Raw genomic sequence first — 144,179 nt, 5'->3', positions numbered from 1 at the left:
GTGACATCAATGATCAGATATCTCCTTTAGCATTATTGCTCAATCCTTTTATATGTGATATAGTGACATGGTCTTGATATGTTTTTTTTTAGCTATGATTAGATGATCCAATATGTATTTCTCAGTTTCCTTTGTACTTGTATACATATTGGATCCACTCTACACTTGATATGTGGACATGCTTTACTATCCCTGAGCATGGGTATGCCCACCTCAGACATGAGCTTTCTTTCTTAGCTCTTCCATTTGTTTGGTAGGCTAGAATCTGGTGATCTCCTCCAAAGCCCTTACATGGTTCTTTCTATACACTTCATACATTTCCGCCACGATCTACCCCTTTTGAACTAATATATTTAGGGGCATCTGTTATAGCATCATTTATCAACCTTGTATACTTGATGCTCTGAGTCATAGCCTTAGGGAGCCCTTTCCCTTTAGATTTGGTCCATTTACTAAAAAACATTATTTTAAATTCCATATGCAACTCTAACCTTCAAAAAGTGTGTGCACATGTGGGTCCATCTATACCCAACCCGTGTATATAATCTGAAAGATAAAAAAATATAAAATCATTATTTTATGGGTGGGGTTTACGGGTTACACCCGAAGCCCACCTAGAGGAGCCCGTGGTCTAACTATATCCCTACTAAAACAACTATTTTGAGGTGTTATAAATACACCTCATTGGAAGGCTTAAGGGGGGAGATATATAGGATATTTAAATTTGTTGATAGTGATGGACCTGTCAACATTCACGGGATAAGCCCAGTATGAAGTCCCAACTAGACCTCACACCGTTTGGTGTGGGAGTCCCATCTCGTATGATGGTCCATTTCCATTATCTTAAGGATTTGCCTCAACTCTTGCTTGTCAGCATAGGAGAGTTGTTTGCTTTTCCTTTAAGAAGTGAGGTTCGTGTGCCTAGTGAGTGTAAGTGTACTTGTGTCAATGGTTCTTTCACTGTGATGGGAAGAAGGTGAATGTGAGTTCCAGGTTGAAAGGGATTAGTCCCAACTCGGCTAGGAACACAAAACACAAAGGACATACACAACATCTAGCCGAGCCATCCACTAAGATGCGGTAGTCACAACATACAAGGTAAGATAACACATACAACTCTCACAGATTAGTCTAAACGAGTGCAACGGTTGTTATAGAAAGGTTCATGTGAAGGGTTTGATTGATATCTGGCAAATAAGTCAACATGAATGGGACAACATTAGTAGAATATACAACACATTTCCATTAATAGATTATGCATTACAACAAATGAATCAGTTCAGATGTAGAACATAGGTTAAAGAAACATGCATTACAAGCATTAAAGATCAGTGTTACAACAAATACAATACATGTGTTAAAATGTGCTGGCCTGTGGACAGGCTTCTGAATTAAGAGAAAGTCCCAAGAACATCGTTACACCATACATCGCTAACCCTTTCAGTGGGGCGTTAGAGCCACTACTTACTCCTCAAAAAAAATATTGCAGACTCTCTTGGCTATGTGGGAGGAGCTGAGGTGAAAAGTCCTTTCACGTACAAATGACGGCAATATTTATAGCCAAGGGTTAAACTGACTCTCGTGGCTGCTCAACTAACCTCATGACCTTTCGAATTCCATGCATTTTCAACTTATGTGACTCTATGTTTAACAAGTGGGTCTCTTGGACTTCCACGTTACATCACATTGATAGACAACAAGCCCATCGTGGAGATGTGGGCGACATGACTCATGACTTGACTCGACATGACTTGACAAAACAATGCTGGCTCATTCGTGCTGCTACTGGGTGCATGTCAAGCTACAGTGTTGTTGAGTGATGGATGTCTTCATATTGTATCACAACTTCACCTCCGCATGAAAAAGTCCACAGAGTCTTCGATGGTGCATGGTTTACTTGATGAAGATTTAGCATGTTGTTCCCTGCTTTCATGTTGGAAGGTTTAACAGGCTCACTTGTTCATGAAGGGGTGCATGTTCGTCGTGTTCATCCACTTTGCATGCTTCGTTTGTTCGTCGGTTGGCAAACTTTTCCATCTGTATGTGCTCCCTTCATTCATATTGTTCATCATCTTGTCATGTTCATTGGTGTACCTATACCTACAGTCTCTCATGATGAGATGAAATCAAATCCAAAACATCCTAGTATACCATGACACATGATCATTCGGGTGCGGGTGACTAGGAGAGGTAGCAAGACTATGATGTGCAATGATTTCTCTGGGCAACTGCTGATGAAAACTGCATAAGAGTCAATGAGAGATGGAGAAAGGTGATCTAAGTTGACAATGACTATATGCATGGTTAGGCTCAGCCGAGAGGCAAAATTGCACAAATTTTGGGAGGGACAGTCTGGGTTGCAGGAGGGAAAGCCAGGAATTCTCTGCACACTTTCCGGAATGAACAGTCAGCAGGTGTTGGACAGCCATATTTGTGTAATTTTCAAGAGGAACGGGCTGAGCTGCATGAAGGGTCAGTAGACAAGGATTGCACAATTTTTCTAGGAAACTACCCAGGAGATTGGCAACCAGAACTGCATAATTCCCAGAGGGAATTTCTAGTTGGATTCTTGGGGTCACTGGCAGCCAGAAATTCATAATTCACAGAGGGAACTGCCAATTGGCAACAGGGGTCACTGACAGCCAGAAGTGCGCAATTCCTAGAGGGAACTACCAGTTGGCTGCTAGGGTCACTTGTAGTAGGAGCTATGTAATTCCTAGAGGGAAAAGGAAGTCTGCTTCTGGGAGCTATTGGTTGGGAAAACTGTACTAAGGTGGGAGACCTCCCTGTTGATCATATCTGCACAATTTCTGAGCTGAGCTGACTGATTGGTAGAGGGAGGCCTTCTCATGAGCATTGTGAAATTTCCAAGATGAACAGTTGATCGACTATTCTGGTAGCTAGAATGAGTGCTTCTTGAGTTGCTTGTGGGAAGCGTAGCTTGAATGGACTAGATTGGTGCTTCTGCATTCTCCTGGTTGATAGTTGATCAAGTCAAAATTAGGGTGATGGTCTAGCTATCAGTGAGGAGTCTGGTCGTTATAACTTCAGCAAAAATGACTAAGTGTGTGAACAATCTAAAGATGCATAGGTGATCATACAAACACACACTCACATGACTTGACAATGAAATGACCAAACCATCCAAATACACATGTTCAACATGACTGACCGACGGTGCAAGCGACAAGCGCGACACTCATGGTTGATCATTCAAGATTGAGACAATGTTTGTGCGATAGTGAATGTGAATATGTGTGTGAGTGCGACCGATGCTTCCATGGCGAACACAAAAAACACATATGAAGCAAAGACTATGATCATAACCAGAGCACCGTCACAAGCATGACTTAGACATCAACATGCAAGGACTTGAATGTAATAAACAAGCAAGGTGAATGTAAAGACTCACACAAGCTCATAGATTGAACCCGAGTGTGTGAAGTCATTAAGTAAAACTCTTGAAGGGAGGCTCCGAAATTGGTGCAGGTCAAAATTTTGGAGGGTGGTTGTAACCGCTTTAACACTTGGTGACACACTGGTAGAACTCCAGCTTATCTATTTCAGTTCATTGCTAGCACAGGGCCTTGGTATCCTGAGGAGTATTGACTCGCTAAGAAGGGTACTTCAGTTTCCCCACTTACCCCATGGACATACATTGTTCACCCTTTGCCAACATAGTCAAACAAAACCAAAATTTTAGCTTAGATCTCAGTGTTTCAAATCTAGGAAGGGTAGCTTAGTTCATGAGTTGAAGATTTTTAGAGTATAAGTTTGGATCTCTAGTGTTTCTTTTCTTCCAGCAGGCCTGGACAGTACCCCAGTGGAGTCGGGAAGGAACACACAGATTGATCGAAAACTAGCGAGCCTGGTTAGTACCCTGGTGGAGTTGCGTGCTTCATCTCTCTGCAGAGGAAGCCTTTCTCTTCTTTCGCCTTTGTATATTTTTAAGATAACTGTGCACATGAACTTATTTATTTTTGGGGTAGAAGAGGGATCTCGAATTACTGAGAGAAACAAAGGTCGTTCCTTTAGAGAAATGTGTAAGACCTCCAAAATAGGTTTGCTCGTTTAGATTTTCCCCTTCTCCGTTTCTACTTGTTGGATTAGCTTAAACACACAAAGGAAAAGGCTAAGTATAGGCATGGAACTTCCCAATGTGGACATAGGTTCACACTTGGACCAAAGCTTCCCTTACAAACGGTTAATATTTTCCATGAGGACTTAATCGGCCGAAGGTTGCAACCAAACACAGAGAAAATGGACACAAGACTGGCCAGGTGTTGCAGCATCACAAGTCTATTCAAATTTCATCCATATACTCTATTGAAAAGCCAAAACGTAGTAGTTGGCAACACTTATTTTTGGAAACAAAAATAGTAATATATCAAACAAACAAAATGAACATGAACAAAAATAGTAAGCAAAATCAAACTAAGTGAAAGAAAAGATAGTATGAAAAAGAAACCAAATTAAAACAACAAGTAGCAAGAAAACTATGTACATGGTAGTGGTGTGGCCCAACCTACTGAAACTAGTGTTTGAGGACCTGGCCTTTGATATGAAGATTATCAATCCTCCCATCAAGTGATTGCAAATGATACGTGGGTGATCCAAGTTTCTCTTGCACTAGTTCTGGTCCCCCGGGCTTTGCTATTGGAACTTGTGGCATCCATAATACCTTCAAGTGATGACAACACCACTGTTTCAGGTACTATGTGCAACATGGGCTCAGATGATGGCACGAGGTAGTTGTTTTTATTCCAGGAAGGATTCAAGTTTCTGAAGTCGATGTGTAAGATGATCTTTCCAGATTTCTTACGTCTAGGATTTGAATTAGAAAACCAAGTATGATGACGAACTTTACAAGTATTCCAAACACTTAAAATATTAGTAAATATTTTCGGCAAAAGGAGGACAAACAACATGTATGTGTTACCTGTTCTTAGCTGCAATGTCTTGTCTCCTCCTTTATCTCGAATCTCATGTTGGATTTCTCGGGTGCAAGGGGTACTCGGGTCATCATCTACGTGTGTAGACCCATCTCGGTATTATTCAATTAAGTGGTCAACAATTGGTTGTTACTTCAGTGTGCAACTTGTACTAAGATTGGCAATCTTGAGATCATGGTCACTTCCCAGGTTGCTCCATTCATTCATGGTGTTGGTCCTTGTGTTCAACATGAATGCTTCAGCATCATGGTTTGCGACTTTGGACTTAAAAAAACTTGAAATCATGCATGGTTCATTATTTTGGATGGCTGAGTTACACTCGATCCTTGAGTCGTTATGTGTTCCTAATTTTCCAAGACTCGTGGCCCACAACTTGTCTGTATATGGAACGTTCAACTTGTTGGTACTGCTACTACTACTACTGTTGCTACTACCTCTACTATAAGAAAAACAAACTGTACAAGTTTCATTATCATCAGTTGGGTGATGAAGGAGTTCCAACTACTTTTCTGATGTGGTTGGGGTTGGCCATGTGAGATAACACTCCAATGTCTTTTCCAGGAAGCAGTTGCCAAACATGAGTTTTGCGAATGCCAATGGTTTGTTCTTGCCATTAAGGGGAGTGAAATTGTGTTCCATATACCTCTCTGATAACACCCAAATTTGGTTTCATCTGCCTTTGTAAGGAAGCCACATGTGATACAAGTCTGTGGCAAAGTATCCATCTATCTTGTTGGACTAGTCTCTGCTGAGCAACACACCATATGCTTCCAGTATGTCCACAACAACTATGATGATGCATTGGTGGACTCGACTGTCATGGGATAATAGGATGATCACATCTCATAGTTCACCAATGGCTGGTATTAACGTTCTATCAGGTTGGATGATTCTTGTAGATGTTTCACTCCATCATGCATTGATCTTCTTATCAATGGAGAGTGGCATAACATTGGTTGCCATGCCAGAATCAACCAAGCAGTTATGGACATTGTAGTTGAAAACTTTGAATGAAAGAAGGAATGGGGGGGCAACCCAAGTTTTCTTCTTCAATCCAGAGTGTATTAAGCATAGTGGATAGTGATCTGGGAGGTGTGCTTTCTCCCTTGTTGGTGGAGGCTGCAATGTCTGTCATTGTTTGTCCCAATGCGTGCAGTAGGGTATCTCATTGATGCTAGACTTTGGCTAGCTTGAACAAACTAATGTTCACTCTAGTTTTCTTCATGTCATCGACTATGGTGTAATCCAGAGGTCGTAGACTCACCGAGGTGTCCAGGGTGGAACAGATGCTTGTGTTGTCCGACGGATTGTTCTGCAATTTGATGTCTATGGATGTGCTCTTATCTGTTAGTGTCTTCCTAGACTTGCTTTGTGTTGGTTGCTTTGAGGGAGCTAGTGGGTCAGCCTTCTTTATCAGCTGTCTCATCCTCTCTTACATCTCCTCAAGTGTAGGGGAGCCCCTTTACTCCTAATATGGAAACAACCATTTTGCTTTTGGGGCTGCTTCTCGGTGTTAGTCTTCAAAACTACTTGCGAGCATTGGTATGCATTCACCACATGCCCCAAACTTGGTGTTTCATCAGGTGCAACCTCTTCATTATCATCAATGTCTTTCAACTGCTCCTCTATATCGCCATCTGCATCGAGTGTATGAGTACATACCGAGGTGACAACTCGCTTCCAATCTGAACAAGATTTCTCGGGGTGAAATTCTTCATGGAAGGAATAGTAATTAGGATCAGTGCATTGATCCAGTTTGAACATAGGCTTCTGCGTAAAGTTTGAACTGAACCAGTTGTTGCTTGATGAGCCAGTTGATGAACTGCTTGGCTATCTCTGTCTGGGTGGATGACTGCTCGTGAATGTTTCCATCTTCTGTTGCTTGAGTTCAGACACTTTGATGGTGAAGTTCTTGACAAGGTGAGTCAGGGTCTCAATATCAGTTGCTTCCTTATCTCTGCCCTTGCTCGTCGTTGCTTGGGGTTTTCTGCTCGCATCCTTGGAGTCTTTTATTGATTCGTCATCCTTGATGACTCCAATGGCACACAATTATTTCTCAATAGAAATATCCTCTTCACGAATTTATAAAAGTATTGGCTTCGCAGCTCACTTGATGAACTATGCAATGGTGGTTGGTAGTTTAGAAATGCAATAGTTGACAGTGATGGAGTCATGAAGTTTGGTGTCTACTGCAAACTTGTTCAAAATACACATAAATATTTTGTTGAAATCTTTCACTTTCTCTTTTCCCTCCATCGTAAGGCTTCCCAATTCTTTGAGTAGCATGGATGGAGTATTATCATGAGAAAAAATTTCAAGGAACATATGTTTGAAAGAACCCAAGTTCTGTATGGAGTTGGGTGGAAGGATGTGATACCAAGTAGCTGTGCAACTGTCCAAGGTACATGGAAACAATCTACATGCTACGTCATCATAACGTACCCTAAGGGTCTACAGTTGTTCGTAGAAGTTGTCTAATTGGTCTTCTACCTTCATTGCATTGTCAAGGTTGAACTTGATGTTCATTCTCTCTCCTCGCTTCGACATCTTTTGCAGAATAGCCGGGAGAGCCAATGGTCCCTGGGTCATCCATTCAAAATTTTTGTCAGTCATCTCTTTGTCCTCTTTGTCCTCTTCCTCTTCTTCCTCTTCTTTGGAATCTAATGGTTCTTGATCTGAGTATGTCGGTTCCTTTCCACCTCCACTTTCTTTACTGCCTTCCCCTCCGCCTCCTATACCATAGTTTGATCCCAAGACCACCAGAGTGCCTTGTTCATCTTCAAAGAAGACTAGAGGTTCCTCTATGTCTTCAATAGATTCTTCCAAACCTTCAAGAGTAGCAAGGGCCGCTTCTTCCATTCATGATACAACAACCCCTATGTGAGTGGCTTTTGGCTTCTTAGATGCATGTGGAAGATACTGTACACCTGGGATCAATATGACTGCTTTTGTGAACTGGCAAGTGATGGGACGGATAGAGCGAAGGTGTTGATATGAAATCTCATGTTCAATTCTGGTAGGTGAGGAGTAACTGACTAAAGAGTCATGAGAGAGGGAGTGCGAGTTACTTCCTTGACCAGATGGTTGATGAGTGAGTGTGAGGGGAATTTTAGGCATGTACAACTCGCTGCCCTCATTTTAGCACTAGAAATGTTGATGGTGTTGGACTCACCAACATTCAGGGGATCACCCTATTATGAAGTCCCAACTAGACCTCACACCATTTTATGTGGGAGTCCCATCTGGTATGATGGCTCGGTTGCCATTATCTTAAGGATTTTCCTCAACTCTTGCTTGTCAGCAGAACAAAGTGGTTTGCTTTGTCTTCAAGAAGTGATGTTTGCATGCCTAGTGAGTGTAAGTGTACTTGTGTCAATCGTTCTTTCACTATGAGGGGAAGAAGGTGAACATGAGTACCAGGTTGAAAGGGATGAGTCCCAACTCAGCCAAGAACACACAACACAAAGGAAATACACATCTTCCAGCAGTGCAATCCACTCGGATGTGGCAGTCACAATATACAAGGTAAGATAACATGTACAATACACACAGATCAGTCCAAACAAGTGCAATGGTTGCTACAACAAGGTTCATGTGAAATGTCTGTATGATGTCTGACATAGTAGTCAAAATGGACGAGATAGAATTAGTAGCATATACAACACATTTCCATTAATAAATTATGCATTACAAAAGATGAATTAGTTCAGATGTAGAACACAGTTTAAAGCAACATGCATTACAACTGTTAAAGATCAGTCTTACAACAAATACAATACATGTGTGAAAATGTGTTGGCCTGTGGACTGGCTTCTGAATTAATCAAAAGTTCCAAGACACATTGTTACACCATACATAATTAACCCAGTTAGTGGGGTGGAGCCACTACTTACTCCTCAAAGAAAATTTTACAAACTCTCTTGGCTATGTGGGAAGGGCTGGGGTGAAATGTCCTTTCATATACAAATGACAGGGGAATTTATAGCCAAGGGTGAAACTGACCCTTGTGGCTACTCAACTACCCTTGTGACTATTTGACTACTATGACTTTTGGACTTACATGACTCTATGTTTAACAAGTGGATCTCTTGGACTTCCATGTTACATCACATTCATAGACAAGAAGCCCATAGTCGAGATGTGGGCAACATGACTCATGACCTGACTCGAAATGACTTGAAAAGACAATGCCAGTACATTCATGTTGCTGCTAGAGTGCATGTCGAGCTACAATGCTGCTGAGTGATGGATGTCTTCATGGTGTATCATAGCTTCACCTCTGCATGGCGAAGTGCACAGATACTTCGATGGTCCTTGGTTCACTTGTTGAATCTTTAGCATGTTGTTCCTCACTTTCATGTTGGGAGGCTTGATAGGCTCACTTGTTCGTGAAGGTGCATGTTCGTCGCGTTCATCAACTTCGTATGCTTCATTCATTCATCCGTTGGAAAACTTGTCCATCTACATGTTCTCCCTTCGTTCATCCCGTTCGTCGTCTTTTTATTTTCACTGATGTAACTATACCTGCAGCCACTAATGACAAGACGATGTCAAGTCCAAAACTTTCTTGTCTACCATGACACATGATCATTTGGGTGTGGGTGAGCGGGAGAGGCAACAAGGCTATGATATGGGATGATGGCTCCAAGAAACTAATGATGAAAACTGCGCAAGAGTGACTGATAGATGGAGACAAGCGATCTCAATCGACAATGATTGTGTACAAGGTTTCGCTCGATTGGGAGGAAAAATTGCGCAAATTTTTGGAGGGATAGTCCGGGCTATAGGAGGGCAAGGAAGGCATGCTCTATGCATTTTATGGAATGAACAGTAAGCAGGGGATGGACAACCAGATTTGCACAATTTTCTATAGGAACGGGCCAAGCTACATGAAGGGTCAACAGGCAAGGATTGCGCAATTTTTCTAGGGAACTGCCCATGAGATTGGCATCTAGAACAGTGCAATTCATAGAGGGAACTTCCAATTGGTTGCTTGGGGTCATTGATAGCCAGAAATATGCAATTCCTAGAGGGAATTTCCAATTGGCTGCTGGGGTCACTAGCAGCTAGAACTACGCAATTTCCTGAGGGAATTGGGAGTTGGTTGTTGGGGTCACTGGCAGTAGAAACTGCGCAATTCCTGGAGGGAACAAGTAGTCGGCTACTAGGAGTTGTAGTCTGGGAAAAATACACTAAGGCTGGGAGGTCAGCCTGCTGATCATCTCTGCACAATTTTCAAGCTAAGCTAACTGATGGGTAGAGGGAGGCCTGCCATGAGCATTGCGTAATTTCTGAGATGAACGTCGGTCGACTGTTTGGGTAGACAGCATGAGTGCTTCTTGAGTTGTTTGCGGGCAGCACAACTTGAAAGGACTAGCTTGGTGATTTTGCACTGTTCTGGTTGACAGTCAATCGAGTTGAAAGTTGGGTGATGTTCTGGTTGTCATTGAGGAGTCTGGTCATCAGAACATCAGCAAAAATTACTAAGTGTGTGAACAGTCAAAAGATGCATATGACTTGATGACGAAATGACCAAACCATCCAAATACACATGTTCAACATGACTAACTAACAGTGCAAGAAACAAGCACGACACTCATGGTTGATCATTCATGATCGAGATGATGTTTGTGCGACAATGAATTCGACTCCATGTGTGAGTGCGATAGATGCTTTCATGGCGAACACAACAAACACATACGAAGAAAACACTTTGATCATAACTAGAGCACGGTCGTAGGCATGACATAGACATCAACATGTAGGTACTTGAATGTAATAAAAAAGTAAGGTGAATGTCAAGACTCACACGAGCTCATGGAGTGAACCAGAGTGTGTGTATTCATCAAGTGAAACTCTTGAATCAAGGGAGGCCCTAAAATTGGTGAAGGCCAAAATTTTGGAGGGTGGTTGTAGCCACTACAACAATATTATGTCTGATTGGTCCCTAATCAAGTCTGATTTATCCATGTGCCTCCTACACTCCCAGCTATAGGAAAACCTTGTTTCCTCATAGATATGTCCATCTCCTTTATATGGCATCTATGTGTATTCATTTGAAAGACGATTGTTGAGGCTTGGGATGGACAGATCCAGATCGCTTGGAGCCGTGGTCAAATCAAGTTGTATTATTCCACATTCTTTGCAGACATGAATAAAGAAGCTTTGTCTTGTTCTTTATGTGATGATCTGTATGCTTTAACTCATGTTATGATCTAATTATGTATGATCTCATGTTTTATATCTATATTCTTATATGATCTAACATTCATATCTTAAACATGCTTTGAACTATTGCTAGTATATATACTTGTTTGGAATGAGTTGCATGTTTTGAGGCATTGGAGGAAGCAGAGGGTTTGGATCGTACAGGAACATCCTCAAACATATGACCTACGTGTACTATCTCTTCATCCCACTTTAGTAGTTTAGGAATTTGTATTTCTTGTTTTCTTGCTTCTTGTTGGTGTATGCGCTCCAATCTGTTGGGGTTTTCATCCCAAACCTTTGGGTGTTTTATCGCCTCGCAAGTGATTGAGAAAATCTAGGAATTTGTTCCCTGTAATTTAATGCAAATTCTTAGTGTCGGGAATGAGATCCACTATTTCAGGGATTTTGGAGGGGAAAGATTCATCCTCTTAAGGATAATTCTTCCCCATCAGTCTTTATAAGTACCAATTCTAATTTTCCTCTAGATGCATGCATTTCTTAGTATTAATGTGGATAAAATTTGTTATTTAGCAACTCAACTTTCATTTCTAGCACTGATGTACTTCAATTGATTCAAATAATGATGTTTGGTGTCATTTTTAGCTTCTAAAGATTGGCTTCCTTAATATGACTCTATGTTTCCTTGGGCTTGGTCATCCCAAGAGCCTTAGAACCATCTTGTATTATTTCTTTATTTCCTTTGAATATCTTTTTCACTTCCATGTCTTATTTTTACATTTACTATTCATGCTTGTTTTTTTGTAGGTTACATTGGTTAAGATATTGAAATAAGATTTTTTTGAAGGTTATTTATAGGTTCAGAATCATGATTCATCCTTAGAAAAAAATTTAAAGGTCATATTCATCATTAAGGTCATATTCATCATTGAGTTACTTGGAGTGGTATACTAATTCACAAATCTAAAATTTATAAAAATGACTTGTAGAAAAATAGAAGTAATTTTCTGTTATTTTTTGGAACGTGTTAATGAGCTTCATTTAAGTTAATTCCATTTTTATTGGATCTTAAAAGCATTCAAGTTAATAACTAAATTTACACCATAGAATTTTCACTTGATTAGATTAGGCATTTGGTAGGTTAACTAGCTCACTGGTTCTTGAATTTTCAGTTTTTAGAGTAGTAATTTTATGTTATTTTTTAGCACGTGTTAACATGTATATTTTGGAGCAATTCCACTTGGAATGGGCTCCTATAGCATCCTATTGAGTAATAAAAAAAATCCCATCCAATTTTCATTTGATTTACTTAGTCATTCAACAATTTATCTCTTGTAACAAAACATTACCTCCTGTAACACCTCCTATAGCACTCTTGTAGCATCTGTAAACCTGATCATATCTTCTCCAAAAGATTTCCTTTTGTCTCTTAGGCTTTAATAATGACCCACAAGCTTTGAATCCATGCTTGAGGGATACCAAAGACCACTCTATACCCACCTTTCCTTCACTAAAAGTACAAATATGCATTTAGAATTAGAAGACATATTTCCACATTTGCATAAAAATGAATGTTATCTTATGAGATGTACATGGATGATGCTGCTAAAGATAATTTTCCTTGAACATAGTGATAAAAAGGGTGATTCATCAATGCAAAGTATATTAGACCTGATTTCTTGAATTCATGCTTCCTTACGGTTTCAATTACAAGCATTATTGTTGCAAAGGTCAAATTTCCTTTTTCAAAGCAACATTCTACATTTTGAAATTAGAGTATTAATTTAAATTATACAAGTAGACTAATGTTTCCATTTTTGCAATTATTTTAGAACTTTATTCTATGAAATTCACTTCATTGCATCAAATCAATGAAATAAGGATACATTGCATGTTGCAAATACAGTTCCGGCACCTCTTAAGTCTGTACAATAAGATTAGGAGGTAGGACGTTAGAGGGACATATACTTGGGAAGTAGTGAAAAATTCCACCAAGGACATTGATGCTCATGGTGAGTCGTTTGAAATCCCTTCCGACCACCATACTAGACATGTCGGTCCGATTCCACTAATTTTTTTAAATAAAGTTGATGTTGCCCCATTTTTTTATGATAGATTCATTGGAGTTTGGGGCAAGTTCCCGCCACCATTACCATGTCCCCATTTACTTCACAAATCATATATATATATATATATATATATATATATATATATATATATATATATATATATATATATATATATATATATATATATATATATATATATATATATATATAGATTACATGCTACATATGAGGCCTTATTAAAATGAAACTGGATTAGAGTTTTATGAACCTAGAAAATGATGTAGTTACAATCATGATGGGGCTTCTAGGGACCCTGCACATGTACCACTACCTCCTAGATTGTTTCCAGAACAACCTCAGAGTGTGGTCTTGTGGACTGAGCTAGAGGATCCATTGCAGCTTGACAATACAACAAGAAACACCATTTTTGATAGCACGAGGAAGACCCTGGAGAGTGCATAGGTTTCATTGAGTGTAGAGGTCAACAGACCATCATTGTTTCCTTGTGACCCACTAGTGCCATTATATGATGATTCACATCTCAATAGTTTATTCTTTGATCAACTTTTGTCATATGCACGTAGGTGTGATGATGTCATATGTGACACTTGGAGGGTGCACAACCTGTGTGAAACATCCTAGGGGCATATATAAGATTGAACTTTGGACTTAGATTATCATCATATTATACAGTGTCTATATTAATAAGTTTGTATAATATTGAATTTATATTAATAAGTGCACATTCATGATAACATGTACATACATGGCCTAACTACATAGATGAGCCTCTGAGGTCATCTGAGGGTGCAGTTGATCAGTTGGAGGAGCCTTGATGACCACATGTTTCCATGGATTCTCCCCCACCTCCACCTACATCTCATAATGTGGAGGACAAATAGTATGTTCAACCACATGGACCTTCAGTTGAGGTAAAATTTATGATTCCTTCTTAATATTTCAAGAATATTTTTTTTTTAAGTTACATGCACAGGCTAATTAATTCATAGACTAATTGTAATTTTTCTTTTCCATCATGTACATAGGATCAAATGCAGAGTAGTGTCAACATTGCGGTTATGTGGAAACATCAGTGGGATCATGGGTATGGATGCATTGATGATTCAGGTTCATGGACGTAGGTAGACTAGCTTCAAACCTTGATTGATCAAACCCCCATCCTACTTGAACTACATTTAGAGTCCAATGAGGTTAGTAGATTCATATATCGTAATTAGATGTGCTTCAAAATCATTTACTTACAAATAATTATTTCTTTTGTGCTTGTAAATAATTATCTAATTAATTTTAATTGAATGTGTTATATTACAGTACCAAATTAGGGACACTTACTTTGTAGTTTGGAACTCACATAAGAGTTCTAGTCATACTTTCTAGAGTGGATCTAGATAGTTTGTATATTTTTAGGCCCATTTTTTGGGGCACATTTACATATGTATGATACAAAATTTGTATAACTTTTTGACACACATGGACAATTTATGGATGTACATGAGTTTGAACATTATTTCAATTTATGGATGTTTATTAATATTAGTTTATGGATGTTCATTAAATTTTAGTTTATGGATTTGTTTAATTATTCAATGACTAGTTTAAAAACAATTACACAACTTGTTTAACTTTTATTAAAAATCATAATATTTTTTATTTAAAATCTCACAGACTAAGACAATAGGTATGCAGAATCTTACTATGACCACTGCAAGTCACTTCAATGATACTTAAAAAAATGAAACAAAATATATCATGGTCCAATTAAAAATCACAAATTATTATATGAATCTTAAAATAAGTTTTAAATTCATTTTTAAAAGATGTCTGGTTTTAAATTCAATTTTGAAATAATTTTTTAATTTCATGTTTTAAATTCAATCTTAAATATAGATCTATCAAACCAAAACCAATTACAATGAAACTATAAATACTTACAACATCAAAAAATATTATAAAGAAACACAAATTCATCTTAAATGTAATTCTTTTATCATTTAAAATGTGAAGGAATTAATGCATGACATTGAGTTAAATGAAAGTTTGACTTTTAATTTAAAACTACATCACAATTTTGAAGTTGTAAATTTCAATTTTAAAGACTCAATTTTTACTTCAAATGTGTCAAATCAATTTCAAAAGTGTGAATTTCAATTAAAAATTTATTAATTTCCATGGAGTTTCCAAATTTCATTCCAAAACCAGTTTTTGTATGTAGATGAATAAAAATCAAATCAAATATATATATATATAACTGACATTATTAAAATAATTTTTTTTAGCTTTATAAAGGTCTTGAGTGAATAGAAAAAAGATAAATAAGTTTATTATAATGAAAAAATAAAATTAATATTCTTCTAATCGATAAGAAAACAAAAAAGAAAATAAAAAATAAAAAATTGCCACCTCCTTTTTCGCTCTCGACACCAACATTGATAGGAATTTATATGACAATGATGGTCCCTTTGTAAATCAAAATATCAGTACCGATAAGATCAACGTCTCCAGATAAATGGATGGGAAGAATTTTTATTGAATTCTAAATAGAATCACTAATGGAAACGACGTTGAGGTCTAGGTTTTGAACCCAAAAATAATGAGGGATGATGTAATCCAACTAGTGTAGAATATAAACAATAGCTTTTATTATTAAAAAGTATCGTATCATGTTATGTATAACTTATAAATGTATGGTTATTATGATAGGAGTTGATCAATGTGAGAATATATAAATGACTATGTAATGAAAATGTTGTAAATATGTTTTGTAAGGATCCTTATGTTAATGGACTAATTAGAGAGAATGAGATGACTTAAAAATTTCCAGAGACTTTCTATAAGATATATATTTTATAAATTACCATATTACACTCTATGTTCTAAAAAAAATCATGAAATATAATATATTATTGTATGGTTGTATGAACACAAGGGACTTATTAGTTTGGCTTAGTTTGAAGCCAGTGGAAAATGACTTTTCCATATGTAATCTCCATAAATAAAATATACCTTAACCATGGACAAGGAAATTGAAATCAATAATTAATGAAAATGTTAGTGAACAAAATTCCACCCAAATTAATAAGGGAAAAGGGGAAGGATCCTTGTAGCAGAAGTAAAACTATATTTCAAAACTGATGAAGCTACTCATTAATCCCTGAATTCCAAGCAATTTAATAAGGGAGAAGGGAAAATTTGGAACTATTAAACTATTAAACTCATAAATTTTCATGCAATATGTTAGACTATTTATTAAAGATAAAATGATGCACTTAATGAAACAGTTATTCTAAATTAATCTAGACCCATTTCAATGTTGAATATAAAATATATATGAAATTTATAGGGTTGGATTTAACTCCCACTCAAAATAGTCAATGTGAAGGACCATTTATGTATCATTAATGCCTCTCCAACTATGTGTAGAGGTTGAAACAACCTTTTGAGCTTTAATACCACATTGAACATAGTGTGGTTTCGTAAGTTCATAAGTTAAAAAATCATAGTATAATTTTGAAAATAAACATAAATTGAACATTTAAATCGCAGATCTACTAACAATAAGTCCATCTGATCCATAAAAATAATTTAATAATCCTAAGTGCTTTGGAAAATTTTAGAAACTTAAGAACCTCAAGAACCTAAAGCTTATATTATAACATATATATACCATTGTGAATCCATCTTAGACAAGAGGGAAACATTTCTATATGAATTTTATTCACATTCAAAATTAGAAATTTACAATTTAAGTATTCAACAGTCACATTTCTAAATTGTACATAATTCACATTTTGATATATTATACTAGATTAGATTACACTTCAGTGCTATAGACTTGGTTTCAGGGCATGCCATTTGTATCATCTACTCATCTAGCCAATAGGTGATAGGAATTCAAGTCTCCATAATATGTTCATGGTCAAATTTCATCATCTTCCATCTCCTTGGTTCACTTGTCTTTTCTTTTATTTCTATTAGACTAATTTGAACTTATACGACTTGATGACTATATTGGAAAGATATATTTAGGCATGGAATCTCTATAAATGATTTCAAAAAAATGAGCCATCACAACCATGTAACCTATTTAATATGTGAATTTTCCATCTCCATATGGCCGCACCAACCTTCCTTTCAATTGTGAGCATCACATCAAATAGTTGGCAATGTTCTCTTTGTTTCTTGTGGGGATAGTGACAACAAAAAATCATCTACAACCAGAATACAAAATATGTATTAGTTAAATGCATTCAAGATTTCAATTTATAGATGAAACATTTAATGATAGATGAGCCACATACCTTCCCTTACAAGATTAGGGACTTGACGATGATCAAGTGAAACGATTATCTCTTCATAGTGCATCTCTTTCCAGATCAGAATTGGGTAAGGTCCCTTTAGATTAAGAGGGGCGTATTTACATCCTTTTATGTACCCATGTTTTTGACATTGATCAAGTCTACTTCCATTAGTAGCATTGAAAAAATCACAAAAGCATGCAAGTTTTCTTATCTCGATGGAAAATATTTCCCACATATATTTACCTCACACTAAGTCTAATTCTCGTATTCCTTCTATAGTGTTATAGTACCAAGGAATGGATCTATTCACATTTCCAAGTTCAACATTCCATAAGAACCTATGCACAGGTCTAATAGATCCATGACCTTCATGTCCTAAATGGTATCTACACTAGTTGACCACCTCTAGTGATGTATTGAGTTGAGTTACAACATGAATCATTTAGACCTCATAAGTGATTACTTCACACAAGAACCTGCACCATCATGCTCACCCTTCCATGTCATGTTTAAAAATAGCTCCAAGTATGTTGAATTTTTGTCCTTTTCTGTAGCCAACTCAACCAATAAAAACTGTGTGCTGACTTGAACTTCCCTATACAACCATCGAACCATATCAAATGAGTTTTGAGTGATATGTCATTATTTTTAATTATTCATAAATTAGGTCAAATAAATGTTGAACGAACAATGTGTCATGCTCATAATCATTGTTGATATAGAATTGATACTCTTTAATCACATCACCTGACTCGTTAGTGTTATCCCTACACTTAACATTCAATTGTGCATCTCCGTACAAAACATGTACCAATAGGGACACTTCATCTGAGTGATACAACTCATTGTGGATTTCTGCCTGAGGAGAAAATGTATTATTCTCGGCAAAGTCCACCACTGATAATATTGTTCCTAGCGAGAATACTTTTAAAGAATGGTTAAATTATGAAGCTTGCCACCTGGACCTTGGTGAGTCCTTGACATGTTTACATACCTGGTTATGAAACGACTCCATGAATTATGAAATAGGAATATCATCCTCGACATAGTTGATCCTCCTAGGTGCCAAAGTTGAAAAAGATGGTTTATTTCCCACGAAATTCTCATAACACTTCCATGTTATTGTGACATCTGGCATACCAGACTAGTTGGAATCAATAGGAAAGTTCCTATGGAGCAATTCCAAATCACCAAGTTTAGTGCATCTTCTCCTACCTATACATATTTTCTTATAAAGTGACTCGTATGGCCCCCTTCTTCAAAATAGTCATGAAATAAAATGTCGGACTATAAGAGGAGCAGGATCACTATGACAATTCTTCTTCTAAAATTCCTTGAAATTGTCATAATGAAGCTAGAATTAGACATGATATTGGCAACAACATGTGTCATGTATTGTATGAGGTGTAATAAACAATGGTTTCAATTTATGAATCATCCTTATGGATATCTTCACACGGTGATTTGTCTCCTGAAATTCCTCAAAAGAAATTTGTGTTATTTCTACATCATTATTAGTGTCATCTACATAATCATCTTTTGATATGCGATGTCGTATAACATGCTTTATATTTGGAATATCATGGGAATTACTATCTCAAAAGTCTACGACAAGTACTATGATTCCGGTTATAAGCCTATCTTAGTAGGGTCGCCTGGTGATAAGAGCCCAACAAGTAGATTCATCATTTTCATTCACTTGAACCCTAAATTTGGTATGTTTTTGCAATGTTTTTCTCAATTCATGGAGCAATTTTGACATTGTTGCCAAACTTTGTTGTCTTGAAATACTTGGTGCAAGAATAAAAATTGTAATTTCCCTACGAGCATCTCAAATATCATGTTTTCTTGATTTTCCAAACATAGATAATGTCTTTGATATATTTTCAGTGACATTCATATGTGTCTTCTTTCTTTTAGCATCTTAGACACTCAAAATATTTATGGCACGTTTTAGTTTCTTATGTTTGATAAACCCATGTAGTATCTGAGATTGTACAACAACTGAATGCTACTAAAAGTATTGTCGAATGATATTATTGACATGGTATCTAACAGTGCAAGTAGGGATAGGCTCCCTAAGATCCTTTATTGTGTTTGTATACAAATTTTCTACAAGTCATCCGCCCCTTTCCAAACCACTGCAACTCCCTATTATCCTACCAACTTGAGAGGAAACATTCGTTCTTCTAGGGGTTGATGAACTTGATAGGGAAAATATTGTCTCTCTAGTGGTTGATTAGCTTGATCTCACACACATTATTCTCCTAGTGATAGTTGATCAGCTTGATAGGGCACATGTTCCACTAGTGGTTAATCAATTCCATAGGGAGCATATTTATCATCATCTAGTTGATTAGCCTAATGGGGCACATCTTCTCCCTCATACGACTCCTCAATTTCCATCCCTACATAGAGGAATACAAAATATGCTTGTCATTCAAGTGAATCATCATCATAAAACAAGTGAATAGTAGATATAAACATGTTTATTTAAGAAATCGCAATAGGTGGAAGGTCATGATATGACTTGATAGTAGGTAGATAGGTAGAATAAGTTGACATGGATGAGGGGTTTCAAGTTGAAAAATGAAAAGAAAATGGTTTCAAGCTCAGTGAAAGATGGGTCGAAGAAGAGTCAACCAATAAAAGTATTGGTCCATTTGTCAATAAAAAGGGTGAGTCATAATATGATGATAGGTAAAAGAATTCCTCATTCAATAAAAATCAATTTGGAAACCCTAGGGTTCTAGTCACAAACCCTGGGGAAAAGTTAAATGAAAACAAGTTGAGACTTGGCAGCTAGGTAGTAGAAGTTAACATGGATGAAGGGTTCTAAGTTGAAACATGAAAAGAAAAGGGTTTCAAGCCCATGGAAAGATGGATAAAAGAATAATGCACCAGTAAGAGTATTAGTCCTTATGCCAACAAAAAGGTTGATTCAAAATATGATGAAAGGTTAAAGCATTCAACATGTATGAAATGTAAGATAATTTTCATGATTATGTGAATTGTATGTAGGAGGCACCTGAAGATGATATAATCCCTATGAAACATGAAACTAATGAAAAGTTGTCTATTCTAAGAAACAAATTAGTTGGCAATAAAGGAAATAAATCAACAACACCTAAGACCGTTGCATTTTTAAGCACACCTGAACACATTCATTTTCTTTAGGAAAACCAAATGAATCATATACATAATATAAAGCAAAAGATAAATTTTTATTTTTCCCTTTAATTCTAATGTGTGAAAAAATCAATAAAAATAGGTTTTGTGATGTTTAGCATATGAGAAAAATTCCTAAAAACATCTAATGTCCATCCGCTCAATATGTAACTAAGCCTTGTGAATATTTTATAATAATGTACTAGGGCCACGAGCCATGTCATAAATGTCACTACTGATGATTTCGGCATCCAAGAAACCAACCAAGCTATGGAGAGTATTATAGTGGCCAAACGTAGTAGGTTTACATCCTGAAAGAGTTAGCGACAGTTCCAATAGCCTGACCAAGATCACCTAAGGTCTAAGTACTCCCACAACTCAACCTATAGGGAAAGATGCCCTAATATTTGGCTATTATGTTACCTATGACAAGTGGGAATGAATGAATTTCAGCTTCTAGTTGTTAGTTTTTGACCCAAAACCCCTACCATGTGGTGGGAAACAACATGAAGATTCATGATAGTCTACCAGCTAGGCCTTACCTCCTCCGGGTTTATTTTCGTGTACCATATTTGTCACTGGATGATGCAAGACTTTAAGCTCCATAAAATACAACTTTCTATGTTTGGATATGAAAAACAACCAAGATGGCTTATGTGTTTCCTATCGCCATGTCCCTAACCTAAAATATAAATTATTATGTGCCCCATGAGGGAAATTTAGTGTGTTCAGGTTATGGTTGTTTTTAGAAATACTTGGCTTCGCTTAGGCTGTGCAAAAAAATATAAGTTGAAATAAATTACATACAAATTTTCCATAAAGACAATACCTTTTATACAAAGCTTAAGTGAGCTTAGTGTGTGGGGTGAACGTGTGTGCATAAAAAATGTGAATTGATGTGGACACGTGTTGATCCTTTACAATTCCCTAAATACACTATGTGATGTTTGTTCCTTGCAAGAAAATAAATGATGTCTGGATGATGGGTCACTTACTTCTTTCCTAATTATACTATGTGAGCATATGTTTGTGTGCAATATTTAAAATTAAAATATAAGAAATTACACTACTTGTAATGGTTAGTAAAGAAAAATGGATTGTAGTGATGGTGTGTATAAGGTGAATCTGGTGCACATACAAAGTGCTTGAGTTGTAATTGTGTGGATATGTGGTTCATGATCCTTTAATACAATTTCCCTAATTACACTATGTGATGTTTGTTCCTTGCAAGAAAATAAATGATGTGTGGATGATGGACCACTTAATTCTTTCCTAATTATACTATGTTAGTATATGTTTGTGTGCAATACTTTAAAGTAAAATATAAGAAATTACTCTACTTGTAATGGTTAGTAAAGAAAATTGGTTAGTAGTGATGGTGTGTGTAAGGTGGATTCAGTGCACATAAAAAGTGTTTGAATTGAAAGTATGTGGATATGTGGTTCATGATCACTTAATACAATTCCCCTAATTACACTATGTGATGTTGGTTCCTTGCAAGAAAATAAAATATGTGTGGATAATGTGCTAATTGCTTTCCCAAATTATCCTATATGTGAGCATAATATAGGGAGATGAAAAATTAGTGATTTGGGAAACATTATATTTCCATTACAAACTAAATTCAATTATGTAACTTGACTTGGTTAAATAACTAAAATTTGTTTCTTATTCATAAATCATGATTTAACTTCAAGGGATGTTGCAATTGAGAACACCCAATAAAGGAACCCCATGTAACATATAAGAAATTTGCAAACTAGTTGAAGGTATGCAATTCGCAAAATATTTGCACACTTAAAAATTTATATTTTTGGTTTTAAATATGATCCTATGTTAAAAATGAAAACTATATATATATATATATATATATATATAGATATATATATTAATGAAAAAATAAATTTATCTTTTACATTAAATTGTGAAATTGTGTGGGAAAAAAAATAATTATATATAAAATTTAATGATATATATTAATTTAAGTGCTTAAAAATCATCATTTGAAATATGTATTATATAGTTATAATGTGTGGTTAGATATATTTCTATAAACAGTTAACAAAGTACAACATTGTCAATTTTTTTAAATAATTCATCTTAAATTTATTTTTATAATTATTCTAATACCATAATTCAAAATTGTTAATTTATATTTGAATCTTATTTAGATAAAATTATTTTATTTAATCAATTATTTCAAGAAAATGTACCATATTAGTAAAAATATTAGAGTTGCTATTCAATTAATAAGGAAAAAAATTAAAAAATTAAATATATCTATCTATCTATCTATCTATCTATCTATATATATATATATATATATATATATATATATATATATATATATATATATATATATATATACCTCCATTTTTGCATTTACCAAGTGAAGCATTTCACCTTTTTCAAAATTAGTTCTTGTTAACAACAATTTTTCATTTCTTGAAGATACTATATAAATTGTAAAGTAAAATTGATCTCTACAACAAATATGGGGTTGTATTTTTGCCATACATCTCATTCCCCAAACATTTGAACAACTAAAAGGGATTGTGAGAACAGAAGGAAAGAGAAAAGATATTTAGAAAGTACAATTGTTAAGAGCAAAATTAGATAAATTGGAGAGTAAGTTGTCAATATATACCTATTTCCCAAGTAATCTAGTCCCACAAGCAATAATATTTCTTCACTCTCAACCCAACACATGTTAAGAAATGAACGGAATTAAAACCATTTGGGCATGGGATTGAAGGGTTTGTTAAAAGTGTGATCTATTTTAGATATAACCCCAAAATTTTACTATTGAATCTAGGTTTGAAGCTTTGTTTGGTTTCACAACACATCACATTTACCAAGTGAAGCATTTCAACACCTTTTGAAAATTAGTTCTTCTTAGCAACAATTTTCCATTTCTTCAGAAGACTATATAAATCCCAAACTAAAAGTGATAACAATCGTAACAAGGATGCTATTATATTTTTGTTTCTATATCTCATTTTCCAAACATTTCAATTATTTAAATCGAATTTCAAGGAAAAATGATTGTGAGAAGAGAATGAACTAGATTTCAGTGATTAAAAGAAAATAGACGTTAGGAATAAAATTAGAAGATTTGGAGAGTTTACTAAAGAAGCCAAAGGGAATGGATAAAAAAGGAGACAATATGAAGGTCTAGAAAAGTTGATCAAGAAGATATTGTATAATAATTTGAAAGGTTGTTGAACTAAAGACTAATAGAAACTAAGTTTAAGTATTTATATAGCAAGTCTAAATACATATTTCAGAGAGAATTATTTCTTAAAACTTAATGATATGAGAAATCTTTTGAATCTGGGAGAATGGATATTCTTGAAAAATCAAGCTATTGAATACCAAATTGAAGGGCCAACTTTATTTCATGAGAGAAATATATATAGTTATACAAATTTCATCTACTATAAAATAATTTGTGACTAAAAAACCATACAATACATAAATACAAACTTCATAATACAATTAGAAACATATTCAACTACTTTTTTAAATATGTGTATATTTCCAATCTTATTATACAAGATCAAATTATATTAAATTAAATTTATTTACATTTAAATTTGAAATTATACATTTAAAAATTCAAATTAAACATTAAAACATTCGACCATTCAAAATTTAAAATAATTTGTGTAGATCATCTTCTAGATTCATCGCATTAGTTTTCTTTAGATCAACGTTTCGAACCAGCAACGGTGGTTCATCTTCAGGATGTGAAAGAATGATGAAAACTGATCTTTATTTCTTTTAATAAATAGTTATGAGATGCTTTTCCGACATATATTTCAATCATAAACTAATATGTTATTGTTCTAATTGTCTTTTGTTATTTCATTTGTTTTAATTATGTTTTATTGTCTTAATTATATTAATTTAGATTTGTTTATTAAAATATAATTTTAATAGGCTATGTTGTTTTAGATTTATACCCTAATTTAATTTTATTATGTTTTTACTGCAGTTATCTTTTAATTGTGCATAGTTTTGTTTTTCTAATAATTAAGTTGGTATATCCTAGTTATGTTAATAATGTATAAGTTTGTTGATATTATATTTTAAATCATAAATTAATATATTATTATTCTAATTTTCTTTTGTTTTTCAAATTGTTTTAATTATGTTTCATTGTATTAATTATATTATATTAAATTTGCTATAATAGATGTCTAAGTTTTTAAAATAAGATTTATATCACTTTCAGATTCAAAATTTAATTTAAAGTAATGTTTATATCACTTTCAATAATATATAAGTAGAAAATAAAAATATTCCATACTTTAAATAATTGATGTCATTTCTAAGCAAATTTATTTCTTACTCTATATTTTATCTACTTCATAAATTTTCCCAATCCCATACATTTTTTATAAGAAAGTATAATCCACCCGTCATTGTATCATATATCATGGATTAGACTCTTATAGATCTTGAAAAACACATTAAAGTGAGAAATTGAAACAATATAAATTGCATGGTTTCATTAGAACCCTATAAATTACTTGGAAACCTTGTAACCAGTGTAAAAGAAAGTCGTGAAAAATTCAATTGATTGGAACTAGATAAGTATATGATTTCAATATAATAAAATTAAAGTTAAAAGTGATAAGTTGGAACTATGTAAATTATAACAAAATATTATTTTTTTCATAACAGAATAACTATTATTTTGTTTTAGTTATTATAATTATTTCGTTGGAAGTAATATGATTACAACTTATTATTTCATGCTTTTTTAATAGGGAGAAATTATATAGGTATGGATGCGAATTTAAATTATTTTTATTAAAGCAATAATTAATAATTAATAATTTATTATAATAATTAAAAATAAAATAATAATAATAATAATTAAAAAATAATAATAAGGAGGAAAAAAATATTTTTCATAATGTTTAAAAAGTTGTAAGAACTATGAATATTTATAATGTTTAGAAAGTTATAAGAAGTATGAATATTTATAAATGGGTTGTTTCATAATTTCATATATTAAAAATATAAGGAAAGATCAACAATCTTTCAATAAGTTTTTTAGGCACTATTTTCTCACTATCACCAAGAAAAAAAGTAAAAGTTGTGATTATGTATCAAACTAATTTATTGATAACAATGTTATTAAAGTAGAGGTTGAAGAAGTAAATATTGTAAGTAGGGTTAGGTAATGGTCAAACTAAGCTTCTTTGGTGTTGTTGGAAGTGGAAATGGAAGCAATATCCACGATATTTGATTTATTAGTTGAACCTTCATACTAGAAAACATGTAACTTAACACAACTTGATTTCTTGAAAATGATGTACATGTTGCAACAAAAGTATGTGTTTGTTTCAAAATTTAGATTTCTTGAAAGCATGATTACAAGTTTTGTAATGATATTTTGTAAATTGTTTGTAAGAAAATTCAATTCACGTCAAACATAATCCACGATTTATTTCTTGTTTTTAATCATAACTCCTAATGCCTGCTACAATATGGAGTGCGAATAATATAAGTGACACAAATATGAGAAGTGAGACAACACCAATTACCTGTATTTGCATAATCTTGTTGTTCTTTCAATGCTTGCCTTGTTTTTTCATCATTTCTCTAGAGTTTTCTTACACTTCATCTGTTGTTGGTACCTTCCTTCCTTTTCAAGTTTGTAATCACCAATTTCCCATATTTATTGTGAATTATTGTGTAATTTCCACCTGTAATTTAGGAATGAATGCATGTTTGCTTCTATTTTGTTATGCATGCATATCTAGATGGCCAAATTTAGTTATATTTCTATTCAGATTGCTAAACATATTTATAATTTTTTTATTGATAACATGAGCTCGATCAAGCTATAAGCTCGATGGATCCCGTAATATGTAAATTTTTAATAAATTCATTCAATACAATTAGCGGCGGGTTGGTGGGTAGATGAATTTTTAATGGCTTTATCGATCCCTTTGTTCAACCATATTTAAACCCACAATTGAGAAATTTAAATTTTAAATTTAATCACTCGATCAACATTTCAAGCGCTCTATTGAGCCGTTGAGGTGCTTAAAAAGGCATATTTAGCACCTCTTTTGCATATTTTTCTGCAACACCGTTTTGAATCTTGGCGGGCTTAAGGCAGACTTTATTCTTAAGTGGTGGAGTTGACAATGTTGCATTCAGAAAGGAATCCTCTATCCAATGGAAAATGATTTTGACATTTTCAAATTCATATAATGTTTTTCATCTAATTTCTTTTAAACATATTCCTTGAATTGTTTTTGGATAGTTTAAAAGGGGTTGAATAAAATGTCAATAACATAAAAGGTACAAAACAAAAAAATTCAAAAAATACCAATATCTTTGTTTATGAGTCCTCTTCAAAATGGTACTCTAGGTTTTTGAATTTATTTAAATAATAGAAAGAAACTTATGTGAAGACATGTGTCTAAAGAGTGAAATTGAAATATTCATTAACGAACTTCATAAAATAATAAAAAATATAATTTTTGTAAAAATGAAAAGCTTTAATATGAATAAGTTAGTTCCCTCTGTGTAGATCATGCTCATATATATATATATATATATATATATATATATATATATATATATATATAGATAGATAGATAGATATATATATATATTAAATTAAACATTTTTAAAAAGTTATGATATGTGAGCACACACATACCTCTTAAGATGTGCAAAAATTTACAAGGAAAAACATTTCGTTTAATAGAAAATTGACAGATTGTATTAAACTCAAAGTTTTTGGAAAAAATAGAATTAGGACAACAACATAATTCTCCACAATTTTTTTTCCCTCCAAATCAAAATTCACAATGCTTATATGAATTTTGACTTCAATTAGATAAAAGAGTAAAAATTTGAAATTTCATTGCCATATTTGGCCCAAAAATGTAACCCATGTTAATGCATTCACCCTATTACCTTTGCACTCCTTAAGGAAACCCTTCATGTCAAGGATTTCTGGGAAACTCACCATGAGGAAAGGGCCATGAAGGAATCCACACCGCTTTCAGTTGCATCCACTTCGACTCGTTTACGGATGTTGTTAAGGAACAATATTACCTTGTTGGAAGCATTATATTCTAGGGAAGGATTTGATCATCCACATTGATCACATGCCTCTAAATTTTATGTATACAAAAATGAAGTTACATAATGAATGCCATAAGATGTTGATGAAAGAAAAGTAAGTTCTAAACTTCCACCTCTAGGGTCCAATGTTATTCTATCTGGGCCACCATATTGTTCCTTCAAGTTAGTGTGCTAAACTAATATGGGAGACGCATTATAGTTTGGTGGAAGGGAAATTCTGTGTGGAGAAGAAAGTGGCAGTACTATAAAAATATTTTTATTGGAAAAAAAATTGACACAATGTTGGAAATTATGTAAGGTCTTGCATCGGCTATGCCATTGCGAAAACAACCAGTAAGAAGCAAGGCCTATACAATAGTTTTCCTATTATTGACTAGCCTTTGGAATCCATCTTGATGAACCATATATTTGGGCTTCCTTCTAACAATCATGGAAATGTCAGCGTGTTTGTGGTCATTGATAAATTCTCTAAGATGGCCATTTTGATTACCCGTAAGAAGAGTATCATAATGGAAGCCACTCCCAAGCTCTTCTTTGAATGGATGTGGATACATTTTTTGATATTCCATTCCATTATATTAGATTGGGAAAGAAGGTTCATAAGTGCATTCTAATGGATCCTTTAGTCATTGTTAGACACCAAGCTCACAAAATCAATAGCCTTCCAACCCAAAACCAATGGTCAGATAGAGGTTGTTAACAAGATGATCATGCACATTTTCAGAATGTACAACTCCAAGCATCCATGTACATGAGATGAGAGTCTCCCTTATGTTTAACATAACTACAAAAATCTCTCCATAACTCAACTAGACACAACACCTTTTTGGTTGGTTTGTGTTTTCAACCACCGGTTCCCATTGATGTTGCATTACCCCTTGCAACTATAGAAGCAGAATATGCACATGTTCAATCTAGAGATGACAAAGCTACCAAGTTTATTGAAAAATTTTAAAACATTTTCCAGTAATTCCATGATATCTTGTAGAAATCCAATACCATGTACAACTAATGCCATGATCAACACTGGGATCCTTAGAAGTTTCAAGTAGGAAACAAAGGTTTGGTCACAATTACATAAGGAATGCCTTGTAGGGGCCCATCATAAGATTAACCACTTCGCTATTGAACGTACACCATCACCAAGGTTGTGGATGAAAATTCCTTTCAGATAAGTATCCCCCCTTCCTTGTCTTACACCTAATATTCAATGTGGACATTCTTCATCCATACATTCCACCATTGTTGGACACATAAAGAATTACAAATAAGTTGAAACAGATAGAGACCAAACAAATTTGGGTCGCATATGAAACAATTAATTATATCATTGGCACACAAATTAACAACACTCACCAATACAGGATCCAGTTGTATTGGGTTGTTAAAGAAGGACAAATCTTGCATCAAGGCAAGAAGCTGACCAGGAGCCAAGTACAAGAGGTGTTTCCCCATATAATGGAGACACTCAATGCAATGGATACCATTCTTCCTAAGGGGGGAGGATTTATCTTGGTGGATGTTTGTGACCACCCACCTATTCCATTGTCTCACAACAAAGTTTTCTATTTTGCAAATTTTATGGAGTATTTTTTAGTTCTTCAACTTCTAGACCCATTTCGAGGCTTTAAATGGTGTTTTTGAGTGAAATAGGCACTTCATAGACATAGACTGCCAATTGTAGTAAAATAATATCCTTCTCGGTTAGACATTTCCAATGGGATACCAAGCACCCAAAATGGAGATGGTATGTTAAAGTTATGACCTCATGAATTTGGCATTCCAACTTACCCTATCAGGGTCCAAATTCCTTTTGGTGCTTCATCTTTTAGGGTTACGTTTTTGGATGTTTAGGGTTTTCACATCTCTTCTTGATGATAAAAAGGCATTTGAGCCTCATTCTAAGATAATATATCGAGGTGAGTATATGTCATATCTCTTCTCAGAAATAAGTTACCACCATTCGAGCTAGTTCATTTTCATTGTGCATTGATATAGTTTCAACATTTTCTATCCATTAATAAAAATCAAGTTTCACTGTATTTCTATATTATAGTAACAAATCTATATATCAATGTTTTTCCTTCTAAATTCACTTCAAACATGTTTTTCCTTCATAAATTCACTTCAAACATATATATCACATATCATATATAGGACAAGAATTATATTATTATAAGATATCATTTCCAACCTCGTATAAGTAAAGCATAATAGATAATCCAACGTAGTATAAGAAAGCATAACGATAATTAGGTAGACCAAATGAAATAAAACACACTAAAAAAGAACTTTGACATGATAATTCAATTAACTCATGAAGTTGATATGAAACATAAACTTGCAATTGTGTTCTTTAAAATTGAAGTCACAAATCACACTACCTATGTACTCATAGGAATTTTCCATGGAGCCTTAAATATTAACATGATGTAAATGTTTATTCATAAAATAGACGTGTTCATTCAAATGCGCTAAAATAGAGTTCCCACGGAATGAATAAATATGGGGTTGAATAAGACCAAGAAGAAATGAGTAAATGCAATTAAGAAAAAAAAAAAAAAAAAAAGACTAACATCTAACATTCAAAAGACTCTAAAACGAAAATTTGGATGATAAATGTTTGGGAAATATATAAAAATTCAATGAGTATTTGTACTCAATATGCTTGAAAATTGACCGATCATTTATTTGTTGAAGTCTCTTTTAGATAGGGCACCTTTATTAGCCACGTTTTCATAATTGGGATCATCACTTAGATTATGTACCACATCCTTAAGCCGTTATTCAAAAAATTCATTTGATGGTGATACCATTATGCCATGCTTGATTCTAGAGGTTGATAATTCCTCTTTGAATTCCTTTAACCTGAAAATAATTCATTGTATATTGGCTAGATAATATTGATTTTTATTAACATAGGTGACTAACCAACTTTCTATTCCATCTTCAAAAAAATAATCTAAATAATTAAATTCATTTCTCGCATTGCTTCCTTAGTCAACCATATAAATTCCATTATAATAAGTGGGACATTTAATTCATTTACTATATGGAGTATTTTGAGGAACAATTCACTTATTTTATCCTTAACTGTATTACACGTAGAAATTAATTGTTGAAGCGCATTCATCCTCTCTAGTCGGCACGCCTTGAAACAATATAAATTCCATTATAATAAGTGGGACATTTAATTGATTTACTATATGAAGTATTTTGAGGAACAATTCACTTATTAGTCCCTGCGCTCCAGGCATGGACTATAGTAATCATTCGCGATGGATATAGCATTAATTGACCTGCTTTTAGTCCTCGGTCATCAACTATATACCAAGTTTTGTAAAGACATATTGATAAATCATGTTATTTGGCCTCTTCCCGAGGACCTAAGGTAATCCGAAGCTAATCCGAAGCTAAAGCATATGTTATATATTTTGTGTTCGCTTCATATTTTCAAACTGGTAAAAATACTAATCTAATGCTGGCATTAGTCCACAGCACTAAATGCTAGCTCCGATATTTTGGATTTCCATGGTTGGATTTCCATGGTATATCACCGCCTATACCCCTATACGCCTGCCTGCCACAACTTCCAGGTGCCCAGGTGCCATCTCTTATGTTCCAGGTGCCATCTCCTATGTTCTGCATGTGCCATCTCCTATGTTCTGCATGTAACCAGGTGTAATGTTATTCCAAATCTTATTAGAGGACTAGCAGCACTGGAAACTCGCTGCCTTGATCACATACCACATGCTGTAAAGTCATACTAAAATTGAAAACAATCCAACTAACCTGTAGTAGTTTTATGACATGATCATTTCCGAATAATCTGCGTACCAATAGGAAATTGTTTGGATCGTTCTGTGAGAAATGACCGAGCACACATTTCTCTCTGAGCTTTCTTTCTTTGTTATAATGCCTTGCGTCCATGCATCCTCTTGCAAAGCCAGATCCAAGGCACGTTGCTTGCATCCTGCAGATGTTTCAGGTAAAAAGTAGCATGACCAGTGGGAGCGAACAAAACCTGTCAAAGAAGGAGGAAGGAGGTCCAAGCTGAGCGGGCATTGAACAATATCCGAGCACGAAAGGTAGTTATAATATGACACAACTTTTTAACATAGTAACATAATAGAGTCTGCAATTCCACCATAATCAGTTGCATATTCTAAAACAAACCATGAATTCAGAGCTAAGAATGAAATTCTGATTGTCTTCTACATTACCCATATGGAACAATGTTGACTTGTTTTCGCCCCAACTTTGATGTCAGGTTTCTTCTGAGAATCCATGGCTGACTTTGCATGCTCAATAAAGCTGAGATAGTGTCGCTATGAAATTAGGGATCTACAATATTATGAAAGCTGATTAACTAACCTAAGCTAATAGTGCTTTCTGTTTCAAGAATTAATGTTGTGCATCATACTAAATAATTTTTTTTTCAAACTGGAATCAAATACGTTTGCATTTCAACTGATTATTGCTGCCTTGATCACATACCACATGCTGTAAAGTCATACTAAAATTGAAAACAATCCAACTAACCTGTAGTAGTTTTATGACATGATCATTTCCGAATAATCTGCGTACCAATAGGAAATTGTTTGGATCGTTCTGTGAGAAATGACCGAGCACACATTTCTCTCTGAGCTTTCTTTTTTCTGGAAATTGCAAGTAGCGCAAGCAGTTTCTGCCTTAGAAACTTGGCTCATAATCTGCAATTTTTTGTTTGTTACCAGTTCTTACCATCTGAATGCATTACTATTACTAAATATTGTAACATACCTTTCCTCTTCCAGTCACAATTTTCAGTTTTTGCCTTCGCTGTAAGTTGTCGGCCGCATTGCCATTATCGCCGTCGCTGTAAGCAACCTATTCTGGTCTGGTACGTTAGGCAGCCATTAACAGATCATTAAATGTTTGTGTTTTTCAAATTGAAAGTTATGGCTGATAACGCATGACCTGGATGTTTCAGGGCGTGGAGACTACAGAGTGGCAATACATAAAAGGCATGCACTTCAATGTATTAGCAAACTAAAAGCCGAATCAGAATGTATCCAGCTACAACAACCAAAAGTAGCGAAAAATATAGGTGCTAAAGATTCAAACCTGATAGCAAGTTACACCGCAGAATTAAAGGACACGGCCTGTCAATTGCAAGCCCTTGATACACCCAGGACCTCTACTTTGTCTGTCTCGGTGAATTTTGCAAAGCAAGTGACTTTGAATACACGCAAAATCTAAATGGCAAGGATTTGCAAGTACTTCGGTATCTTGTTAACTTCGAATTCCACGGCTTCGCCATTGAGCAGATAGAGCTCGTTCTGCAACAGCTCCAGTATTCGACAGTGAAGGCGATAATGGCAATGCTTACAGATTGGCATAGTGATGACGGAGCCAATGGTTTATGTGCAGGGTGTTATGCTCTGGAAAAACATGCGGCCAATGAATTATCTGCACAGGTGTTATGCTTTGGAAGAACATGAAAGGTGTACCCGGCATATGAAAACCATAAATAATTAAATCAAAACTATCTGTATTCATAATACAAATAACATTCATAATTACAAATAACTGGAGCATTTCGTAGAAAGAAACCATATGAGTTTAAGAACGTAGTATTCATGAAAAAATTTCCAACTAATGTAGGAACCGAAAGCTTTGCTTTCTAGATCTGTCCGAAGGTCATTTTCTAGATAAACGTGCAGAGACTTCATTTTCAATTGACCAATTACAAATTCTTTTTCAGTAGTTATTATCTTAATTAAAACATATGTTATGAATATATTATAAGGACCAGTAAATCTAGTTACAGATCAATATATTATAATGATATACTGGTTACTGTAAAGATAGAAAAACAAACATAATTTTGTTATTAATTGTCGATGTTTGTAAATAGCGACATACCTAGTTTCATAAATTGTAGTAATCGTTTTGGAATTGTCCAATAGAAGATATAAATTCACTTATTTTTTCTAATTTATTTTATTTTATATTAGACCCCCTCTCTCTCCGAACCTTTTCTAATTAAAACGAAACCTTAAAAACAAATAAAACGCATTAAAATTATTGAGAATGGCGATCCCTATTTTGCACGTTTCAGTGTAAAATTCGTTACGTCAGTGCCGGTGCGGGCATGTTAGCGGCCTCCAGCAGAAACTATGGTTCGGCTAAGACAAATGGAAGAGAGTCCAAAGCGACGGCACCGATTTATTCTTCATCACGATCCACTCATATTCCTTTCGTTTGGAAGGCTGTATGTTATTTTCTCTTTTGCAATGCGTGAACAAGCAGCGACACCAGTAATCGGCGGAAAGTAGAACCCCAATTTTTTAAGTTTACTGACACTAAGTCCTTGCAGTGATTATCCACCTAAAGTCCTAAATCTGTGCTGAAAAACCATATGCCAAAATGTTATATTCAAAATACATTGGAAAACTATGTATTAATACATTACAACCCTAACTCTAACCCTCGGCGTTTGAAAATATGTTAGAAAACATTACAAAAATGTTAAAACACAGCCTTAACCACTAGTTTAATCGTCGGGATAGCTAACCGCGTTGGGGCATGTGATCAGTGCAGTACTAACCGCCGGGTTATCAAAACCATAGCAGAGACTGTAACTGCAACGAAGGATTGTGCCATGTGATCGGGGTATGCTATCCATCGGGGTTGCAGTTAACATTTGTCTTGACCGCAAAGCTAACCGCTGGCCTCTAACTGCATCAAACAACACGTGAGTGGTCTGGAAAACAAGCAGAGGTTACGGTTAGTAGTCCTTAACTGCACGTCGGCGCACTGACCGCGGACTTTGTCCAACGTTCACATGCACTGTCCAACCCAGCCGGTTAGTGCTGACAGCTAATAGTTTCGGGCTCCATATGACCCTACCCCTAGGTAGGGACTAGTTGCCTTGCAACTCATCTTGTTTTATCTTTAATTGTATTACACGTAGAAATTAATTGTTGAAGCACATTCATCCTCTCTAGTCAGCATGCCTTGAAATGTTCAAGTTTTAGCTTAGATGGGAGATTTTGTTCCCTCCTCTTTGTCTCATTCAACTTTGAAACTCTAAAGGTAAAAATATTTGTAAAATATTACCTTTATTTGCAAAATATTTATAATTTTTTTCATTAGCTTCCAAATAATTTTGCAGATATTTAATAAAATATTTAATTTTAGATCCCACAATGATTGAGTTTTCATCTATTTCCCATGCTTCTAAATTTATGGTGAGCCACTTGATGATATTATAAACAATGTACTTATTTTTACCTTTCAACTAGATTTAATTAGTTCTTCCATAATTAATTGATTTTAGAGTGGTTAATCGCTCCACAAAGAGTAGTTTCATAAATAAAATAGTTTTTAATTTAGCTATTCTCTGGTTTAACTTAATATTTTGTTGTTCCTCTTTTCTTACTAAGTAAGCTAGTGCATCCCTAATAACTTGATGAAAATATAAGTACCTTTGATGTTTGGGATGTATTCAATGTCTATGTCTAAATTCAATTAATAAATAACAATTTAATCCCATAAATTGTTCAGGTATTTTGGACAAACTTCACACAATCATAGAGTCAATTTACCATGTTTTTGGGCTTAATGTTGTGATAACCAATGGTTTTTCCCATGGGATTTGTTGTAATATATGCTATTTAAAGGTGTGAAGACTCCATTGTAGTTTTCCTTTAGCCCACAAATGATCGTTCAATTGGTTCTTCCCATAAAGGTTTCCAAGTTAAAAATATTATGTTTATGCTTTATTATTTATATGTTTATGACATATTAATTTTTCTATGATGTATTTATTTATTTCTCTTGCAATATTGTTTTATTATTAAAAGCTAGTATTAAAGCAATGTTGGCTTCAGGGGGGTGTATTTGTGGCTACGATGTTTTCTTCTCGGGCATGTGGTAGACCCTATTATAGTGGGATATATATGGATTTTTTTTGTGGTGAAAGGAAATGGAAAGAAATATCAACAAATTCAATGGGTATAATTTTGAGTTATGGAATATTGAAACTAGATATCTATTGATGGAGAAATATTAGTGGATCGCTATGGATTTAAGTACCACACTAACAAGTATGTCGACAAAAAATTGGACCAAGTTGGATCAAAAGGAAACAGCACAATATTATTTTGTCTCTCAAGACTAAATATTACTAATTATTTTAGCAAAGGCTACAATGAAGTAATTAAGGGACAACCTAGAGACTATATTATTTGATGTTCCTAGTGAAGAAATTGTTCCTATGAAACAATGATGCCAGCCTAAGCTCCAAACACCATAATGATGTAGCCAAAGCTGCATATCGCCACATTATGCAAATTAGATATGCATGATCTACTATGTCCCAATATTAATCACCTGATCCATGGTGAAAACCCTCTATAACCAAGGTTTAATGTTCTTAATTAAACTCTTATGCAGAAACATTTCATGTGACTAACCCAAGTCTAAACTTTAATAAACCTTTGATTAATTCTTAATCCTTATAACTTAACCCTTCAGTAATCACCCACACTTATAACCTATACCATGGTCTTTAGACTTTAACAACCCTTTGAGTGGAACCTTATAACCCTTCATAAATCTTTGGTTAATTCTTAACTTAACCCGAAATACACTAATCCCACTTATTTCTATTATAACTCTTATATAATAGACATATTTCATATAGCACTTAAACCTTACCTTTCCATTGATTCACATGACTTTACACATTTCCCGACGCTTAACCTTTAGCGCATTCAGCCTCCACCGTCGATCTCATTCCTACAGATTCGACGGTTATTGCGTCGTCTGATCATCAACTTACCCGGATGATCTCCATTGTTTATCGCTCCTATCTCAATCCAACAGTGATTGTGTAATCTCGCATAGATTACATGCACGACTGATATTAACTTGATAGCACGCAAGAAAAGTGGTTTTCGCTTTCCTCCGTGTGCTACATTTCAACCCCTAAGGCTACTCACGTGAACTCATAGAAATATCGTTTTCCACTTTGAGGGCACACGAGAAACTACTTACCGCCTATGAAGAATGCCCTACTATTTTTCATGTGGACTTAATTTCTTCCATCCATCTTCTTAACTTTATTCTACGCGATTTAATCCTGGCCTTCTATCTCCATCACTCTCATTCGTTGATCTGATTGATCCAACGATCGTGCTTCGCTACTACAGTCTTTTGTTTCTTACTCTGTAATAGTCCATTTGTTCAGCTTTCTATCTATGAAAGTGGTTTCGCCTTACGTTTTTCACTTTTTCTGATCTTGATCTCTGCTCCATTACTTCATTCCTTCACACCTTTATGCTTCAGCTGTGTAACTCCTTAGGTTTTAACAACCTTACAATATACCTTCACTGTAACATTGAAGGTTGTCTCCCATATTGTTTGTGTATAAACTCGTAACACACTTCTCTACACTTCGTCTCTGGTTCTACACATCTGCAAACCTATGTTATGGAGAATTACTAAAATCCACACACAATTGATTCAATTACTCCATTCACACCACACAAACTCAAAAATTGAGTTATCTGTATTAATAAACAAATAATTATAAAGGATTCCTTTCTGGCCTGATCTTCACTATCAATGGCCTTTTCCTTTCTTGCTCGTAGCCTTACAATCAATCTTAACTAACTAACTCACTCTCTAACTCCTAGCTTATCTAACCCTTTTCTATTCCTTTTAGGCTTACATTTATATAAAAAGATTTAACCAATTCCTGGTTTAGATCCATAACCTTCTGAACAAAATCCTAAAATATCTTCTTTATCTCTAAGGATCCTCTCTAATCCACAAAATTATCAACTAATTCCTAATCTAAACTTTACAATTAATTCCCAAATCTCTCAATCTCTCAACTATCCTAATTCTCTCACACTCTCCAACATTCGAGAACATTTTCAAATATGCCTCACAATACTTAATTAATCCCTATCCTAGTTTCTCTCATTAAAATCACTTAAAACCTTAATAATTGTACATTAATTTAATACTCAGGAAACCAACTTCCTTGAAAAGACAAGACCCCCTATGTCTACTAGAATATAATTAAATTGCTAAGCTGGATGCTCCTGCATCAGACTACCAAGGTTATAATAATCATGATCTCCTGATCATGTGCTTCTGATTTTTTTCCTCTTGGATCCCATACTTTGTTGTGTAGTCTGTCTTTGGTTGCTGATATTGTTTATTGTTGTTCTCCAGGCCTCCACACTTTATGGTGCACTGCCCCACTAGCTATGCTCTCACATTCTGCTACTGTTTTTTCTTGTTGCCACTTTCCTTTCTTATTTTTGTCTTCTCCCTTTGAGACACTTTTCTCATCAATTCCATGATCAATTCAATTTCTATGTCCAACTCATTTCTTTGGTGGACTGTTTCCTCTTCCTCTCTTACATATCCTTTGCAATCTTCATCAGGCTCTTTCTTCCCTACTAGTGTTTTCAGCCATTTCTCCAGTAGCTCAAATTCTTTCTCCCATTCACTGATCCTTCAATGAGAGTTTAGTCCTTCTTCTTTATTGGCTGCCTCGACAGCTACCCTGGTTATCTCCATTGTGCCTATCATCATGATGGAATGATGATCCTTTACTATGTTTTCAACTAACATAGTCTTTTGTTCAAGTTTTCCTTTAATCTTCTGCTGGTTACCTTCACTTTGTAGTTGTTGGATCCTTACTACCATCCTTACATCCTTATCGTCTTATTGCTTATAAATTTCCATCTCATCTCCAAATAACCTCTGTTCAATTTCTTCAATCACAACATCACACTCATTCATTCTATTCACTGTTCCTGCAAACAAACTATTCGCTTATGAATTAAAACACTTTAATGTCTCCATGTCTTTTAGAGATTCTCTGCTACCGTCAAGTACTGCTGTAACCATTTCATTTCTATTATCATTTCCTCCTAGCAACTTCTCCAGCAATTCAATTTCCTCTTTACATTTAGCAAGTGTTTTATCACGGTGCTCTTCATTTCCACCTTCATCCTTTAATTGGTCATATTGTTCAATGATTCAATCAGATTGTCTTCCACCGACAATTCTTTCTCATTCATATTCACAGAAATAAGTTCTTGTTCTCTCCTTATGTTTTCAAAAATCATTACTTCATCAACTCCATGCTGTATAAAAATATTTGAGAACCATCCTACTTCAACATTTATAATCCTTGTATTCATACAACAATTGTTAGTTTGAAAAATGTAAGGCTCAACAGCCTCAACTAATGTTTCACATATCAGCTCTTCAGGCTGAACTTCATCTCCTTCCTCCACAAGGAATTGTCCTTGTTTTGTAACAACTCCAAATATCGATTTATCAATAATTTCTTTCTGCTACAACAATTCAATATTTTCTGCATTCAAGAGGAATTCTCCATCATACTCCGCTCTAGAATACTTATCTCCTAAGAAGTACTCTTCATCCTCTGTTAGCACATCAGTATGTTGATCAAAGTTCTCCTCTAAACTCTAGCGACTCTAGTGACTTTTATCAATTTCTATGATAGCTTCATAAGACTTCCAATCTTCTGCAAAACCTACAAACACACCAAAACTGTTAGATTAAAAAATACAAGGTTTTATAGCCTCTTCTATTACCTTTGTCCACATTTCTTCATGCTATCATGAACTATCCAAATAGTTCACTCATCTCCATTCTTCATCTTCACCCAGAACTTCACCCTGTTCTACTTCACAAAAGGAAACTTCCATTTCCAACTCAGCTCCTCTGAGTTTTTCCACCAGACACTTCACTTGCCTTTTTTGTCGCCTTCTCTGTAACTTAGACCACTTCAATGTCTTTTTTCTCAAGACCCAACCTTGCGTTTGGTTTTCCTCTAGTATCACCCTTAATACATCTAGTTTTTCTTTTAACTCTACAATCTCCTTGTCAAGCTCCTCTTGACTCATCCTCTTGCCATTTTCCTTGGCATCCTCCTTCTTCACCTTTATTCTGTTGTGGTCTTCGTTAGAACCTCTGTTATCTCTGTTATGACTTTCAGTAGTCATCTTCTTCTCTATCTTCATGAGTTCCTCACTCACTTACTATGCACTGCATTAAAGACTCTGCAACAGTAAGTCCTCCCTGCTGCCACTTACCTGACCAAGCTTTCCTCTGTACTTGGTGTATTAGCAAGAACTTGGTTCTCTATCTCTGGAACCTTCTTGAGCACTTCTCTTTGCTCCTTCTAGGCTTCAACTCATCTGTACCTTTTAAGAACACAACTATCCTCATAGATGTATACACGATCGCATATCCTCTTCCAATAGATATGGACGAGAAGAAATCTTATGTGGCAAATGAAAAGGATATGAATTTTATAACATGTTGTCTATCAGATTTTGAATGCACTAAAGTTATTATTATTAAAACAACAAAACAGACGTGGGACAAACTTGTCAATATTTATGAAGCATATGACAAGGTCAAAAGAGAAAGGCTTCAAACCTATAGAAGGTAGTTTGAATGTTTAAAAAAAATCATGAAGAAGATATTGTTGCTTAATTTCTCTGAGTAAAAGAGGTAGTCCACTCACTTATAGGACTCGGTGAAAAAGAAAATGAAAACATGATTGTCTAAAAGGATTTGAGATCCTTTATAGATCATTTTGATGCCAAGGTTTGTGCCAAAGAATAACTAAAATATTTTGACTCTCTATCAATGGATGAACTTCATGGAATATTCACAACATACATGATGAGCATAGGAAATTCAACTCAAAAGGAAGTTCCTTTCAAGGTATCAAAAATATCAAGAAAGTGGAAGAGATGTTACTGCAATAGTGATGCTTCTGATATTGAAATAGAATTGGCACAATTTGTCAAGAAGTTGAATAAAGGATCCAAGCACAAATGTAAGTACCCTCTCATTTGTTTTAAGTGTGGAAAAATGATACATTATGTTTCAAACCATACTTTCAAAGATGATAATGATGATGAAGATGAACCTAAAAGAAATACATTCAAAAGGAAAGGTTAAAACAAAAATGACTTCCCCTCTACATAAGACAATGATGTTTCTAATTAAGTTTAACCTAAGAAGAGAAAATTCAAGAATAAAGGCTCAAACAAAAGGAATTTATTCTCCAAGAAAGATAGTGGTGATTATGATGAAGATGATGATTCTACGGGAAGCGGAGAATTATTATTATTTTCCTTCACATATGAAATAGATAAACCTAAAGAAGAAGAAGGAGGAAGTCTGGATGAATTCCTAATTAGTTCCATTGAAGAGAATGAAAGACTAAGGAAATAGAATGGAAATTTATCACAAGAAATCATCTTTCTCAAAACCAAGAAAGGATAAGTAAAGAGGATAGAAGAGGTATTGAACAAAAAGCTAAAGGAAAAGGAAGATACTTATGAGAAATTAGAAGTTGGAAATGTCTCTCTAAAAAGTAAATTGATTAATACCAACAAAAGGTTGAAAAATTCTCAAACACTAGATGTCATCCTCCACACTCAAAGAACACAACATGAAAAATTAGGACTCTCTATATAGGTCAATCATCTAATTCAAAGGATAACACTAGTTCCCATCATGAAGAACAATCAAGAAGCTATGCTTATGCTCTTCACAACCATGTAATAAGTTAGAAGGAATTCTATCCAAATGACAAACCAAAATGGCCTCTTCGCAATAATCCAAGAAATGAGAGGTTGTTTTATCTATAAAGGAATGTCACATCAAGTGAAGATTATACCGACATGTATCATACTATTTTTTTTGTCCATTTCTTCTTTTGTAAAAAAAAATTATCATTAGGCTAAGAATTGCAGGGATTATGGAGGTAATAACGATGCAACTAATTACCAAACCAGACTAGTGATTCAAGCAGGCAATACTAGATCATTTCTTGCCATTCATTTGCTCCTATTTAAAAGTATAGCCTAGAGTGAGTATAGAATGCTCTATATGAAATAATCTAGGTCATGAAGCACAAAATGGTCCACTAAAACTAAGAGAAATGATATAGACAAGAAAACCCACCCTTGAAAAGTGTGGCCTTGCTTTGCGTGCACGAAATAAGAGAAAAAAAAGGTTTGTAGATAATGGATGTTATAGGCACATAATGAGTGACAAAAATAAGTTCATCTTGCTAAAAGCGAAGGATGGAAATGTTGCTTTTGGAAGTGGATCTCGAAAAATTTATAGAAAAGGCATAGTGAGTCTCATAAATGGTAAAGGAAAAGGAAGAAATGCACTATTTCTTGAAGGAATCAAGTACAATATTCTAAGCCTCAACCAAATATGTGACCACAGACATGATACCATCTTTCATCCCAAAAATTATGACATAATAAAGTATTCTTCAAGAAAAATTGTGGAAAAAAGAGTAAGAACAATAAATGATGTATACATTCTCAACAATATAGAAGAAAGATGTTGCTTCAGTCAAACATATGAAAGTCGGTTATGGCACAAGTGAGTGGGACATCTAAACATTGATAATTTGGTGAAGATTAGAAAAAATCAAGAACCGAGAGATATCCCCACAATTTCAAAACCTAAAAAGGCTATTTGTGAACCATGCCAACATGGAAAGCAATTAAGGACCAATTTCAAGAGAAAGGAATGCTCTTTATCAAAGGATTTAGAAATCATTCATGTAGATATGTGTGGATGAACCAAAACTCCAGCTACAAAAGGAGAAAGGTACTTTATATTATTTATAGACGATTATACTAGAATGATATGGCCATTTTTCATAAGATTTAATTTAAAAGAACTAGAATGTTTTAAACCTTTCAAAGCAATAGTTGTAAATGAAAGTGAGTGAAAGGTAAAATGTTTAAGAATAGATAGAGGTAGAAAATTTACCTCAGGGGAAGTCAATTAATTCTATGAAAAACATGGGATCAAGAGGGGATTATCTATTCCTAGGACTCCACGATAAAATGGAATGGTTGAACGAAAGAACTTGTTGGTACACGAGACTTCTATATCAATGTTATTAGTAGTTGATTTACAACATAAATATTGGAGGATGTAATGACCCCAGAAGATGTAAATGTGAATTTTACTATGGTAAAAGACAGTATAGTAGTTGTTGTTTTATGTTTAATAGAAACAAAAACTTTGATAAACTACATTATGGAATAATTTAAATATATTCTTGAAATGCTGGCAGCCTCTGGGAGGTGGATTTCAAAGAAAGAAATCAGTTGTAATAACTGATTGAAACTGCCCTCCTAAACAGGAAAAGTCCTGGTTGTAGGGAGGAAGTTCTCTACTGTGGGGACAGACAGAAGAGATCTTTCCAAGGAGAAAGAAAGAAAAGAAAAGGAAAATACAAAAGAATAACTGGTTAAGTCTGGTAAGGACCAGATAACCAGGCACAAGGTGCACAGATCTTGTTGAGGACTGAAGGCCTGCAAGATGGCTCGGGGGGAGATTTCCGCCTGATAAAGAGATCTCATGGATGGGTGGAAGAGCGGACTCGAAGCACAGGTGACTTGCTTGAGTATCTATTTATGACTCTGGTGATTCAGGTACGGTTTCAACCCACAGAGTCCTTGTTGAATTAAATAAGGAACTTACAGTGGACTTACAGTAGTTAAATAAGAACCCTACTTCATTTCTATAAAAAAAACTTTCACAGTAATCATATAACTGCATAAGTGTAGTATTAAATTAAAGGACATATTATCAGTCGATATACCTGACCTGAAACTAGTCATGTTATTAATGAGGCTACATAGGTGTAGTTTAAATAAAAGACTGTTAATAGAAAAAGAAACATGACACGAAATAATCAGAGAAACAGAGGTATGTTAAGTAAAGAAGAAGCCATTAACGAGACAGACAGTTCCGCATACCTTGAACACAATCAAACTGTACATATATTGTGCCAAAAAGAACGAGTCTAGAAACCCCAGCGCTTGGGAATAAACCATGGCGGTAGGCGGATTCTAACCTCAGCGTTAGGGAAGAGAAGAATCTATGGTGGGTTATAAGAAAACTGTGAAAATACGAGATTCAACAGACTATTCCAGACAAGGAAATTTATTCTGCAACTGTATGAGCCAGAGAGAAAGCCATACCGTAATCGTTTATAAACAACGTTTCAAACCACAACGTTTGTAGTTACAATAACAGAGAAACTAGTTTAATAAGAGCGATAAAGGGAAAAAAACGAGATTTCCGAACAAGAACCCTGTGCATGCTACCCAGGGAGGAAAACCAAACTCTAAACATGTGTATATTTCAATATTCGTAAAACAAAGGAAGCAGTATGGTATACCAATATAACCAACCGAGAACAATCATTGCAAAAGCTAGTTAAGACGAGAAACACATGGAAATACCAACAGGAGTTACTCGAAGCAGTAGCATAACCTGATTAAATTTATGAGCCCAGCCGTCACTGAGACGAGCGGCTTATCCATAGTTATAAGTGGAATCAATGATAACAAATCAATTAAACATGCACTGTACCAATATTGCTAAGCATGCAGTATATATTAACCATTTGTTCAAAGCGTAAGCCATTCCTGAGGAACGGATAGAGCAACATGTTCATATATCATTCAACAAAAATAATGCCAGATAGTGTAACCCTGGGGAGGGTAACCAGTGCATATACAATGTTAAATAGAGACAACTTTAAATAAAAGAAACCTGGTTCTGCTAACCCTAAACCGAGCATTACGGCCAGGACCAATGCTGTATGCCATACATTAGATACTGAGACCAAGTTCGGATATGCTGCAAGGGCAGTATACAACAAAATTAATCCAAGAAATATCTGAAACCGAACACAGGAGTTCCGCCGTGAACGATAACTCACCAGGTAGGTTATGGACTCAACCAGACAATAAACATAGATGTAAACCATGAGGGTTCCCTTTGGAGAATACCTCTGTAAATTGAAGCAAAGAAACCCGCATATGAATGGCGGTCTGTAACAAAACAACGAGAATAACTTAGGGTCGAGGAGCTCAGAGCTCTCGTATGCAAACGAAAAGCAATTAAGGAGTGAGAGCTTGCCTGTCGCCGCCGAGAGTGCTGAACCGTCGAGGTTGATCACCTTGACACCATCGAGAAAGGATTTGAATAATTCCATCTGCACGCTACCAGCGAAGAGGGACAAATTAGCATGGGTTGCTACGATTCACAATAAAAAAAAAACTGTACCAAAAACCATTAAGTTCAGAACAGAGGGAATTTACCTGTGTAGGCCTATTACTGGCATCTCATGGCTTCCGGCGAAGTTGCAGGTTGTGAAGACGGCGATGGTGGGTTTCGAACCAGTGTTTGAGCACCGAAGCGGAGCCGGAAGGGCCGCGTGAACAAATAAACCCTGAGCCTGCTCCGACGGGTTAAGTATTAACTTAAAACCCTTGAACTGATCCCAACCCTTCGTTCTAAGGGCGAGATCTCGACCGTCCAAGCAAAGCGGGAAAAGGAAGCGAGAAGGCCGAGAATCCTGAGCCCAAGGTGTCACATGGCCGGATGGACGGACCATGCCACCTGCCCTGATATGGCCCGAGATCATTAAGGCAGAGGATGAGTTGGCGCCGGCAGGGGCTGCGGCCGGACCACCAAACCCCACGCCCATTTAAGAAACACTGTATGCTGGGGTGGGTTAATAGTTAGGTTCAGTTGTAAAGTCAATGGTTTCATAAAACAGTACTACAACGTAACATGATACCTTGGTAGCATACGTATACCAGATTGCAAAGTGACTAAACGTTAGGCTAATCAGTTTATTATTCGATGATGCATGACATTAAGTGCTGGACTATGTGGCATGTGGGTTAAACATGCGGCAATGCACAAGGATTAAAGTATATAGTATAGTATTGTCTATATGTATGGCATATATTTAAAAAAAATTATTTTATATTTATGTATATGTGAACAAGGTTATGACAAATTGGTATCAGAGCCCAGTTTCAACACTGTGGCCTCAAGCATGACAGGTTTCACTGTGCAGAAGCTTACACCATGCATACATATGAAAGCTAATAATTTACTTAACTGTTGTTCTGTCTATTTAGGGGTGAGATACAGAATTACAGCAGCTAATAGTTAAGCCAGAAAAAGTAACAAAATGCAAGGAGCCGGCAGTAACCCTCGGGAAAACCCAGAGCTGTGGGTACAGTTGGGTGAGGAAACACGAAGTACCAACCTCGCAATCCTGGAAACTGTTCAGGAGTTGAAAAATGAGATGGCACGGTTGCGAGAGGACAACGCGCGTTTGACGGTAGAGCAGGAAAGAATTCTGAAGAGTTTGTCAGACAGGCAAAACCCACCTTTATCTAACCCCAGCGCGGAACAGCAGAGGATGACAGAAGAACAAGACTATCAGATTGAACCTGAAAATTCAGATGGCAAAGAGGATCATTCTGATAATGTACCAGAGCAGCAAACCTCAAAACGTCAGAGAATGGAGCTGCAGGGAGAATTCCGAAAAATTAAACCCCCACATTTCGATGGAGAACAGGAAGAAGCAGCTGAAGCATGGTTAATAAATATGAACAAATATTTTCAGTTGTATGAGTATGATCATAACTTGAAGGCGAGACTGGCTATTTTCCAGTTACAAGGTAAGGCAACCTTGTGGTGGGAGGAAATCAAGATTGTCAAGGGGGTAAGTGAACGGACCATTACATGGGAGAAATTTCAGAGATACTTCAAAGAAAGGTACCTGACTGAGCGCTTCTACGATGAAAAGGCGAGAGAATTCCATGATTTAAGACTGGGGCAGCAGACTATGGACGAGTTCATTAATCGCTTTACCTCTCTACTACGTTATGTACCTTATATCAAAGAGGAAAAAGCCAAGGTCCAAAGGTTTGTGAGCAGCTTACCTTCATATATAAGAGAGAGGATTGAGTTTGACAATCCTAGAACCATGGATGAGGCTATTCGTAAAGCAAGGATCTGCTACCAGCAGAATAAACAGAAGGGGGATACTTCAAATAAAAGATGGAATGAAAAAAGGAGTAGTCGGATGGTTGGAAGCAGCAAGGGAGGTCGCAGCAGTGGAAGTAACGGAGCTAGTAAAGGATTAAACAGTAGATCTGTAGCAAAGAGTGCGCCCCGAGCTAGGCCAATAAGTGAATCGAGAGTAAGTGAGCAGCCTGTTAGGCCAGAAGGTGAAGGGATGACCAGACCCCCAGTTCAATGCTGGGGCTGTGGAGGACCTCACTATGTTAAAAACTACCCACAGCGAAAGGGGACGGACTAGATATCCCAAATTCATGAAGCATCGACCGTTGGGGATGTGGCACGTAGTGTACCCAGAATTAATGCAGCCTTGGAGGACCGCCAAGCGGAATACCAGCCGTCTATGGTTGAATTTGAAGGTAAAATTTCAAACCTTTCTATAGCTGTTCTTATTGATCCAGGAGCCACTTTAAGTTATGTTAGCCCAAAGATAGTAGAACAGTGTAAGTTACAATCTGAAAAGTTCAGAAATCCGTGGCTGGTCCAATTAGCTACAGGAGCCAAGAGACGGGTCTTGGCCAAAATAAATAATTGCTCTTTAACCATAGCAGGGCAGCCAATAGTGGCAGACTTAAACATACTACCCTTGGGTTCATATGACATCCTGATCGGGATGGATTGGTTGGAGAAACACTGGTCCTTAGTGAATTGCAAGACAAAGACCATTTACTATAAGGATGACCGTGGAGAGCAACAGGAATTACAAGGAATCAAGCATCCCGTACGAATTCGACCCATTACAGCATCCCAGTTAGCTAAATGCATCAAGAAGAAATGTCAAATTTACGCTATTCAGGTGGGATACGCAAATCAGAAGGATAAAACTGCTATGCTGGGTAACATTCCGGTGGTACAAGAATTTGCAGATGTTTTTCCCGAGGAAGTACCGGGATTACCACCTAAAAGAGATGTGGACTTCACCATTGAATTGATTCCGGGAGCAGCACCTGTGTCATGGGCACCATATCGAATGAGCGTACCAGAACTAACAGAATTAAAAATGCAACTGCAGGAGCTACTAGACAAAAATTACATCCGTCCCAGTGTATCACCCTGGGGAGCCCCAGTGTTATTTGTCAAAAAGAAAGATGGAACTTTTCGGATGTGTATTGATTATCGTCAGCTGAATAAGCTCACGATCAAAAATAAATATCCTTTGCCCCGGATTGACGAACTTTTTGATCAAGTGAAGGGGGCAACAGTGTTCTCTAAGATCGATCTGCGATCTGGTTATCATCAGATTAGAATTAAAGAGGAGGATATCGCTAAGATAGCTTTCAGAACGCGGTATGGGCATTACGAGTTCGTGGTGCTACCTTTTGGTCTGACCAATGCACCTGCTACCTTCATGTGTTTGATGAACAGTGTGTTTCATAAGTTCTTAGATAAATTTGTGTTGATATTCATAGACGATATTCTGATTTACTCCCGATCAAGGAAGGAGCATGAGGAACACCTTAGAGTGGTGTTGCAAACTTTGCGAGAACATCAGTTATATGCAAAGTTTAGTAAGTGTGATTTCTTTAAGGAGGAGATACAATACTTAGGCCATGTAATCACAAAGGAAGGGATTGCAGTAGATCCTGAAAAAATCAGAACTATAATGGAGTGGCCCGTACCAAAGGACGTGGCAGACATTAGGTCCTTTATGGGACTAGCTGGTTATTATAGAAGATTTGTGGAAGGCTTTTCAAGGGTAGCATACCCTATCACCTCCTTACAAAAGAAGGGGAAGGTATTTAAGTGGACCTCGGAATGTCAGTGGAGCTTTGAGCAGCTTAAGCACTTACTCACCACCGCGCCCATCTTGAGTATAGCTGATCCTAATAAGGATTACATGGTCTGTACTGACGCGAGTAAAGAAGGTGTGGGAGGAGTGCTGATGCAAGAAGGAAGAGTAATTGCATACGAATCAAGGAAACTAAAGGAACATGAGCAGAAATACTCTGCTTACGACTTGGAGTTAGCAGCTGTTATCCATGCACTGAAAATGTGGCGACATTACCTTTTGGGAAGAAAATTTCTGTTGTTGACAGACCATCACAGCTTAACAAACTATTTCAGCCAACCCACCTTAAATACGAGACAAGCTCGTTGGGCAGACTTCTTAAGTGGGTTTGATTTTGAAATTAAGCATTTGAAGGGAAAGGAGAACCGGGTGGCTGACGCATTGAGTCGAAAGGTGCAATGTGTGTGCAGAATTTCGGTCAGTAAATGGCAGAGTACCTTACTTGAAAAGATAAAATTAGCAGCTGATCAAGATGCTGTTTATCAGCAAATTAAACAGCAGGTACAACAACTTTCTGATAAGGAAATACAACAAGGATACGAGTTAGACGATGCCGGAATGCTGTATTTCCATAAAAGGCTGTATGTGCCCAATGAAGATAGTCTTAGAAAACTGATTCTAGACGAATTCCATATCAGCCATTACACCGGGCATCCAGGATACCAGAAAATGGTCACCGCACTTCGGAAGGAATACTATTGGCCAAAAATGAAGAAGGAGGTAGCTGAATATCTAGCGCGATGTCTAGAATGTCAATAGATTAAGGCGGAGCATTTGCATCCAGCAGGGTTGCTACAACCCTTACCCATTCCGGAATGGAAATGGGAAACCATTTCCATGGACTTTATAACCGGGTTGCCTCGAACAAAGAAAAATAATGATTCCATTATGGTGGTAGTGGATAAGTTAAGTAAGGCAGCACACTTTATACCGGTACAATCCACGTATAAAGCTGTGCAAATTGCTCATATTTTCATGCAAAATGTGTTCAAGTTGCATGGACTTCCGAAGGTAATAATCTCGGATCGTGATGTTAAGTTCACATCAACTTTCTGGAGGACATTGTTTGCTGAACTGGGGACACAACTGAACTTTAGTACAGCCTATCATCCTCAGACCGATGGTCAAACGGAGCGGGTAAACCAAGTAGTGGAGGACATGCTGAGAGCATGTGTTATGATGAAACCAACCCAGTGGGAGGAATACCTCCACCTGGTTGAATTCGCGTATAATAACGGGTATCATACGTCAACACAGCTGAGTCCCTTTGAGGTTCTGTATGGGCGAAAGTGCCGCACACCCTCAAGTTGGGGTGGACCTGAGGATAGGTTAAGGTTTGGCCCGGATATGATCAAGGAAATGGAAGACATGGTGAAAAAGGTGCGTAACAACTTAAAGGCTACTCAGGACACACAAAAAAGTTTTGCAGACCGAAAGAGAAGGTTCAAAGAATTCCAGGTCGGAGACCATGTTTTTGTAAGGATCCAAACCAGAAGGAGTACCTTGCAGTGGAGTGGGTGTGCCAAGCTTGCACCTCGCTATTTTGGACCTGTTCAAATCCTGGCAAGAGTGGGGCCAGTAGCTTATCAACTCGCCCTACCAAGCCATATTAAGATCCACAATGTTTTTCACGTTTCCGTACTAAAACAATACGTCTACGATCCTAAACATGTGATCCAATGGCAGAATGTTCGGGTAAGAATTAATCTAGTCATTCTAGATAAGCTTTGTTCTTAAACAAGGAAATAACAAAATCTGTTGCTGTTTGTAGGTCGAGCCGGAAGGCGAGGTTCTGGTCGAACCACTGAGCATTCTCGACCGGAGAGAAGTGTGGCTGCGGAAACGGGTTATTTTCCAAGCTAAAGTGTAGTGGCAGCACTATGGGCCTGAAGAGGCCACTTGGGAGGATGAGGAACTCCTTAAAGCAGCTTACCCGAATTTGTTTAAGGGAAACAGACATCGGGACGATGTCCAATCACAGGAGGGGGAGATGTAATGACCCCAGAAGATGTAAATGTGAATTTTACTATGGTAAAAGACAGTATAGTAGTTGTTGTTTTATGTTTAATAGAAACAAAAACTTTGATAAACTACATTATGGAATAATTTAAATATATTCTTGAAATGCTGGTAGCCTCTGGGAGGTGGATTTCAAAGAAAGAAATCAGTTGTAATAACTGATTGAAACTGCCCTCCTAAACAGGAAAAGTCCTGGTTGTAGGGAGGAAGTTCTGTGCTGTGGGGACAAACAGAAGAGATCTTTCCAAGGAGAAAGAAAGAAAAGAAAAAGAAAATACAAAAGAATAACTGGTTAAGTCTGGTAAGGACCAGATAACCAAGCACAAGGTGCACAGATCTTGTTGAGGGCTGAAGGCCTACAAGATGGCTCGGGGGGAGATTTTCGTCTGATAAAGAGATCTCATGGATGGGTGGAAGAGCATAATCGAAGCACAGGTGACTTGCTTGAGTATCTATTTATGACTCTGGTGAACCAGGTACGGTTTCAACCCACAGAGTCCTTGTTGAATTAAATAAGGAACTTACAGTGGACTTATAGTAGTTAAATAAGAACCCTACTTCATTTCTAAAAAAAAAACTGTCACAGTAATCATATAACTGCATAAGTGTAGTATTAAATTAAAGGACAGATTATCAGTCGATATACCTGACCTAAAACTAGTCATGTTATTAATGAGGCTACATAGGTGTAGTTTAAATAAAAGACTGTTAATAGAAAAAGAGACATGACACGAAATAATCAGAGAAACAGAGGTATGCTAAGTAAAGAAGAAGCCATTAACGAGACAGACAGTTCCGCATACCTTGAACACAATCAAACTGTACATATATTGTGCCAACAAGAACGAGTCTAGAAACCCCAGCACTTGGGAAGAAACCACGTCGGTAGGCGGATTCTAACCTCAGCGTTAGGGAAGAGAAGAATCTATGGTGGGTTATAAGAAAACTATGAAAATACGAGATTCAACAGACTATTCCAGACAAGGAAATTTATTCTGCAATTGTATGAGCCAGAGAGAAAGCCATACCGTAATCGTTTATAAACAGCGTTTCAAACCACAATGTTTGTAGATACAATAACAGAGAAACCAGTTAATAAGAGCGATAAAGGGAAAAAAATGAGATTTCCGAACAAGAACCCTGTGCATGCTACCCAGGGAGGAAAACCAAACTCTAAACATGTGTATATTTCAATATTTGTAAAACAAAGGAACAGTATGGTATACCAATATAACCAACCGAGAACAATCATTGCAAAAGCTAGTTAAGATGAGAAACACATGGAAATACCAACACGAGTTACTCGAAGCAGTAGCATAACCTGAGTAAATTTATGAGCCCAGCCGTCACTGAGACGAGCGGCTTATCCATAGTTATAAGTGGAATCAACGATAACAAATCATTTAAACATGCACTGTACCAATATTGCTAAGCACGCAGTATATATTAACCATTTGTTCAAAGCGTAAGCCATTCCTGAGGAACGGACAGAGCAACATGTTCATATATCATTCAACAAAAATAATGCCAGATAGTGTAACCCTGGGGAGGGTAACCAGTGCATATACAATGTTAAATAGAGACAAATTTAAATAAAAGAAACCTGGTTCCGCTAACCCTGAACCGAGCATTACGGCGAGGACCGATGCCATATGCCATACATTAGATACTAAGACCAAGTTTGGATATGACGCAAGGGCAGTATACAACAAAATTAATCCAAGAAATATCTGAAACCGAACACAGGAGTTCCGCCGTGAACGATAACTCACCAGGCGGGTTATGGACTCAACCAGACAATAAACATAGATGTAAACCGTGAGGGTTCCCTTCGGAGAATACCTCTGTAAATTGAAGCAAAGAAACCCGCATATGAATGGCGGTCTGTAACAAAACAACGAGAATAACTTAGGGTCGAGGAGCTCAGAGCTCTCGTATGCAAACGAAAAGCAATTAAGGAGTGAGAGCTTGCCTGTCACCGCCGAGAGGGCTGAACCGTCGAGGTTGATCACCTTGACACCATCGAGAAAGGATTTGAATAATTCCGCCTGCACGCTACCAGCGAAGAGGGACAAATTAGCATGGGTTGCTATGATTCACAATAAAAAAAAAACTGTACCAAAAACCATTAAGTTCAGAACAGAGGGAATTTACCTGTGTAGGCCTATTGCTGGCATCTCATGGCTTCCGACGAAGTTGCAGGTTGTGAAGACGGCGATGGTGGGTTTCGAACCAGCGTTTGAGCACCGAAGCGGAGCCGGAAGGGCCGCGTGAACAAATAAACCCTGAGCCTGCTCTGATGGGTTAAGTATTATCTTAAAACCCTTGAACTGATCCCAACCCTTCGTTCTAAGGATGAGATCTCGACCGTCCAAGCAAAGCGGGAAAAGGAAGCGAGAAGGCCGAGAATCCTGAGCCCGAGGTGTCACATGGCCGGATGGACGGACCATGCCACCTGCCTTGATATGGCCCGAGATCATTAAGGCAGAGGATGAGTTGGTGCCAGCAGGGGCTGCGGCCGGACCACCAAACCCCCCGCCCATTTAAGAAACACTGTATGCTGGGGTGGGTTAATAGTTAGGTTCAGTTGTAAAGTCAATGGTTTCATAAAACAATACTACAACATAACATGATACCTTGGTAGCATACGTATACCAGATTGCAAAGTGACTAAACGTTAGGCTAATCAGTTTATTATTCAATGATGCATGACATTAAGTGCTGGACTATGTGGCATGTGGGTTAAACATGCGGCAATGCACAAGGATTAAAGTATATAGTATAGTATTGTCTATATGTATGACATATATTTAAAAAAATTTATTTTATATTTATGTATATGTGAACAAGGTTATGACAGAGAGAAGGTGTTGGGGCAATAGTATACACTATGAACAGGGGAAAACTCAAGAAAACTAGTGACAAAACTCTATGTGAATTACAGAATGGAAGATAAGATTTAGTGAAACATTTCATAATATTTCGAGGTAAGTGTTCTATGAATATCAATGGAGTTTCACCAGGCAAGTTTAATTCTCATATTGATGAAGGAATCTTGTTCAATACTCTATTGGAATCAAAGCTTATGAATGCTACAATAATTAATTGTGAAAGATCATTTAAATAACTTATGTAAATACTAATGATTCTCTTCTTGAAAAAAACTGAAATAAATGGACAATATCCTATCCTTGGAGATCCAAACGAAGATGTTGCAAAAGAAGAAAAGGAGTTGGAAAATGTAACACCCTGCTCCCACATCTACCCAAGGTAAATATGTGATGAGAGGCCACTATGATAAGACTCAACTTCCTAGCTAACCTTAAGTAAACGGGGTCGATAGAACAAGGCCTTATAGACCTTCGTCATTTGCTTCAGGACCCCAAGAGCTAATACACCACTCCAAGTGCCGAAATGTTGCATTAAAGTAAAATTTCAATGAAATAAGCCCAAATTCTCTCCCATGACAAGGAATGCATGTGACTGGAACCATATAGTCACTCCCACATTATTTGCAAGGGAGAGACTGCAACCTATTTTAGCCAGTTCTGTGCCAATGACCGTGATATTTAAGCTACTTTTTGAGGGCTAGTCTCAAGACCAGTGCCTAAGACTTCATGAGACTTTCCGAGACAATAAATGACACCAAGGAAAATTCTCTAACACAAAAATTGATAAACAGATTGACCTAACCAAGCCTAACCATGATAGACATTTTGTCAAACACTTAGCAAATATGCAACCTATAGGTCTAAATCATAGATCTAAGCATAGGGATCTCATACTTATCTGAGATTTGCCATGAAGTCTTTTTTCCTTGTCACTTTAACTAACATTCCATTCATTAGGTTATAGATACATTTTTCATTCATTTACATGTAATAACATGATGAGGGCCATACATAGATGTTTTCATAAAACATATACATAACCATCATAATAGGGACAGAAATATCAATGAAATCACAACCATATATACCACATATAATACATCATAATACTCATAGAAATATAAGTAGAAATAATGTTTCATTAATGATGAAAAAACAAAACACGGGATGGGACTTCCATGTTCCACCCAACCATAAAATGGTTGAGCCAAATCTCTCTTTATCCATTAACCCCCATGTCGTAGTTAAAGAATGAATGTGGGGTCTCATAGAACACATCAATTAAAACTCATCCAGGGCTTCTAGAGGCCATCCACTTCAACCCATCAAACAATGATTCCACCTCACGTTCAGACATTAGAAAACCATCATTAGATTGATCTCTATCCCAACCATCCAGGGCTCCAGAGTGCTTGTTCCAGCCAAGACTCTAGGACTAGTAACTCAACCCACCACTGTTGCTAGGATCTAAAGACTTTGTCCAGCCAAGTCTCTAGGTATGATAAGTAAACCCACCAAGGGATCTAGATAATTTTTACAACCAAGGCTACAGGACTAGTAACTCAACCCAAGTTGTTATAGGACTCCAAAGCGTTTGTCCAACCAAGGCTTGAAGAACTAATAGTTCAACCCAAGCTAAGGAAACATGAGAACCAACCAAAACAAAACAAGGAAATAAACCCACAATCTCCATGGCTATTTAGGAAATGGCAAGGCTAGGAAAATTCACTATCAATCCAAACAATCCTCCATGCCAGTGAGAGATCATAACCGAGAAACCACATGCATGTGCCATGCATGCCGAAAGTAATGAGGAAAACATACATGCAACTGGGTACGTGTAAGTAAAATTGTTGTAGTTGTTGATCTCGATGCCCTCTTACTCTTTCCTGCTCTTCCTTTTCCTTCTTGCTCTAAGATTCCAAGTATGCCACACCTTGCAAGAGTTCTCTAAGGAAACTCTAAGTATACAAGAGTATGAGAGATATAGAATAGAATAGAGCTCCACGAAAACCTGTCAAAATCTTGCCAACTAATCCTTAGAAGCCTTTTTATGAATGAGGCCTCTATTTGATTCATTTTGCACTATTTTCCTTCATTTTCCTCCTCACATGCAATTTGTGAGCTTTCACCTCCTTTTCTCCTAATTTCCATTATTTTCATAAATATATGTGCCAAAAATTCCTTTTTACTTTTCCAAATCCTTAGCCATTTCCTTTTCCAATTTCCCTAGCCATAATAAACCTTATCAACATCCATTAGGATGCTTCCACCACCATTCATCTTGGAAGACATGTCCCATCACCATGGCCATATATATTTCTACATGATTTTTTAACCAAGGATATTAGAGAACCCTCCCCCTTGGGTGAAAAACGTCCTCGGTGATAATTGACACATATAACCAACATGACTACCGAAAATAAGACATACTACCCAGGGAGCTTTATAACATAGCTCATTTCAATATTTACAATGACCAGTGCTGAAACATGACAATCATACTATTTACTAGAGCTTTATAACATAGCTCATTACAATATTTAGACAAATCACATATACACATATGCATTTGCTTCAACCAAAAAATAACCATACTGTCTATGGAGCTTTGTATATCTAGATTGATACAATGTTTACAATAATACACACATATACACATATGCACATTTTCTCAACCATCGTATAAAAGGATATGATGCCTGCATCTGCAACAAGGGAATCCAGAGGCTCAAACCTCCACCCTAAAACTAATACCAGGATTCACCTCCTTCCTAGGTTAAACCTACATCCAATATCCAGTGCTAAAATCTAGTGCCACTTGTCCTCTTAGTGAATAGTTACTGACTCATTGTTCTATGGCGCATTGCCAATATGCACTTGATTCCATATGGGAATGCTAATGACAAAAAAAATCCATCCATGACCTTCCCTTCTCTGTTATACAGTACCACAGGAAATTCGGTCATCCCCTTCCATGCAGTCACTCACCTTTCAAGTTCTGCTGGCATCCCCATCCCTTGGCAATGCTTCCACGCATCGGAAGATACAAAAACCAAGGCATATACATGCCTTAAAACTGTCATACCAATCATAGCATGCTCATGGAAATCAATGGACATTATTGGGTACAAGTGTCCCACAATGGCCCTACTCCTGAAGTGCTCTACCAGCATACTAGTTCTTGCTATAATTTTTTTTGTTGTCACTGCTAATTCTTTTAGACAATTTCAACGACCCAATTGGCTATGTTCATGCTTTCCTGGACCAAGCACATAGCTTCCATTATATTCAAAATAAATTTAAATAAAAACACATCATACCTCATTGGTAGCTCTTCAATAAGGTACACCTACAATCCTGTTTACTTCATATCAGAACATGTCAAACTAGCATCTTTGATCAAATCATCATGTATAAACATATTACATCAGGTTAGTTCAAACACAACCATCATAGATCAAAATCATAAATCATATGTAACCATCATAAACTAGAATCATAGATCACATGTAATCATCGTAGACTAGAATCATAATTCACATGCATGGTAAAGCTAAAATAAAATATTGATACTTATCATTTAATAAATCCTTAGCTTCTACCTTTTTCCTTATTCGGTACACACTGTGGATCGTTTTCCACACTCGACAAACACCGAGTGCCTTCTCCTCAACCATGTTCACATACACATAGCATGCATCACACACATACAACCAGACATGACATACAACACCATGCACCTATACCTGACATACAACACATACACTTACAGCTAGTGTACAGCATAACGTGATACATACTGCTACGTCCGATGTACGGAACAACACAACACATATACGTACAAAATGTACATCACAAGACATACATTATGCACACAATGTGCGACATCACAAAATGCATATAGATATGCCCAATATACAACACAACTCCTACATATATACCTGATGTACAACACCACACAATACATGTACCTACACCTAGTGTACAACACAAAAAAAAATACATGTACTACATAAAGTACAACACAACAAGTACGCATGTCACAATATCACAACTACACAATACACATACATAGTACCACATGTACACAACACAACATGTATGACATGCACACAATACCACATGTACACTAGTTCAATATGTAGAACACATACATGGTACCACTTGTACAAAGTACCACCTGCACAATGTGTGCCCAACATCACTTGTACACGGCACCACCTACACAATGTGTACACAACACCACATGTACTTCGTACCACCTGTACAACATGCATAAGATACCACATGTACATAGTACCACATGCATGACATGTACATGACACCACATGTACACAACACCACATGCATGACATGTACACAGTACTACATGCACACAACGCCACTTGTACCAAATGTACACTGCACCACATGTTCACAACGACACTTGTAAAATCATGCACACAACACCATATGTACATAGGACCATATGTACAACATGCACACAATTCCATATGTACATAGCACCCTACATAGCACTGCATATCCAACATGTGCACAACAACACATGCACACAACACTACATATCCATCATGTACATAATGTTGTCTATACCCAGCACTACATATGCAACATTCACACAACACTATTTGTACCACCTTGTACATAAAATTTCATAAACAACATGTACACACACTAGATATACACAACACCGCATGCACACAACATCATAGATGAAACATGTACAACATATACAACATATGCTCAACAATAGTACCACACATCCAAACCACACTGTCTCTACCAGGTAACCGACTTTAATAATATTACCTTCTGGTATGCTTACTCACACATGGAGGTTCATCTCAGAATTACATTACCTATTGGGTACCACACAACTCTCCACGAGATCCATTAAATTTCCTCTTTCCCCAACTAATTCCCAAGACTAAAAAAATAAAATGCAAGCAAAAGAAACAAACAAGAATAAAACCATGAAAGCAAATAACAACACGACCCTGCAATCAAAGTGCTATGGCCATAAAATAGACGTAAACAAAGCCATCAACCAATTACAAAAATTCATGAAAGACCAAAAGCACAAGACTGACAACAAACACCATGACTCAATCCCCATGGTAACCAGGGAAATCTCAACCCGAGCCTTCTTCATTATTTCATGGAAGTCTCTTCCCATGCAATCCTTTCAATCATACTACCATAAACACATAACTATAAGTGCATAAATAAATATAACAATATACCATTAAACTTAACTTTTTGTGCCAAGCATGTTTCTTGCAACTGAACATATCCAAGCCATTTCTCAAGGGACTCCAATTACCTCTACCTGTAACTAGAAACTAGCTAATATACATGTTAAGTACATATTCATGAATCTAGCACATATCCGCATAATTTCATACAAATTAGGGTTAAGAAGACATCCTGTATGCAAATCACTCATTCATTTGGAATTAGGGTTTCCAAACATAACCGAAGGAATTGTTGTTGAATTCCTTTCTTTTACCTTTTTACCTTGTTTCAATCAAGGTTTACTACATGTTGTCACATCACCCAATTGGTGGTTATGTAAACACATCAACTATTACTTTGTCACACTAATACCAAGCATGTTACCAGAAACTCTTCACACATGTCAACCACACATTCCAAATATTGTGACTATCATATATATCAATTTCAAATATACATTTACCAAGACTAGTAATCATGTCATAATCCATGTTGAACTCATAATCCTTATACATAATGCTACAATTGTTACCTACTTACACTCGAGCACATATGAACTTTCCCAGCACATATGTATTAGAACAATCATCTCCAAACAAAATCATTGGAGTGCATACTCATATTATGAAATTCATCAAACATTCCACCAACTTGCAGCCATACCATGCTAAAAAAATCAAGTAGATGACGTAATAGACATGAAACTCTCAAACACCAAATAGATGACATAAACAAATGGTCAAGCACCAAGTATATGATGTAAGAAAACTCATACCTTAATGTATCTCAGGGGAGGAAATCTTGTCAGCACCATCAATCTAATTAGCATGACATAACTTCACAAGATATTAACTCAAACATAAATAAGATCATGATACCGAAAATAGTCACTAGCTAACATGTTCACATCATAAGCTTATAAACATTTTTTGTTCATGCATAGAAACCACATATGTATGATGAGGCTAGACCAGTACAACACAATGTCACAATAAGTCGACTCATACCTGAATATCGTAACCATAACCATCTACATAGGCCAATCCAGGTTAACACAATACATATAACATCAAGATATTAATGTAATAACCCTAATCATCAAGTTACTAGCATATAAAAACAACAAGCTATATAATGTGTTCATCAACAACATATAACCTAATGATCAAGTTATCTGATATAGAACAATAATAACAATTCATATGACCACAGGTTACTTTCATTCATGACTATCTGACACATGTGCATATGACTATACTAACCCACTATCATCTATCATGTATGTAACCATACCATCAAAAGACATGTACATAATCCTAATGTATATAAACCTAATGCATATAAAAATCCTTAACTTACATACCTACATGCCAACATACAATACCTATATGACGATGTTCACTTACACCAATGTCTAATGTGCCTTATTATGATGATCTGCATCTCTTGCTCTATCTCAGCGAACACAGTAGCATCATAACAACCAATAGCATAATGATGATCTAAATTGCATACAATGACTTCACAAGGAATGTTTGACCTACTATTCATGCATAACTATAACCAAGATCATACATGCAAAACAACTGCATATAGACATATAATACATGAGTACAAAACCATATACACATAATTCTAGCTACATTCCAGTCATCAATGCATAACCATATCAACTACTGAAACGATGACCTCATCACGTGCACTTGAGAATATGTGAACATTGATGTACATAAAAATGCATAATAAACCATGCACACATAAATAAATACTCGACGACAACATCTTCAACCTTCACATGGAGACATCACTACAACCATGATCAACAACATGCAAATGCAACAAGCACATGCACTACATGCATAAGGGAAACATATGCAACCAACGTGAAAGCATGATCGAAACACAAACCAAGGAGAGCACAACCACACTTTGTAACACCCTCCTCTCACATCTACCCAAGCTACCATCCAACTAGGGTAAGTACGCAATAAGAAGCCACAATGATAAGATTCGACCTTCTTATGTAACTTGAAGGAAATGCAGTCAACAAACAATACCTTATATACCTCCCTTAGGTTCTTAAGGACCCCAAGGAGCTAATACACAACTCTAGGTGCCCAACCCCTGAGTTAACCTAGCATTTTAATGAACTAAACCCAAATTAGCTCCCATAACAAGGCATGCATGCAATTGGAACCCTATAGTCACTCCCACAATGCGTGCAAGGGAGAGACTTCAGTGTTTTTTAGACAGTTATGTGATAGAGACTGCGCAATTTAAGACACATTTTAGGGGTTAGTCTCTAAACCAATGCCTAAAACTTGATGAGACTTTCCTAGACAATAAATTATACAAGGAAAATCCTCTAACACAAAACTTGTTCAAGGGCTAGACCTAACCAAGCCTATCCATGATAGACATTTTGTCCAACACTTAGTAAATATGCAGGCTACAAGTATAAATAAAAGATCTGAGCATAGGGGTCTCATACTTATCTGAAATTTGCCATGAAACATTGTTTCCTTATCACTTTAACTACTATTCCATCCATTAGGCCATAGCTAAATTTTCAATTTATTTACAAGTAAAAACATGATGAGATCCATATATGGTTGTTGTCATAAAACATATACATAACCAACATAATAGGGTTATAAATACCAATGAAATCACAACCATATATACCACATATAATACTAATAATACTCATCGAAATACAAGTAGCACTCATAGAAATACAAGTAGTACTCATAGAAGTACAAGGAGAAACAAACTTTCATTAATTATGCAAAAACAAAACAAAGGATGGGACTTCCACATTCCACTCGACCGTAGAACGGTTGAGCCAAATCTCTCTTCAACCATTCAACCTTGTTCCATATTCCAAGAATGAATCTGGGATCTCATAGAACACATCAATCAAAACTCATCTAGGACTTCTAGAGGCCATCAACCTCAACCCATAAAATAGTGATTACACCTCACAGTTGGACATCACAAAACCATCATCAGATCAAGCTTTATCCTAGCTAGCCAGGGCTCTAGAGCGTTTGTTCCAACCAAGGCTCCAGGACTAGTAACTCAAACCAAAGTTTCCATCGGGCTCCAGAGTGTTTTTCCAACCAAGGCTCTAGGAATACTAACTTAACTGACCAAAGGCTCGAGAGCATTTTTCCAACCAAGGCTATGGGACTAGTAACTCAACCCAAGTTATTACAAGGCTCGAGAGTGCTTGTCCAAGGAAGGCTCCAAGAACTAATAACTCAACCCAAGCTGAGGAAATATGAGAACCAACCAAAATAAAAAATGGAAATAAACCCACAATCTCCATGCCTATTTAGGAAATGGAAAGGCTAGAAAATCCACTGTCAATCCAGGGAATCCTCCATGCCAATGATAGATCGTAACCAAGAAACCACATGCATGTGACATGCATTCAAAACCAGTGAGTAAAACATACATGAAACTCGGTACCTACAAGTAAAATTGTTGTAGTTGCTAATCTTGATGCCCTCTTACTCTTTCCTTCTCTTTCTTTGGCTTCTTGCTCCAAAATTGCAAGTATGCCACACCCTCCAAGAGTTCTCCAAGAAAACTCTAAGTATATTAGAGTATGAGAGAGAGAGAATAGAATAGAGCTCTACAAAAACCTGTCAAAAGCTTACCAACTGATCCTTAGAAACCTTTTTATTAATTAGACCTCTATTTTCTTCATTTTCCACTATTTCCCTTCATTTTCCTCCTCACATGAAACCTTTTACCTTTCACCTTCTTTTCTCCTAATTTCCATTATTTTCATAAATGAATGTGTGAAAAATGCCTTTTTTCCTTTCCAAAGCCTTATCCATTGCCTTTGCCAATTTCCTTAGCCATTATAAACTGAATCAATACCCATTAGGATGTTTCCCCCACCATTTAGCTTGTAATACATGTCCCATCCCCATGGCCATATGTATTTTTAAATGAGTTTCTAACTAGGGTTGTTACATAAAATCACAAGGAACCATCTCAAACTCGATAAAAGGTAAAGTTTGTTTAGAAAAATCATTGAGAAGATCAAATTATTGGTGATGTAGATGGTGCAATATATACTTGAAGAAAGTGTTAGCACCCTGTAATTGACCTGTAGGTTAAAAAAATGATCACAGGGGTAACCAAAAACCTCACATCAGCTAAGTTGCAGCCGCCCTAGCATTAGAGAGGGCTCTCTCACTATTTCATGCCACCAATAACCTAGCGGACTGATAGGATATGGATTTTAAGCTAGCTATGATGATCATAAATGAATTTTGGTTTCATTTTTGAATGTGGGCGCAGAGGGAATGAGCTACTTTGGATTAGACTTATAGATCCAAATGAATAATGGATATAATGCAATTTACAACAAGGAAAAGATAGGCATACTTACTGATGATTAAGTAAAGTTAGTTGTAGTGGAAGGATGAGTGGGGTAGGAGAAAAAGTAACAAACTGAGCATCAAGCCAGAAATGAATTCAAATTTTATATATAAGAAAAGTAACACATATGATCAACTGAAATTAAATAGAGAAAATACATGAATTATGAAATAAAACTTCTTTCAAGTTGAGCATGAAGAACTTATACAGTATGAAACTATATTTTAGAAACAAGTCTAAAAAGAAAATAAATATGATTCACAAAGGATAAACAACACAATAAGCATGAAACAAGTCTCCATGTCCAAATAGAATTCACTTTATTTTATTCATTTGGAAAATAAATACATGCATACAAAATAGCCCTATCCTCTCACACTTTAGACACAACCAAACCATTTGTTAGTGTCCTTTCCTCCCTAAATACAATAAGGAATTCGAAATTACTACCAGGGAAAATTTTAAGGATGAAAGTTTATCTTAAATTTTAGAAAACTTAACGAATCTTACTAGTCCCTAATATGAAAATTGTAAAATGTTTGGTGATATTTTTTGAGAAATATTTAGATTTCCAATGATTTTATATTATTCAATATAATATTTTCACGATTGTTAAGGTAAAATAATTTTGTACTATAAAATTTGGGTGAATCATTTTTTGAAAAATTTGGAAGTGGCAAATCTTTTTTTTTGAAAAAGCATGGAAAATTAGCCCACCTACGAATATTAGCCCCTAAAATTTTCCCTGATTACCAGTAGGTGGTCAAATTCACTGCATGGAAACTAAAAAGACTAGCTACAATGTATCTACAAAGAATATCAAGACTATCCCAACTAAAAAGATTATGATTTAAAATTTAAAGAAAAATTTAGCAACATCATGTCTAGAAAATCATAATCTAGCTTATCCACACATTCGATCACTATCACACTTCTAGAAGGTCCTAAAATACCACTATGCAAAAGTAGTCCTGACTAATATAGTTGCGCGACACACGTGCAATAGGGTGCAGTAGGTTTCCATCTCACCACAGTTACAGGTTGTACTGGATAAAACATAGTAGATGTGTACATTGGAGATGATTATGTGTTGGTGTAGGACCCACTCGATGCTTCCCTTCATGCGTGCAAGCCTCCAAAATCAATAATCACCACTTGCGCAACATTTGCACAACAAAATTAAAATGATTAATGTGTTTAATATATCCCACTCCAACAAACATTGTAGTGCCTAGATATCCAACAAATTTACCTTATAATACACGAAATGCATTAGAACTTCCAAAAATTTCAAAGTTTCGTCAAAAAATGACCTTATGTAATTACAAAATAGGCCCTTCCCTACACAGATTCTTAACTTTCATTCGGATGGAATAGAGAATGAAATTTCAAAAATGAGTAAACCCACCTCAGTCAAGATGTCAAGGATACCTCCTCCTCTTCTTGTTAGATGATGGTTTGGCTTCTTTAGATGGTTGTGCTACCGTGACCATATTTCTATGTGACTGTGAGTCTTTAATTTTCTTGAGTTGTTTTCAAGTCCAAACCATCTTCTGTTTCATTTGCCTTAATCTTCTTCTCATAATCAGATTTCTTGTGTAATGTCTATTTATCTGTCTGTGTAGGGGCATAGTCCATTTTAAGGCTACTTTAGATGTCTTGAGTGTTTCATGAGGTTTTCCAACCTGAAAATTAGCTTCGAATATGGTATCATTGATGGCCCTCTTGTAAATTTCATTATTTTCTGCTATCTGATTAACTTGTTGTTTGTTGTCTTCAATTTCCTCAAATAACCTCTAATACCCCTTCCATTCATCAAACTTTGGCTTCTCTTTTAATGGAAGGGTATCTGTATCTTCTCTTTCCCTTTGGCTGTTGACCTTGTCATAGGCTTCATTAGTCACACATAGGGTTCTCTTATCTACTCTACATCAATCACCTATTTTCCTTTATCTTGGCCTATATGTCTAGGAGGATGCTTGGATAGTTCACTTTCTTTATGTTTCGCTGATGCTTCTACTGTGTGCCTAAGATATCGATTCTCCTTCTGAAAATAGGAAACCATAAGATGAGATTTATCAAGTTTTTCATGGAACTTTTCAATTTTAAGGTCTTTGTCATTCGTTTGAACACCTTTCTCTCCCCCTGCACCTTGTTCTGGCATATCCTCTGGTAGATCAATGTTCTTTTGGGAAGCTGGCTCCTTATTCAACTTTTTGGTATAAAATATGGTTCCCAATCTCTGGAGAAACTGTGCTTCTTCATAGGTTAATTTTATATTACATTTCCCTTTACTTGGTGCTCTCCTTTCCCTCATTGATTTCTTAACTGTCTCTTCAGCTTTAGGCATGCTAAATGCCTCTTTAACTTCAGTTACCTCTTCATCTACTTCCATAGGAGAATTGACATGAGCCAAAAACCTAAGGCTGAAAACAAACCATCCCAAGACGTTTTCTTCTTCTCTAACGCATTCAAAACTAATAGTTTGATTAGTGAAAAGTGGGAAAAATTGGGAAAGTCTTTCACTCCCTTGGACTGAACTATTTCTGTCATCTTTCCCAAGGTTTTTAACGGGTAATAAGGTAAGTTTAGGATCCTTTTTCCAGTGAAGTGCATGAGAAACCCAATGTGATATTGGTACACTTTGCTGAAGTGGCCTTCATAGGTAAAATACCTCTGTATCACTTTCAACGACGGGCTGTAGTGGTCGAACAAGTAGTTTCTTCAGAATGTAGGGCCATATTTTCCTTTGTACTGAGGTTTTACAAAGTATTTATAATGTGAGGCATCCAACTCAATGATTTTGAGCCATCTTTCACAATGTAAAGCGATCTTTGTGGCCTAGGAAATGGTTTCTTAAGAAAATGTAAATTCTAAATCTCCAACCTTGACCTTGTCACCTTTAAAACTCAGGGAAAAAAAACTAACAAGTTGAAAGTGTTGGCCATGTGTAACTCTAAATTTTGTCACAGAAGGATATGCATCCCATTTATTTGAATGCTACTCAGATTGCAGGGTCAAAATTTACTATCTCTAAACTTCTGGGCTCAAATTGAACAACCTCTCCTCCCTTTGCTTTCCTTTTACTCTTTGGTCTTTCCATCTAATTATATATATTGTGGCACACCCTTTCAACTTTGATCTTGTGCAGACACCAAGTCTCTAGAAAAGGGGTTAAATTGTAACACAATTAAAGGGATGAAACTACGATAGGGGTGACATCATAATGAATTGGGGTCGCAGCACGATGAACAGAGACAACTGACAGTGTTTTCACAAAGTTTCAATGACTTTGGGTTTTGGGAAATATCTCATGCTCTGACAACCCTTTTACATGCCAAATCATAAATGTGGGCATATACAAAGGAAATTAGGCCAAATTAATAGGAAATTTAACTAATAGGCTATGATAGACACATTTCAATGCATATAGACCCTTAACATTTCAAAATATCTCAAACACATACCAACATCATGTAGGATTTTGCATAACAATTATATAGAAAATGCACACAGTGATTTACTAATCAATGTCTGACTGATTTTCTAAGAGAATATATGGCTAGAGAGAATATTTCCAACCTAAGGAAACATGAAATCTTGAGCGAAACAAGTGGAAGACCGACATCGAACTCTGCAGAGAGTTTGAACCAATTATGTAGGAGTTGCACAACGACTGTGTGGCTTGGAGTTTGCATAGTATTTGCACAATGACCTTCTTCCACCTAAACAACACTTCCATTTGACCTTCCTCCAACCTTCCTTTGACCCTCTTCTATGCCTTTATACTTATGCTCTGCAACGTATCGAAACCTCTCACAGCATGGGCTACAAATGGAGAGAGAATGAGGGTAGCTTCAAAAAATTTGAAATTTTGTGCCTCCCTATGTCTTGTTTTGTCATGAAGGTTAACTTTGAGTAAAGGGGGTTATGGTAACATGAATTATGAATTATGATGATGAATTGTGAGTTTAGGGGGTGTAATGGAATGCTGATGAGATGTAAATTTAAGGGTGACATGATGATAAAATGTGAATGAAGGGAGTATATGATGCTAAATGGTGCATGGAAGGAGTACTTAAAGGTGAATTATGAATTAGGAATGGTGAATTGTAAATGGTGACATGGGGATATGATGGACGCCACTAACAGACCCATAGAACTTTAACTATTGGAACCTAACTTTCATGGTTTTGACTTGTGATAAATGAGACCCCATGAAATGACCCCTTCAACCCTCAATGACTCCTTTTCTCTACATGAGTACAGATTTGTAAGTATGACCTTATGACCCTCTCATGGACTTTATACTCTCTCAAATTTAATTTTGTATTTAAAGACTCCTTTATGAAATGAAAAACTTGCATTGACCTTATACAATGACCATTTAGACTATGACATCAATGATTCATAGTCTAAACTAATATAAAAACCTAGAAAGTGAATAGAAAGAGGCCAAGACACTTTGATCCCTATAGCCTAGGACCCTAGCATTGGCTACAATGGGGATGGAAACCTCCTAGTGAGGTGCTAAGAACAACACAGACTAGTAGTGTAACCATTGGGCTATGGAGTCAAATATTAAAGACTAAAACTTAACTTACTGACTATTTTACCTTTAGCTTAAACAATGTAAAATTTGAAACGGGAGCTGATACGATTACTCGTTTCGCAGAGCTAGAAAAAAACTGACCTGATTTTGAAAAGTGGCGATGCAGAATACACATATCTTTTTTAGCATAGTTTTTGGCACTCTAAATTTTTTTATGTACATTACCTTTTAGAATGTTAGTGATTTCCATGCTGATTTTAAAAAGTGTTGATTCTGCATCAAACCCTTTTTCTGAAAGACCTAATTTTTCACTTTAAATTTTCTAATGTATGAAATGTGAATAATTATTTTCTAAATTTAACAATTTTTGAAGTGGTCTTCTTCTTCATAGTTTTTTTTTTTTTTTTTTGTAGTGAGGTTTTTATTGTTTTGCATATTTAAAGAAGAAGGTCGATATTTTAAACTTTCTATACCCTACATATTTATATGTCATTAATTAATTTTTCAAGGCACATCAAATAATTACTTCTAAAAAAAAATAAAAAATTAACAATTGACATAAAAATAACCATTTTAAACATAAATATCACTAAAAAGTTACACATTTTGATAATTGTTTGCTATAAATGACATGTCAAAATCACAATTTTATAGGAAAAGATTAATAAAAAAATGATTAAATTATAGTATTTTTTATGAATTTCATGTCAAAAAAACAATAATAATCACTGTTTTTTTCAAAAAATAATGTTTCACATAAAAATTTATGTGAAAATCACATAATACAAATATTGAGCACATAACAACCTTAATTGAATGCTTAGTCTTCTCATAAAATGTCAAAGTCAAAACATTACAAGTATAACTAATTAATAGTTACAAAAAGTGAACTTCATTTCCAAGCATAACTTAAATTTAATCAACAATATCACATAATGCAAACTCCTCATCCTCTAGAGTTTCATCATTGTCTTCTTCCACAATATCTTCTGTTTCATTTTGCTCATTTTCCTCTTCTAATGGATCTTTGATGTCTGTGAATCTCCCAATGTATGCCTTTTCAATCATTATGTAATGGCGGTTGAGGTTCCTTTGCCTTTTTTTCCACACGTGATTCACTAAAATACCCTTTCTTCAACCCAATTTCTTGCATTGGATGTGGAAGAAATTTAAGAGAATTGTTTCTTTGCTGAATAAAATTGCACTGTACTGGATGTTTTTCAATGGCAATGCAATTTCTTCATTTTTCTAGGCAACATGCTAGTGTTGTACCTAATTATCAAGAACAAAAGAAATAATGAAGTAAATTAGTATAATGACTTATAAATTAAGAAAGAATATATTGAAATTCAATTCCATATAATAAAACTTACCTGAACTAGAAAATAAATCTAGAACCCAATCTCCTTCATTTGAACATATGTCTATAAGATAGTTAATAAATAATTGTGGTTTTTGATAAATGTTAACTACCTCTCCTTTTGCTTCTTTGTCTTCATATGTTATTCTTTTCACAACATCATCATAAGCCAGTACTTGGCTATGACTCGTTCCATCTACTTGATTAAAAAGTGTAGACATATAGCTATCACCTTTTGCCCAACTATTAATATAGATGAACTCACAATCATTTATAAATGGCTGATCTTCACGGTTAATAAGATTTGACTTTTTCCTGTAACGTGAAATAGTAAAAGTTAAATTAACTTATACATAAACAATTTTTTTAACATTAATCAAACATACATTTTCAACATCTTACCATGTAAGCTACATCCTTGATTTTGTTTTCCCCTTGAAGCTTGACAATAACATTTCCAATTGTGTTTCTAAATGAAATGTCACAAATCTCCATAATGGTGATGATGTGACTTCTACAAATCCCGCAACCACTTTACTAAGAGCTTGATAAGTATAAAGGTCACTATCATAGTCAATGTTTAGGATATTGAAACCATGGGAAATATCTATAATAACTAGGGCATAATCCCTTTTAAGTATGAGTTTAGCAATGTCTTCACAATCGCCTTGTATTACTTGATATTGAATAGTGTGAATCTCATTCCAAATGAAATCAGTAAGAGTTGTATCAAGTTCAACATTCTTAAGATGCTTCTTCTTTAGTCTTTCGATCTTCATTTTTTCAATAAAGGTTCTGATACTATTTGGTGCTCCATTTGCATCCTTCCTCATCTTTAATAAAATAAACAAATATATGTATAAGTTATAAAATAAAAATAGTATATACATGAATAAAAATGAATTTATAAATCTACATACCTTTTTAAATGAAAGATAAAAAAAAAATTAGTGTTGATGTAGAACTTGAATCTGGATAGTTGCATACAACATCATCCCAATTATCTTCATTCAACAATTTAACCATTTTTTCTTGTATTTTCATGTAAACTTTTTGACTGAATAGATAAAGTAGAAAAAGTTAATATAATGATATGTATAACAAATACTACCAAGAACAATATGTTTTATTTAAAAGAAAATTATAATCTAGAAATAAGTATAAATAATTCAACAAACATACTTTTGAAATTCCTCAGACATTTCCTCCAATGATAATTCCCTTGACCTCACATGAGATAATATTTCTTTGATAATTTTTTCATCCTCCACTCCTTGCAATGATCTGCAAGGTGTGATAGTCATATCTTCTGGAAGTTGCTTCATTTCAGAACCTGATTTACTGTTGTTACATATCAATGGTTTAGACCTTTTCTCCTTTTGGATTTTAATGCCAATGTTCTCCCATATGCTAAAAATCTCATTAATCAATTCCCATATCTCTCCAGTTCTAATTTCCAACTGGAAAATGTTATCAATACCTCTGAACATATTAGTATTTACTCTGACTCCTTTTGAATTGATTTTATTCTCAATTTGATAGCCTATTTCCATACAACATTCCTTTCGGAAATCTATAGTAACATTTATTTTATCCCCACCACATTTTTCTTCAAACTCACTGTGAATAAATATAACCCTTTAGATGAAAGTCATAGACATCCTATACTCATTATCTGAATTATGATCCCATGCCACTAGCTTTGCTTATGTATGTGATAAACCAACATAAATGGTTCATTTCATTGTTTCAAAATGTGGGTTATTTGGATATTCCTTCATCAATTGTCTCTGAGCTTCTACAAAATGGTTGCCCCCAAGCACATAATAATTTTATTCAAAACATTTTGACTTATCAAATATTTGTTTGTTGGGAACTTGAACTCGATCAACAAGAAGCACATAATTAACCACATGAACATATGGATTGTACCTCATCAATGTCTTCAACTTGTGAACATGTAGGTGGTGTGGCTTTTTGATTTGACATTTACACTCTCCTTCAATTTCCTTATAGATTTGTCTCACATTACGCTGAAATGTACGACCACCCTCAATTAAGCTTCTCTTTGTCAAGTTCTGTTGAATGGCATTTTGTTTTGTTTTAATAATGCCATCCTCTAAATCAACTCCTAGTGTAATGATTTCCCTCTTTTATTTTGAGGTTTCACTATGATATTGATTGTTGGTAATGACTACTCGAGAATGTTCAACTTTACTTTTCTTCTTCCTAACATTCTCATCATTAACTAGAACAGAGACATTCCTGTGCATTGTTACATTTGCTCTCTTATTCCTCTTCTTCTTTCTAACATTAGTTCCAATGTCATCCTGAGTAATGGAAACATATTCTTTAGTGTCAGTTTCAACTTCCTCATCTTCTAAGTAAAAATTCTACCTTTTGCTAGATTTATCCACTAGAGGCATTTTTTCTTGATCCTTTGGATGTAGTTTTGTAGCATCATGAATTACTACTTTTTGCTTGTTTGCCATATCTTCTTCTGACCCTGGGTAGAAGCTATTGACAACATTCATAACATCTTTCTCTATGAAATGAATGCCTCCCAACATAATTGAAAGACTTCCAACAAAATTCAGTCAAACAAAATATCCTATGTCAATAAAAACTATGTTATAAAAATATAATGAGACAGTTACAATAACACAAAACAAAAGCAAATAACAGTACTTATGATATCTTGTGTAATCTCATTTACAATTTGTTTACACAACTTTGTAGATACCTCTCTCATGACGTACAATGAATATAAGAACTGATATTTAATCGTGTCATGTGACTTGGGCGGTTTTGTAAGTATATAAACAATTTCAGTGTCCGGTACCAAACACATGTCTATGACCTTTCCCAGTACCTCATAAATTCCACTATTATTAGGGATATCAACATATAGATATATATGCACATCTTTGCCTTCTCTTTCTTTCACATACCATATATTTTATGGAATACTCACTTCTTTTGATTTCTTCCAGTATGAAATTGTCTTCTTATCATTTGAGACACTTGAAAGATATGTAGCTATCAGCTCAGGTTTGGTTTTTTCAACAGTGATTTTTGAAGATCCACATTTAATTTTAGCAGTCATTGGTCTAGAAAGATTCATAGAAATATTATTTGATGCCATTTTCCTACAAAAAAATACACATATATAAATCAGTAAATTACAAAAAAATAATAGCTTAAATTAAAAAACAAAACAATAAATAATAATTAATTTTTTAAAACATAACAATTTTAAAAAAATAGAAATAAAAATAATAAATTATAAAAAATACATCCCCGTGCCGCCCCACCCCAGAAAATCGGCCCACCACCCGGGCCAGCTCTCGGCCCTCCTCCCCACCCAGGGGACCCAACGGCCTGCCACCTGGGCCGGTCGTTGGGCCGTCGAGGTGGGGCGGGGGGGCCAGGCACCATCCCCTCTCCCCCGCCCTGATGGCCCAACAACCCACCACCCAGACCGAAAGTTGGGCCACCGGAGTGGGGCGAGGGGTTGGTGCTCGACCCCCCTACCCACCCCAATGACCTAATGGCCAACTCGGTTGATGTGCCACTGGGCCATCACCGTAGGGCGGGGGGAGGGTGCCAACACATATGTATTAGAACAATCATCTCCAAAGAAGATATTTGGAACACATACCCATATTATGAAATTCATCAAACATTCCACCAACACGCAACCATATCATGTTAAACAAATCAACTAGATGATGTAATAGACATGAAACACTTAAACACCAAATAAACGACATAATCAAATGGTGAAGCACCAAGTATATGATGTAAGCAAACTCATACCTTAATGTATCTCAGGGGAGGAAATATTGTCAAGACCATCAATCCATTTCGCATGGCATAACTTCATGAGATATTAACTCAAACATAAATAAGATCATCATACCCAAAATAGTCACTAGCTAACATGTTCACATCATAAGCTTATAAACATTTTTCATTCATGCATAGCAATCATATATGTATGATCAGTCTAGACTAGTATAACACAATGTCACAATAAGTTGACTCATACCTGAATATCATAACCATAACCATGTACATAGGCCAATCCAGGTTAACAAAATACATATAACATCAATATATTAATTTAATAACCCTAATCATCAAGTTACTAGCATATAACAACAACAAGCTATATATTGTGTTCATCCACAACATATAACCTGATCATCAAGTTATCTAACATAAAACAATAATAACATTGCATATGACCATAGGTTACTATCATTCATGACTATCCGACACATGTGCATTTGACTATACTAACCAACTATCATCTATCATGTATGTAACCATACCTTGAAAAGACATACATAATCCTAATGTATATAAACCTAATGCATATAAAAATCCTTAACTTACATATCTACATGCCAACATACAATACTTGTATGACGATGCTCTCGTACCTGGGCCGACTGTTGGGCCACCAAGGTGGGGTGGGGGGCTAGCAGCTAGCCCCCTGTCCCACCTCAGTGGGTCGTTGGGCCACCGAGGTGGGGCGAGGGGGTAGGTGGTCAGTCACTCGCCCCACCCTGATGGCCTGCCTAGCCCCCCGCCCTACCTTGGAAGCCTAATGGCCTGCCACCTGGGCTAGCAATTGGGCCGCCGGGGTGGGGCCATTTGTTAGGCTCTAGGTTCCCCACCCCACCCAGGTGGCCCAATGGCCGGACCGAGTGGTCGGCCATTTGTCTGCCCGGGTGGGGTAGGGGGGCTGAAGCGGGTGGCAGATCAGTGGGTTGTTGGGGTGGGGCGGGGGTCTGGGAGCTTGTCCCCCAGCCTAACCATCAAGGCCCAAGGACTGGCCTGGGTTGCAGGTCCTCGGGCTATTGGGGTGGGGCAAGGGGCTAACTGCCACCCGGGCCAACCGTGGGGCCATCGGGTTGGGGTTGGGGGGTCGGGCGCCAGCCCCATCTCCCCACCCTGGCGGCCCAATGGTCTGCCACCCGGGCCGGCCATTGGGTCGCCGGTGTGGGGCGGGGGGCGGGGGGGAGGCGCTGGCGCCCAACCCCCCGCCCCTCCCCCACCGGCCTGTCGAGCCACCAGGGAGCATGAACAGGCCCACCACTCCCATTGCAGACGTAGTGGGTGAATCTGAATCATATAAATTTTTAATTTCTAAAAGAAAATTGAAACTTCATTAAACGTATTGAATTTTAAAACTTGCACCTGACAAAAGAAAAACTATCCTTTCAAATGCGATAATCTTTCCTTGAATATGTTGTTCATAGCAATGTAGTTGCTCAACAAATTCGCTCCAAGTCTTTTAACGAACCTTGAAAAAAATTGATGTGATGCGAGGAATAGTGATAATGAAATTTATGTTATAGTGGAAATTATGGAATTGTTTTACCCTACGGTTAATGTGGGACTATTTGGCTTTTATAAAAACTTTAACATGTAAATTTTTTTATGGAGATATAGGGAACTATGATAAAGCTATGATAAAATGAACATTACGGAATTGTTTTACTGCATGGTGAATGTGGGATTAATTTATTTTTATAAAGACTTTAACAAATAATTTTTGTTATGGTGATATAGTAAACTTTGATATAGCAAATATTACAAAATTGTTTTATAGCACGGTGAATGTGGGATTAATTTGTTTTAGAAGCTATAATAAAAATTTTAAAAATCATTCAATTGTCTACTAAATATTATATAGTTTAAGTAAAATATTAATTTAATTAAAATATTTAGTTTACAATTTTAATTTTAATATTTAATTTAAAAGATTTATTTCATAAGAAAATTTTAGTTAAAGTTTTTTAATAAATTGTAGAAGAAAATTATGGAGGGAAATACCTGAAACAAAATTTTTGGAAGGAAAATTTCATTCTTTAAGCTATATATTATCATTATGAGAGATTTCATTTGTATCATTCAACCTCTCCTATTTGAAAGGCATGGATTCTTCCAATAGTGAAGTTTGGCTTTGTGAAGCATAAACATCTTCGTCGCATAACAATTCTATTCATATTGATGAATATAACATAAATTCTTCCACTATGAATAGAGAGTCAAATCTTCCACTTAGTACTAATCCTAAGGACCGTGAGAGAAACACTGATGAAAGACAAGATGAAGAATTTCAAATAAATATAGAGTCATGGCTTCCACTTAGTCCTAATCCTATGGACTATGAGAGCAACAATGGTGAAGAACATGATGAAGATTTTCAAATAAATATAAAGTCACGGTTTCAACTTAGTCCTAATCCTATGGACCGTGAGAGTAGGAGTGGTGAAGAGCATGATGAAGAATTTCAAATGAATAGAGTGTCACGGTGTCCACTTAGTCCTAATCCTATGGACTATGAGAGCAGTAGTGATGAAGAGCATGATGAAGAATTTCAAATGAATAGAGTTTCATAGTCCACTTAGTCCTAATCTTATGGACTATGAGAGCAACAGTGATGAAAATCATGATGAAGAATTTCAAAAGAATGGGGTGTCACAGTGTCCACTTAGTCCTAATCCTATCGACTATGAGAGTAGCAGCGATGAAGAGCATGATGAAGAATTTCAAAAGAATGGAGTGTTACAGTATCCACTTAGTCCTAATCCTATGAACTATGAGAGCAACAGTGATGAAGAGCATGATGAAGAATTTAAAAATAATCGAGTGTCATGGTGTCCACTTAGTCCTAATCCTATGGACTATGAGAGTAGAAGTGATGAAGAGCATGATGAAGATTTTTAAATAAATAAAGAGTCACGATTTACACTTAGTCCTAATCCTAAGGGTTCTGAGAGCAATAGTAATGAAGGATAGGATGAAGCACTTAATCCTAATCCTAAGGACTATGAGAGTAGCAGTGACAAAGAGCAGGATGAAGAATTTTTAGTAAGTGAAGAGTCACATTTTCGACGTAGTCCTAATCCTATGGACTATGAGAGCAACATTGACAATGCACATGATGAAGAATGTCCAATAAACATCGAGTTAGATCTTCCATTTAGTCCTAATTCTAAGGACTATGAAAGTAGCACTGAAGAAGGGAAAGATGAAGAACATACTCCAAGTCAGTATTTCAGAAGCAGATACGATCATAGTGAGGATAACATTCCTCAAAATGATGATGAAAATGCTTATACAAATGATGATCCAATGATGGAGATGTTGCCAACAAATATTGTATCGAGGAGTAGGAGCAAACATTTTCATATCAATCCAAGATGTTCTAGTTATACAAGGGGTAGAGCATAATATATGATGAGACAAAGTTCTATCAACGCTCTCATTTCAAGTGAATGTTGTCAAAAATATTGTTTGAAACATATGGATTTCAAGTTTGCAATAAAGAAAAGGAAGAGATATTTGTCAATGAATAAAAGCATGTAAAATGCATATTTAGTGGGGTGCATGCAATCTACATTTTCAGGTTATGATTATCATATTGGGTCTTTATTTATCTATAGAAAGGCTTTCAAAATGTTTCATTCAATTGGTAATTTTCGTATGTCAAGAATCCAAGAAAATTTGTAAAAGGATCCCACATTTTATTCAGAAGTACGTCATAAACGACAGTTTGGACCATTATCAAATATTGCAATATGATGGATGAAAGATTTCTTTTCAAAGCATGGAGAGTGTATGCCAAATAGAGAGACAATCCATATTCTAGATAATTTGTCGAGATGAGAAATCTACAACTTATACAAAGAAGCTGAGGGACATGGTCGATTTATTACATATCAATATTTTTTGAAGGTATGGAAGAAAGAATTCAACAATGTCTGTATTCCTAATAAGACAAGGATGGGGATTTGCAGTACATGTGCTTCTCTTAAATAAAAAAGGGATAAATGTGAAGGGCCAGAAAGAGGTAAGCATTCATAACTTTAACTTTTAAAATGGTATAATCATCAACTATGAAAATGTATTTCTTAATGACTTGCATTTATGTTGTGTAGATTCCATTGTCAAAGAACTTTAGTAGCATTGTGAACAACAAAAAAGTGAAAGGAAAACATTGTACAAGCATCGAAAGAAGTGTTATGATAATCTGAATAAATATTTTGGTTTGATAATTGATAGTATGGACCAGAAGAAAAAACTTTTACGACATTTTGTTCGCACACCCAAAAATTTACAAGAGGAAAATTTTATTCAGTATCACTTGGTTAGTTGTGTGCTCTTCAATGGGTGAATGTTTCCAAGGGTGTACTTCACAACTCCAAATATTCATAATGATGTAAATCTAACAATAACCATAATTCATGAGGTGCTTTGTCATTGGTCCGGTAATCTTCGTGAAGTTTTGTATCTACAATTGGCCAACACTTGTCGTGAAAACAAAAATCAGATTGTTTTTGGATATCTAAACATGCTTGTTGAATTGAGAATTATTCAGAAGGTAAAGGTTGGCTTCCTTCTTGTTGGGCACACTCATGACCATATTGATCAAATGTTCAGTTGTTTTTCAATCACATTGAGAAGGAAGGAAGTTGGGATCTTGCCATCATCAATTGAATGTATTAAGAAATCATAAATGTCAGAGCCTACTTTTGATGTGTTAGAAGAAAGTGTTGACATACAAAGGTTTATTCTGTGATTGCATGGTGAGGAGAAATGCATTGAAAAACTTAATGACATTAGTTTCCAACATTAATTTTGTGTCAAAAAAATTGGGAAAACACTAATATGGGGCAAGAAGTATTCAACTACTGCAGAATTGGCATTGTCATTAAGTTTGGAATTTTTGAAGTTCATTCTAGATCAACCAATATTTGCATCAAATATATTGTTATTACAATCAGTTGGTGAAGTTCATAATGCATGCAGACAAAATAGGGATATAAATTATTTTGATTTCCTAGAAGAAATTAAAAAATGTATTAGATATACATATGAGTACTTTGATATTGCTAATTCAATTTGGTGGGAGTATTTTTTCAATAATAAAATTGATATCATTTCAAGAAAAACAAATGAAGATATACCTTTGAAAAATCCATTTATTTGGCCACAAAATGTGTCAAATGAACATTAGGAAAGAAACATTGTCAAACATAAAAAATCTCAAGGTATTATTAATTCTTCACAGGCAGAGGAAAGAGAGATGTATAATGGTTCCAGAAGATCTCGTGCACAACGTGAATCCATGGAAGACCTTTATATGGGCTAAGTACAGGATATTAAGGAGGGTTGCATGATCACAATGCTAGCATATGGAGATCCCAATGGCTATCCATTATGGGTTGCTAAGGTTATAAAGGTCATTACAGAAAATGAAGATGTTACATGTGTTGACGTAGATTGGTATGCCACAAATACACACCCATTCAATGGTGTGTATAAGCTAGAGATGGTAGTTGATAAAAAAATTAGCAGAAACAAAAAAATAAAGGGTACAAATATAAATTCTCGTTGCATAGACCTCTTAAAATTGGAGGATGTTGGTATACTTGTTTATGACTTCAATTTAACAAAGAGAGGAACTCTTCACTTTAAGACGATAGAGATTCTGAAAAGGTTGTTACCTGAAGGAATAATGTTGAGATAGGAGTCTGTTGAAATCAATTGTAGGTCCAGAGGAATTTTGAAACCTGAAATGGTGGGCATGCATGTCGACTCAAATCGGGCACTAGTTGATTAAAGAGAAGAATATGGAACATCTTCATCTGCATCCAGTCATTCATCTGAAGATGTGAATTTTGATGGTGTGCAAGAAAATATGAGTGATTTTGAATAACTGTCTAAGACAGTTTATATAACTGATGTTTGCATTGTATCTTGAAATAAAAATTTTGATTCCCATATGGTGTTAAATCAAAAGTTATGAGTCATTTTTATGTTTGTTGGATTATATGTTTTAATTATGATGATTTTTATTGTTTATAATATCTACAATGCAAAAATAACTTAGAGCTATAATGTATGTTTCATACAATCTACAAATAATGACATTTTGATTAATTTAGTCATGTACTTTGTTCATAATGTCATGGTTTTTTAATTTTATGGTTGAAAAATTTCCTAATTTTTTTGTATCTTTAATGTTATGGTTGAAAACAATTAGAATTTTAGCAATCTTTATTGTCATGTTATTAAATGTTTAACAACATCGATGAAAATTAATAGAATTTTAATGTGTTTCAGATCCCATTATTTTATCTTTATCATCATTACTAAAGCATCCTTGGGGCAGCGTTTACAGCTCTTAATTAAAAAAAATTATAATTAAAAAAAAAAAAAAATATATATATATATATATATATATATATATATATATATATATAATTAAATTAATTAATTAATGAATTAAAATAATATTTAAACTAAATTTAAAATTAATTTAATTAATTAATTAATTAATTAAATTGATTTTATTTTAAATTTAGTTTAAATTATTTTTAATTTTAATTTTATTTTTAATTTAGGTTAAATTAATTTTATTTTTAATTTAGTTTTAAATTTATTATTAAAATAAAATTCAAAACTAAATTAAAATTAATTTAATCAATTTATTAATAAATATATGAAAATTCAAGCCGACCTCTCCTACCCAAAGTTATCTCTCTATCCTTCTATTAATAGGTTCACATCTTCTTGACTCTCTCTTCTCAAAATACAGATCTCATTACCGTGATGATGGACTCACTTAGCTAGTCCGAAACATCGGTTTCATAAATTGCTCACAGGTTTTTCCATTAATTAAAATATTACTAAAGCATGTTGAAACTATACTTAGGAAAGAGAAATATTATTCTATCAAAATTATTAGTGTGTCTTTTTCCTCAAAAACAACTTTTTTTCACATAAAAATTCGATGTGACTACCATTTTTTTTAAATGTTGAAAATTGACCATAAAAGAAAAATCATCATTCTAGAATCAACACTTTTTTCTTTTAGAGGTTTTTTTGCACAATTTTTGCACAAAAAATTGATTTTCACTGCCATTTATAAAACATGTTCAGAATTGACCCTAAAAAAAAACCATCGTTCTAGTATACACACTTTTCAATTTTAGCACTACTTTTCATGGTTTTTTGGGCTTTTTTCCATTTTTGAGTTTATAGTTCTCGTTTCAAAGTTTACATTGTTCTTACATATGGCAGCATATCACTAGAACCTTAGGGCCTTCTCCTCGGGTTTCAAGTTGCAATGATAACCACCCACACTTGAAGTATTGAAATGTTATGCAACCAACTCACAAAATAGAAGAAAACATAGATCGACGACTTTAAAATTAGCCTCTTTGAAGGGGAGGTCTCCTTTAGATTACACAAATGAACAATTCTTGGATGATACTAATGACAAGACATCCTTTCTATATATAGGATTCTAAGGGGTCACAATGTAATCAGAGTTTACATAACAATAATAATGTAAGTGCACAACAATAACAATAGTGGGCTTATATGGGGCACAATAATTACAATATGGGGACTATAGGGGCACAACAATAGAATAAGGGGTTTACACTAATAACAATAAGGGGCCACACTAGTAGTATAGGGACCTAACATGCTCGTCTCCTTCAAAAACATGTTGTCCTCAATGCTTGAATAGTTCTAGATGCTTCTGTATAAAATTATTATCCTCCCATCCAGAATACTCAGCGGTTAAGTTCTTCCACTTGATGACATACTCTGAAATCGATCGATTTTGTAGCTGTCGAGTTCTTGTTTCCATGACTACTTTAGGTTCCAATATAATTTTTCCTTCCTCATCAAGTTCCAACAATATTGTTTGAACTGGGATCTTGTCACGTATAACCTTCTTTAAGCGTGAAACATGGAAAACTGGGTGCACACGGGAAGATGCAGGAAGCTCCAATTTGTATTCCATAGTACCAATATTTTGCAACACCTTGTAAGGACCATAGTATTTTAGTGATAATTTATTATCCTTCTCAGATTTCTTGAGGCACATTTGTGTGTATGGTTGTAGTTGTAAAAATACCCAGTTGCCTACATCAAAACTTCTTTTGTTGTCATGTTGATCCGCCTATTGTTTCGTTTGATTATGCGCCAAAGTGAGGTTATCCTTTAAGAGTTCAAAAACTTGTTGTTGATGGTTGATGTGATCTTCCATTGCTTTAACCTTATTATTTTCTCTTAAATATGATGTGATGGATGGTGTATGATATCCATAAAGTTCCATAAATGGGGTCATTTTTGTTGAAGAGTTATACCACCATTCAATTAGAGGTAACCACTTGACCTATTGACTTTATCTATCAGATACAAAGCAACAAATATATCCTTCAAAACATTTGTTCATTATCTCCATTTGTCTATCTATCTTGAGAGTTTGAGGAGTGGTAATTCTTACCAATTCACTACAAGATAAGGCTAGATTCATTTCTTCTTTATCCGGGGTTAGTTCCTAGTGTATATCCTTTTCTTTTTACATTTATTGATCCTTTTCTTTATCTTCAAAATATATGTGTTGGCTTATTGGGGCCTGACCCAGGTTTAGACTTAGTTAGAGAAACAAATCCAAGTACTACTGGCCCTTTTGGCAACAGTTTGTAGAGCACGGACTGAGGTCTCACCCGAAGTAGTATGGGAGGGTGCCAGAATCAGGTTTCCGCACCCTCGAGATGTCTGATGAGTTTGAATGGTCCATGATTGCTTCACGTACCTTCCCGTTCCTCGCAACCTAATACACTGTCTTTGTGCAACCCTATCCATGGGTTGTGCTGCGTTTTGCATTATTACCCAAGACGTTGCTTATATTCTAATGTTGGTTAATTATCTTTATCTACTTGAGTGCCTCGAGTTATACTTAACAACATAAAACATTTATACAGGTGTGCGCAATAAATAAACATTATATTTGCAATTTATAACAATCATGTATTAACCCAAGAAAAAATACACAAAATTATAACCAAACTTCTCTTGATTAATTCCTTCCTCAATTACAGACTCGACTTCGCCCTGCGCACTCAGTTGTAGGGGTTTGCGCACTCAAATACGGACTACTAGGCCTCTGCGCAGTCATCTACAGAGCCTTATCCTAGTCTATGACCTAAATACACACTTCAATTTATGACTCAGTCCTTAGACTCTTTCCTACTACTTCCTTCTCTACTTAGAGCCTCACTCTATTTATATAATCCCATAGTGCGCAGACCATGCTTAGGTCTATCCAGCTAACATTACATTACAAAACCAAGGTGGACAACCCTATGACTCTATCATACTTTCATGCCCCACAGCCGCAATTCGCGAAGCTTTACAATAAGATTCAGTCAAAACTTGGGCTTTCAGCCCCAAAACATGCCTTGGGGGGATTACATGCCCAACAGGCCCATAACACAAACATCTTGACTCGCCCTCGAGTCACTCTATCGGCAAGACGATCTTTTCTTGGAGTCCCTCCAACTGTTCTCGAACTGCGTGGAGGTTAGTAGCGCACTGAGTTGTTGCTTGCTAGATCTATTGCATATGTTGTTCCAAGACCTTTGTGTCGGGAGTGCTTCTCTGCATCAATGTGTGCATCCCTTCCATGTGTGCGAGCTTGCCTTCGATGTCTACCGTGATGGTGAAGGCCTCATCGAGCCAAGGCTGGACACGCGCTTTGAGGATTGCTTCCTTATGTCGTGTCGTGTCCATCTACTCCTTCAGTGCTTTAGCATGCTGCATCCACGCAAGCCTCTGGGTGAGGACCACCATCTACGTAGTTCCTCAGACACTGTCATATTGTTGTGGGAATTTTTGCGCCTCTTTCTCTAAGCACTAGATGTTGGGGTCCTCCTGCAGATTTGTGAGGACCACAGATGATTCTTCCAACATGCTGGTGCAGTCTCGCACTGCACCTCCAATTTCCTCCAAACCTGCTATGATAGCACAAATGCTCTATTCTTTGACTTTTGAGGGAGTAGATGGCTATGAATTTAACCACAACTTAGCGATCTGAAGAATTAGCTCCAGCTGAACCTTTGTCATTTCCTCCCTAGCCTCGCAAATGCTTGCTGCTAACCTGTGGATCCATGCCTCCGCTGGTATATCTGTTGGGATGGCCAGCTCTGGGATGCTTTGGCAAGCATCTTCTATCACCTGTACCAGTTGTTGATTTTGTGACACCAATTCATCGCGCTGCAAGCTTAGTTGTTCCATATTGATTTTCTGCTCACTTAGAACTTGGAGCATGCGGTTCTCCCTAGCTCGCAACTCTGTAGTTATCCCATCCTGCAACACATATAATGTCTTGTGCGAGAGGGAAACTAGACTAACCTCGAGACCTTTTACCATGCTAACCAAAGGCCTGTCAGCCTGATTGGATGTCACTAGTGCCCCTTCCAGTAGCACTATTGTGTTCGTCATGCGCACGTGAAACATCTCCTCTGCTGCTATGGATCCGATTGCGAGGTTGGTCAAAAGGGTACCTAACTAAGGAGGGCATGCCTATAATTCCTGAAACTGTGTTCTAAGGGCCCCGAACACAATATAGTTCTCCTACAACAAATCTTGGAGAGCCTCATTGGTGACATCGTGCACCATCTTGCCGATGTTGTGCAAATCACCCTCGGTTAGGGTGATTGGGTTAATGGACAATTTCGAGGCCTTGACCTTCTTCCGTGACCATGCTTGCTATGTTGGGTGTTAGTTCTTTAGCTGTGTTGATGTGGTTCATGGGTTCACGCATCCTTCTTCTGTTTCTGCTTCCTCTGCTTCCTACCCTTGCGAAGGCATTGTTTCGTCCTCGCCCGCCTTCACGGCTGCTTCCTGTGTTGCTGTTGCTGCGACCTTTTCCTGCTCAGCTACTTTCCATGCCGTGTCCCGCGCTTCCCACACTTCTGCTGCTACTATTTCCTTCCTTCGTTTGTCGGCCAACTGTCCGATGTGCAACTTGGCCTCGTCTTTCTTCTTTTGCACTGCTAGCTTCTCGATTTATGCAATGTTTGGGGTGCACCATTCTGGCGGCCATGCCTCTAGGACATTGAAAATGGCATCGTCAATGGCTACAAAGGGTAGCTTTGTCCACTATTTAGTCGGGTCATTACGCGCCCTGATATATATGTTATGCATGTCTCCCTTAAATTCTACAAAACTCTGCAGACTGTTGTAAACCATGGGTGACAACCGCGGCTTATGGTTGATCCACATTCTAAGGTTCATCTCCATGAACACCCAGAAGATCTTACTATCGCGTATCCTTTTAGCATCCTTCATGGCCCAGAGCGAAGCATACTTCACGGCCTCCAGTAAATCTTTGTCAATTATGGGGAACTGACTGTCCTCCGGTAATTCCCATCTAGGAGCGCTATGGAGGGCAACAACCATGCATAGTGGAAAGTTTTGCCTTGTTCCTGGGCTTCGTGGCAATTCTATAAAAATTCTATGCAAAGGAATTCAAACCAGTTAAACTAGACCCCCTCCACGCACTACTCGGCCAGTGCGACCACTGGTGCAGGTACCTCGTCTGCGTGACACTTGCATAGAACTTTTCCTACCAGGATTTAGGTTGCCATGCATACTGCTTTGTCTTTGATGCTGGAGATGGCATAGCCCCTCTTCTTCTGTTCCAGCTTGTACTTTTTCTTCATGGCCTACGTTATGGCCAAATCACTGTGCCTCCCTTTCGATATTGCCACGGGGCCCTCTCCTTTGTATGGAAGCCAGGAGACGCAATGAATCAAGTCTATCGTGATGGGGATGGGCTCCTCCAGCCATAAACACCCATCATGCACCAGGTAGAGTAGTTTCCTAATGATGAAAATGGTTATTAGGGCACGGTGGAAATGCCACACCCTGAGTCGATTCAAAAGCCCAGCCCTTTCCACTTCACACAACCACTTCCACGGCTCTAATGTTGTCACCCCACACACCCCCGCCCCTCCCAGTGGTGTTCTGCTTCATTAGGTTTCCAGTCTCAAGGTGAGGGAACTTCTCATGGTCAGCGAGGTCCCAATGTTTTAATTTCAGGCTCGGTATGTGGGCCAGGTGTGTGCCTTCAAACATAATGCCATTGGGAGGATCGGGGTCTGGAGCGAGCTCTTGGTCTCGTCCAGGTCCTTGGGAACCTTGGCCTTCCCTTTTCATGGTGGGACATAGGAGGGCAGTTTTGTCACAAAGTGTGTAGCTGAGTATCCACCTCCATGCCTTCATCTTCATCTTCTACAATGATAAGATCCTGTAGATATTCTTCTTCTTCATCTATTTCTATACTAGCGGCTTTCCCTTTCTCCTCCATCGACAGTTTGTTCTGCAGCGGGTTTCGCGGGAACACGCATACGGGAGCCATTGCTTGTTTGTCCTTGGGTCTTAGCGTGTGCGGTGATTTTGGGATTTCTGCCACAATCTTGGCACCTTCTGGAACATCCTCCATAGTTAGGGCCTGTGCGGCCTCCTTGGCGGTCACTTCTACTATCTCCATACCATCCTTAGTTGTTGACATTATATCTATGCAACAATCTATCACTCACAAATTCAGGGACTTAGTCAACGATCGGCTCACAAAAATCAGGGTTCTATTTGATCGCTCAATTCGCAAATGACCAAGTGTTGTTTGCTGGGCAAACCTTTGTATTTTATAGTGCTTTTGGAATTTGAATTTGACCATTCCCCCCAAATCTAGTTCATTAATGCTCCCTTACCGGTAGATTTTCCTAGATTTTTCCCATAAAATCGTGTCTTAAATGCCTGTCACCCACTCCATTTAGCCTCAAGTCAAACATCCCATCATGAATAGTGACTTCAACGGTAACTTTCTGGCAAACCCACGTGACAGCACAGGCCCCCATACGTGATTGCGGACCTTGCGACTCTTTGCTTCTGTGCGCATCTCCAATATCGCGCAGCTCCCGGGTAGAATAGTTTATAGTCCCGCTAAGACTATCCTTTCAGGCAGAATAGTTTAACTGCCTAGAGTGCTAAGACTATCCTTCCCTCAGCTAGTCATGTGGTTGCACCACCCGTGAAAATTTCCAGCTGAGAAGTCATCCTATTTCCCGGAGAATCCCCACCTTTTACTATTATCGTCGGCATCACGCACTTTGTTATTTGCAACGTGCTACTGTGGTCACTATGCTTAGAAAAATGCGGTCCAAGCCAAGGCATCAGACTGATCAATTCGTAGCAATAGGCCTTAACCCTGTCATCATGATTGCACACACCATGCTTTACCATTCTTGTCATTTTCCAAGAAAATATTTCTTTATCCCGTCCTCCATCTTCTTGACTTCTGCGTCCATGAAAGCACTTTTCTTCCTTAACCGTACCCTTTCCTCTTCAAGTTTGTGGAGTCTAAGGTTTCCCTATTGGATTTCTTTCGTAAGACCCATGAGTTCTATTTCTTGCGGCTGTGTGATCCCTCCTTTCCGAGCTTCACGAACCATCATATCTACTGGTACTCCTATGCACAGACTAGGTTTTGCATGCTCCATAGGGATTACACCATTCGCTTCGTACTTCAGCTTTGAAAGTGTCCATTCCGTCAAGGTTTTGCACATGGTCCTATAAGCCCAGAGAACCGCTGGTACACACAGGTCCCAGTCAATTCATTTCACATGGTGGACCATGTTCAGTGCTTCACATACTTTGTCAAAAGCTTCTGCATGCTTGGTCTTACCATACTTCCTAGTCCCAACCGGAGGGGTCATTCGTGCCATTGTCTTGCTCGCTCATGATTGTTGGTCGTGTTTCCTATCTTGAGGATGGTGTGCATTCGTGCAGGTTGTGCACCATATGCCTGTACCCATCTGGAAAGGTGGGCGTGCAAGCTATTTCGTCTATCATACTCAGCTTTCATTCACATCTGAGGCTTTCCAAAACACATGCGCATCATCCTTCTGCATTCACGCCAGTCCTCAAAACTTCTTTGATGCGCACCCCACCATATTGCAAGAATAACATACAGTACCCATTTCAGAGCGTCGAAACGCTATTGTTCTGTTACTTCTCTCTCAAATTGGTTAAGGAAATCATCCACCTTGCTAAACCTGTCATACATAGGTAGATCTCTTGCCATTGTTTCCACGCAGTATAGCGGCCTTGTCATCATGTTATAGTTGAGTGTGGTTACCTCATGTAATTGGTTTTTCCATCATTCTATTTCCTCGTCCAAATCTGAGGTGCAGGAGCTTTCGTGCTCCCACGAGATCCTGCCATCTATGGTTGGATTTACCCAGTCATGCTCCCACGCATTTATCTTGTAGATGCAGTCTAGATTGTTGTCGATATCGTAGTCATGCACTAGCTCTGTGAAGCGTGATCCTTCTGCAGGGTCTAAAGGTACCACTATGTGCAGTGACTTTTTCTCAAAAATCATCTTGCACTTCTTTATATTTATCACTACCTTCATGTCAGTGACCCAATCTATTCCTAGTAGCGTGGGATAGGGATTGTTGTCATCAACAATCTCTATCACTTCAAAATCTACTAGCGTGCTCACACCTTCGAGATCTACCATTATTCCCTACAATCTTCCCATAGGTAGGATCTTTTGCTAGTTCACCATTTGTAATTGACTAGGAGACCATTGCAACACAGGTCTGCCCATGTGCTCCCATGTTTGCTTTGCAGGACGTTCTCGTCCGATCCTAGATCCAAAATCACTTGATCCATTTCATATTCCCCGATCTTCATGGTCAATTTCATCTCTCTTCCTGTTCGCATTGTGTGCTTCCTGAGCTTCTGGACAACACGTGATTTTCCTGGCGTGGTTCCAGCACATCTAGTGATGAGTTCTTATAGCCCCTTCATAGCTTTGTTGTCACGTAGCAGCTTCGTGCATGTATCCAAAAAAGTAGTGAGCATTGATGGGTCCATTTCTAGTTCCATTTTGTCTTCACTTCTTGAAGTGGAGGTATCCATGACGCTCTTCTTAGCTTCCATGAATGTCTCGTTAGTGCGCTCTAAATCAAATTCTGGTTCCTTTGTTAGAGCCTTGCGAACCTAGGCACTCTCTTTGGGATGCCTTCCTTTGTCATCTATTGTTGTGATACCATTTCGGAGCATGATATTTACATTCGGGTCTTCCTCGCACGACTCAGACCTCATCATTTGCAGGTTCTGAGTTAGGGCAGGTTGGAGTGCTACTTTATCGTGTAACCTCACTATCAACGTGGGGCAGTCCTCTATCTCATGATGAAACTGGGTAGAATATAAGCATGATGGTCTCGTTGGATTTGTACAGTCATAGGCATAATGCCTTGGCCCTCCACAATTGTAACATATTAGTGGTTTGCGGCCTCTTCCTGGTCCCATTGCACCTCGACCTCGTCCGTGCCTCTGAAATCTAGTGCTCACCATCCCTGTATTTTGATTGAGGGCCCATGTTTTGGTCTGAACTCTGTAGGTAGGAGTCTGATCCATCATCAGTTCATAACGTTTACAGGTGCGCTCATCGTGGCCTACTGGCCTGCAGAAATTATAGAACAACTACTGGGAATTCTATGTATACTTCTGTAATAGATGGTAATTATCTATAGCATGCTTCTCTCCTATCTAACAAATTGCACACCATAATGCAAGCGCTGCACTTGGTCCTGCTTGTGCCTTCGGTCTCAATGGAATTGGTCCTCCTCCCGCCAAGTAGTTCACGACAACTGGACAATGGTCCTTGTCATGTCCCTGGCCTTTGCACTTTACGCATCATACCTCCTCGCATGCTTATGGGCGAGCTGTCCTGTCTTGTTTCAAACTCTGCATCTCAAGGCACACGTTTTTCAACTCCACATGGATCTGTTGAACTCCCAGGTTAGGATCTTGTATTGGGGTCTCATGTAGTCTCATTGCGATCTCCAAGGCCTTGGCTTGAGCGGTTAGCTTCTGTTGTGACAACATGTTCCTTAGATGCGGTGTTAGCGATGCTACAAACCATGCGAGGTGTTGCCCATCTATCAAGGTCATATTGGCTTCACCAATTGTACACTTCAGTCTCTAATCCAACTCCGAGGTGGTCTCACGTGGAAGCATCGTGATTTCCTTAAATCCAATGATCGACTGTGTCTCTGATTTTGACCTGCTCAATTCCTTGTTTAACACAACTTGGATATCAGTGATCCCTGCATTCATATTGTCATTGGAATCCTTAATGCACCAAGTCAATGCACGATCCTGCAGAGCACTGACCAGCATTGCTTTCTTTATATTTTCATCCGTGACTCCCTGCACTTCCCATACAGTTCTTACCACAAACCAAAATTGGTCCAGATCTTCATTCCCTACTCCTTTGAACACCAGAAACCTTATCACGCTTGCCATATTGAACTATGGTGGTGGCAGAGGTGGTGTGGGTGAAGACAGGGGTGAAGATGGTGAAACTGGTGGTGGTGTAGGTGGGGGTGGTATGCGCGGAATTCATTGCTTTATCAAACTAATCACACTTCTTGGTGAAACCTGTGTGATCTCTTCCTCGCTTTCTCGTGGAGGTGAAATCAAGGGGCTAGTTTCTAGTTCTGCGCTACCTTCGTTTCTATAGATCCTCCCACTTTGCGTAGCCCCAAACAACAATTTATTTGCATAACCTGCTTTTCACATAGTAGCATTTTAATCCAAGTGTTCAAAGATTTAACGTGCTTACCTTGTGATCCTTTGAGGAAGAGTCGTTCCACCTCACTATAGCTAGCTGAAGTATCTACTACGAACTTGGTGATAAATCCTCCTATAATTCAATCGAGCTAGTGATCCACAACACGCGCGATATTATCTTCTGATGCTTCCAGTATGCACACCAACTTCAGAGTCCACACAATAGGTTTGTTGAGCCTACACCTTCCTTGATTGTCTGCTAGCTTCGTGATCCACTCGTATGACTCAGAGGGGAAGGATGCAAAGGAAATTTTATGGATTTCCATATATAAGTAGCAATCTAACCAATGTTCCTTAGATAATCGCGGATTCCTGTTTTCCTACACCGTGAACTAGTGAATATTTCTGTCCAACCACTCTCCAATTCCTTTCTTTGTTGGATTCCAGTGATACAACATCAAACATCTCTATGTAGATCTCAGTCCTGGCAATGAAACCATTTTTTGGCTTATTGGGGCCTAAACCAGGTTCAGAGTTAGTTAGCCAAACAAATCCCAACACTACTGGCCCTTGTGGAAATAGTCCACGGAGCATGGACTGAGGTCTCACCTGAAGTAGTATGGGAGGGTGCTAGAACCAGGTTTTCACACCCTGGAGATGTCTGATGAGTTTGACTGGTCCGCAGTTGCTTCACGTACCTTCCCGTTCCTCGTGACCTGATACACTGTCCCATAGCCCTATCGAGGGGTTGTGCCACATTTTGCACTATTACCCAAGACCTTGCTTATATTCCAATGTTAGTTAATTATCTTTGTCTACCTGAGTGCATCGAGTTATACTTAACAACATAAAACATTCATACAGGTGCGCGTATTAAATAAACAATATATTTGTAAGTTATAACAATAATGTATTAACCCAAGAATAAATACACAAAATTATAACCAAACTTCTCTTTATTAATTCCTTCATCGATTACAGACTTGATTTTGCCCTGCGCACTCAGCTACAGACTACTAGGCCTCTACGCACTCAGCTATAGAGCCTTCTCCTACTCTATGACCCAAAGACACACATCAACTTTTGACTCAATCCTTACACTCTTTCCTACTTCTTCCTTCTCTACTTAGAGCCTCGCTCTATTTATACAATCCCATGGTCAGCGGACCATGGGTAGGTCTATCCAGCCGACATTACATTACAAAACTAGGGCGGACAGCCTTGTGACTCTATCATACTTTCACGCCCTGCGCCCATATTTCACAGAGCTTTACAAAAAGATTTAGTCAAAACTTGGGCTTTGAGCCCAAAAACATGCCTTGGGGGGATTCCATGCCCAACACTATGTATTATAATTAATTATCAACACACTTATAACCCTTACTGTATTTTCTATTACACCTATAAGAAAGCCCTTTTTCTCCTTTTTCTTCCAACTATTGTGGTGTCAACCTTGTAGGTTGTGGAAGGCTAGGAGAAACAACACTTCCATACTTATAGTTGTGAGTGGTATGATTCCTTGTTGCCATAATTTTCCTTTCAATTTTTCTTGCCAACCTGAATGCCTTCTCCATTGAATTAGGTTCCGAAAGACGAATCTCATGTTGAACGTTATCCTATAAAGTCCATATGAAGACATCAATCCTATGCTTCTCTAGAATATCATTTACCCTTATATTCATTTTCTGGAAGTCCTTAATGTTCTTTGCCATTGAACCCTTCTGTTTGAGATTTATCAATTGGATAAAGAAGGTGTTTCTCTTTGTATCCTAATAATGTGCTATCATTTACTTCATGAAAATTGACCGGGTGACAATTGTTTTACGAGAAAAAATCCCTCTATACCATACAAAACGATTCGGTTCTAAATAAAAGGATGCAATACATACCTTTTGTAATAGTTTGACATCATGTAGATCAAAATATTGCTCCATCTGTAGTATCCAATTTACCGGATCCTTGGCATCAAACTTCCTCATAGCTCATTTTCTTGCTTTTAGGAGCTCGATATAGAAACAACTGTAACTCTCTCATTTAAGATCTCCAAGTCATTAAATTTCATATTGTGGTAGTCCTCTCAGTCCTATTTCCAACCTCATAGGTTTGATCGAGATTGGATTCTTCAAGAAAGAGAGTTATGCACAATCGTTCACGATGACCTGATTATATACTAGTTCCATAGAGAAAACTTGTACAAAGTTCCACATGATCCTAGTTCGACCGTCGACCTTCAAAACACTACCTCACAAACTACAACCCATCCTATTTCTGTCACATTTTACATAATTTGAATCAGATGCTAAGAGAGAAAGTTATGATGATTTTCCCAAGGTCACATGTTTGAGATCAAATTTTGGAACCTATAAAAACCCTAACTTCCTCAGCTCATATATCTGAAAATGTAGTGAGACAAGATATGAAATTTAGACACGAGGTTCATCAAGATTTAGGTGAAAATTTGTTTTAATTTCATCTTGTGAAACTTCGTAGAAAAAAAATTATAGAGAAAATTCCATGATGATCTATCTGAAGCAGTGAAAGCCTAGAATCCAAAGCTCTAATACGAAATGCTATGAAACTAGCTCACAAAATAGAAGAAAATATAGATCAACAACTAAAAAATTAGCGTCTTTGAGGGGGAAATCACATTTAAATTACATAAATGAACAATGATTGGATGACAGAAATGATAAGACCTCCTTTCTATAAATAGGATACTAATGGGCCATAATATAATCGGACCTAACATAACAATAATAATGTAAGGGTACAACAATAACAATAGTGGGATTATATGGAGCACAATAATAACAATATGGGGACTACATGGGCACAACAATACAATAAGAGGGTTCCACTAATAACAATAAGGGGCTACAATTTTAGTATAAGGACCTAACATGAAAGTATAATGGTATGTACAAGGAGTTTTGGATCATTTGAATATTGAGTGAGATAATGTTTCAGTAGCTTGCCATTGACAACCCCTCCTCTAAGTAGTTCATCTCTCATATCCTTGACCAAGTAAGCATTTTTCCCATGGAAAGCAGCGATTTTGAAGGGTCCCTTCAACAAATTATTAAATCCCCTTGCTTTCCTTTCTCCTTATTTTTGACATCTCATTTTAACACTAATTCTTCATTCTAAAAATCAGCTTCCTTGGTCCTCCTGTCATAAATATTCTTAATCTAGTCTTTTATCACCTAAATGTTCTTGAAAAATTCTTCCCTAGTCTATTGTAATTGGATCATTTGATTGATCCTCCTTTGCACATCATATAGTTCCACTTCAGCCTCCTGTAGCAACTTCATCACCATAACTCCTAATGAAGAAGGGAAAATAACATCCATTCCATAAACTACATAGAAAGGAGACATAACTATTGATTATTTAGTGCTTACCTAGTCAGCCCACAATGCATTCACCAACTTCTTATGTCAATTTTTGTTTTCTTGCAACAATTTTCTGATGATGTTGGCCAAACACTTGTTATATGATTCATCAAATCCATTACCTTGGGAGTAATAGGATGTTGGGTGCCCAAGGATTATGCTATACTTGCTGCAAAAATCCACCATCTTCATCAATTTGAAAGCAGCAACATTTCCTGTGATGATATTATGATGGTAGCCAAACCTAGACAAGATATTGTTTTCCAACAATTGAATGATAAGTGCATCCATAGCCTGTATAGCCTAGGAATGATAACTGCATCCAATAATCGACAGGCGTCAAAATCCACTTATGTTTTCTAGATGAGGTTGAGTGAATTTCATCTATGAAATCAAGTCCCCATTGCTGAAAGGGTGACTCAACCGCAATAGATTTTAGGGGTAGAGGCAGAAGCTTCTTCTTTCCTTCAAAAATATGGCACTCATGATCGCTGGAAACCCTTCTATAGAAAGTAGTGAACAATGTCGTCTAGTAAAAACTAGCCCTCAAGATCTTATTAGAAGTTGTCTTAAAACAAGAGTGTCCTCCACAATCACCTTTATAAAACTCCTTTATGGTTTTCTTTGCCTAATCTTCAAGCAAGAAGTTTAGAAACATGCTACCAAGATCTTTCAAATACAAGGAATGATCTATAGCAAAAAAGCTAACAACTTTAAACTTTAGAAATTTAGCTTTTGTTTTAATCAAACTCGAGGGTACATGCAAATTCTGCAACACATATATAATGTCTGCATACCAATTAGAAGAGAAAATATTTTTGAAACTTTTTAAATTAACATTGCATAATCCTCTTTTGACAAAGAAGCCAAGAAATTTATATCAAGTGCATGCATATTTATTTTGCCATCATCTTCGCAATTCCTTGTCCTTTAATTAGCTTCGTGGGTCTAATTCCCACATCATATTCAAGTATTGCAGTGATCCACTTAACTCTCTTAGCTTTCGGGTCACTTTGAGTGAGGATGTCCTTCACAACAGAGCTTGACACATAAGAAATGATGTGTGAATGTAAAATGTACACCCATAAATCCTTAAGATATTTCACCAAGACAAAGGCCTGCTTCTCCATAATATTATATTTCAGGGCATCATCTCTGAGACTCCTACTGAAAAATTCTATGGGATGCTTTATACCTTGATGATTCTTTTGCATTAGAACAATTGCTATGCTATGCTCCGAAGCAAATGAGAAAACATTGAAATTTTGAGTGTACTCCGTATTGATAAGAATAGGAGCATCAGACAAGGTATATTTTACCTCATTGAAGGATTTTCTCGCTTCCACAACCCATTTAATCTTGCTATCTTTTTTCAGCATGTTTGTAATTTCCCTTAGGATCTTTGCTAGGTTGGGGATGAACCTCCTTAAAAAGTTTTTTTTCCCAAGAAAACATTGAATTTCCTTGTTGTTTCTTGGAATGTCCACCTTCTTAGTTGCTTCTATTCTACTAGGATCTATTCTAATGCCATCCTTGGAAATTATATGTCTTAACATCTTTCCTTCTTCCAACCAAACTAAATAATTCTTAGGATTTAGTGAGATGCCATACCTTCTACACTTTTCAAACAAAATCCTTAGGTGTTGCAAATGATCCTCATCAAACACTGAACACATAGTGATTTGATCAAGATATACAACCAAAATTTTTTCTTTCTCATCAACATAAGCTATGTCCATAGCCCGCTGAAATGTGGCTCCTGTATTCACCAAACTGAAGGGTATCCTGACGTACATGAAGGTACCCCATAGTGTGGTAAATGCATTTTTCTCTTGATCCTCTCAATGAACAAGAATTTGGTTGTATCTAGAAAAACCATCCAACAGCAACATCGTCCTTGAACATACCACCCTTTGAAGGATGTGGTCCATCTTGGGAAAGGGATAGTTATCCTTGAGAGACACCTTGTTCAAATTTCTAAAATTGACACATAACTTGATTTCTCCTATCTTCTTCCACACTAGAACTAAGTTAGAAAACCACTTAGAAAATCTGAAAGGCACAATAATTTCGGCATTAAATAATTTTCTTACCTCTTTTTCTATCAATGGGAGAAAATAGGGTTTATCCTCTGCAACTTCTATTTGAATGTATTTTGGTCTTATTCGAATGAGACAATATGTTGAATGATTTCTTTATCATACACCTTCAAATCTTCGTATCCCCATGCAAATACATCAGAATATTATGTTCAGAGATCAAAGTGTTTATGCTTCATTTCCATGCTTAAATATTTGGACAACTTAACCATTTTGGGCTTGTCTTTCATGCCTATGTTACAATCTTCTACCCCTGTCTTAGGGGGCAACAACCTTAGCTTTTGAGCCACATCATTTTGGTCAAAATGTTCTTAAAGTGGTACCAACCCTCTCGGAATGAAATTGTCTTTCAATTGCAACACCTTCAAATCTACTACATGCTTGACTAAATCTCCCCGGATCCGATTTATAAAATTATCCTTTTCACCCTCTTCCCCTTTATTGTCACCATCAATCCGTATTTTAGCAAATTATTCCTTTATTAATAGAAAATTTTCCAGTTGTCCATGATTTTAGAAACTTGCCAATACCTAACATTATCTTGTACAATGAGCCTATGCCTAACTTCAATTCCAAAAATTTTACGTAGGTGAATTGGAATTTCGAAATTACAAGTATATGTAGCTAGGACCTCTATAACAACATTGTGTCTCCTAGGAATAATGGACAAATTATGCTTAGGAAAAGGCTACTGAAGGTCTAGGAAAACATTATGGTAAGCCTGCACTCGCGGGTGTTTCATTTGGTACTCACCTTTTATCTGCTTGATGATCAATTCTAAATCTCCATAAGTTTATATTCTTTTGGCCCCTAAGTTTTCCAAGACTTAAAAGCCCAAAAGGAGTGCCTCATACTAAGCTAGATTGATGGTGCAATCAAAGGCCAACATGTAGGAACATAGATTGGACTTTCCATTTACTGGACTGATTATCCACGCGTCTGTACCAATACCTTACTTACTTTAAGCACCATCAAAATTATACTCGAGAGTTGTTTTTTTCCTTATTCTTCATCCATTTTGACCTTTGATTCTCTTCCTTTTTCATCATTTGTTTTGATTTTCTTTTTTTTGTCTTCTCATTACTTCTCTTCTGATATGAGAACTGAACTTTTCTTCTCTTCTTCAGGACAGTGAACAACATGAATGAATTCATGTCATGATTCCTCGTGTAAATAGGGTGATTAATAGGCTTTTCCTAACTTCTAATCATGTATGTCATCAATGGTTCCCCATAAAGTATCCTAGTTTGGCCACCAAAAACTAAAATAGTGATGTAGGACATGTCATTTTGTACAAATCCTTACAATTTTTCTATCCATGACGTGGATAAAAACATTCCAAATCTAGGAGGTATGGTGGCCACTACAATATCCATCACCATGCTTTTGTATGGAATTTGGGTTAGGGAAATTGCTAGTTCTTTTATCAATCCCAAACACTTCTCTTTGTTAGAGTCAAAATAGTACAAGTCTTTATATAGTCTAGCTACATAAAGCCTAAGCCTTTCCATGATTACCCTTAGCATCAAGTTGTGGGAAGCCCCTAAATCCATGATAGCATTATGAAGGATTAAATCATGTACATTTAGGCTTACATAGAAAGGAGGCACTTCACCATCCTAACTCTTATCTCCAATGTTTGACCCAAATATGATGGCACGATGACTATCAGTAACATTAACAGTATTAAAAGTCTTCTCAATATTCAAAGTATTTATAATATGAGTTGTATACCATTCATTCTTAAGTAATTCACTTAAAGGAATGGGAATTTTAATTTTAGAAATTTTGGTATCAAAATTAAAAATATTTTCCATCTTATCTATCTCCTTAGCAGATGGATCCTTATTGTTTGCTTTGTCTTCGGAAGAGTCATATTTATTTCGACTATTTTGACTTGGTGTGTCCTTTTTCTACTTGTTGCCTACCACAACTTTATTTTTAGAATCAGCTCCAACACCTTTTCTTCTTAAGTTGTACTTCCTTTGGACCTGCATAATGGTATTTTGGAAACCCTTTTTCTATTCCTCAGACTCAACCATCATGATGTCATCTTGAGATTGCAAAAGTAGCAACTCCTCTTCCTCTATCAAAAGGTTTTCGAATTGTTGTTGGAATTCCATAGTTAAAAAGACAGTTGTTTACCCATCACCAAAAAAGTGGATTTGTTCTTGAGGTGCTTCTTCATCTTCCTCATCTTGATCTTGTGCATAGTTCTGTTGGAATGGGGGTGCCATCAGTTGCTACTATTGTTGTTCCAAACCTCTTTGTTCCCTTTTCTTAATTTGGATTTGTTACTACCTCCTATAGTTTGGATTCTGAATCTGTGGCCCTCCTTGGGGCCTTTTAGCAACAACTTTATCTTACAGTGTCATCTTCTCCATCATTTTCTCCATGGTCTTTACTAATGTATCCAATTTTGCAAGAGATGAGGTAGAAGGTTCTTCTTTAATGGTTACTTTCCTTTCTAGCTTCATCTTATACTTCTTCACTAAAATGTTTGTCTCCACACTAACTACATTGCTTTGCATGTCTTCAAGTGTTTTAGGGTTCCTCTCTCTAAGTTGGCGCGCCATCTCTAGATCGAAACCATCAGCATAGTGGAGTAAGGCTAATCCAGGAGGAGGCTTTATATATGCTGGAATGGAGTTATATACCTTCTTGAACCTTGTTGAATAGTCTTGGACTATCTTTCCAGGTTTTCCTTTTAAGATGTCATACTCGGCAAGGATCTACAAAGGATTCTTTTTGTCACCCCATCTTGCAATGAAGGCATCTTCAAGTTAATGGTAAGTGGAAAAATTTTCGTCTCTAACACTTCTAAGCCATATTTTCATCTTCGCATAGAAAATTTCTATAAGCAACCTCATCTTCACATGCTTGTGATCGACCTGTTCAAGATTCACAAAATCATTGACCTTTTCTACATGTCTCACAGTGGTTTCACCAGTGCCATCATACTAAGGGAGTGTTTGACCATAATTATGAGGCAAGTCATTTAATTGAGTAGGTAAATTGAAAGGGGCATACCTAGAAACCATGGTAGATGTTTGAATAGATGATGAGCTTGTTGTGGTGGTAGTTGGTATGGATGGAAGAGGTGGCAAAAAAAATAGTTTGTCAAGTAGTGGTTATCGTAGGTGGTGCATAAATAATAGATATTATGGGATTTGAGCTAAGAGGTGGACTTAAATAAATTGGAAATGAAGATGCAGAAGATGTAGGAAAAAGATATGAAGTAGAGGTTGCATATGAGAGAGGGATTGTTTGTTGGAAGACGACCTCTTTTTCAGCAATTTGGTGAAACTTATTTACTAAACCCTCAAGATTTTGAAACTGATATAATACATTTATGTCAAAATAATTGGTACTAGTCTTTGAAGGTGAGATATAGGGTCCCAATACTGATTTATCTATGCCAATTTTGGAAAAAAAATACTGAGATTTAGTATTAAAAATTTTGTTTAAAAGATAAGTCGAAATTGATGTCTTAAATTGTAAACAAACCTTGAAGAAGAGATTAGGACCTTCCAAGGGGACTATTACTCCCCTAAGCTTATTCAGGTGTTCTCTTTCTTCTATGAAATTTTTTAGGACTGTTTACAATTTCAAGAGGATGCGGGTCAAGATTTTTCTTGGTGTATCTCCTTGAAGCCATATTTCCTCACACAAATAAAATACAACTAATGTCAATACTACTTTTCAAGGTGATTCTTTAGCCTATTGATGTCTAGCAACTTGTCACCCATAGGGCTAGGATATAGTTCTGAAAATGATAAGTATTCTGAGGGAAAATTTTAACTCTCATTCCTTGGCAACAATGCCACTATGTTAACCCCATGTAATTGAACTCTAGACTGGAAAAAAAGGATCATGGGGGTAACCACAAACCTCTTGTATTCTAAGGTCCATCACCCTAGCTTGGAGAGGGACCTCTCACTGTCTCATGCTACCAATCACCTAGGGGACTGATAGGATATGTGTTTTAGGCTGACTATGATGATTAGAAAATTATTTTTCGTTTGATTTTTGAAGGTGTGTGCGGATGGCAAGAACTACTTTGGACTAGAGCTACAAATCCAAATGAATAAGGGACATAATGTAATTAGCAACAGGAGCAAGATAGGAATAGTTACTGGTTATTAATCAAAGTTTATTGTAGTGGAAGGATGAGTGGGGTAGGAGAAAAAGTGGCAAACTAAGCATCAAGCAACGAATGAGTTCAGATTTTCCCTAGAACAAAATTAACACATATGATTAGTTGAAATTAAACAAAGAAAATACAGGAATTCTCAAATAAAACTTCTTTAATGTTGAGCATAAAGAACTTATACAATATTAAACTATATTTTAGAAATAGATCTAAAAATAAAATACATATTATTCATAAAGGGAGAGCAAACCAATAAGCATGAAACAAGTATCCATGTCCAAATAACATTGAATTTCTTCTATTCATTTGGAGAAATAATGCATGCAAACAAAATAGCCTTAGCCTCTCACACTTTAGAACCCACCAAACCATTTTTTTGTGTCTTGTCCTCCTTAAATATAATAAGGAATTTTAAATTATGACTAGGTGGTTGAATTCACTGCATGGAACTAAAAAGACTAGATACAATGTATCTGCAAAGAAGATCGAGACTATCCCAACATAGAAACATCATTATTTAAAACTTAAAGAAAAATTTAGCAAAATCATGTATAGAAAATCATAGTCTAGCTTATCCACACATATACAATCATTAACATACTTCTAAAGGGTCCGAAAATACCAATATGCAAAAATAGGCCTGACTGATATAGTTGCGCAGCGGTTGCACAACAGGGTGGAGAAGGTTTCCAATTCATAATGGTTACAAGATGTACTAGATACAAATGAGTAGATGGGTATGTTGGATATGCAGTTGTTTTGGTGTGTGACCTACTGGATGCTTCCTTACATGTGTACAGGGCTATGAAATGACTAATCATCACTTGCACAAAATTTGCGCAACAGAATTCAAATTCTGAATTTGTTTGACATTTCTCACTCCAAAAAACATTGTAATGCCCATCCATCCATCACATTCACCTTATAACACCCAACATGCATCAAAACTTCCAAAAATTTCCCAGTTTCATCAAAAAATGACCTTATGTAATTGCAAAATAGGCCCTTGGCTAAACAAATTTTTATCTTTCTGCATGCTGGAACAAGGAATGTAATTTAAAAAACGAGTAAACCCACAGTCAATATGCAAAGGATACCTCCTCCTCCACTTGCTAGATGATTTTTTGGCTTATTTATATGGTAGTGCTACCGTGTCCATATTTCTAGGTGACTATGACTGTTTGATTTTCTTGAGTTATTTTCTAGTCCTAGCCAGCTTTTGTTTCATCAGCCTTAATCTTCTTCTCTTAATCAGATTTCTTGTGTAATAGCTCTTTATCTATCTGTGTAAGGGAAGATTGCATTTTAAGACTAATTGAGCTCTGTTGACTGTGTCATGAGCTTGTGCAACCTCAACATTAGCTTCCAAGATGGTATCATTGATGGCCCTGTTGTAAATTTCATTATTTTATGTTATATGATTAACTTGTTGTTGGAAGTCCTCAGTCTCCTCAAATATCCTCTAATACTCCTTCCACTCATTAAACTATGGCTTCTCTTTTGGTGGAAGGGTCTCTTTCATTTTCCCTTTCACTTTCGTTGATGACCTTGTCGTAGGCTTCATTAGTCACACACTAGGTTCTCTTATCTCATCTACATCCATTTGTTGTTTTCCTTTATCTTGTGTTGTAGGTCTAGGATGCCTCCTGGACAACTCACTTTCCTTATGCTGGGCTACTTCTTCTACTGTGTGCCTCAGATCTTGGTTCTCCTTCTACAAATAGGCAACCATAATATAAGATTTATCAATGTTGTGCTGCAACTCTACAATTTTAAGGTCTCTGTCTTCCATTTCAAAATCTTGCTCACGCCCTGCACCATCTTCTACCATATCCTCTTGTAGACCAATGGTGTTTTGAGAATTTGGCTCCTTAATCAAACTTTTGGTAGAAAATATTGTTCTCCATCTATGGATAAAATGTGCTTCTTCATACGCTTCTTGTATCTTACCTTTCCCTTTACTTTTCTCTCTCTTATCCCTCCTTTATTTCTTAACCGCCTCTTCAACTTTATCCATGTTAACTTCCTGTTCAACTTCAGTTACCTCTTCATCTGCTTGCATAAGAGAAGTGTCTGCTTCAGCCAAATAACCTGAGGCTAAAAAGAAACCATCCCAAGACCTTTTCTTACTCTCTAAATCATTCAAAACTAACTGTTTGATTAGTACAAAGTGGAACAAGTTGGGCAAGTGTTTCTCTTCCTTGGACTGAACTCATTGTACCATCTTGGATCAATGTTCAGAGACAGGTTATTGAGGATCAATGTTTTCAAGGATATTCTTCTCATACTTGGATATCATCGTGCTCCAAATTATCACATCAGGTTTCAACCTTCCTAGCTCCATTCATCAAGCACCTTTCCCACCTCTTCATCATTTCTAATTTTGAAATATCCTATAGTGATGGTGTTCCATGTAACTATGGATTTTCCTACTCTATTGCAGGGTCACAATCTCAGCACACACATTGAGGACAATTAGAAAGGTGTGTCTCCACTTATTCCTTCTAGTTGAGTTTGGTAATACAACTTGAGGGCTTCCTGGCAGTGTCCATCCCTGACACAACCTCTAAAAATAACATTCCATGTGAACACATTTTGCTTGGGAATTTTTTCAAACACCTGGCGTGTGCCCTTCATACTTCCACAATAAGCATACATGATGAAGAAAACACTCAAAGTTAATACACCCATGATGAGCATATAGGGGTGGAATTTATGGCCTTCTAATCGAGTTTTCCTATTGATACATTTCTGCAACAAGAAGTAACAGGCAGAGTAGGGAAATCCATAGTTACATGGCATGGATAATATCCAACCCGATGTGCTAATTGGGAGCACGATGATATCCAAGTATGAGTAGAGTGGTCATGACAATAGTGTAGTGATATCTTTTCTAAATGCAGTTGGCTAGAGAAAAGCCAATTTAGTCACTAATTCCAATGATCTCACTTATTGTGCAGAATTGGTACTGATGGAAAAATAAAAAAATGGATGATCCATATGAAGTGTTTGTCAATATTCCAAAGAAGGATTTGATCTCATGGAATGCAAAAGAGAATTGTTATGCATTGAATGGATATTGTGATGAGGTGTTGGGACACTTTTATCAACTCCAAAATGACAGGAATCAACCCAGATGTAATTAGTGCGATCATTGTGAGATATACTCAATTTAGTCATAGTGTTAAATCCTTTAAACTTTTTAGTTGAATGAAAGTTGCAGAGGTGAAGCCTAACTATGTTACCATAGAAATTATTTTTATTTCATGTGCTAACTTAGTGGCTTTGAAGTGTGGGTATTGAATGCATGGGCATGAGGAATATGCCATAACACTTTTATGAGATAAAATAAGCAGGCATTAAGGTAGGCCATATCAGCTTCACTGTTATTTTATCTATGTGCAGCCATGCCAGACTAGTAGATGAAGTCTAGCATCATTTCGATTGAATTAGTAGAATGTTTGAGGTGAAGCCTATAATGGAGAATCATGTGTGCATGGCTGACCTCCTTAGCCACTCAACACACTTGAATGGAATATATGTGATATTGTCAAACATCTATGCTACTTCTATTGGAAGATGCAGTCAACGTGGGAAAGCTAATCTTAGAAGGGAATTAGAAAAAAGGAACCAACATCTCATTTTCATAGAAACATTTAGTTGCTGCTAACTTAGAATGTTTTTAAATATATCATGGAAACTCTTCGACAGTGTTCTCGAGTTTCAATAATAATACATCCTCTTCGTTTGAATGTTGCCTCTCTAAAACCATGGAGAGGACAGACATGGAGGAGTTACAACTTTTCATACTTCCCCAAAAATATTCGATTGGCTGGAAATAGATAATCATGATAAGATCCAAGCATTGGATAAGACTTGGTTGGAGCCTTATGTTGTAAAAGATGAATTCATCAGGAAATTCTTGGGCCAATTTTGGGACTTTGTTGAGGACTTCTAGAGAATTTCGAAACTAGCTCAAGATTTTCTACAATGTTTGGTTATAAAAAATCAATGGGGCAAAGAAAAAGGCTTTTTTTAGGGAAACAAGCCAGCTTAATGGAGGCAAAAATTTGGGTTACTTATTTTAAAACAAGAATTTCATTTTAAAGATAATTGGATGGAGGGGCCAGCAAGGGAACATGACAAGTTCTTTCCTCAGGATTGCATACTTTTTTGGCCTTTTTGCTCTGTATTCAAGGTGGTTTTGTGATTAGAGAACCCTAGAGGAGTTCATGATTTGACCTCGCAACACATTTTGGGAGGCACTCTAATTATCTTTGGTGGGATTCCTTCCTATTCAATTAAAGACTATGTCATGAAAAGACTTAACTGTGAATGCAATGAATTCCATGGATCTTATAGGGATTTTACAAGAGGCTACAAGGTCTGGAAAACTATGGAAGTGAGGATATGCTTTTAATTTATACTTCAAATGTGATCAAGCTTAAAAATCAAGATTGTTCTGGTGTAGAAGAACAAAAAATGGAGACCTTGTGCACCTCTAGAAAGCAGTTCTACGAAGCCTCACGTCTATTGCAACTATTGAAAAACTCTCAAATATCCTTGAACATGGGAGGAAAATGATCACAACATTATTTTCTTTCCCTTTATTCTCCTCATCTATGAATTTCATGGAAAGTAAAATCATCATTTTATTCTTTTATTTGAGCATTTTATGGAAGGCTTGATGTAATTGTTTCAGAAGGTGCCATAATTTATTTTCAAGAGAAAGATGTTCAACAAGCCCTGATTAATAACACCTACCAGATCCTCTTACAACAAATACTTGAATATATCATTCAAGAAATTCTCCTCCTTCCGGATTGTAAATCATCTTATATTTTCCCAGGACAAGAACCGGTGAGTGATTCAGTAAGAAAGATATTTGACACGGTAGTTAGAGCATCTAGAAAGCTTCAGGTATTGGAAAGGGGCTTCCACAATTCAAACATGGTTGAAATGGGTGCTTGATATACTTGAAGACTTCTTGAACTTCTTAGAATTTGTATAATTTAGAATGGATGTGAACACTTCAACATTAGAAAGGAAGCATTGAATAAAGAACTTCAGTGGACTAGATAAGGATTTTTTTGTTTTTCTTATTTCAACTAAAACTGGGGGCTATAAATGCATGCTTTAATGGGTCCTTAGTGCAGTTATAAATTCCTAGGTTATATACATTTCAAAAAAACAAAAATAGGTGCATGTAGGTGTAAGTCTCACCTAGGCTTACAACGAGGTCTTACCGACACTCTGTGCTTCAATTTCCCTTCATTGTTGCCTAAAGGCTTCTTCTTTTCTCTCTCTTTCTATTTCTAATTCTAATTCTTTATAAATTACAGACATATTCTTTGTAGCTTGTGAAGAGGACTATTGTGAGTTATGGGCTTATTTTTCTGCTAACAGAGGGACTTATGACTGACTTAGTATATCTGTATGATGTGGTAATCCACAAAAATTGTTGTGTATGCAGACGAGTACTGATATATTGCTGAATTTCTAGGCACTAAAATACAGCCACACACAAGCATTCAAGCCACATGGAGGGCTGCAATTCAAGCTCACAACAACATAATATACAAATGGAATCACACACAATATAGAAATAAAAAAGTACATAATGGAGGAAAAAACACTAAACCAATAGGTTATTTAGTGGTTAACCTTCAAAGCATTTACATGCATGCCTTAATGGGTCCTTACTGTTGTTATATATTTATGGGTTATATAATTTTTAAAACAACAAAAAGATGTGCCTGCAGGTCAGTCTCATGTAGGCTTACAATAAGGTCTTACCAAAAATCAATGCTTCAATCTCATCTCTTTCCCTTCATTTTTCCCAATGGCTTCTTCATTCTCCCCTTTTTTACTTCCCCTATTTTTTTGTCTTCGATATTGTTTTTTATTTTTTTTATTCACAGAGAACACCTCTCCTTTTCCCTCAAAATCATGTTATATCACTTAACTATCTCCAACACTGTCACAACTATGAAAAAAGGGTGATGATTCATGAACAATGTGACACCAGAAAATTTATCCTATGTTGGATCATCGTAGTACTCAACAACACCATTGGTTGAAGATTGATCGGAGGGACCTTTTCTCTGACATCTGCACTCCAAACTACACTCCCTTGTGGCCTGGTGGGGATCCAATTTGTCGATAAATTTTCCAAGCATAGATACAGTTATTATATATGATCTACATTGTAGTTATTTATGAGCTCAATCATGATCTCATAGGATAGGCCAAGACAAAACGGAGATTGTATATCAATTGATAAGAAAGTGTTCTGTTGAGGAGAGAATTTTGCAGCGGTCAGGAACAAAGATGGATTTGGAGAATATGATGATGAATCTTTGTAAAAACGAAAGTTTAGAGAATTATCTAGATCACAAAGAACCTTTGTGTTTGTGGAGACTGCCATTAGAACACCAATTTCATCTCTAGTATTTTCAAATGAAAAATTATTGTCACGGATTATGTTCTTGTGAAGTTACTAATAATGGAAGACCATGTAGAAATGTTGTTTATGATGTAAGCAGAGTTCATTGTACAAATATCAATGATTCAATATTTATGATAATACAAGACTCCAACCAAGTTTCATTAATTTATTCTATTAACTAAACGAGGTTTCATCAGTCTATGAAGTACATATGACATTCTCGTAGCCCACTATGGGTGTTTGTAATACCTATTTCTTCTACTAAAGGAAAATGTCTAGAAAATATAAATTTGATAATAGTTCACCGAAGTAGGTGGCGCACCCTTTAAGAAGTGAGGATTCTTTGGAATACACAATCATTTACAATAAACAAGCTACAGGAGTCCATTTCCAAAAATGGGAAATAATGCTCTGGCAGTTGCATTGGCCAGAATGTTTGTATGTATTGCTACATCCTTTATTTATACTCCTACTGAGTGTGTTAAACAATAGATGAAAAATGTTTTACAATATGGCACCAATTGGTATATCTATTGGAAGTGGAGTTTACATTTCCAGAGATAGATCTCCAACAACAAGAAAGTAATGTCAATACAACATATACCACCTAGGTAGACTAGACTAGACCTTAAATGAGTAAAATTCAATGCCAAGTTCCATAAATTATTAAGTGGTAAGAAATAGAATAGGGAGGAATGCTTTTAGCTACTTGACATCAATATCATAATTTTTTGTTAGATGAAGACTTCCATTACATGAACAACTGGGAAACAGTTGGCACATGTATCAATTTTTGTAGAAGTAGATTGTTGAGAGGCTAGCCTACTAGAAACTATGAAAAAGTTACAATGCCCGAACCTAGTAATTGTAGAGGTGCCAAAATTGTGGAGTTGAATCAAGTTAGCTCATTGAATTGTCCTATTTATATAACCATTAAAATAAAATATGTTATTGGCTCTGCTCACAGTTTGCTCAGATGCACATGTACAGGAGAAAAATGCTACTTTTCCTAATATAAATTCTATTCATCTAGCCATAAATCATAGTATTCAATGTCACCAACTGGTCTACACTTTGGGGGCTCTAGGAGGAACTGGAGTCCTTGGAGACATATTTCATGGAAAATTTAGAGATTTTAAGGGTTAGAATAAGCTTGGAAATTTGTAGAAGAATATCCTTGAAAACATTGATCCTCGATAACCTGTCTCTGAAGGTAAAACTCCCAAAGCCTTCAGTGTGGTGGAAATATTGGAGATGGAACCAAAGGAAATGTTTGTGAAGTATAGGCCTTCATATGGATATTATTGGTTGTTGAAGAAACCTATTATGGAGGCCAAACTCAACAAATTTTGGGGAAAATAAATCTAAGGAGGACCTAGTTGCATGATTAAAATCTATATGGAAGTTGCATCTTGAGTATACAAAAACTTTTTTTTTTTGGTCCTTTATACATGGAGGTCTACACATAGGGATAAACTTTTAGTCTTTGGGAGTTGTACATATGAAATGCCCATTGTCTTGAAAGAATAAAATGTTAAACCATCTATTATGATTTTGTGAATATGTTGAATTAGCTTGGGAGTGGGCATATAATTTTTTCCTTTCCTTGCTCCTTACCAAAATTACCTACAAGGTCACTTTGTTAGGAGATTCCCTCCCCCGAAATATTGATTTTCACATTAATTGGCATTAATTTTAGATTGACATCTTATATCATCTCTGAAAAACTAGAAATGAAAGTCTTTTCACCAGCACACAAAACAAACTCAACATAAGATTTACCTAGCATGAAAGTTCTCTAATATGTTTCCATATGATTTTGTAGATATAGGTATAGATGCTTAAAGTGGAGATGGAAGTAGCTCACTTGTGAGCACTGATGAAATATTTGACCATATGTCATGCACCATGAGCAGGGTGCCCCCTATTACCTCCCAAGTTCTCACTTAAGGTGTAAAAGTCCCAATCACCTAGTGATACCATAAGGGAAACTTAGAAGGACTACCTATTGCCACCTCAATAGTTCTTTCCCTCTCTTTAGGCCATCTCTTCTCCAACACAAGGGGTGATTCCCTAAGTAAACTAAGTCTAGCAAGGTATAAGGAGTGGAATGAATGTCTAGGGCTTATGATAAATATGGTTTCTAGTGAAACTGTAGCAATAAATTCCAGATTTATGAAAACATACAATAAGTCTAGTAAAAGATGATGAAATAAAGAGGCTTCGTACACTTGGAAAATCTGATTACTAATTGTTTCAGTGTAATTTATAGACTTGCAAAACAAAAAATAACTATGAAATTTTTATATTTTAAGCCTGTTGAAAGGGATGACAAGTGCTTAAACCATTTTGCATCTATTGTTTAACACACTTAGTAGGATTATAAATAAATGATGTACATGGTGAGTGTCATTAAAGATGTTTGTGGATGGTGCTCAATAAGTTTCATATGGATACATATGGTGAATGGGAAGTACAGTGTCAAAGCATTCTATTCCTACTCAATAAAATATGTACCTTGCCACTAGTGTTTCCTTAAGGTAGGATGAACGTAGCAATGATTTTTGAAGAACTACATTCCCCTTTTGCAAGAAGCTTGGAAATTTATATAAGAATATCCTTTAAAATTCTTAGGAATTGATCCTCTATAACCTATTTTTGAAGCTAAAACTCCCATAACCTTGAGTGTGGTGGAGAGATTGGAGATGGAACCAAGAGAAGGGTATGGATGTGGTGGAGAGATTGGAGATGGAACCAAAGGAAAGGTTTGTGAAGTATAGGCCTATGCGTGGATATAAGTGGTTGTTGAAGAAAACTATTATGGAGGCCAAAGTCAACAAAGTTTGGGGAAAATAAGTGTAAGGAGAACATAGTTGCATTGTTTATTCAATTTAATGTTCTTAAATTGTAAGCATAAATTATCGACCAGGGTAGGTAAACTAATGAAGCACAAGTGCACTGTATGTGCTAGAAGTTATTTATGTTGTTAAGGAATTTATGTTATATTTAAAGTCTAAATCTAGAATTAGTATGGAAATGGTCTTACTGTCTGTATTAGAGTATTGTCCCTAAGATCTGTTAGCTGGTTATTCTAAAATTAATCTTAATTGAACCAAGTTTTTTGAGATGGTTGAAGAGAGGTCCTGAACTCTAATCTGTTAGACTATTTTTTATTATATTTGGATTTTTATGCCTTATACACACTAAACTAACTACGAAAGTAGGGAATGATGTAAAGGAAATCTACTTTATTGAGTTGGAAAATGGATGATGCTTGAATTCAGTTGCTAAGGAAAACACTGTCACTCTTTAACTTTTGCAGCTTCACTGAATAAAAAAGTAAAACAAGTGAAATTGATAAGCTATAAAACAACCAAACTGTGAAATGAGATGACTGAATTATACTAGGTAGAAAGCAAATTAAATGATCAACTTATGCTAGGTAGAAAGAAAATGAAATTGTTGATGCATATGCCAATTTAATTGCGAATTCCATTAGACTGCATCCTAAAACATAAACCAGAGCATCCATATTTTAACTCTAATAAACCAAACAAAATCTATTTGCAAAGAGTCAAAGAACTGATATGCACGTAGGGGCCCTCCACGAGACAATCATCAACTCTAATCAATGCAACATGAAAAGTATGAACCAAAGTCTATTAATTAGAAATAGTTTTAACAGGATATTCTCAAAATTACATAGAACGACATGCACCCAAAACACAGAGCGGCCATTGTTGTCAGGCCAGACAGTAACTCCATAAGGCAAAAATGATTCGTGTGTTTTATTCCACTAGATAGGTCTTCATTATATACATGAGGGAGATATTGTTCAGTTCATCTCCCAATGACTGTTCATATTTCTAATTTATCTATTTACATAAATTCACCCAATCACAAGGATTAGGTGTAAACATTCCCCCCCTTAATCTCAAGGGATGTTGGTGAGTCCAAGCATCATTCTGAATCATTCAAGCTTTTCTCTTCCAAGTGCTTTGGTGAAGATGTCTGCAATTTGCTCATTTGTGGAACAATGATGGAGATGGATTGATTTGGCCTCAACATGATGTTGAATCAGATGATATTTAGTATTGTTGTGCTTTGTCCGATGATGGAATTTTGGGTTCTTGGACAACTTTATTGCAGAGGTATTGTCAATCATGAGTGGAGTTGATTGTACTTGTTTTACCTGCAAATCTTCAAGAATTTTCCTGAGCCACACAATTTCTTTTGTTGCTTCAGCTGCTGCCACGTATTCTGCTTCTGTTGTGGAATCTGCTAGAACTGATTATTTGCATGATCTCCAAGAGAGAGCTCCTGATCCAAGACTCATAGCATATCTTGAAGTTGATACCCCAGTTTCTTTGTCTCCATCGAAGTCTAAATCAGAGTATCGAATCAAGCTGAAGTCGTCCACCTGTGTATACTTGATTCCAAAATCTTGAGTTCCCTTCAAGTACCTTAGAACTCTTTTTGCAGCTGACCAATGTCCCTCACAAGGCTTTTGCATAAACATGGAGAGAATTCCAATAGCAAACGAAATGTCTGGTCTGGTAGTAGTTAGGTATTTGATACTTCCTACAAGCTGTCTGTTGGAAATGATACTGAGAGGGGGGGTGAATCAGTATTATCAGATCAATAAAACTTTTTCAATACTCAGAAACATATACGCTACTTCAGTTAAGTGAACCAGCGTGTACACGCTACTGTGTCTAAAGCAACCAGTGTATAACCAGAAATCTTATGATTCAGTTAGTTTATCTTCAGTAAATGCATCATGACATTATTAACCATATTAGAAGTAAACAGGTGCAGTATAACAGAATAGATCATCACACAAAAGCCACACACATGAACACCATGATATAAGGTGGAAACCCAATGTGGGTGAAAACCACCTGCTCCAAGTCGTCTCTATCTTTCTTTAATAAGAAACTTCATTTTACAATCTTTTGTACTGGTGCGGTCTTATACCAGTACACATGCTACAACCTGCAGAAGGCTACAACCTTCTCTCGTTCTCCAAACTCTCCTGGAAGGGAGCTCCAACCCCCTTTGCTCTTGTACTAGCTAAGATACTAGTACGTAGGTGCTGGCCTACAATCTTCTTTCCTTCAAGTACCACTTTTCATCAATTTTCAGACTGGATACTCCTGAAGCACAACATTTCAATCTGAAGACCACGACTCATTCACTTTGCATAGCAAATCATAGAAGCACAAAACAACCAATACTAGCATCATCAAACTTTGAATCACTGAACCACTGAAACCCTGTCAACGCCCAGTCACCAGAACACAGAGCAGACTACAGAACCCTGCAATAACAGACAGACCCAACTGCAACCCAAAAATTAAGCTTCAAAGATATACGCTACTTCAATGAAACAAACCCACGTATACACGCGCTTTTACCGAAGCCAACCTGCGTACAGATCTAAAAATAATTTCTCATAACTTGCAGCTGTACCAGTCATCAGTCATACTCAGAACATAACATTGCGTTAGTATGCAGATCTAAAAATATGCGTAATCAACCATATACCGATAGTTCATTTCAAACAATTTGATCCCGATCTATCCTTCCATCAACCGATGTGATCTCTCCTTAGCTCAGATCAAGAAATGTATCATCAACCCAGAACCTGCATACTAGATCTCTTTCTTCATTAGATATTCAAGACTTTTTCAATACAATAGCCTAATGATCTTCTTCTCCTTATATAGCATTAGGCCCTCCTCAATACCACGGGCCAAAACCATAGTAATACAATACCATCAACTTCAAAACTCGGGATCAACACGACTGTTGAGATACCTTGGTCCAAAAACATAGGCTCAAGTACCGAGGACTAACTACCATGGACCAAAGGGAAGCTTCTCGACATGTACGCTCTTTTCTGTTCATGAAACTGCGTGTATACGCGACTTCGTATATAGCAAGCCTGCGTATCCGCGACTTAGTATATAGCGTACCAGCGTGTATACGCATCTTGGGCTTAATGAACCTGTGTATATGAAATTTCTCTTCATTCTTGTAGTCTGGACTGAGATCTGTCATCAAAGAGAGTTGCCATCAAGGACAACACCTGTACCGTAGCACCACACCTGTGCCAAAATGCCAACAATCTCCCCCTTTGGACTTGATGGCAACCCCAAGATCCTTAGAATCATTCTCCCCCTTTGTCATCAAGGGCAAAGGGCTGTGCTCCCCCTGTGAATGTGCTGATATCTCTGCTCTGCTGTGCTGAACATGCTCCCCCTGACTGTAGGCAAGATCTGCAAAAGATGTTCTTCAAAAAGAACCAAGACTTATACATCATAAAGGACCTTCATATCACCAAAAGACTCAATACATACATCCATACTCCCGACCAAGAGGGGATACATCAGAAATTTACATATAACAACCAATTACATTACATCATTCATCCCAGGCATAGTGGGGAAACCAACATAGGCCGTTACATGACCTTGACACCATAGAAGAGATATCACAAAAGAGATACATGACATAGAGACAAAAGAACTAGACCAAGACTTATGAAAGTCACCAGCAGCATCTGATAATCATCTTTTTAGATCAGCAACCAAGATTTCCTTCTATGCTCCTTCTTCAACAATAGTTGTGAACTAGGACCAAAAGCATCTGAATGCCAACAATGCTTTTTAAGCTGCTCCCCCTGAAACTGTGCCTGAAGGACTCTGTCATACCCATCTCAGACCTTCTCCAATCAGAATCTGCCCTTGCTGTTCAGAACTCCATATACGCGACTTCACCTGCATAAATCAGTGTATGTACGCGGATATCCCTTATACAACACGCGTACACCAACTTTTCTTTAGAACAGACAAACTTCAACAGCAGGGTGAAGCATCAACTACTCCCAGCTTCTGTCTGAGATATTCAAAAGTCTCCCTGGGCAGTGGTTTTGTGAGAATATCAGCAACTTGTTCTTTAGAAGGAACATACTCCAACTTGACCTTTTGTTCAAGCACTTGTTCCCGGAGGAAGTGATACTTGATTGGTATGTTCTTGGTCTTTGAATGCATGGCTGGATTCTTTGAAATGCTTATTGCACTTGTATTATCACATAAGATAGAGACAGGTGGAGTGCAAGTGATTTGAAAATCCTGCAAGGTCTGCATCATCCAAAGAAGTTGTGTGCAACAAGATGCCGCAGCCACATATTCTGCTTCAGCTGTAGATAAAGCAATCAAACTCTATTTCTTGCTAAACCAAGATACTAATCTGGAACCCATGAAGAATGCACCCCCACTTGTGCTTTTCCTGTCATCCACACTTCCGGCCCAATCTGCATCTGTGTAAGCATGAAGAGTGAGATTTGTATCTCTAGGATACCATAGGCCATAGTTTTGAGTCCCTTGAAGATACTTGAAGATTCTTTTGACTGCCTAAAGATGAGTTTCCTTTGGGTTGGCCTGAAATCTTCCAACAATTCCTACTGCATGCATAATGTCTGGTCGGGTACCTGTCAAATAAAGCAAACTCCCAATCATGGATCTATAAGTTGGTTGATGAACTGCTGCTGATTCATCATTTGTACTGAGGCTGCATCCTGTAACCATGGGGGTACATACTGGCTTTGAATCTTCCATGCCATACTTCTTCAAGATCTGCTTGAGGTACTTGGTTTGAGACAAGAAAATACCTCCTTCATTTTGTTGGATTTGCAATCCAAGAAAGTATGTCAATTCTCCAAGTAATGACATTTCAAATTCTTTCTGCATAACCAAGGCAAAGTTTTGACTCATAGCCTCTTCATTGCTGCCAAAGATAATATCATCTACATACACAACATGTATTAGCAATTTGTTATTTTCAACTTTCATATAGAGATTGCTATCTGTTGATCCTTTTGAAAAGCCTTGTTGGTGAAGATATTTGTCCAACCGATAGTACCAAGCCTTTGGAGCTTGTTTGAGACCATAGAGAGCCTTTTTCAATCTACATACAAGGTTTGGATCATTCCCAAGAATGAAACCATCTGGCTGCTCAATGTATACTTCTTCTTCTAAGTCTCCATTCAGAGAGGCTGATTTCACGTCCATTTGAAATACCTTGAAGTTTTGAAAACTTGAGAGAGCAAGGAACATTCGGATGGCCTCAAGTCTTGCAACAGGAGAAAAGGTCTCTTCAAAATCTATTCCTTCTTGCTATACATACCCTTTACAAACAAGTCTAGCCTTGTTTCTAATTACTTCTCCATTTTCATTCAATTTATTTTTGAAGACCCATTTTGTCCCTATGACATTCTTATCTTTTGGTCTAGGAACCAATTCCGAAGTGTTGTTCTTTTCGATCTGCTCAAGTTCTTCATCCATTGCTTTGACCCAACATTCATCTTTGCATGCCTCTTTCACATTTTGTGGTTCAGTGGAAGAGAGTAATGCCAAATAGCTTGAAGCTTCTGCAATTGTTCTTCTTGTTTGTACTCCTGCTTCTTTCAATCCCACAATCTGAGATCCTGGATGATTCTTCTGGACATATCTGGATGGAGTCTTCTCTTCTATTCTTGTCTACTCCTCTGGTTCTTCTTGAGGTTCTTCTTCTTCTTGAGGTTCTTCTTCATCATTCTGTCTTTGAGGGTAGCCTTCATCTTCTTCGATGTCTTCATGATGAACTTGCCTAGGAATGTATCCCTTCTCATCAACCACAACATCAATGTTGTCAACAATTCTGCCAAGTCTTTTATTGTAGCACTTGTATGCTTTGCTATGTGGAGAATAACCAAGAAGAATGCCTTCGTCTGCTCTTGGTTCAAGTTTGCCAAGTTGCTCATCAGTATTCTTAATATAACATTTGCTCCCAAAGATTTTGAAGTGCTTCACCGAAGGAGTCTTACCACACCAAAGCTCATGAGGAGTTTGAGTGCTATTTACTCAGACATTTGTTTTGTTGAGAATAATAACCGCAGCATGTGCAGCTTCGCCCCAGAAAGTTGCGGGAGTACCTGATTCATCAAGCATAGCACGAGCCATTTGTTGGATTGTTCTGTTCATTCTTTCCACCACTCCATTTTGCTGAGGAGTTCTAGCTGTAGAGAATTCTCTTCGTATCCCATGTTCTTCACAGAAATCGAAAAATTCATTTGAGGTAAACTCCCCACCTCTGTCAGATCTGAGGCACTTAATCTTGTGTCCTGATTCATTTTCAGCCAAGGCTTTGAAGGATTTGAATTTTTCGAATGCTTCATCTTTGTGCTTCATAAGTCCTAACCAGATAAACCTGGAGAAATCGTCAATGAATAATATCAAATATTCTTCTCCTCGAGGTATTCTTTTTCTGAACGGACCACATGTATCTGTATGTACTAGCTCAAGAGGCATGCTAGCTGATCCTTCCTTCTCCGGAAAATTAGTTCTGGTTTGCTTTCCAAACTGACATGATTTCCATATGGTGTTGTCTGGAATTTTGATATCTGGAAGATCACGAACTGCCTGATATTTGCATGCTTTCCTTATTTGTGGAAAGCTTAGATGCCCCAACCTCCAATGCCATAGCCAGTGTTCATCATTCTTGCTCAAATAACATTGTTCTTGTCTTTCTTCAAATATGTATAGATTATTTGGAGTCCTTCTTCCTTTGATCATTGTTTCACCTGTATCAAGATCACGAACACAACATCCATTTGATCTAAATATTACCTCTGTTCCTTGATCGCACATCTGACTGACACTCAGAAGATTATGCTTCAATCCATCAACATACAGAACATTTCCAGCTTTGACCTTCTCTTTCAACGGAGCAACGCCTTTTCCGTTTATGGCTGCAAAGATATCATTTCCAAAAGAAACTTTCTTTCCCTTTTCTAATGCGGTATATGATTCAAGTTTTTCTTTGTCCCCTGTCATATGCTTCGAACATCCGCTGTCAATGTACCATAGACTTTCTTGACCTTCTGCATAAAAGGCTATCCCACATCTTTCTGGTTGTGGTTCCTTTATTCTCCATGTTCTGACATTTGAGGTTTGTTCCTTCTGAGTTGTCTTCCAGAACCTGCTCCTGCATTCAGAGTCTTCATGACCAAAGTTATTACAAATAGAGCATTCAACTTCATTTTCAAGAACCGAAAAGTTGTTATAAGTCCTTTTCATGGTTCTAGTCATACTTCTTTGCTTTTGAGCTTCTCTAGTCATGATTGTCTTGTAGGCAACACATTGAGCTGCTTTGTGACTGAAGTTATGGCAAGAAAAGCATTGGCCATTAAAGAAATTTCTCCGATAATTAGATCTATCATCCAACCGATTGTAGCTTCTATTGACATCCATTCTTGGGGCAAATTGGGAAGATTTTACCTGTGGCTGATTGTAGCTTCTGTTTGTCCTTAAGGCCGCTTGTCCCCAAACTTCTTGATAGTCTTTATTTGTTCTTGAGGTAAACTGTCCCTGATTCACCTGATGACTTTTATTTGGTCTTTGTTCACTCCTCCTTGCTGCATCAAGATAACTTTTAGAGGTAGAAGCTTGAGATGTTTCTCCATTATATCCCAGACCTATCTTGATCAGAGGAGAACGCTGCACATTGATAATCTCATCCAAGGTTTCAGATCCTTTAACAAATTTAAGATTAATTGCTTTTGTTTTCTCAATCTCCTTTCTAAGACAAACACTCTCACATTCCAATTTTTCAAGATGTTTTTCATTTTCTGCCAGTTGACATTGTAGAGAATCAATAATAGCATTTTTCTCTTCTAAGCAAACTTTGAGATTATTCATTTCTTCATAAAAGCCTTCTACATCTATAGCATCCATGTAGTCATCATCTTCAAAAGCCATTAAAAGTTTATATCTATAACCTTGTTCATCTTCGTCACTATTTGAAAGACCATCACTATCTTCATGAGTGTAATAGATTTTCTTCTTTTCATTCTGTTTCTTGTTCCATTTAACAGGTTCCTTTCCCTTGTCATTCTTATCTTTGTGAGGACATTTGGCAGCATAATGACCTACTCTTCCACAAGCAAAGCATTTAAAAGGTAACTTACCTCTTAACCTTCCAAAACCCCTTTGAAGATTTCTGACAAAATTTGATTCTTCTTCTTCATCTTCTGGCACGTGACTTGCTTCATAATAATCTTCTTTGCCTGAAGCCTTGAAAGCAGCTTCTCTTCTGTCTGATGGACCTCCTTTTCTCATTTCATAAGCAGTTAGAATTCCGTGAAGCTGAGACATAGTAAGAATTCGTAGATTTTCTTTTTCTTCTATTGCAGACACTTTAGATTCAAATTTGGGGGATAATGATCTTAGAACCTTTTCAACCACAATAGCCTCTTTTATTTCTTCACCCAAGTTTTTCATGCAATTAACAATCTCATCTACCCTAAGGAAATAGTTAGCCACACTTTCATCATTATACATTCTGACAGTCTCATACTTAATCCTGAGAGTTTGAAGTTTAGCACGCTTTACTTGTTCGTCTCCTTCATAGCTCGTGACAATTTTGTCCCATATTTCTTTTGCGGATTTATAGTGCATTACCTTCATGAATTCCGATTGGGATATACATCCTAATAGGGTACTGACTGCTTTCGCATTTGTTTCATACTTCTTTTTCTCGGCTGCATCTGTAGGAGTAGCTGAAGGAAAAGTGTAGCCTGCCTCTACGATGTCCCAAACTTCTGTACCAAGAGATTGAAGATAGGCAGTAACTCTTACCTTCCAATAATTGAAGTTTGTCCCATCAAAAACTGGTGGCCTGATTGATGCTTCTCTCTCGTAGTTGCTCATGATGAACGATCTACCTTCAAGCGATCAAGCTTCTCTGAAGGACCTGCTCTGATACCAATTGTTGGAAATAATACTGAGAGGGGGGGTGAATCAGTATTATCAGATCAATAAAACTTTTTCAATACTCAGAAACATATACGCTACTTCAGTTAAGTGAACCAGCGTGTACACGCTACTGTGTCTAAAGCAACCAGCGTATAACCACGAATCTTATGACTCAGTTAGTTTATCTTCAGTAAATGCATCATGACATTATTAACCATATTAGAAGTAAACAGGTGCAGTATAACAGAACAGATCATCACACAAAATCCACACACATGAACACCATGATATAAGGTGGAAACCCAATGTGGGTGAAAACCACCTGCTGCAAGTCGTCTCTATCTTTCTTTAATAAGAAACTTCATTTTACAATCTTTTGTACTGGTGCAGTCTTATACCAGTACGCAGGCTACAACCTACAGAAGGCTACAACCTTCTCTCGTTCTCCAAACTCTCCTGGAAGGGAGCTCCAACCCCCTTTGCTCTTGTACTAGCTAAGATACTAGTACATAGGTGCTGGCCTACAATCTTCTTTCCTTCAGGTACCACTTTTCATCAATTTTCAGACTGGATACTCCTGAAGCACAACATTTCAATCTGAAGACCACGATTCATTCACTTTTCATAGCAAATCATAGAAGCACAAAACAACCAATACTATCATCATCAAACTTTGAATCACTGAACCACTGAAACCCTGTCAACACCCAGTCACCAGAACACAGAGCAGACTACAGAACCCTGCAATAACAGACAGACCCAACTGCAACCCAAAAATTAAGCTTCAAAAGATATACGCTACTTCAATGAAACAAACCCGCGTATACACACACTTTTACCGAAGCCAACCTGCGTACATATCTAAAAATAATTTCTCATAACTTGCAGCTGTACCAGTCATCAGTCATACTCAGAACATAACATTGCGTCAGTATGCAGATCTAAAAATATGCGTAATCAACCATATACCGATAGTTCATTTCAAACAATTTGATCCCGATCTATCCTTCCATCAACCGATGTGATCTCTCCTTAGCTCAGATCAAGCAATGTATCATCAACCCAGAACCTGCATACTAGATCTCTTTCTTCATTAGATATTCAAGACTTTTTCAATACATTAGCCTAATTATCTTCTTCTCCTTATATAGCATTAGGCCCTCCTCAATACCACGGGCCAAAACCATAGTAATACAATACCATCAACTTCAAAACTCGGGATCAACACGACTATCGAGATACCTTGGTCCAAAAACATAGGCTCAAGTACCGAGGACTAACTACCACAGACCAGAGGGAAGCTTCTCGACATGTACGCTCTTTTCTGTTCATGAAACTGCGTGTATACGCGACTTCGTATATAGCAAGCCTGCGTATCCGCGACTTAGTATATAGCGTACCAGCATGTATACGCATCTTGGGCTTAATGAACCGGCGTATATGAAATTTCTCTTCATTCTTGTAGTCTGGACTGAGATCTGTCATCAAAGAGAGTTGCCATCAAGGACAACACCTGTACCGTAGCGCCACACCTGTGCAAAAATGCCAACAGTGTCTATACTTTGTTGCATCCTCAAATTCTTTTCGTTCAATAGATGTGAGATTTAAATTTTGTTCCATTGAAGTAGTAAGAGGATTTCACTCTGTCATTCCAAACCTGTTCGACAAATCTCCAATGTATTTCTTTTGAGAAAGAAATATGGACTTTGAATGTTGGGTTACTTCAATGCCAAGATAGCAAGGACCATAGCCCAAATTAGTCATTTCAAAACTTTTCCCCAATTCCTTCTTTATGTATGCAATGTAGCTTTCATTGTTCCCTGTCATCAAAAGATCATCTACATATACCGCAAGATATAAAACTATTTTTCCAACTTTCTTGACAAATAAAGTTGCATCATCAACTTCAAAATGTTTGAAATTGAGTTACAGAAGATGCTCAGTTAGTATTTCATACCAGGCTCGCGGTGCTTGTTTGAGGCCATACAGGTACTTCACAAGTTTGCATACTTTATGCTCATGTCCTTTCATAGCAAATCCTTCAGGCTGGGACATAAAAACATTCTCTTTTAGATATCCATTCAAGAAAGCAATTTTTACATCCATTTGATGGACTTTCCAACCATTCTGAGCTACTAGTGCAAAGAGTGTCTAGATGGTAGCCCATTTTTCTATGGGGGAAAAAGTATCCTCATAATCAACCCCTTCCTTCTGTACAAAACCTTTTGCCACAAGCCTAGCTTTGTGCTTGTCAAGTGAGCCATCAGCTTTATACTTGTTCTTGTAGACCCACTTGCAGCCAATTGGTTTGGTTCCTAATGGATGATCAACCATCTTCCAAGTGCCATTCTTTATGAGGGCATCATACTCCTTTTGCATCGATTCTTTCCATTCATCATGAGAAGCAGCTTCTTTGAAGGAAGTTAGTTCAAAATCTGTAGACAAGTTCAATTCACAATCATAAGAAACATCCATATCAATAGGTGAATTAGAGTCATCTACATCACCTCGATTTTGCCGGTTTGAATTTCTGGTTCCTATCTTTCCAACTTCATCAGGATGAACACTTTCAAGTGTCTTTGTCAACCACTTTGGGGGACCTTTCTCAGATGGTCCAGGCTACTCCATTGATTGAGTTGGGACTGAATCAAGATTGAGTCTCCCAATTCTATCAATTACATCCCTTAAAGCATCATCCGTTGTTGGAGTTTCATGCAGGGGAGAGTGTTCTTCAGAAGAAGATTCCACATGTTGATCTAGTATATGAATCCCCCCTTCAAGATGTGGAATCTGATTATCAAATTCTTGAAATGGTTTTGCTTTTGAGTATCTATCCATGTGATCAAGTTGTCGCTCAACAACATTGTCAGTTTTGGATGATTGAAGGAAAATTACATCTCTAGATACAACAAACTTCTTATTTACTTCATCATAGAGGCGGTATGCTTTGGAGGTGTTTGAATACCCCAGGAAGATACACTTACGAATTATAGCACCAAGTTTGTTTCTATGTACCTTTGGTATCAAGGCATAACAGGTGGAACCAAAGGCCCTAAGATGCTTTACCGAAGGAACATGTCGATACCACATTTCATAAGGAGTCTTGTTTCTAATAGCATGAGATGGACATCTATTCTTTATATATGCAGCACATAGAATAGCATCAACCCAAGACATTATCTTTACATTTTTGAAGAAGATCATGGATCGTACCATATTTAAGATTGTCCTATTCATTCTTTCAGCTACACCATTCTGTTGGGGATTATAAGGCACAGTTGTTTGATGTTTGATCCCATGTTGGCGAAGATAATTTTCAAATTCATTTGATGTGTATTCTTTTCCATTATCAGTGTGAATAGACCCAATATGAGATTGTCCATCATTTTCAGTCCATTTATGAAAATTCTTGAATGTTTGAAAAGCATCAGATTTGTTCTTCAATAAATAAACCCAACACATTCTGGTGTAGTCATCAATAAATGTCATGATATATTTATTTCCATTTGCAGAAGGAACAGGCATTGGACCACATAAATCTGAATGAATGAGTTCAATTTTTCTATGTTCTCTTGAATGTGAATCATGAAAAGACTATTTTCTATGCTTTCCTAGAATGCAAGCATCACATTGCTTAAGTTTCCTAGGAATTGTAGGCAAACCAGTAACACCATTTTTCTTCAATAAGCGGAGACTTTCATAGTTCAAATTTCGAAATCTAGCATGTCATAATAAAATTGATGGGAGTGTACCTTCTTCATGATGAGAATTATATGAGAAATGTTGTGCATGAGCAGAGGTTCCTTGTAGCTTGAGAAACCTTTCTTCTTATATTCCCCTCATGACAAGTGAGTGGTCAGATGCTTTTCTTACCTCAAGATTGCCATCAAACATATGAATGGAGTGACCTTGATAACGGATTTGGACCAAGGACAACAAGTTTCTCTTGAGCTATGGGAGATATAGAACATGATGCAGAAGAAAGTATGGAAGACCAGGCAGTTTAAGCCTAATTGTGCCAAGCTCTGATGGCTTGATTATTGATTGATCTGCAAAGTATACTGCTCCATCAACATTGTCAGTGAAATCCTCAAAAAAATATTTTCTATGAGTCATGTGGCAGGTTGCTTCTGTATCAAGCAACCAATCATTTTTTCAAGAAGCAAGTGAAGCATTAAATAAATATTCATTTACTCCAATGTTACATTGTGCCACAACATAGTGAGCAGATTCAGGTGCTTTACCTTTGTCTGTATCATCGGTTTTACCTTTCTATTGGTTTCTTTTCTGCTCAATTTTGTCCCATGGTATCTTGCATGTAGAGGCATCATGTGATCCATTTCTTTTGCAGCATATGCAGTGCAAATTTGCCTTTTCTCCTTGAGAATGTCTACCCCCTGTGCCTCTGAAATATCTTCCTCTTCCTCTTCGAACACCTCTTCCTCTTGTAGAATCTTGAGCAAGATGCTTTTCTTTATGAGCAAGGCACACAACCTCTTCAGAAGATTCAAAGGCTGTATTCTTTCCAAAATCTTTCTCTCTTTCAGCAAAATTTTTCGCAAGAGAGTCAAAGGTTATATCTTTGAGATTTCCATTTGCTTGCAATGACTCAAGATAATTGGAGTAAGTAGGATAAAGTGCCTTGAGAAAATCAATAAGAGGAATATCCAATTCAACCTTAGCGGATTTGATATCATGAATTATAGACCTTACTTTAGATGCAAGAGCAAGAGGATCATTATTTTGCAGTTCAAGAGTGAAGAGTTTAATCATGAGTTGAACAACTTCAAGTGCAGAATGTGAGTCATAGAGTTCTTTCACCATTTGTAAGGCTTCAAAGGCAGTTGAATATGACGAAATATGGCGACTGACCTCTTCATTTACAGATGCTGCGATTAATGCATAAGCTTTGTTGTTCTTGTTTTCCCAAATGATGAGCTCTTTGTTTGAGGTAGTCTGTACTGGTTCATTGTCTCCATCTTCGACACACACTCCTTTCCACAATTCATTGAAAATGAGGTTGTGTTTTATCATCCGGGACCATTTAGGATAGTTCTCCTTGCTAGTGAGAACTATTCCCACCATGGATATGATTGAATGCACTCTGTAAAAAAAAATACTTCTGCCAATATACTGTAAAATTTTACTTCTAGTGGTAATTTTTTTTTTTTTTGATAGCAAAATAGTTGTAATATTTATCAGAACTTCAAGAAGCACAATACTACAAAAGGAGTTGCTACGAGATCTTTACAAAATGATTCAACTAGAGCAAACCATACGCCTTAATTTTCAAAGCCAGTGCAACATAGTATTAGAAGTTTATGATCCCCAAACAAAAAATTCTGCCACCAGTAGTTTCTAAACAAATACTTAGCTATAATAAAATGAAACACCAGTCAGAGTTTATTAATCTCGGTGAAAGCCGCAGAAAGTATTTCCACACTGACATTTGAAGCTGGTCAGACCGACTCGTTTCCTGCAGGAGAAGCACTGGTTAGGAGTTCATCCGCTACTGGTTAGGAGTTCAATGGAGCAGCGTATATCTCACTTCTTCATACCAGCGTATATCTCACTTCTGAATGTGGACGGATTCCACAAGTAGCAGCAGATACCATGAAGGAAACACCCCGTGCATGCATGAAAGGATTTAAAGAGTCCACGGCTTCAATCACACTCTCATTAATTATCTCCGACTATGAATGGCCCTTCTTCCTCAAGATCTCAATCTGTGGAGATCTCTGTTAATGGGTGAGCCTGCATCAATAGTCACAATAGAATAGTTAAAATATAATCAAATTGAGGGGCCTATTTTCTTGACCCAAGCCGTGCTCTAAAAAAAACGGGAGCGTATACATTCAACATGCATGAAACATCATAAATCGAACAACGTATACATTCAACAACTTGCTCTGAGAACACACTTGCAAACCTGAGATTTCTACGGTACAGGTTATCACAATGTTCAATAGCAGATTTTCACAAGAGTTACCAATGCGGAGGCTTTCAAAACCATTCCCCAGATGCGCGCCTTCTTCAGCCCAGTTCATCTACTATTGTGGTTAAACTACACGCATACGAAAACAAGGGAACAGGATTTGTGATAACTTTTTGGCTAATGTTGGATGCGCACCAACAACCACGCGGGTCTAACCATCGGTTTGAGGGAACAGTCACGGGTCTGACCACTGGTTATGGGGGAATAGTCATAACATTTATGGATAGTCCAAAGAGTTGGAGAGTGCAGGCAGTGTAGCAAACAAGCGTATAGGCACTGAATTATATGGAGAGCAGAGGAGTAGACTAGGGAGTTACAAAGGACATAAAGGCTAAAAAAAGGAGCTGGCTCTGATATCATGTCAGGCCAGGCAATAACTCCATAAGGCAAAAATGATTCGTGTGTTTCATTCCACCGGGTAGGTCTTCATTATATACATGAGGGAGAGACTGTTCAATTCATCTCCCGATGACTGTTCATATTTCTAATTTATCTATTTACATAAATTCACCCAATCACAAGGATTAGGCGTCAACATTCTCAAATAACAACATGAGAATTTTAAGCCTAAGTATATTCATTACAATCCCTATCAAACCAGATTATATAGTTTAATCATAGATTTGCTATTTGGAAAAGCAAATCGATAATCTTTCGTGAAATTCGAACTCTATTCTGACATATTATTTTGCAGTTGACTTTGAGGTTGACCATATTGTAGTGTGATTATCTTCAAGGATTGGTTCAAGAGAATAGGAAAGAATCCATGGGGGATCATTCCTCATCTATCCATATCTTATTTTGTTGAGATGGTGTTCTGGAACCCTGTTAACAATGGAGGTAGCTGCAGATCTGTGGATTAGCTGCAGAATCAAGTCAAATCCATAGCTGAATGCAAACTTTAATAAAACAATAAGGTATATGGACAAAATATGAAAAAGAGGACATGTAATTTCTTACCTTAACAAAACCTCATATTTATTTCATTTATTTATATTATAGGGATAGGAAAAAGGAGGAAAGATGAGATAAAAGGGTGTCAAGGTAAAGAATTTCTTGGACTCTACATTCCCTCACGATGGAGATTTTGTATGTCCTCATAGAACTCAAAATTGTCATTCTCCTGTATATTTTGGTTATCACATTCAGGATTCACTTTCTTCTTCTTTTTGGTATCCACTTCCATTCTTTGTTTCTTCATGAGGATATTAAAATTTGGGTTGATGATTTCTCTTTGCATTGCCCTATTTTCTTTCTTCAACTTCTTGTTCTTTTTGTACCATAGACTCAAGTGGAGAATAAGGTTGTCACTCTCAGAAATTTGAATTCCATTTTGTGCCATCAGTGTATGATTTTCATTTCTGAGGTATCTGTTTCATGTCTCCAGCTCAAAGATTTCTTGCTTTAAAACATTAGATGTTGAAGGTTCTTGTAGCTCATTAAATTGATTACTTCCTTCCCCTCAACTTTGAATTGACTCTTTAGTTGCTGACTCCTTCCTCTCTAATAACTATATTTAATCATAAAGTTCTTGTTGAATAGGATCAACACCTGGACTGTGTACTGGACTTCTTGGAGGTGAACTGAAGGGGGATGGTGACACCCTTGGTGACAGTTTTAGTGATTCTCCTGTAGAGTCTTCAAGGTTTTCAGTTTTTTCTTTTTCTTCAAGATCGATATATTCTGCAACTCCTGAGATTGCTTGTTGTACCGTGTTTAATCTTGTACTTCTTCTTAAACTTGTAGCTGGAAATCCCTCATCTTTCTTCTCTTTAGATTTTGGATTTTATTTCTGAGGAAGGGCCTTGGCTTCATATGAAATTTATGTTTTCTTGTCAGCTTTCTTTCTTCTAAGATTCCCTTTTTTCATTTTCTGTAAGATATCTACTATGGGTAATTTATCCTCTGATAATTCTTGTTGGGACTGGGGCTCATGTTCTTTTACTATTTCCATTTTTCTCTTCCTTCCCCTGAGGATTCTACTACCACTAGGTTGTCCAGGGTTTTCTCTTCAAAATGATTTCTTACTAGAAAATTTTCCCAATTGTCACCTATACTTTGAAGGTGAAACTCACTCAATATTTTTATCAATCCATGATGGTATATTATATTGTCTATGAACTAAATTTTCTTTTGAACATTCATTGAAATTTTCTTAAGTTTATGCAAGAGGAAATTTCAAAGATTCATTTGACGTTCCTCAAGAAAATTCATCATTAACCTAATGTGGTAGAAAAACATGCATCCAAACCGACCTTCACAAGTAATAAATTTCTAAAGTACAAGGAGAAAATTCCTCCATTTAATCTTAAGAGTTGTACTAGGAATACCTTTTCTGAAGATGGTAGTGTCCATGTTTGGATTTTTCAGGAAGACTTTCAAATCTTCCCCTTTGATTCCTCTACCTTTCAAACACTTTTCTCCACTTCTGGGTAATTTGGTAGCTTCTTCAATTAGGGACTCTGTTATGGCGAACTTGACATCTCATATTTCAACCTTCGTTCCATCAAAAGAATGTGCAAAATTATTCTTTACCTCCCTATGGAAACCATGAAATTTCTCTATGAATTGTAATCAGTGTGCTTTTTGCAACAGTTCCCTGGTCTATGGGTATCCTTCCAAGAAATTATTTCTTGTTCATTCTATTAAGACAATAACACCCATGATGGAAGATGATTTGTCTCAAGAACTGTTTACTTGATAGGGAAAAATGGCATTGGTAGGGTTTCGTTGAGTGAGGGAGAGAGATGGAGAGGCTATATGAATTTTCAGAGAAATGAGAGAACAAGTGAATTATAATGAATGCTGCAGAGATGAGTTAACCATTAGAGTGCATTCAATTTAATGATTCGGCGATTACTTTGATAGATTCAGAATAGGGACAAGAGATTATTTAAAATGGTGGATTATGATGATTTTGGCAAGCAGCTATCATTCGTGATTTGCAATGATTTCGTTTTATTTCGATAATACTATGTCCAGTAATTCATACATGCAATATATTAATCCTTATTGTAAAATTAAAGTGTTACATACCTTCCACTGATTTTCTAACCTTTATTTGTCCTTTGATATCTTTTGTAGGTACTTTCCACTTAAAAGGAGTCATTTATTCTTCAATCTGAACCATCAAGTGTTCCTATCAAGCTGGCTACAGAAATCTTATTATAGTTGCAAAAACTTGTCTGGGCTATAGAAAGTCATTAATTCTGTAGCTGAAATAATTTATTTTTTAAAGAAAGGAATACTTAGGAAAAAGGAATACATTTTTTTTTAGGAAGAAATAGTAAAGAAAAAAAATTTATGGTGCCAACAAGCGTTGATTTTCATGTTTATACATTAATTTATTTTTTTTATTTCCCAGTTTATATAGATAGATATATATATATATATATATATATATATATATATATATATATATATATATATATATATATATATAAAGAGAGAGAGAGAGAGAGAGAGAGAGAGAGAGAGAAATAAAATTTCTATGGTGGAAAAGAAAGATTCTTCTCAACCATCTTCAATTCTGAATTGTCTTGGAAAATTTTGACAAATTCTTCCTTTGTCAATGGCTTCTTATAAAGTCTAAGTCGATTTCCATTTACTGAAAGAGGAATTTTCTCTTCGTCAATATTCTTGATTCTAACTGCACCATTGTTAAAGACTTTTCAACTTCATAAGGTACAAGCCAGTGAGTTTGGCATTTTCCTTGGAAATTTTTTAATTTTGATTTGAATAGTAATGCCCAATCTCCTAGATGAAATTTACTTTCTTTAATGTACTTATCATGCCATCTAGATCTCTATTGCTGAACTAGGCTAGTCTTTTGGAGGGCTTCTTGTCTTATTTCATCAAGCTCATTGAGTTGTCTCATCCTTTGTTTTTGTTCTTCTGATAAGTCAAGATCCAACTCAATTGCTATTTTATAGGTCTGGATCTCGAAATCTATTGGAAGTAAGACCTACTTCCCATAAACAAGTTCATAGGGAGTATGTCCTGTAGTACTTCTCCATGTAGTTCTATAAGCCCACAAAGCGTCTGGAAGATTTTATGCCCAGTCATTCCTGTGTAAGTGTACAGTCTTGGAAAGAATTGCTTCAATCACCTTGTTTGTAGACTCAACTTGTCCATTAGATTATGGATGGTATGGAGTGCATTTCCGATGCTTGATTTTGTACTACTCCATAAGTTTCTGTGCTAATCTAGATGTAAACTGTGTTCCTTGATCTATTACAATTTCTCTTGGAGCACCAAAATGATTAAAAATATCCTCAAAAAGAAATGAAACTACATCATTTTCAGTCGCAAAAGGAAGTGCTTTAGCTTCTACCCATTTAGTGACATAATCAATACATACCAGAATATATCTTTTTTTCTTTGAAGGTGGATTGGTTGGACCAACAAAATCTACTGCCCATTTTTCAAATGGTTCATTGAGTACCTGCGACTCTAATGGAATTTCATTTGAAAGAGTAGGTTTTCCCATTCTCTGACAACTACCACATCTTTTAACCTACTCCTTGGTATCCTTGAACATCGAAGACCAATAATATCCTAAAAGTAGGACCTTATAAGTAGTTCTTCTGTCAAAAAAATGTCCTCCACATGGTTCATCATGGCATGATTTAAGTATTTCTGGTATCTCATCTTCTCGAACACATCTTCTGATGATGTGATCTAGTCCTATTTTGTCTAATTTTTCGTTTATCCATGAATAAGATGTGCTATTGTGAACTATCCTCCTCTTTTTGCTAAGAGACAAATGAAATGGCATTTTCCATGTAGCTAAATAGTTAGCAATATTTGCATATCAAGGTGATTTAGTAGATACTGCAAAAAGATATTCATGAGGAAATTTATCCTCCATGGGTTGATCATTATTATCATTCTGAATTCTAGATAAAAATTCACCAATTGTATTCTATTTTCCTAGTCTATCTAGAATGATGATGTTGAATTCTCGTAACAATAAGAGCCATCTGGTTATTCTTCCATTAGTGATTGGTTTAGTCATTAAGTATCTAATGGCAGAATGGTCTATGTGAATGAAAGTTTCATAGTGAGTTATATAATGTATGAATTTGTTAATGCCATGAACTACGGTTAAAAACTCCTCCTCAGTTACAGTATAATTTAACTCTGTAGGAGTTATATTTTTACTAGTATAATAGATTTCATAAGGAGTAAGGTATTTTTCCCCTAACATTGCTCCTAAGGTTGTATCTGAAGCATCATTTGATATATCGAAAGGAAATTTCCAATTAGGTTCTTTTAAGATAGGTGCTTCAGAAATTCTCTTTTTCAAAGTTTCGAAGGCAGCTTGACAATCATAATTCCAACTATATTCACAGTCCTTGGTAAGTAGTTTAAATAATGGAGATGCAATTTTTGTGAATTTTTCTATAAATATTCTATAATATCCAGTAAAACCATGAAAACTCCTAACATCTTGTTGACAGTTTGGCACTGATAATTTAGAAATGACCTCAACTTTAGATGAGTCTACCTTAATTCCATCTCCTGAAATATGGTGACCGAAAACAATTCCTTCATTAAACATCATAAAGCATTTCTCATGACTTAACGAAATATTTGTTTCTTTACATCTTATTAAAACTTTTTCTAAATTTTTAGGTGCCTCATTAAAAGAATCTCCATAAACTGTGAAATCATCCATATACAGGTCCACACAATCATGAATAAGATCAAAGAAAATTCTGAGGACTGTTCTTTGGAATGTTGCTAGAGAATTGCATAATCCAAAGGGAAGTACTCAGTAAGAATAAGTTCCCCATGGACAGGTAAATGTGGTTTTATCTTGATTGTTAGGTGCTACCTGAATCTGATTATATCCACTAAAACCGTCCAAAAATGAAAAATACTTTTTCCCTGTGAATGTGTCCAAGACTTGATCTATGAAAGGAAGTCGAAAGTGTTATTTTAATGTTGCTTTATTCAATTCCCTTTAATCGATACATACTCTCCATTTCCCATTTTTCTTTGGAACGATTACTAGGGGTGAAACCCACTGACTATCTAATATTGGATAGATGAAATTTACATTTAGCAACTTTTATAATTCCTCCTTAAGAGTCTCTTTTAGATTTGGGTTAATTCTTCGTTGTGGTTGTCCAACAGGTCTTTCATTTTTCTCAATGTAGATATGATGTATGCAAGTCATAGGATCAATTCCTCTCATATCAGTGTATTCCAATGCATAAGCAGAAGAATGTTTTTGTAAAACTTCTACCAGTTGATTCTTTTGTAATTCTTCTAAGTTTTTATTAACATTCAAAGTTTTACCTGGAAAAATTTATATTGAATAATTCCCAAATATCTCCAGAGAGAGAAATGATACATGTCTAGATGAGAAACATTCATTTCAACTATGGTCATGATATGAGGAAGATTCATTATTTTCCAATAGATTTAAAATTTGGTCCTCCTCTCTTACATGTTCAGTAGTGAAAAATGGTTGTGTATCATCATCATGATCTATCCATTCCTCATTATCTATTTCTATTGTGTTTTTTGTAGGTGGGTATAATGTAAATTTCTTTGTAGAATTTCTATTTGAGATAAACATGTCACCTGATCTTCAACCGATGAAAGCATTAGCTATAGCTAACCAAGGTCTTCCTAGGATTAATGGATGTCCTCCCAGATTATTCTTTGGTGTTAAGACCATGAAATCAACAGGATATTCCCAAGAATCTAACAATACACAAACATCTTCCAACACACCATCATGTTTAATTACAGACCTATCTACAAATTGTAATAGTGTTGGTCTGTATTGAAGGTTACGGAGAATAAGTGAATCCATAACTTGTTTACTCATTATGTTTATGGCTTCTCCTAGATCAATCAGTGTGTTCGGTATTTCAATTCCATTGATGTGAATTTTCACAATGGGGCTCCCTGGATCTAGATATTTTTGGATTCTCATTTTCCCCATCACGATGTCTGCAATTTGCCCCACTAATTGAATTATTTTTGTCTTTTCCTTTTGTTCCTGATATTTGAGTATTTAATTCCTTAATTGTTTTTGCAAAGATTGCTATTTATTTGATGGTTTGTAATAAAGGAATTTTTATACAGACATTTCTTAATTCACCCATCACATCATAATCCAACAATCTGATTTTTTTTTTCTACTCATTCATCAATTTTCAACCGCTTAGGAAAGGGTGGTTTAATGGATACCGAGGGTTGTTCTACAACATGAGCATTGATTAGAACATTTTCTGTTTGATTATTCTCTTTCTGAGGGAGAGAGGTCTCTCCTTCTTCATATTGACTTTTATGTTTCTGAAGATTTTCTCTTTCTTCCTAAATAACAAGAAGGGGTTTTATTTGTAATACTCTTCTAGACCTTAATTGGACATTATTTAGATCTAGTGGAGTTATTACATAGGTTTGAGGATTTTACCCTTCCATATTGTAAATAGGTTGTTGTGACATTTTTTTAGTAGGATTCAATAGTGCTTGAGAGGGTAATTGATTATATTTTTGTGCAAATGGTAGGGAAAGCTATGGATTTTGATTCTGAACTTGGACTTGAGGTAATTGATTGCTTTTAGGAATTTGATTAGATTGTTGTAGGAATTCTAGTGGAAAATTAGGATATGATGGAGAATATTGTTGATATTTAGCATAAGCCCCATAAGGACTTTGCCATCCTTGATTCCAAGATTGTGATTATGGATGAGCCTAAGGCTGTGAAGATGGATTCCAATTATTTTGTGAAGACTAAGAAAATTGTTATGGTATAAAGCCTTGTGATTGATTTGGTTTAGAATTCTTCCATGGTCTCTTGGGAATGAAGTAAACGGGGTCTACTTGTTATGCTATCCCTTCATCATTAAATACAGCTTTAATACCTATTAAAGAAGGACACTCCTTAGTAACATGGTTATCTGCACATATGGCACAAGTTTCTATAGTTTTAAAATCTAAATGACACTCTCTTAGGGAATGCTTCTTTTGACATCTAGGACAGAAAATGGATAATGCAACATTTTCATATTTTTTCTTATTCTTTATTTTAAGGGTGTATATCTGTTCACTTAGACTCCCTAAAATATCTATCTTGAAAGTATCAAGCAATCTTCCTAATTCTACCCTACTGATTGTCCCAGCTACAGATTTATTGATTCTTGATAAGAGAGGGTCTCTAGGACTTTTTCCAACTCGTGCTTTGCCCCTTGAGATATGTACACATCAGTCACAAATATCTACAAATGGTAATTGAGAAATATCTCCTTTTCATGTTAGCTTAAGGAGATCAATCCATTCATCTTTGATAGCTTTGAGTAGGAGGGATTTCAAAGTTTCCTCATCCAAATTATCCAATTTTTTCTCTTTTAATATTATAGACAAATCTCTCTACTATGTCTTCAAGATTTTAATCTTCCTTTTGTGTCATTTTGAAGGCTTCATCCTTAATTTTATGAGGCATACAATAATTTGTATACTTTTCTAATAAGTATTATTTCATTCATAACCATGTTCTTATAGAGTTCATCCCTAAACTCATGAACCATTTTAATTATGAATCCTTTAAGGTAGTAGGGAAAAATTTTAGTTTTTGAGAATCATGCAGATAATCATATGATCTGCATAATAATTCAAATTCTAAGAGAAATGTCTATGTGTCTTCACTACTTTTTCCATGGAAATTAGGAAGAATAGAGGGTGAAATATTTTTCATTGTGAGGGTTCTATCTTCATGAAAAATAGGAAATCCAAAAGGGTATTTATTTCCTCTACCTCTACCCGCTCTGTTTTTATCTCCACCTCCTCCTTTACGTCTATTTTTATCTCCACCTCCTCCTCTACCTCTACTTACAACTTTAGTAGATGAAGTAGGTGAAGTTCTGGATAATATTTCTGATCTTGAGGCTTCTGGAAGTCTTTGTCAACCTGCGAATGGAATTCGAGTTTCAATAGGTGGTGTGGAATTTCAAAGTCGTGGTGAAGTGAGTGGATTTATGGGAATTAGGCTTCCTCCTCGTCCTACAAATCTACCTCGAGAGTCTCTATCCCTACCCATATCATGTTTTGAATTGATGATTTTTTTTTAAACTTCTATTTGTACTTCCCCGGTAACACTGCCAAAATGTTTAGTCAATTTAATGTTCTTAAATTGTAAGCATAAATTATCAACCAGGGAAGGTAAACCGATGAAGCACAAATGCACTGTATGTGCTAGAAGTTATTTATGTCGTTAAGGTATTTATGTTATAGTTAAAGTCTAAATCTAGAATTAGTATGGAAATGATGTTACTGTCTATATTAGAGTATTGTCCCTAAGATCTGTTAGCTGGTTATTCTAAAATTAATCATAATTCAATCACGTTTTGTGGGATGGTTGAAGATAGATCCTAAACTCTAACATGTTAGACTGTTTTTTATTATATTTGGATTTTTATGCTTCAGCCACACTAAACTAACTACGAAAGCATGGAATGATGTAAATGAAATATACTTTATTGAGTTGGAAAATGAATGATGCTTGAATTCAGTTGCTAAGGAAAAGATTGTCACTCTTTAACTTTTGCAACTTCACCCAATACAAAAGTAAATCAAGAACAAAATTGATAAGTAATAAAACAACCAAACTGTGAAATAAGATGACTGAATTATACTAGGTAGAAATCAAATGAAATGATCAAATTATGCTAGGTAGAAAGCAAATGAAATTGATGATGCAGATGTCAATTTAATCACTATTTCCATTGGACTGCATCCTAAAACATAAAACATAGAATTTATAATTTAACTCTAAGAAACCAAAGAAAATCTATTTGCAATGAGTCAAAGACTTGATCTGCATGCAGGGGCCCTCCATGAGACAGTCAACAACTTTAATCAACACAACATGAAAAGTATGAACCAAAGTCTATTAATCAGAAATAGTTTTAACAGGATGTTCCCAAAATTAAATATAGCAGCACACACGCAAAACACAGAGTGACCATTGTTCTTATAACATTTTCTCAAATAACAACATGAGAATTTTAAGCCTAAGTATCTTCATTACAATCCCTATCAAGCCAAATTATATCACTTAATCATTGATTTTATATTTGGAAAAGAAAATCGATAATATTTTCTGAAATTCAGACTCTATTTTGGCATATTATTTGCAGTTGACTTTGAGGGACCGTATTCAGTGTGATTATCTTCAAGGATTGGCTCGAGAGAATAAGAAAGAATCCATGAGGGGATCATTCCTCCTCTATCCATATCTTCTTTTTCTGAGCTGATGCACTCCAACCCTATCAACAATGCAGGTAGCTGCGGATCTATGGATTAGCTATAGAATCAAGTCAATTCCATAGTTGAATGCAAATTTTAATAAAACAGTAAGGTATATGGACAAAATATGAAAAAGAGGACATTTAAGTACTTTCCTTAACAAAACTTCATATTTATTGCATTTATTTAGATGACAAGGATAAGAAAAAAGAGGAAAGATGAGCAAAAAGGGTGTCAAGGTAAACCAGTTCTTGGATTCCACATGCATGATTAAAATGTATATCAAAGTAGCATCTTGGGTCTACAAAAATTCATTTTTTTTGTCCTTTCTACATGGAGTTCTACCCATAGGGATATACTTTAAGTGTTTGGGAGTTGTACATCCCAAATGCCCATTTTCTTGAAAGATTGAAATGTCAAACCATCTATGATGATTTTCTAAATATGCTAAATTAACTTGGGAGTGGGCATATAAGTTTTTCCTTTCCTTGCTCCCTACCAAAGTTACTTACAAGGTCACTTTGTTAGGAGATTCCATCCCTCGAACTATTGATTTTGACATTGATTGGCATTATTTTAGAGTTGACATCTTAAATCATCTCTGAAAAAATATAAATGAATGTCTTTTCACTAGCACACCACATAAACTCAACAGAATATTTACTAGGCATGAAAGTTCTCTAATTTGTTTCCACGTGCCTTTGTAGATCTATGCATAGATGCTTAAAGTGGAGATGGAAGCAACTCACTTTCATATATTGTTTAAGACACTTAGTAGGAGTATAAATAAATGACGTACATGGTGAGTGTCATTAAAGATGTTTGGGGATGGTGCTAAATAAGTTTCAGATGGATACATATGGTGTATGGAAAGTATGGTCTCATAACATTCTACTACTACTTAATAAAATTTGTACCTTCCACCAGTGTTTCTTGAAGGTAGGATGAAGGTAGAAATTATTTTTGAAGAAGTTCACCCCCCATTAGGAAGAATCTTGGAAATTTGAAGAATAATTTCCTTGAAAATGTTTAGGAATTGATCCTCGATAACTTGTTTATGAAGATAAACCTCCTAGAGCCTTGATTGTGGTGGAGAGATTTGAGATCGAACCAAAAAAACAGTTTGACTGTGGTGGAGACATTGGAGATGGAACCAAAGGAAAGATTAGTGATGTATAGGCCTTCATGTGGATATAAGTGGTTGTTGAAGAAACATATTATGTAGGCCAAACTCAAGAAATTTTGGTGAAAATAAGTCTAAGAAGGACTTGGTTGCATTTTTAAAATCTATATGGAAGTAACATCTTAGGTCTACAAAAACTTGTCTTGTTTGGTCCTTTCTACATGGAGGTCTACCAATAGGGATACACATTCAGTATTTGGGAGTTGTACATCCAAAATGCCCATTTTCTTGAAATAATGAAATTTCAAACCATTTATGATGATTTTGTAAATATGGTTAATTAACTTGGGTGGGAATATAAGTTTTTCCTTTCCTTTATCCCTACCAAAATTTCCTACAAGGTTACCTTGTTAGGTGATTCCCTCCCCCTAACTATTTATTTTGACATTGATTGGAATTATTTTAGAGTTGAAATCTTATATCATCTTTGAAAAACTAGAAATGAATGTCTTTTCACCAACACACAAAACAAGCTCAACACAAGATTGGCATGAAAGTTCTTTAATATGTTTCCACATGATTTTGTAGATCATTTTGCATATGTCATTTAACAAACTCAATAGGAGTATAAATAAATGATGTACATAGTGAGTGTCATTAAAGATGTTTGTGGATGGTGCTCAATAAGTTTCAGATGGATACATATGGTGTATGGTAATTACGGTCTCATAACATTCTACTGCTACTCAACAAAATTTTTACATTGGCACCAATGTTTCCTAAGGGTAGGATGAAGGTAGCAATGATTTTGAAGAGGTTTCATATGAATTTGACCTAACCCATTAAGCTTATGGTTGATATTCTTGTCCAAGAAATGGATAATAATAGATTTGTGGCATGATGCCTCCCAAAACAAGAGATCATGGGGACATATATTCTTACCATCCCTGCACCTAGTGTACAGTAATTGTTATGTTTCCTCATTCTCAACATGGCTCATGGCAAAATATGCTCATCATAAGGTTTCTCCCCCTCCCAGCAGTTTCATCAAACTTGGATGTTATAAGAGGAACAAGGTTCCTAAATTCTCCCCTATTGGATAGCATAGCCCAGTCCTTTTAGCCTACGCACCAGAGGATATTGTGAGGCTTGATAATGGCATGTTTGTGATGGTGGCCACAAATGATGAGTACTACTTCTAATCCTAGGGTGTTACTCCTTAGCATACATAGTGCTAGCTATTTTTGAAGGACCCTTTCTAGTTATGAATCATTGTGTGGGTACTTCCTTTTAATGTGCTATCTATTTCACTATTTAGAGTTTTCTCATCCTCCCTTTTAGGTTTATTATTTTGGTTGCCTCATTTTTCAGGTTGGCCCCCTTTTTATCTTGATGTATATTGTTTCCCTTTTTCTCCTTTAACCTAGGTTTTAGACTGTTTTGAATATGCCTTAGGAACTCTTTGTTGTTGTTGCCAAACATTTTTCGTCATAGACCTATGGACATATTTTGGTCACTGGTGGGCATTAATATAATTTTTTAAATTCTTTCTTCCTATTCATACATGTATGCAAAGATTTTGCATTAAAATTTATGCTGCGAACACTATATTTCAATTTGTATTTTACCCTTAATAGGTGGTGATGTGATAACTAAATAAGAATTCCAAACTAGAAGGGAATTATATTGAATTACATATGCTTCAATATTGGTGAATGGTAAGGTTAGAAATAAGATTGAGAATTGTAAAACAATAATAGAATATTGTGCTAGTTGTTAAACCCAAATGCGTCCAACTATTTCAGCACAAGTATCAAAGCCATTAATCCCTACCTATGCTTAGATAAAATAACAGTTTGAAACATCAAGTATCTATGTTTTGTCTTCTGTTAAACATTTATTCGACACTTACCATGTCCATTTCAAAGAGATTTCCAAGATTGAGACCCTGGGTCATAGAGATAAGTTCAACAACATTCATCACATCTAGTTTTGTTTGCTTCTTTTTTGTAACAAGATGTTCCTGGTATAAACACACCATAATTCATTGATAAGAATATCCATTAAGGAAAAGAAATGTCCACAGAATATATCACTGCATAAGAATACGCAACAATAAAATCATTCATATTCTCTTTAAATCTTTTAAATTTTCTTACTTTTAAGTCATTGAAGAGTCAACACATTTCATACACTTTTCTCTTTTACATGTTCACTTTATCCCAGAGCATGCCTACTGGGTTTGACCCTATGCCATTTTGGTGACAAGTGCTTCAACTCATGATTAGACTACATCATCAATCATGTTTATGTATATGACAAGTCAAGTCTTCATTTGTGCAGCCATTATCGCCCATGCCTTCAACTTCACATTACCTCGTGGAATCCTAAACGTATAGCCTCTTGAGTGCCTCGTTCCACTTGTATAGAAGTATTTTGAAGTTGCGAAGAGATATGGATGGGCCATCCCCAGCGTTGTAGAGAATATTGTGCAGATTCCTTCTATGGAATGACGAAATCACCAGGATCCAATTTCTTGACTTCAATCGAATGTATCATATTAGACCTGCCACAACATGGTCATGCCCTTCCTCCTCCTACCCTCGACAAACCCAGCCAAATGTATCATATCAGGCCTACCACAGCATGGTCATGCCCTTCCTCCCCCAACCAAGGACAAACCCAACCAAATGTACCATATCAGAGCTGCCACAACATGGCCCTGCCCTTTCTCCTCCTTCCCTGGACAAACCCTACAATGTGAGGAAAATGCAAAATTTTGATATTTGAAAAAAAATGATATTTTGATTATGAAATGCATGTTTTTTCAAAGTGACTTTTAGATATTGGTCATAAAATCATGAAACATAGAAGCAACTTAGGGGTGACTTGGAGGCATGGTGGAGGAACTATGTTTTAGCATAAGATAAAAGCTTAACGAAATTTGAAAATAAATAAATCTGTAGAAGTAAATATGTAGAAGGTTGAATATGTTGATTCATGGAAGGCTAAGTACATAAGGTTAACGAGTTATGTCATATATTATTTTCACTTGTGTATTTCTCTAGAAAGATATATTTTTTTGTATTTTATTTGTGTGTTGAGTATAGTTACTAGATTCTATATTATATTTTTGAATATCTTGAAGCCATTCTAGTTTCCTATATATGCAAGGCTTGTAAGTTACTTAAATAGATTTAATACCAGGGAGAAGTTGTAAGAGGCATTCAATGTGTTATCATCTTTTGGTGTTCACTCTACATTAGAGTTATGTAATGCCATTCATGTTATTAGTATAATGGACCATTATTCTACCTATGTGTTTGTATTTGTACTATATTTTGGTGATCTATGCTTATTTTTTATTCATATGAATGATTTTAGTTATAGTGGTTTAGATGGATGCTAATAATATCATAATAAATGTGATCCCCACTAAAATGTTTAACATGTTGCGCTTTTTTAATGGGAATTATTGCATGTCTAAAGTCATACGTTCTTGCCCCTATAAGATGGATTGTGTTAGGAAATTAGACAACAATATTTAGAAACATTTCATTAAGCTTAATTCTATGATAGAGTGAACATACAATAATGGGAAATAATTGTCTAAAATATTTGAAATACGGTAGATGAATTAAATTAGGGTTTACTGACCAAGGGGGTAGCATTTAACCTACAAAATTCCTTCAAGTGACTTTAATTCTTTTAACCCTGAACCAAAATTTTCCCTAATCTTATTTAGGGACACTAATTATTCTTGGAAATGGGTTTGGAAAGGTAGAAAATGAAATTAGGAAGAGGTTCTTGAGGAAAAATATTCATTTTATTGGCTCTTGGGAAAAATTGAAAAGCAACGTTACTTTTGGGACTTTGTGTGGATATGTTAATGTACAATTTCTACCTCAAGAAGGATGAATTTATGAGTAATTCATGATGGTATTTTAAGTAGTTAAAGCCTACTCAAGTAATGTCTAAGTGGATAGAGTAGGATATGGTGTACTTATCCATAGTGGGGTACTAATCTCCCAATACTAAGCTTGACATTTTATTTTGGGATGGAAATGGTGTCACAAGCAAAAAATATTACAATTACATAATTAATAGACCAATTTTGATATCATACCAATTAATGAAATTGTTGGGTAGAGTATATTTCTTGGGTGCATCTTCTAGGAGTTAAAAAAATATGTTGTAACTGAGATAAATCCTTGCTTGGAGGGCAACGCATATTTGAAGGTGTCCATGATAGGAATGAAAATCAAACCTTTTGTGTGATTTCCCCCCAAAATATACCATTCATACAACAAAAATATTAATCTAGTCTAGTGTTACATTTATCATTGCATTAGGAAATGGTGGTTGCAACTAGAGACATCCTAAGAACAGTTGGAAAATGAATACACTATAAATTTTCTTCAATGATACAATGGGATGCTAAAATGTATGGTTCTAGGATTTTGTGTGGATTTGATTAGACAAGTTGTGTGTAAAAAAATTATCTAGAACATGCTACTAGTTTCTACTAATATCAAATATCTTTTTCTACAGAATGCCCATAACCATTTTACCTTCACTATTGTAAGCATACAAAATATTATTTTTACTTAGATGATTACCAAAAACAATCAATTTTCTCATACATAAGTCCTTAGAATAACCATTAAAAGATTCAAAGCATTATCTTACAATTTTTGTTATATCTAGAGAAACTTCTTCAATGAGCAACTCATTATGACCTCAATGTTCAATTCCTATTGCATCCAAAGCCTAGAAAACATAGGAAAGAAATGACCACTTGTTATGTAAATATGAAATTTAATTAAAAAAATGCTTAAAGTGTAAATGCATTTCCTCCATGGTAAAAAAAGGTCCTTTGCAACACATAATACTTTTTATTTAGTCTAGTTTTTCATGATCAATGTCAAGCCAATGAATGGTTGCACTTCAATATGTAGACAAGTGTAGAGACCATTTCATGGATAGATTTTAGATTTTTCATGGCAATGTTTTAAAGCTCTATCAATTTAATTTTCTAGAATTTCCTATTAGTGCTTATGTCAAGTCCATGAAGTTCAAAATAGGAATATCAAGAGGTTATTCTGTGGTTGCAATAGGGAGCTAGATAGAGCAATTTCAAAAAAAGGGAGACTTCGGGATGGGCACAACAATTTTTTTCCAATGACTTGGTTGGGTTCCTAAGTCATAGAAAAAATAAGGCTATCTATGAGGGCATGCTAGCTAGGGAGTATGAAGGCATGCTAGGGAATGCCATGAATTGCTAACACATGCTAGATAGTTCAAAGGAATGATAGTCATGCTAAGACATTCCAACTACTAAGGCATGCCAAGATGTGTCAAGTGCTAGGGAGTGTTATGGAGTGCTATGGAAACACAAGGGATAGTTAGGTTAAAATGCATGGAAATGAACAAATAAGTGTGTTTTATAGGGAGTGTCAGTGAGTTTGAATTGTGCTAAGGAGGGAGTGACAGGGTATCTTAGGTAATTCTAAGGCATGCTAGAGGCCAAGGAAACGTGCCAATAAGTGTTAGGTTCTACTGTGTGCCAACGCATGCCAGGGAGTGCGAGGGAGTGATAGGGAAACACAAGGGACCACTAGGTAAAAATGAATGGAAATTTATGAATAAGAGTGTGTTATAGGGAGTGTTAGCAAGTTTTATGTGTGTTAAGGAGGGAGTGACAAGGTATTGTAGGTAGTGCCAAGGAATGATAGAGTGCTAGTGTGACATGCCAAGATGTGTTAGGTGCCAAGGTGTGCTAATGAATGGTAGGGATTGTTAGGAGTTGTCAAGGAAACACAAGGGAAAACTAGGTCAAAATGCATGGAAATGAATGAATAAGAGTATGTGAGAGGGAGTGTCAACAAGTTCAAGGTGTGTTAAGGAGGGAGTGACAAGGTATGCTAGCTAGTGCTAAGGAATGCTAGAGTGCCAGGGAAACATGCCAAGATGTGTCAAGTGCTAGGGTGTGCCAATGTGTGCCAAGGAGTGTTAGGGAGTGCCAAGGAAACACAAGGGAGAACTAGGTCAAAATTTATGGAAACGAATGAATAAGAGTGTGGGGTGGGGGGTTTTAGTGAGTTCTAGGTGTGCTAAGGAGGGAGTGACAAGGAATGTTAGGAAGTGTCAATACGTGTTAGAGTGTCAGGGCAACATGCTAAGATTTGACAGGTACTAGGGTGTGCCAACATGTGCTACGAAGTGTTAGCGAATGTTAGGGAAATACAAGGGAGCACTAGATCAAATGAATGCATGGAAATGAATGAACAAGATTTTGTGATAGGAAGTGTCATTGAGTTATAGGTCTGATAAGGAGGGAGTGAAGAGGTATACTAGGTAATGCAAAGACATGCTAGAGGCCATGGTGGACTACCAAGACATGTTAGGTGCTAGGGTGTTCCAGTGAGTGCTAGGGAGTGATAGGGAAACACAGGGCAGATCTAAGTAAAAATGCATGAAAATGAACAAATGAGAGTGTGTGATAAGGAGTGTTATCGAGTTCTAGGTGTGCTAAGGAGGGAGTGAAAAAGTATGCTAGGTAGTGCAAAGGAATGCTAGAGTTCTAGGGAAACATGCCAAGGTATATCAGGTGCCAAGGTATGCTAATGCATGTTAGGGAGTGTTAGGGAGTGCCAGGGAAACACAAGGGAGCACTACGTTATAATGCATGGAAATGAACAAATAAGAGTGTGTGATAAGGAGTTTAGTGAGTTCCATGTGTGCTAATGAGGGAGTGACAAGGTTATATTCTACGTAGTGAAAAGGCATGTTAGGGAGTTCTAGGGTATCATAGGGAGTGCAAAAGCATGCCAAGGAATGCAAGGGATGCAAACATGTCCCACAAAGTTCCAAGGGATTCTAATACGTTCAAGGTGTTATGGCATGTCAAGATGTAAACTATGTTTCTTAGTTGTTTTATGGCCACGATTGGGCGTGAGTCTTGTCTTCGTAGCTTGTTAAGTGGGATGAGTTGACATTGGACATCAATAGCTTAAGATGAGTTATAGGTAGTTCTTAGGTGAACAAGGCATAATCTATATGTAGTAACCGTAACTTGTTAAAGCTCTTGTAGTTGAGGTAGGGCTTGGCTGGGTTCCCAAGTTGAAAAAGAAGTAAGAGTAGTAGTGAGGGAATGATAGATAGTGTGTGCTAGCACATGGCAGAAAATGTTAATGCATGCCAAGGAGTGTTAGTCATCACAAGGGATAACTAGGTTAAAATGCATGGAAATGACCAAATAAGTGTGTGTGACAGGGAGTGTCGGTGATGTTAGCACTCTATAATTTCCTTTGGCTATACGAAGGAAAGCTAGAGGTAACCGCAATCCACTTGTAAGCTAAAATCGATCCCTTCTATATTTACAGAGGGATCTCTCTATATGGTTTCAGTCAATGAAATGGCTGAGTAATTTGGATTTTAGGTTAGCTATGATGATCAATGGATAAGTTTAAGTGGTCGCTTCAAGGTAAGTGAAGGAAGGAAAAATCACTTTGAACAGGCTCGTCCTTTAAATGATTTAAATGAATAAGGGATAATGATGATATATTGATCAGGGATGGGATAGGCATCTTTTATGGTAATTAACAAATTTCGTTGTATTAAATGGATGAATATAAAATTAGAGGAGAAAATAAGCATCAAACTAGGATTAATTCAAATTTCCTTTAGAAGAACAAGAAACACATAAATGTTTAGCAGATACTAGGCAGAGCATAAAGTGAATTCTGCAAATTCCCTTAGATAAGCATGCAGAACTATCTTAACATCATGGAAACATAAGTAACAACAGTAACAAAGATAACACACATACCAACAAATATCTAGCACAAGAATCCCTATAAAATACCCTCAACCTTCTTCTATTCACTTAAAAATACTTGAACATACAGAACACAAGACTTTGCTTACAACACTAATCAATCAACAACCAACGAACCCCCACTACATTGCCTTTCATAATCTTAAATAGGCTTACAATGTGAAATATTATATGACCACATTCAATGAATGAGTTATCCATTCAGAATAGATGGAAACTCAGGACAAAAAAACTTAGTGTTCACATCAAAATTAGACACAACAATTCAAAATGGTTCCCTTTGGAAAAACTGCAATTGTCTGTCATCATGCTAAAAACCCTGTTAGAAAAAACATAAATTTTCGAGATGCCTTGGTTCATTTATTTCCTGTTGTGTCAGCTCTTCAAACTCATTAGGTCCCTCTACTTGAGTTTATCAAGTCCCTCTATAATTTGAATGAAAACGAGGAAATAGGAGCTCCCATGTTCTATGCTGCGATGGTGCGGTAATTCTTATTAGCATGTTTAACATATTTCTTTATTTTCTGCAACTAAAAGGAAGATCAAGGCCAATATATAGAAACTTTACCAATCAACACTTCCTGCATGTGGACTGTGCAAGAGTGGAAATTTTGTGATCTCCCTAGCCCCCGAGGCTTAGGTGAAACCCTTTATAATGAGATACTAAGAGCTTTAGGGCCAAGCCCTTTGGTTGGGATGGGGACCGATTCTTTGTAACATTGTTACATTATAACGATTCCCATGTGTAATACATGGAACCACAAGATATATGTTCTTGGGCCCTTTACTTTATCAATCATTCATAATCGGTGATTTTCATAACGTTGCACTTAGCTGCATTTTTCGAAACTTGTGATCACCGATACGTGGGATCACCTTTTGTTCTAAGCTCCACACCTTTCCTTCTTTATGACCATGAATTATCCCTTACATCGAAGCTCTTATCCCAAAGTTTTATAAGAAATGGTTTTAGATTTTTCGACAACACATCTCCGTTGATCACTGAATTTTGATCACCCTTTATATTTGGCCCTCAGTCCTTTGGTTTTTCATGTGACTGTAATCTAGTCCACCTTGTTGGATCTCCTCTCCCGAGGATTTCCAATTGGAAATTTTCAGTGTGATGTATAATAGGCTTTCGTCAATTGCTGAATGTTGATCACCTTTCTACTAAGCCCCTAGTCTTATGCTCTTCAACCAACCGCAGTCCAACCCCCTTATTAGAACCCCCTTTCCCGAAAATTCCAAATCATAGGTTTCACTTTTCACACACAAAACACATCCAGAAAATGTCAATTGTCGATCCATGATGTCATCAATGCCACATCACTTCCACATCACTGCCACGTGTCACCCTTTTTCGGCCTCCTCTCACCCTGAAAAACACTGAATCTGCTTGATGTGTGTCCACCGTATGGCCACATCATGATGATGTCAACTGCCATGTGGGTGATATTGGAACCAATCGATGACTTCGACATGTCCCTTTTGGAGGAGAGATAAAAGGCCGGGCCTAGAGTGGTTTTGGGAGAAATTATTTTGTTATTTGGTTTTCATC

The sequence above is a fragment of the Pinus tabuliformis genome, chromosome 8 (genome assembly GCF_031772625.1).
Source record: "Pinus tabuliformis cultivar Carrire ecotype Pingquan chromosome 8, CPIR1, whole genome shotgun sequence".
Lineage (NCBI taxonomy): Eukaryota > Viridiplantae > Streptophyta > Pinopsida > Pinales > Pinaceae > Pinus > Pinus tabuliformis.
The sequence above is the reverse complement of the archived record's forward strand: the minus strand, read 5'-3'. Positions refer to the sequence as shown.